Below are 144179 nucleotides of genomic sequence, written 5' to 3'. Positions count from 1 at the left end.
CTGCCAGCTATTTTTGTTTGGAGTTCACGTGTTGGTAACTATTTGACCTTTTAAAATCTAATCTGACAATACCCAAGCCTCTCCTTGTTTACCTTTGTTTTGTTTACTGATTCTTGTTAAGTAAAATTTGATATGCATTTGTAAAGTCAGAAATAGTCTTAGCCCATTTTCTGGTTGCCAACAGTTTTGATGGTACTGATTGTCGAGTGATCTGTGTTTTAATCAACATTGCTGAATACCATTATTAAAATAGCCACATTTCAAAAGCAAAGCCTGTCTTCATACTGGAAGTTAAATAAATTGCATACTAACCACCTAAAATCACACCATGTATTTTGGCTTGCTAAGGAAGCATTTGTTGAAAACTATTTTCTGCATATCTCAGGCTATCACTTATTTTTAATGATAATCATTATGTAAAATATCTTTAAGTTTGGATAAAAGTTATGCATCTGTTCAGAAATACACTTGTAAAACCAGACAAGAAACCTATTTGCAGAGCCCAACGTATTGGAGTTAGCATCCAGGGCTAAGATTCCTGAACAATGTAGTAGCACCAGAAATGTGTCCCATTTTCAAACTAAGAAAGCTACTTTGTGTAATTTTTAATATGTTTTTTTTTTTAAGAGTAGTTGTCTTTACATGGGGGAGAGAGAGACTATCCTGGAATTGCATCTTGAAAGTTTGAGATCACTCGCATTTTATACCTTACATTGTGCTGTGTATCTACTCAATGGAGTGTTTCTTTTAAAACATTTGATTCAACCTTCTCACGTCACTTCTGAAATGACTTTTGAAAGTTGGCATCTCATGTCTTAAGATCACATGCTCAACATACTTTCAGTTTTTCAACGTAGTGGTCAGTCTGCACCAATATGATTACTCCAACAGTGGTCAGATTAAGTGGTACTAAAATCCAGAGGGAGACCCTGTGAAAGGCCATATTGGAATAGTTTATCATAGATAAAACTTCTCAATCCTGATGAAGTATGCATTGCCTGAAACTGCAGAACTTCTGTGTTTGCCAGAACTCTGGGGTAGATGAGTTATTTTTTTGTTGTTTACACCAAGACGTTATACCATATTGTTGTATTTCTGGATGTTCCTGTTTTACTGAGCTCTTAGTTTTCCTGTAACATAAGAATGAATGCCATGGACCGGTTTCAAGATTCGCTTTACAGCCATTCCTCATTAAATCCCTATCGCTAAATTTACTGTTCAATATAACTGTCTGAACTGGGTAATATTTATTATAATTAGCTGTATTTCTAAATGTTTACTACTCAGCATTGAAGAATGATTCCTTTTTGGCTCAAAAAATGTGAATTTGTTAGCTTGCTGGTGTGAGGCAGTTTATGGGAATGCTACCATGAAAATTCAGAAATAGAGTTTTCATCAGACGTGAACTTTTGCACCTGCCTGTACCTCCAGGTTTCTCAGTGTGCTATTTGCTGACCTTGTGTATATTCTTCCGCTTTTATTTGCAGAGTATTACTCTTCCAACTATTTGCTGAATAAAGCTGGGAGGAGAAGCAACTTTCTGTTCATCTTTCTGTCCCTAGTCTTCATTCTCATGGCTATGGGGAAGGGTTGAATGAGGTCTCAACAGCAGAATTATTAGCCAACTCTCTTGCCTGTCTTCCTATAGATTTCCCCTGTGGCAGCTGAAATTAGCACAGTCCGTGACATTTTATTTCAGTACTGCTGAGCACTTCTGAGTATCAAAAATGAAATGGACTCACTGTACTGTTTTCTGTTTGCTACTTTTTGTTATCAGAGCTGTGGGCAGCAGCAAAATAAAGGCATGGCTTAATCTGGAGAACTGAGTGTGGCTTTGTAAGCAGCTTAACTGATCTAAGCTTGTCCTGCTGCCTGAAAACAAGAATTCTTGCTTTTCCCCTCCATCCTTGCTAGGTTTTGCATTTTGACTGCGTCCCTTGTGCTGGCACTAGCACTCTTAATGCTGTGCAGTCAACTGAACCGGGGAGCTGACTTGCTTTAAAATGAAACCAGCCAAGCTAAAACAAGCATACTGACACACATGCACCCAAAAGTCTTTCCACTGGGCTACCTCTGGCTAGCTTTGGGGGCTACCAGCCAAACCTTGTATTGGCTCAAGGGAGGGAGTGCGACTACATGGCTGGGTGGGGTGGAGGGGCTACCTACTCATCAGCTTTAGCTGGGATTAATTTAAGTGCTGGTTTCAAAACGATCAGTGAAGCAGCAGTGGTACAGTATCTTTCTCTGGGGACGTCTTTGAAGAACAGCAGCAAACTGCTCAAGGGGGAAGATACAAGGAAGTTCCTCAAGAGGGCCAAGAACCTGGTGAACAGATCTTGGGGTCAAACTCAGAAAGTGAGAAGAAAGGTGAACAAACTCATCTTTTATGGAAAGGCCTCTTGCGACAACCTGTAAAGCAGTGCCCAGCCACAAGCTCATCAGATCTGCAGTTGTCTCAGAAAAACAGAAGTATCAAAGCACTTTTGCTATGGCTGTTCTTTAGGAACTCTTTGCAAAGGTTTGATCAAAGCTTTCATCTCAATATAAGAAATAAATGTTTTACAGTGAGAATAATCATTCACTGTAACAACCTCCCCAGGGACATGGTGAAGTCCCCATCACTGGAGGTTTCCAAGATGTAATTGGACAGGGTGCTAGATAACCTCATTTGGGCGTTCATTCCCACGAAAGGTTGGACCAGGTGATCTTTTGAGGTTCCTTCCAACCTGGGCTGCTCTATGGTTCTGTAAATTTTTTGTGGGGATGAAGTGACCTACATGAGAAATACAAAAGGTAGAGATGCACCTGCTAATGGGCAGCATGTCTCAAAAGGTTCTCCAATGACTTCTGCAATGTATTACATGCGTTAATGAATACAAAAAAATTACCAGATTTAAAAAATATCAGTGATGTGTCTGCACTATAAGACTCCTTTCCTCCTTCCCATTCTCTATGTGCTGGAGTAGGTATACAGCTTCTTGGGCGTAGAGGGGAACACCCTTTAAATCTTCCAAGAACAAATGTTAGGCATGCTAGATCCTGTAGAGGATCTTTCAGTTGTGAATAAAGTTTTCAAGAATTAACTTTATTTTAATTCTGTATGTGCTTTTGACAGAACTAAGATAAATTATATCTTCAGATACAGTTAATTGCACACAAATTTGACACGTTAATTTGGCATGTCAGTGTTAGGAACTTAAATATGTGGAAAATTTTTCTTGCCTTAAATGTTTTAAAACTGATTTCTAAAGCTAAAATCCTTCTGAATTGTTTTTGTTATATACTTTCTTGTGCTTCCTACTCACAGGCAGAACGTCAGTAGAATTACTGTTTTAGTTTTGGGGGCTGCTTTAGTGTTTTCACAGTGCTGGAAAGTGGAGAAAACTCTTCATAAATATGCCCTGATACTGGTAGTTTTGTGACTGCTTTATTTTCTATGGGTTTATGCTGTAGGGTTATAAGCTGTGACTTAAAAGCTTTTACTTGGTATTTATTTCTTCATAAATGACAAATTTGAATTAGATGTTAATTTTTCTTCCAGTCTTTTCTTGACTTATAATGTTCAGAGTGCCTCCATCCTCTATACTAGCGTGCTTTCTTTAAGAAAATTTCCATGAATTTAAGGTTTTTTTACTGTTTTGTAGTAGTTGATTGGAAAGGACCAAAATTGTGGGACTAGAGGACATGAGGAAATGCCGGGTAGACACAGAGATCTTTTACTGACGGAAAACAACCTCAAAATAGGAAAACTGTGTTAACAACCTTTGAAAAGAAATACTGCTGAAGTTTTCAGTTTTTGCATTTCTAGTAATTCTTACAGAATTGTACCCATTTAAAAGAAAAATTGATACTTTGGCGTTATTAAACCAGATGTAATCTATGTTATTGACACTACAAGGTAACTAAGGAGAGGTGCAAAACTGGTTGCCCAATAGGTGGGCTTCTGTGGCAGATATAGTCTAGGAAGTTCATACTTCCTTTCTGTGGCCATCTTCAAGAGCAAAGGGGTAGAAGATGAGAGGGAGGAAGGTGGGAGAGGTGTGAAGCTGTAGTGCAGAGCACAGAACTGCATCAGCCTACGTTGGGGGCTCTGATGCCCCGAAAAGGGTGGGTAGCAGTGATGGGAAGGAAGGAGAAATTCCTTGACCCCTCTTCAATGCTGAAGCCAAAACATCATGTTTTATTATACTCCAAAGGTGTAAATCAGCTGGAGTACTTTTGTGTATAGGTTTGTTCAAATCCTACTTTAAAAAATTAAGCATAATGCAGTAAAAAAGGCAGTCATAATGTGTGCAGCTTAGCATATTTGGAAATTCAAGTAAAGCTGATGTGAGGGGAAATGGGCGTGCGTGTTGAGAGAGGGAAACAGCAGTATTTTAAAAAATTATTATTTTATTTTTTCCTGGTTTGTTGGGCTGTTTACCCTTCTGTTTTACTGAGGAGTGGGAGTGCAGCTGTTTGGTGGATTCTGGTGGTGTACACCTTTTTGTGCACTCTCTTTATGCAGTTTCCCAGTGTGACAGAAAACTTCATAAAAATCTGTAAAGGAGTTTTGCCTCATTATCTTTTCCCTCGTCACCATATTATTCAATAAAATGAAATATGCATTTATGACTCTTCCGTCACTTTGTGCAATTTGATTTTTGGTTGACTGGAAAATCCCATTAAAACGTGCTCTGAAATGCTGTCATATGTGCCTTGCTTCAGGGGAAGACAGGCAAGGTGGAAACTTGTATTAAAACATGCTGACAGCGCGTAAATATTTGGAAGAGAAGGCTTTGTTTGCATGTTTCTCTAGCTTAGTTTAGCACTTCACAAAGAAATTACTTTTTATTGTTTTCTGGCTAATTTTTCTAAATTAAATGAGGTGTAAGACATTGGCCTACCAAACAAGTTCTAAATGCAATTTCTGTACAGAACAGAACATTTGCCTCACCTTTGCCTCGTTACAGAAAAGCAAAATAAACTTTATGAAGTAGGCTTATGTTTGTTATAAAATTATTGCATGCAAAACAAAGATGCCAATGTGAAATTATCACGGTTTCTTTTAGCTACAAAAATGCGCATTCTGAGATTTGGAATCTTTATGGGTTTTTTTAATAGCTGCTTGAAAAATACTGGTAGCTTAGAGGAAAACTGATTTTAAAAAATAGCAATTGCTCCTTACCCTTCACAGTATTGTAACAATTTCAAGAAAACCTTCAGTGTGTTGAAGATAATACTTTTCAAATGTGTGGAATTGTTAGGTCTCTTTTTCTGTGAAAAGAGACTTGGATATTGGATACAGACTGATACAGTTGGAGGCTGAATTTTGTACAGCCAGTTTGTGTTATTGGAAAATCCATAAAGGTATTATTTGCGACATTGGGGTCATAGTTTTGTTTTTTAGGTTGTGTTGGGGAAGAAAGAGTCTGTAGGAGTTTCAAAGTAGGAAAAACGGTACATTTCTAGCTTTGATCTTGTGACCTTTGCGGAGTGGACAAAAACACTGTACCTGCAATGAAATTCTATTCTTGTGAATGGACAGTGCCCAGGTGCTGTTGCTTGACCCTTCTCTCTCATGTCTGGAGAGGTATAATCTGAAGTAAAGGTAGTACTTTATAAAATGTTTTTTCTTTTTCTTTTTTTTTCTCCTCTACCTGACCCATAAATGCTTTTAAAAGGCAGACAGCACTGTAATAATCTACTGTCTGCTTATCCTGAATGTTTTGATGTGTTGATTTGGGGGCAGATAGGAGACCCAGAGCTGAACAAAAATGGGAGACTGTAGCTAGTGAGTAGGGTTAATTAGAGAGACGACTTGTCATCTATAACTCGATTTCTATTATGTGCTGGTATTTACTCCCCTGGTCCTAATCCAGTTTTAATCCACTTTGGAGAGGAGCTGGGTATAGTTACTTATTCCATACTGGTCACCGGACTGCTTCCCTCCTTTCATAGCCGGGTAGTTACCAATAAAAGATATATGTGGTGTCTCTTGTGTGTGTATAGTAATACATACTTTCTTTGGAAAACTGTGTAATACTAAAATCTGAAGGTCTGCTGTGTCCTGAACTTTAGCAAATGGTTGAAATGTTTAGGAAATTATGTCTATCCACAAAGTGTAGAAGATGCTAAAGTAGGTTTTAATAATATGAAGGTTGTTGGAAGCTTAAGTGTTTAGCAATTTTGCCATTGTTGGAACATAAATGTTTAGCCATTTTAGCATACTGGAGAATGTAAGTAAGAACTGCTATACCGAATCAGCCAAAAAGTCAGCTTGGCATTGTGTGTTGTGCCAGCTGCTGGCAGGAGATGCTATGGAAAGAGTCTTAGAGCAGAGCATGGGCAGAGTGAGCCTTCCCTGGTAAAGTCCTGGTTATCAGTGAATTGGAAAGTTCATTGGATAGAGGATACATCTGCGGAATTGTGTTATAGTAATCACCAAACCTCTCCCTCCATTGATTTCTGTTCTGTTTTCTAAACCTATTTCTATTTTTGTCTTGAAGAGCATCTTATGGCAGCAAGTTCAATAACTTAGGCACTCAGAAAATTCAGGTCCTTTGATTTATTTACATATACGTCAGCTTAGGTCAGTGGATACCCTTCTGTTTCTCATGTTGTGAGAAATAATGGTTAGCTGTAATGTGTTTATCTTCTCTGGTCACAGGTACATAGCCAAGGGACCAACTTATCCAGACAGACTCTGTGTGTTATGATTAGATCAGCTGAATGTCTGCCTCCTCTGAACCAAGTGGTTTGTTTTACAGTGCTTATTTAAACACAAAGCATTTTTCTTCTTTTCCTTTTTTTTTAAATAAAAGCAGCGTGTAATTTTTAATCCACATACAATCCAGTTTGCAACTAGAGTTTAGAGCTTCTGAGTAATATTCCTCAGTTTGTTGTCTGTAAAGCATCAGGAGATGGTCTGAACTGCAAAATGAAAGTTGGCTTGTTTGTAATTTACAAAACATATGCAAACGTTTCATTTGTATGAAAACAGGGGGACAAAACGGGAGGAAAATAAAAAGAGTACACATTCAAAGCTGCTTCTAGTTTAGGGACGCTGTGAGAGAAAATAGGCAATAAAGAAGACAGCCTGCAGCAATTCTGATGCAGTTCATGGGGGTTTTTTTCTTGAAAAGAGCTAGCAGGTCCATTGATTGTTTTATCTTACTATAAATTTTAAAAAAACACATGATAGCTATTCAGTAAGCATCTGTCACTTTACCAATATTACATAAGAATTTATCAATACCTTAGTTAAAACTTCAGCCACCTGTAAATGTGAGGCAGAAGGATCATGGGGTAGATTCCCTGGCTTATTGTGTATTGACTTCGTGCGTTACTTTATTATTTTAGAAGCTGGTAACATTTTGGAGAGGAAGCTTTTTGAAAATATTGATAATGGTGATCATAAACTGTTAATTTTGTGTCTGTAATTGCAAGTTTCCACTCTTTGCGTGTGGAGGGGCAGAATGTGCTTTCATTGTTTGTGGAGTTTTTTGGGGAAGGTGAGAGGTGGCTAGGTTGTCTCCTAGTTCCCAGGTTAGCTGTATATGTCTCTTTTTTTTTTTCTGGTGTTTCTGAACAGACCCTCTGGTATTTCAGGTTTTTAGCTCTTAGATTGGGCCCTGTGGTATCCTGTGTATTAGCAGTATTTAATTTCCACAGTAAGAACACAACATTTGAAGACAAGAGACAAGCACATAGGCTGTTTCAGAAATCTCTTTCACTGTGGTGAGGTTTTTTTATTTCTGGGGTTTGTCTTTTTTTGATTTGGTTTTTTGCTTGAGGGAAAGCCTCACGTTACCTCTGTTTCTGTCAACTTGTTTGTCAGAGTAATTTTGTAGCTCTGTAGGAAATTTTGCCAGACATCCACTGTCACTCCATAACAACCTTTGGTTATTTGCTGAGGAATCGTTTATCTAGAGCTTCCTTCCTCACAGCTTCTTACTGTTTTGAGTGTAGTCATACAGTACGCATTGAGTGTATCTGCAGTAGCATTTAGGTTCAGATTGGGAGTATGCTTTGGAAGCAAAACTCCCAATTGTCACCAGTTACTGTGCTTTGGTTTGTATTGCAGAATCATTTCAAAGCACTCAGACTGAATTACTTTTGGATGAAAGTAAACCAGAAGATACGCTCCAAAAGCATACCTGTTGCAGTCCCACTGCCGCACAGTGTTCAGCTTGTGGAATCAAATTAGAGCAACCCCAAAGTAAAATTCTGAACGTGTGTGCTGTGTTAATGTTGGGTCCTTAGCACCGACTGTTTTGTTCTTCAGATTCACTCCTATTGTTCTGCATTCCTGGCTAATGTGAATATAGTCATGGATAGAGATAAACATAATGCGCTTAGAGGTTATTATTCATGACCACTGTACTTGCTTCAGATAGAGTCCAGCTATTCACGCCTAAGTTAGAATAGATAATATCAAAGTAGCTGACAACTTGAGTTTGATTTGGAAGCTGACACTTAAACAGCAATTAGGTCAATGAGCGCCAGAGCTATAATGAAGCTCTTTTCCTGCTTCTTTTACCATTTGCCCTTTCCTACTTTATTAATCTGAGTTCTCCTTCATTCTCTAACACATTTATTCCTGTCACCGTAAGTCAAATCACCACAGTATTCTGATACCTCTTATGTACTGGCTGCACTCTTTCTCTAATCTCATCTCTTCAACTTTTTTTTACTTACCAGCTTGCAAAGGTCTGTACAGGCTGTGGCTGGTCCTGAGCATGACTACCTATTTTCTGCTGGCAAAAATAGATAATTGATGTACTTTGGAATGATTTACAGCCGCCAAAGGTGCCTTGCTTCCTGAGATACTGCCACAATTGGAAAACCCCATCTTTACTTCAGTGAGAACATTAATGGGTTTTCTCTGTTCTTCTGGGTCATTGATTTTTGTGGAAAACTTATGGTAGCACCGAAGAAGAAATCTCAGTGTCAGATTTAGTTAAAAGGTATTGGGGGGGAGCAAAAAGTGGAATGGATAAGTAACACAGTATCATTAGTTTTGTGTCCAAGCAAAAACAGCATAAAAATATGTCCTACTGTGAAAGCTTTATTTAATTGTTCACCATTCCCACTTGAAAAAGGAGAGGAATTGGTTATTGTTGTGTCAACACTTAAATGAATTATCAAGTTAAATACTCCAAATTTGAATTCCCAAAGCATAGTGATATTGTCTAACCTAAAGAAACATCTTGTCTTTTAACAGTACCTTACAGAAGACTGAGGTGTCTGAAATGTGTCTATGTGGGCTGCTCAGAAAAGCATGGTCTCTTCAGTATTTGTGCAGTTCTGGTTTTCCTACAGATAGTTATCTAAGCATTCAATTATGCCTTCCAGGAACTGCCCCAGATGGTCTCCACGCACTTTAAAACAGTGAAACCCACCAAAATTCTCCCTTGCCGAAGGGAAGGTGTTACTTCTCTTAGATGTCCTGCTCACCAAATGGGTACATCAGGAGAGTGTTCTTGTCTGGTTTTGAAGGGGAGGGGAAGGAAGAGATATCTTAGTTTATAGCAACTCCCCCTTTGTACTGGAGGTCTCGGGGAGTAACCAGAGAATAACCAGCCAGAATATTATCACAACTTTAAAACAACAAAAAACACTAAGTAAAGAAGGGGTAATGGAGTTGAGGCAGAAGCTTAGACTTCACTCTCAGCCAGCTGAAGTCCTGTCCAGCTGCAGTCATAAGGAACGAACTTCTCTTTGCTAACAGGGCGGTGTTCGAGAGTTGTACTCAGCATGCTAGTTCTGTGAGTAATGATGTATTTTATTGGGTTTAAGGCGTAATGGCAGAACGCTAAGTACAGGTTTCTCTTAATGATCTGATCTGTGGTTTCGAGTCCATGGGTAATCAAAATTAATGGTAATGTTTTATAATGCTGTGATTGAATAGCATCTACAAAGCAGAGATATCTTTTCAGTTCTCTATTTCACTCTTATCCTTGTGCTGTGTAGTGTCAGGTGGGACAAATCTTTTGTATCCTTGTCTGATAGAGTAGTTTCCAAAGTGTTCTATCCCTCTTTATTCCCACTTGAATTCCCTGGAAAACCTTGCTGTTGCAATCAAACCAAACTTAATAAATGTAGGCTTCTCCCATATCCTTAAACTATGTATTTTCCTGTTCAGAGAAAAATTAATAAGTTTCTCCAGCACTTGAATCCATGTAAATTCTTTTGTGCACTTTTTCCTGGGAAAAGTTCTTTCGAAACAGATTATAATAAGTAAAATTGTGGTCTTTTGTAACATTTTTTTCCTAGGATGTAAAAGACCCATGCGGTGGGACTGGGATTTTTAGGTAGGCACATAGCACATTTTGAATAAATGGCAGTCAGATAATTATCATCTGTCTTCCTGTGTAATTATTTAATGTTTTCATTTTTCTTCTGAACAAACCTCCCGGGGGGGTGTTTCAGTTGTTGCATTGCACCTGGTTTGGGGCTGGGGACTAAAAAAAGGGGTGTTTATTTTTAGACTGAACACTTACTGGTGTTTTAGTTAGCAGTGTCCCTTGAATGTACTTGCTTTCATAAAAAACTCCAGAGGAACCTAAATATTTTTAACTTTAAAAAATTGTATAGCTCCATGTGGCACCTGGTTGTAAATTGCATCCCAGTGGTCTCATTAATTGTACAGATTACAAAACTAAAATTAATCATGGTATCCCCTGTCAGAGTTGTATTGCAGAATGAAAAAAGTCACTTCCCTCTTTCCTACCTGGGTACTATAATGCGCATTGTTGTGAGAGGAGCATGATGGCCTTGCGGTGTTTTAAGTCCCTATTATTGTGGCAAGTGAGAAACTGAGCGAGGGGAAAATGCTGCTGTTGCTTTACGTTATTCTTATTTTCCTGTCTCTTTGTGATCCCTTCCCTTAAGGACCTGCTTTGTTCTTTTCCCTAGAATACATGACAGTCAGTGAGTGAGAATAGTGAGGGCAGTTTGGACATGTGTGCCCTCCATCAGATCCTCTGTCCTTTAATTGTACACGCTGCACACAAGTTTCATTGAACTTGTAGTCAGGAAATGTAGCCAGAAGAGGTGTACCTGCCAACCAAATATGGTTATCTGAACAAATGCAGCAAATTCTTGTAGAAATATTTTCTTGAGCCAACAACTTTTAATGCTGAAATGAGTTAGCTTCCCAGTTTAAGGGATATACTGCACTGCTAGAATATGATTACCGGCTTTGGAAACGTGTATAAAAATATACTGTGCTTTGTGCTTGTATATAGTCTATACAAGGGTTGGACACTTTCAGGATTAAGGAAAAAATATTTAGGTTACTTGTGGAAAGAAATGTGCAGCTTGGTTTGTTACTTCAATCTTACTTTCTTAAACTTTCATGCCAAATGTTTCTCCTCAGTAAGATGCTACAGCACTTTGGTGGTGACCACCGTACTGCTGGTGAATAGCATAGGCCTTGTTGGTATGTCTCCTTTTCTGTCTTGTGCTGCAGAACTCATTGTGTTTCACATTGAGTCATATTTTCTACTAGAAGTAGACGATTGTTTTAGTTTTGTTTGGTTTTTTACCATTATACTGACAGCCAGGTAGGCAGTCAGAAAAGATCACTTGTTGGTCAGGTATGTCACCTTGCCATTGAACTCAGAATTTGATGCTCAGCTTGGCTAGAGTGTTATCCATGATGTCCACCATGTTGTCACTTTTTCGCAGGCAAATCTAAGATGACATATAACCTCTTAGATGGTGTGAAGGGGATAATATATAGAAGATAGCTGGAAGAGGGATCCCTGAAATGGTAAACATTGGTGTTACTAGTAAGATACTATCCGCGAGTTGGGGTTTTTTTGTTCTTGCATTTGTGTATATATATATTTATATGAAAAATGTTGCTCTGACACCATAGGACCATCCTAGCCTTCAGTAAGATTCATGAAGGCTTAAAAGATGGAAACTAAGCAAACAGTTGAGTAGAGGAATAAATGAGTCAGTAGCAAGTCAAGATGTTCCTGTAGTGTTGCCAGCCCTGTTCATTTTTATTAGGTGGTTTAGGAAGGTAAAAAAGATTTATGTACTTGTCTGTGTTTGATCCCTTCTTCCAAACAACTTTTGAACTATTTGGTAAATTTGAGCCAGGACTGTCAGAGAGTAGAGGACCAAAATATAATTGAGCTCCTTCCCTTCAGGGGAAGGGGCAGTGTTGTGGTTTGGGACAGACTGGCCACTGAAATGAGCAACAGCTGCTCTCCCCCATCTCTCCTGAGGTAGTCTGTGCCAAGGATGCACGGAGCATCTGGGCCAGTCACAATGGGGTGCTTCTCCCATTTCCGTATCAAGTTTCCAGGATGACGATCACGTCATCAGCAGGCACTGGGAAAGTCCCAGACTGGACGCAGTGATGGACAGGAACTGGATTCGGCATCTGGATTCGGGAATGCAGATAGGGATCAGAGGCAGACAAACAGACAGAGTCCTCCTTTCCTCAGACGCCGGCCATTGAAGAAAGAGAGCTGAGCTTTTGATCCCTCAGCTTTTATATTGAGCACGAAGCAGATGGGATGGAATACCCTGTTGATCAGTTTTGTGTGCAATCCCTCTATGCTTTTCTGCTTCTGACCCTCCAACGGGGCAAATAACAAAGTTAGCTGAACTTGGCTGTTAACAGCAAAAAGTATAAGCAGGAGCCTCTCTGTATTCCTTCCTTGGCATAAATTAGAAAAAATCAGGTCTTATCATGCTGGAAGCAGACACAGTCTTTAAAAATACGCCATTAATTTCAGAGAGTTCAGTTAGTTAGAAGAGGCTTAGCTACAAAGTAAAATTACTGAACAGAAAATTGGCTCTGTTTTACCTCAGACCAGGACAGACGGTTAAGTAGAAGGCAAAGACCCAAGCGTTTCCTTTGCAGTGGGACAGTCTGTTCTGTGAGTGTGATGTCCATTTAGTGGCAGGGCAACCATTGCCTGTGTCCGCAATCAGCCTCTTGCCTGGTAGGTATTTGAGTATCACGGCAGGAAGCTGGCTATGTTTTGCGGGAGCTTGGAAATGAAGAAGTTCGGAGAGATATGGAGGGGGAAGGCAGGAGAGCATAAAAGACACACATTTGTAGGAAAATGGACATAATTAGTTTCAGGGAGCTCTAAATACTTATGATTCCTGTAAGCATCTAATGTAGGTTGTTGAAGGGAAGTTTCTGCACCACAGCTGCTAGAAAGCTGTATGTGGTATTTCCTAGAGAAGGACACACTGGTTCCTTTTGTAATGAAGGAAGGGTGAAGAGAAATGTAATTTGTGTTTTGCTGCCAATTCAGCAAATCTTTAATTTGTCACTAGCTCATAATATACTTGCCTCGGTTTCCACTGAAGAAAATAAAAGTGTTTTTCCCAATTCCCCAATCTGTGTATTCTGATGTTCATTCCCAAAGATTGTGACGTACCAGGTACCTACTGCCAGATGCCAAGGCAGCAATGCATGCCTAAGCAGTGTCACACTCTGCTCCTTGTGGAGAACATCCCGTGGCAGGGGAGAGGGACGTTGGTGCACTTGTTTCTGCCACAGTAGGCACAGCCATCTGGTTGTGACTCAGTAAGCATGGATGTGAATGCATTTGTCTTGCTCTTTTTTTTTTTTTAATGTTGTTGAAATCCACACCCAAGTCCACTCAGCAGAGCAAGTGAGCACTCGTGGGTTTTGCTCTTCTATTGCTGTGAGTCTTATTTGAGGGGCTGTTGGAAAAGGAGCCACCTGAAACTGGAGGGTAATAAATGGCGAGATAAACTCATGATGTATCAGGTGAAGAGAACAGTTACACTAATAGCCAATTTTTTTTGGTGACCTGTTTATTATTAAAAGCTTGGAAATTTCTTCAGCACAGATATTTGAGTTGTAACAATGTGACTACTCGGAAAATTATGCTAATTTCCATTTTATTCAAGAAGCAAGTGGCAAAGGTGGTTTTGTCTTTGCGTAGAGTAGTCTGCTGAGAAAATAAATCAGGCTATTTAAAGCGGTTATATATATTCTGAAGAATTTTTTTAAAGTCCTCTGCTTCTGTTACCCTATAATACGTGGTAATGAAAAGCTAAACACTATGTTGTGAGATTTAAGAGTGCTTTAATGTCTGGTGTTTATTCACATTTATTTGCCTTTACAGAGATTTGATGAACTTGCTTTAAAATCATTTTACTCCTCCATCCCACATGTCTTGTAGTCCAAATCCTACAATTTTGTTAGCAGACTGGGATGTCCTTATAGAGCTCCATTCGCTTCGGCAGCAGTCCTTACAAGTACTGCAGTCTGCTCTTGTATGACAAATTACAGTGTTGGATGGGCCATGCTGGAAGTCTTAACTTTCCATCTTTGTTTATTACAGCAGCTATGGCCAACTTTTGTGCATGGTTATCACTTTTTTTTTTACAGAGACGTTTCCTTCCGAGGTTTTGGTTTTAAGGAGAGTGAGGACCTTAGTATGGTGTTGTATGTTGATGTGTAACCTGGCCTCTGAAGTAGAACTAATGCTAACTTAGGAGTAGATAATTTATTAGTAAAGAAAACCTTTAACTCCGTGGTGTTCTACCAACTAGGTTAGAGAGCTGCACCTTTCTCATTCTTTGCTGAAAGCTTTTATTTTCTTAACTTCTCCCATACTAAAAAGACTCCAAGAAACTGAAAACAGTCCCTCAAACCACTGTTGCTGCCTTCAGATGCATTTCTTGTTGGCTGTCTGCCTGGTGGGTGCAGTGAGCTTCAGGCGAATTCTCAACTGAGAGCATCTCTTGTCTGTTCTCCTTCCAAGGTGAGGTATAAAATACGTGTAAGTTCTTGTAGGGCAGGTTGTGATCCTCTCGTGTCTTGCAAGTTCCTTTGCCAAATTGCAAGTCTTGTTCTGCCCTTGAACTTTATGTAGGTATCCTCTTTTAATCAGTAGCAGACTCTGAATGAATTTGCATGCGTTCATTCTGATTTCAAAAAATCTGACCCATAGACTAAAAATAATGAGTTGACTTGATGATCTCTGCAGAGTGAATTTAAGTCTTAAATAAGGTATAAGTAATTACAGTGGAGAATGTAATACCTTTCAGGTTCAATTGAAACAACAGAGGTTGCAGGTTTGTTTAAAATGATACACACTTTCTATTTCATATTTGTATTTTTGCATAGTATAAATATGGAAAGCTTTGAAAAAGGTTAAAGCATTCACCATTTCACAAGAGTTATCTTTTTTTTGGATAGCATTCCTACACTACTGAAATTAGTCTGCATGTAGTAGTGGTACAACTCGGAATGATTAATCTTGACCATGGAGTTCCCAGCATATATTTGTAACAATATTTGGGAATCAAGAGAAAGTTTTCCAAGTTCATCATACTTCACAAACTCAACAGGGTGTTTCCTCTTTTATTTACAGACTTGATACTTGGAAGTTCCCTGCCTTGACAGTAATCATCATGGATAGTGGTAAGTTTGTTAACTTAGTGATGTGTGTGCATTCTTTATTATTCCCTATGAAATGGGCATTAACACACCCCAAAACTGTCATCTGCTCAAAATTCCAGTCAGTTCATACAGAAAATGCCCTCTGCTGTTGAACTGATTTTGGTGTTACTATGCTGCAGATCTTTGTGCACGCTACGAACTGGAATTGTACCTGTTCTGACAGAGATATTATATGCAGACCATAATAATCATCACAAACTCATTTGTGGATCTCTGAAAGCTGGCTGCAGAAAGAAGACCACAAAACTGAATTTCCAGCCTTGTGTACTTTAGTTCAACCGTTCCTAAGCTTGTCACAGTAACCAGAATCTCAGAGCAGAAGTCACTTTTTAAGCTCTATTTGTAAATGCTCAAAACATTTTTCTCCCTTCTTCCCTGTGCAAATAAAGTAGTTTTATGAAGGACACCTACGGAAATATTCAAATTTATCAGTAGCTGCAGCATCAAATTTAAAATGAAATGTTTATTTCTAGTATTTGGTGGTGGTTTCAATCTGCTTGGGTGTTGGTAAGGAGTCAGAAAAAGGAAGTCTCAATAATGGTCTTAATAGTGCTGGTTTTCGTGTCCCCAGTGCCCTGGGCTTTGCTTCAGCAACACTTCTGTGTCCCAGAATACTTTTCCCACGCTGCTGCTCCCTGTTCCTTGTATCACTAAAGACCTGAAGCCTGTTTTCTTTGCTTGTGACAGCTTCACCTGTCAGGCTGAGATGTATTTATCCTTTGCTGTCCTTGCCTGTCTCTTTCTGATTCTGATTTAATTTCATGTTGCTAGAGTATCTATTCACTGTTATGATAGCATACAGGTTTTTCTAAGAATGTATAATAGATTGATCTGACTGTATTACTCTCTTGAATAATAGTAGGTCAAACTAAGACTTTGGAATGTTTTTTTGGTAGCTTTCTGATGCATAAAAACTTACTAAAAGCCAAATATTACAGTTACACACAGAGCACAAGCCTGTTTGAAGAAATAAACATGTATTTCAATGCATTAGATTTGGGAGTTGTATGTCTTCATCTATGTTCCACAAAAATTGAGAGAGAGGAAGAGACTTCAGATTTTTTGTTTCTGTGTCTATCTTCCATAATGCCACAATCATAATTTTGATTTTTTCCTTTATCTTGTATTTGCTAATTAATCTCCTTAACAAAGTGAAAAATTAAGTTTTATCTTGCTTTATTACTTTATTCTTGCCACATGCAATTCTGCCCTGATGATCTACAGCTGCAGTAAATTCAGCCATGTTGTAGCTTGGCTAGGTGGGCACCCAACCCACAGTGTTTTGGTTTTTTTTGTTTTGTTTTTTTTTTTTTTTAACACACTCCTATGCAATTATAACTGAATGTCTACATTATGATGGTCCTGGAATACTAAGAAGTCAAAGAGGTCTCTGCAATATGGTTCCATTATCTCTTTTTATAGGATTCATCAGGCAATGACTGGTTCTCATTAAATCACTGAGTTTCAATCTGTATCTCCATCAAGATTGCTTTGATCAGCGTATGTTTTTATGTTTCCTCGCTACATTTGTATTGACTTCTCAACAGGATTTAAAGTTGCTAGGAGTGGGCAGAGCTTTAAAAATGTCAAATCAAAACAAACAAATTAATGTACTTAATTTTTTCCAGCCTTTTAGTGTCAAAAGCCATTCCTGGTCTGGACTAATCGTAGATCATTATTTATCAGATACATTCAGAAATAATATGGGGTGTGGTTTACTTTCCTCAGTGGGCTTTTTTGTCTCTGTGATGTATGCATTTTCTGTATTCTATATTTCTGTTTTCTCTGTATTGTGAGACAAGAGAGACACTTTCTGAATATGAATTGCTAAATAAAAAAGTTGGGTTTTATATGTAGTCATATATTGGCCATTCTTGAATATTGAATTATTTTAATGTTTTGCTCTTCTTCATCAATGCATTTTTGAAGCAGAAATGTATCCCTAGCTTTTTGGAAAATGAAACTATTACCTAGAAACTCATCCCAATGTGTATCTAATGCAGTATTTCATAACATACCAGCTTTTAAACTTTTGTTCTTGATTTGCTTCTTTGGTAAATTGGGAGGTGCATGCAGAAACAAAGATTTGTAGGTTGTTTCTGAGAGACAGAAGCTTTAAATCGGGGTATTTTCAGCTACCTGCATTTTCCTCCTCATTTCTTTTCCCTCAGCATCCAGTACAAAGCTATCATAGTTTGTCTCATTACTGTTTTCAGGGACGGATTCCAGCTGTGAAATTAAATTCCCTAGGTTTTATCTGCTGAAGGAAGGGAAACTTGATTTATAGTGCATTCAGTGACTCCACATATGGACATTCTTAAGAGAGTCTGGGCTGCAGCTTGTTCTGCTTCAGGAATGCCCACAGGAGGAGTTGGTGAGAAGTAGGTAGAGCACTGGCAGTCTGTCCCCATGCATGGCTGCATGCTGGCTTCCTGATGTGGACGAGTCCTTCATGTGATCACTGAGGCATGTTTAAAGAAATTAAGTTCTTCAGGCCTAGAGGGGAGTCAGGAGAATTGTGCAGGAAATGGAAAGAAGCCATCCTTTTTTTTTTCTGTCCTTTTTGAAGATGTTTTTGAATATTAATTTCTATGTTATTTAGGCAGTGAACTTACACAATAGGAGATGCCCATGTGCTCACCAGTGGTGCTGTAGAAAACTAAAATTGCCATAGGTGCAGTTGTAGAGTTGTATGTACTGAACCTCTGGCAACATCATGAATAGTGTAATTTGTGTGGTGCGTGTACCTACCACGTGTATTTGACTGTGAAAGTATAGGAATAGCTGGTGTTTTGGAGCTTAATCGTCAAATCTTCATTTAATCATTTGCAGAAGAAAGATGACTAACAATTTACAGGAAAGTATACACAGAGGCTAAACAAAATGAAATTATAGTAGATCAGCCTAATTATGGTAGTAGCCTCATTGCTGAAAAATGCCACCCCATCTGTCTTACAAGAAAGCCCAAGTATAGTGACCTTCTTTGTAGACTTGCTGCCATCCTTTTTTAAAATCCAGAATCAGATAATGAAGAAAAAAAAAAAGGTACAGCAAACTGATTCATATAAAACTATAGATAAATCATTGCTTAAACCAGTCATTGTCCTTCAGTAGACAGTGAGAGTTTGTTTTTGTAGCATATCAGTGGTCCCAGACTAAATGAACCAATGCAGTAATGATTGCCTAGGTCAGGGAAGTGGTACGGGTGTATTAGTGTGGCAGCGCATTGAATAATTAGTTTCTCTTGCTGGCAGTGAGAGCCCAAGATCAGCGTTGCACTGACATGGTGTCCTTGCTTCCTGACCTGAAGTACCTGGAGAATTTCTGCATCATTCGCTGCAGATGTACCTCCCGGGCAATTCAGTCTGATGGATTTTGGAGTGTTCCAGTTGCTGCACCCTACTGTAAAAATGGTTTGGTCAGGGAGTTTGAGGGAAAGCTGGAACATCAGAAGAAAAGAGGTTGCTTCCAGCCCTCTTCCTTGAGCAGAAAACCAAGGAAAGCAAATAAAGAATACCTGTGTCAGAACGTTGGTTGCCTTTTGGGGTCGTTTTATTTGGTTCATCAAATAAGGTGAAGTTTTTGCATATGATTCAAGAAAATAGAGGCTGCTTCTCCCCCCCCACGTTCATAAGGGTCACTGTTTTTGGGGTTGACGTTTCTGGAGTGAAGGCAGCAAGTCTGCTTCAGAGTTGCTTAAGAAAATTTACAGATTTAAACTTTGATAAATGCAGCTGTTCTGGTGTGTATGATTATGGGTAATAGTCATAAATATTTATATCGAAAACTTCAGAGCATTCTGGCCGTGATGCCCTCCAGCAGTTGCAAATATCTTTTCGGCTGTTCACGGGCAGGATTTGTTTGTTCTGTTTCATCTTAGTTTAAGAAGTTGCTTGAGCTGAGCATGTGCCTGTCTCTTCTGAGCACTCGTCTTAAGCACCAGCTTCGGTCTTGTTTAAGCACACGTGACTGTGATGATGAATCGAGATCCATCACATTTATGACATTATAGCAATAACTACTGAAATTGTAGGCCCATCTACTTACAATAATGAGTAAAACTAGGAAAGGCCTTTTATCATATTAAATAAAGGGGAGGACTTTGAAAAAGCTCTTTATTTCTCAAAAGCACATTTTCTTTGAGCAGTTTTAGCATGAGGTTTTGGGTATCTATTTTAAAAGTGACCTTTGTTGTCTCTCCTCTTTCTCAGTGTTCTTAACAGAGGACAAAGCCAATTCTGTGTTAAAAAGATACCCGAGAGCCAACACATTTTTGGAAGAACTAAAGCAAGGTGACATAGAACATGAATGCAGAGAAGAAATCTGTAGCTATGAAGAAGCAAGAGAAGCATTTGAAAATGAGGAAAAAACGGTATGTTTTGATGTGTATTTAAAGATGGGTGGAGTATATTGGTATTAAATTTTTGGGTGTACTGAATGCTTCTGTGTTTCCCAACATAACATTAGTTTTTCTTTTTGGCCTCTTTCTTTAAGCAAATAAGTTGTACAGTGGAGATGGATAGACTGCACAGCAATAACTTTTGAACCCTTCATCCCAATTAAACTGAATTTGAAAGGGGCAGAAGTCTCAAAGATAATTATGCTCTTAAATCTCGTGAAAACTAGCAGCTGGGCAGAAAACGAGTATGAATTAATAGGCCCACTTGAGAAAAGGTGGACAAGACAGTCTGTTTTGCAGCACTATTTACCCAAATCGCCTGTGTCCTGGTTCTCCTGTCACCACACACTTAAGCCTGACCGGGGTATCATTTGTCTTGCTTGGGAGAAATGATGGGATTGGGACTGTTACAGGGAATATACAGAAGCAGAGGGCACAAGTCTGCACTTATCTCACTGCTTGTGGAATAACTTGTTTATTGAATATGTTTATATGAAATGAGTGAGCAACTCAAAAAGCTTGCCATTTAAAATACACCTTTGAATCCCAGATGCTGGTGTAGCTGGTCAAAGCGTTCAGTGTCCAGACTAATAATCTAAAAGTAGGGAAAGACTAGTGGCCTTCAAGCTAAAATCTGCAAGCCCCCAGAGAGTATTGTTAAGTGGCAGTGATCTAAAACATGGAAGGAACAATAATTTCAGTGCTACCGTGTGTTATGCAAGGGCAGTGATACATTAACTTGACGGGAATGAAGCAGATACTGCCCACACAGAGTTGTTGCATAAGTCGGTTGGCTTCTCTAATTAAAAGAAGCTTGTGGGCTAATGGCTCTGCAAACAATAGCTGCACATCATACCTAACATATCTTATATTGCTTCCCAACAAATAAAAACAGCACACAGGTTTTTGATGGTGGCATCTGAACTATTTAATGACATACAGTCAACGTTTATTTATTTATTTATTTTTTAATTCAAGACAGACATGGCTGAATTTGAGGGTAAATCTAAAGTGAAAAACAGATGCTAGAAAATGTGACTCAGAAAACTTACATTCAAAAAAAGCTTCTATCCCTTGTGTGGTTTTGCACAGGGAGATGGTGCTTGCAATGCCAACGGGTTAATGGGCGATGCGGCACAGGGAGCATTGCATATTTCCAGAAGTTACACATTCTGTGTGATGCATTCCACTCTTCACTGGCCGAGCTTTACATCAGAAATTGTAAAGGCATACTGAACTTTATAGTTCTTGGCATCTCTTTTTTGGAGGCCATACCTGTGGAGATGGGTCAGGCTGGAATAAGAACTTCCTGATTTATTAAAATGAAGTAGTAGGCCACACGGTGTCTCTTCGAAGCTGCTTCTTTCTGAATCTTTAAACATGCACACACGTGTTTTTTACCACCCAAATTCAGCTTGCTGTGGCCATTCCTAATGATAGCTCATTATGCAATTAAGAATAGTGTGTGCTACTTGTACAAAAATGTAACACAATATCACTCTTGCTTAAGTAGCACAAGAAGTTCAAGTCACTAGAGAAATCATAGCCTAAACACGTTGCCTCTCACTTTGGCTTCTTTTCCCCCATTTAGGAACATTTGTATTGGTAGATAGCATTTCCCTTGCAGGGAAATAGTAAAGTAGAAAACAGTTACATTTCCGCAGCCTTTGTGTCACAGGGGAGAAGGAGCTTCCAATAAGGTCCTGACCTTTTAATGCATTTCTACTACTGAATCCTTTTTCCCTTAGCTGTTTCATTCTGTGGTTGGTAGCTTGCTGATGGGCCCGGCTCTGCTAATGTGCAGTTGTGCCGGACCAGCCTCATTTGCTTAGGCTTTATTTAGTCCATTGTCCCCTAGCGGTATCCATCCTTACAGCCACTTAGTAAGACTTAATTTCTGTGTCCCAGGGGAAGGAAACGGATGCAGTAGACTGGGATCATGATACAGTATGTTCAGAGTAACAAAGATGCAATGATTTCATAGTATAAATAGAGTGGAATTCAAATAGGGTCTGTAGCTTATTTATCTCATGGTAACTTTGTTTTGTGTAATCTCTGTCTTTATATCTTTTATCTTGTCCATTTGGTTCTTTGTTTTTCTGCAGTCTTCTGGGCAGGTGGGCAACATCTGTATTTGTAATATTAAAATAATATCAAGCAGTTCCCTCAAGTTATTTTTGATGCATGAGTTTTTCTTGGAAGTTAGCATTGTGGTGTTAAGTATACATGCGTAGCTGTCATGGAAATATTGAATGCCTTTAATATTGTGTGGCCTTGGGGAATTTGATAGGTTCAGAATTATTATTTAAAATGATAAAGTTAATTGTAAAGATAATACTGCTATGTTAGTAAGGCTAGAGCCAAGAGGGAAGAATTTGCAGGACCTCGTGGATAAAGCAGGGTATGAAATTCAGTGTTGACAAATGTAACACACGTGGGGGAAAATAGAACATTCATTTATGTATATTCTTGGCTCTGAATTGAACTGGGGAACAAGATCTGAATTTGAATCTATGAAGGCTTGAATTTAATGCCTAGCAGTCAAACAAAACCAAAACAAAATAAAAACCTGATTGCTGAGAATCTGTAGAAAGAAGTAGGGATCAAAATAACATAATTATTATTATTAATATAATTATGCCATTGCATATGAGCATCTTGAGTGTGACCTGTATAGCTCTGATCTCCCTATCTCCTCAAAAGCAAATTAGTAGCTGAGGAAGGACTGGAGAACTGTGACAGTTGACCAAAGATATGAAAAGACTTCTGTAACAACAGTAGATCAGAAAAGAGTTAAGTCAGGGAATATGTGATGATGTCTGTGAAGAGTATGAAGATTGAACTAAGGTCAGTCGCTTGGCATCCATCTGACAGGAGAGCTAAGAGGGCCTCAAAGGAAACTAGAAGGTGCAGGTTCAAAGCAAATAGAAGTATCTCTTCTCGCCACAGATAATAGAGCTGTGGACTGCCTTGCCACAGGATGTCTTGGATGCTAAAAGCTTATATAGGTTCAGAGAACAACAATATAAATGAACGAAAGATAAATCAGTGTGGGACCATTGAATAAAAGGGGTCAGCTTTGGCTAATGGAAGTTCTTGAAGTACAAATATGTGGAAGCTGGGAGAGTATCGCTGCCTGCTTATCTTTGAACTCTTCTTTCGACAATCTCTAATGATTGTTGTCAGAAGAGAAGGTAACAGATTAGGTGAGCCCTAGGTCTGATCTAGTAAAGCTGTTTATTTGTAGTACCTGTAGCCACTGGTCAGTTGTCAAAGGTGATTGGGAGACTGAAAGATTTGTTCAAAGGTTACTGGGCAAAGTCTCTGGGTGTGATTGAAGCACTGATTTTATTTCCATTAACACTTTTTATTTTTAAATTATACTCCATGAAGATTTTAAAAGCTAGAAGTCACAGATCTTTATTTGTGTTACAAATTTCTCACAAATATTAAGTATTACAGAAACTGTAAGGTTCTCTGTATAGCTCTATTCTAGCAAAACAAACAAAACACTAAAAGTTTAGCAAGCAACTCTAAACTTGTCAGCACCAGATCTAAAATGATGTGATCAAATAAGATTTCTAGCATCAGTCTGTGTCTAATTATGGATGATGCATAAATACCCAGAAGAGAAGAGGTGAATCTTTTCCTGCCACCTGAAATTAAGGGCAGACCAGATCACTTCCCATTACTGCTTTGTCCATATCCTCTACCTACTGAATACCAATGGCATATTATTAGTCCACCTCTAAAACAAGTCAGACAGTTGACCAAGAGTCCTTTGAGGCTGATGATGCTGCCAAATATAGTAAAGGCCTCAGCTGATATTCTCAACAGGGTGCGCCTCTCTGAACTTTCACGTGGATCCCTTATTTGATTCAGCATTCAGATCCAGTTGACTGATGCTGACTCTGTTCTGAGAAGTATTAGAGATAAAAGGGAAACAAAATTCTGGCAAATTGACCGTAACTGTCTTTGTGTAGGATGCCCTTGAGAATTCCTTTTGATTATTTCAAACTGGATTTGCCAAAGCAGTAAGGGACATTCAGAAAAGTAGTTCTTGGCAGGAATATATGTTAGATGTATTTCTAAGTCTTTTCCGTTGCAGTTATCTGATTCTGTCGTTTCCTTAACTTAGTTTTTCAGCCTTTTAAGGCATGTACACCTGGTATTCCCAGCTGTACAGTGCTCAAGGGTAAATGATTACTGGAGTGTGTTTTCATAAATCACAAGTTAATAATTTTTTCAAGTAGAAAGTCCTTTTTGTTGTTGGTTTAAGAGACCAGCAACTATGGAAGGGATGTTTGTGCTGTGAGTTCTCCAATTTTTAAATTACTCTTTAACTTTCTGTATCAGTTTCTACAGCTACTTCCTAGGTTTGCAGTATTTCCCCCTCTTGGTTTTTTTCATAGCAGTTTGTACGAATCCTCACACCATGCAAATTCATACAAGTTCTCCATGGGTTTGTTGGGCATCATTTGACTTTGACGAGGTGGCTTGTCCTCCTGTGCCTTTACTTTACAGTGCAGCATAGCTGCAGGATGGCAGGGCAGAGGGTGAGCTGCTTGGCAGCTGCAAAACTCGAACCTGAAGTATTATTTTCCTCCAGTTCCTGTCAGTTCCCTCAGTCTGGAGCTAACAGTCTTTGAGATTTGGCTTGCAAAAATGCAAGCTGGAAACCTTGGGTTTAGTACACTAGCGATTTTTTGGTTGGTGTTTTTTTGTGGCTTTGGTTTTTTGTTTACTTTTTTTTTTCACCCAAAGAGGAAAATTTAAAGAAAGCTTTTTTTTTTTTACGTGACTAAACAAGTGTTTCTTTATATTTTTCACCTGTGTGCAGAACTTTATTCCTCTGTGCCTGTAAGATAGCCTTAGATGTGAAGCACTGTAATTTTTGACAGTGGAGCATGTGTCTAAACTGTCTTGGAATTTCCTTTTCTTTGCATGCAAATGAAAGTGGACGCTAAACTACTTTCGTCCCTGAGGCAGTTTAAACCTTAAGCTCTTTATACGCACTTGTCCGGTCACACCATCAACTCGAACATCCCTCACAGCCACACACCCTATTCTGAACTAATTGCCTGCCACTCTGGGAAAACAGCTTTTCTGCTGCTTTGCCACGTTGTAGAGTGACAAGGAGAGATGCTGGTATTTCAGCTTTCTGAAGAAGGTACAGAGACGTTTTCTCCAGCAGATAGAGCTGAATTAGAAGTAACATAGAAACATTACTAAAATCAGTCACAACCTACTACCCTTATATTGGAGAGGGTATATTTCCTCTGCAGTCTGCAACACAAAATATATTGCTAAAGGAAAAGGGCGATTTCTTCTTTTTCATCAAAACTATGTTTCTCTTCCACGGTCTTTAAAATGACACATCCTTGCACAGTGTATTCGATGACTTTCAGTAAATCTTTGCAACTTTGGCCTTGAAAGTATAAATTGTACCATTTTATTCCTTTGCTGCTGTTGAGGCAGCAGAACAGTGAAGTGGGAAGCTTGGTTCTAGTACAAATAAGAGCAATTAATGGTAATGAATCTTTTTCTGCTTTTTCATTGAGAATATTTATTCCACTACTGAATTTAGTTAGTTGTATTCAAACCAGATGGAAAGGTAATAGATAACAGACCTTCCTAATTGCCTGATGATCCGATGGGGAGAGGTGGGGTGTTTAGTTTTGTCGATTTTTATCATGCAGAGATCCCAAAAGTCCTCAGTTGTACAGCTAATTTCATTTTTTTAATGTTAGTTTTTCCACTTAAATGTTTTTTCTAAAGTCAGCACAGTTGATCTGGGATTCTCTGTCGAGCAATGTATCAAGGAAGGCCCTCGTAGAAAAACATTTAGAGAGGTTAGTCCATCTTCCAAGACTTGCTTACTTTGTTTGAAGTCAGTGCTACCTGACTTAGCTTAGAGGATTTGGACCTGGGCTCACAGCAAAAAGGGGCACTGTGGTGACCAGCTTCAATGTCAAGCCTTGGAATTTAGAAAAAACACCTGATCCTGGTTTGCTGTAAGAATTGAGTAAGGCTTTTTTTTTTTTTTAACTTGCACTGAGTACAGGGATAGAACAATTTATCTTTTAAAAAACAAAACTACTACATGATAGCCAGTTGTTTCATGCGCATGGCATTGCACTTAACCTTAGTAAATTCTGATCCAGAAGCATTGTGAGCATGTGTTTTGTCCATGGTGTCTTGGTCCTGACTTTGCGCAGGGCAAGCTTAGCCTCCGCATTAGAGGGGCCGTGCTGCTTCTGGACTCAAGCTGCCTCTGAGACCAGTTTGGTGGCATTATCTGTTTAATGCTGAGCATGGGGCAGCACTTCTGAACTGAAAAAATTGATATATCTGATTTGTGCATGCACAAAGTCAGTCAGTCTGAAACCTAAATACATAATTTACTAATAACCAAGCAATGACCATATCAAGTTTACCTCGTGAGTAGTTTTATAAATACTTGCATGTGAGATATGTATTATCATTTAAAATAAATGATGATATGAATATGAGTGGCTCGGGTATCTGCATTTTTAAAGGAAACTAAAGAATTTAGAGTTTCTGGCATGGATTTCAAGGCTTTTTTTCGTTATTCTTTTCTTAAATTACACATGGCTATAAAACACAGTGGAAGAGTTTCTTAGTAGGAGAGACCTTAAAGGTGAGGATGACAACCTTTTTGAGGCAGGGGATGCTTTTCTTTGTACTAGCTTTTCCTAGCGTTCGCTGCAGAGAAAATTGGATGGTGACATGATCTTTGTACTCCTGCTTGTGCATATTAATATGGCAAAGATTACTTTCAAGCACTGGTGTCCCCCTTCATCTTTGTTTTCCCTTGCTCATATTTTCACTTTCTGTTCCATTTATCTGTAGCTGTTTTGTCAAAATTTCATGAATATAATAAGCTGCGGAATATTCTCATACTGATGAAGTTATTTTTAGCTATAAATAAAGCGCCTGAATCAACTCAAAATAAGCTGACAACAATTGCTTTATGAGCCAGAGGGTGGGCAAAGTCTAAATTATGAGATGACAGTACAACACAGTTGTGCTTTGCCAAAGTGGTCTGTCATTCCAAAACAGTGTTTCCCTGTCAATTTGTATGAGTATATTATTACAATTTTAAAACGAACAAACAAAACCCTAACTTTTACCTTCAGTGGTGCTGAAAAACTTTGATCCACCAGGTGGCTGATGTGCATGCTGATTAAACTTTTATTTTTTATTCGATAATCAGAGGGCTGGAGCACCTCTGCTATGAGGACAGGCTGAGAGAGTTGGGGTTGTTCAGCCTGGAGAAAAGAAGGCTCTGAGACAACCTTATAGCAGCCTTCCAGTACCTGAAGGGGGCCTACAGGAAGGATCAGGAAGGATGGGGAGAGGGACTCTTTTATCAGGGAGTGTAATGATAGGACGAGGGATAACGGCCCCAAACTGAAAGAGGGGAGATTTGGATTGGATATGAGGAAGAAATTCTTTCCTGTGAGGGTGGTGAGGCACTGGAACAGGTTGCCCAGGCAAGCTGTGGATGCCCCATCCCTGGAAGTGTTCAAGGCCAGGCTGGATGGGGCTTTGAGCAGCCTGGTCTAGTGGGAGGTGTCCCTGCCCAGGGCAGGGGGGTTGGAACTAGATGATCTTCAAGGTCCCTTCTAACCCGAACCATTCTATTGTTATTTACCTAGTCCTGTCTGTGCTGCAGGTTTGTAAACATTGAGTGCAGTCACAGGAATCTTAAAAGCAGTGAGGAGTTGGTTTTAAAAAACAAAAACCTTTTTGTATTACTAACCACATCAGAAAAAAATTGAAAAGTTTATTGTGTGTGCTTATCCATACCAGTTCTTAATTTAATCATCAGTATTTGAAATGCCTTTTTTTTCTCATTCATTTAAAACAACTTGATTACAGTGTTTATATATATATTTATTTTTTAACTGTCTTATAGTTTCTGACTTATGCTGTCTTGCTCTTCTAGAAGGAGTTCTGGAAAGTCTACAAAAATGGACTTCAGGGAGAAAGTAACACAGGACATAGCTGGTATTCATTTTACCTTGCATTTCCATTAATCATTGGCCTTTTTGTTATCCTCATTGTCATTTTTGTCATATGGAGATGCCTCTTTAAAAAGAAAATGCGTAGACAGTCGGTGTACGCGCATAGGGGAGCCCATGAAGCGATGGGTGATGGCACTGTGGCTGACGGCAGAGGTCCACTTCCGCCACCTCTCAGCATTGTTCATTCCCCACAGGAGGAAATGTATGAAGTCAGTGGGCTTTCTCCAGGAGGTCTGAGCTATACAGATGGACAGTCAGACTCAATATCCACAAGGCTCTCAAACTGTGATCCTCCACCTTCATATGAGGAAGCCACTGGTGAAAGCAGTATGAGAAGAAGTGAAACTGAACAACATTTAGATCCACCCCCGCAATATGAAGACATTGTGAATTCCAGTTCAGCCAGTGCAATTGAACTAACTCCTGTTGTCACCAGTGCTAAGTAAAGCCAGAAGAATGCTATGGACATTTTAAAAATTACTAATAATTTTGTAGCACTTTATCTTGGCTTATTATGCATTTCTGTAATTTAAATGGACTTGTACAATGAACTTCACTTTTGTTTTAGATTCACTTGTTCTTTGGGTTTGGTATTTTTTTCACTACAGCAGGTCATAAGGAATCTGTATTGAGAGTGTAGTGCAGGTACAAATGTGGTGCTCTGTCATACTTTTCAAAAGTACCTCTGCTTTGAGGGATGTCACTTGTTTTATTCTGAACATTGTCCACATTCCCCACAAGACTGGTGGAATCCCCCTCCCCTTTCTTACTGCAGACCGTCAGAATTGTCCGAAATAGGGAATCCTTAAGCAACATTTTAGATAGTTATTTACACTAAAGGGGACTGATTTTTGCAGTATTGCCTCTTGTCTGGTTGGTTCCTTTCTCTCACTTGGATTTTTGTTACAGGCTGCACCCTGTCCTGGGCCCTTGGAAGGCTGAGAGCAGTATGCCTTTGTGTTCAAACCAGTACCTCGTTAGAGTATTCTGGCTTAATAGCAATAATTTCAGAGTCCTAGCAGAAGAGGTGTATTCTAAAACTTTTGCTATTACAACTCAAAATTCTGTAAGTGTTTAGAACCTAACAACTCAAGATACTAACTTGTGAATTTAATAGTGTATTTTTTTTTGGTCTATGTTCTGCCTTTTCTCTCTATTTTCCTCTCTGTTTTTACTTGTGTATTCTAGAGGTGAGAAGTGTGCATGTGTTAACTTTAGAACTCAAAAGTTCATGCAATGGTAAATAACGAAATACTGAAATACTCAAGAGTGGATAAAATCCTGATCATAGTCTTCCAACCATAGTCTTCACTAGGACCAGGATATTACCCATAAACGCATAAACCCAAAGGTATTACTTTCCTTTTAAAAGGGGGAAAAAAAGGGAAAGCATTCAGCGTGTGTGACTTTTTTTTTTCCCCCAACTATGAAATAAAAACCTCTTCCTCAAAACCTGATATTCTTTTGCCTCTTAAGTACTTAAATGTACTGTGTGTGCACCTTGTATTGGTGACGATGGAAATCCTTTGCAGAGAATATAGATACCTTTTTTCAACAACAATTATTTTTATCACTTACCTGTTCCAACAAGGTGCTTCTGTTGCAAAAGTTAACAATATGTTATAATCAAATAAAGCTATTTACATTTTTCATTGTTTCGAAGAACACTCTTAGTGCTTTTATCTGTGACATGAATTTTTAAAGCACAGTCCGTTCTCAGTGTACACAAGCCTTTTTTTTCACAGCTCTTAGGTTATAGGTGCTCATCAGAGTAAGAGATGCTGGGAAGCGTGGTAGCCCAGGCTGGCTCCAGAAGTTGTGTGGCTAACCTGGCTTTCCTGGCTCCAGCAGTGAGCTGTAGAGTCCAGCTGAGGTAGGGCAGAACTGTGAAGACCCACCGAGTTGGATTTCTAAGAAAACAAAGCAGATGCACCCCCAAGCATTACTCTGGAGTGACTTTTTGAGGCTGGATTTCTGTCGGACTTGGTACAAGGTAGAATAGAGGCTTGTGCAGAATTTCAACCAACTGGTTTAGACACTGATGATAGTTAAGCTAGTGCAAACTGTAGTGTGGTGATTCTTTTTTCCCAGCTTGATTTAAAAGTTCATCGCTCAGTTTAGCTTGTGAATATTCATCTCAGTTTTCTTTCCCCCTACACCAAGGCAGTGTGCCATTAGCTTCAGTATTGTTCTGTGTTCTACTAATCAATTAGCACCAGTTAAATGTATTTAACCCTGAAGGACTACTGTATTATGTTGGCTTTCTTACTACAGAAACCCAAACTGCATCTTGTTCCAAAGACCCCGAATGAAATGCCAATGCCACCCATTTGAAATTGCTGTTGACGTCTGAGGTGTGTGCTGGTGTCTACAATCTCGTGGGGGCTTGGCCCATCTTTTCCCTAACGAATTTTACACCAAGCTGCTGAAAAGAAATCTATGGTCATACATGGGTGTGTATATGCACACTTCTGTAAGAATTTGATATAATGTACTGACAAATGAAGTAAGGATTTTATAATTAATTTTATGTTCTTATTTTTGGCAAAGAGTAGGTTGCCTAAGTTGTCTACCGGGGATCTTCGGTTGCTAAAGCAAGTTGTATTGAGAGTTAATGGATGAATTCCAGGCCAAACTGTTGTCAAAAATGTAACTCTTACATTTATTATTTATAATAGATATTGGGCAGATAAATACAATGTGTTTTGGACACTTGCAGTAAGAATTGCCTGGGTCTTGTTTTTGGACCGCCTGACCTTTTCTTTTGAAGTGGTTTTAGCTCTTGTGTGTCCTGAGTTGCCACTTGTAGAAGATAAAGCTCCTTTTATACTGAGTAAGAGTTTTGTACTGCTTTAGGCAGACATTACCAAAACAAAGTGCCTCATCTCAACATGCAGGAACCACCTCAAAAAGAGCTGGTATTTCAATGTCCGTGCCATATTGGCATCTCCCGTGCCTGCCTGCACAGCTGGCAGTTTTAGCAGAAAATTCTTTTGTTTGGATATAAGACTTTCCTGTAGGAAATGCATGGAGATCACCCATTTCACATCAGGTCATTCAGCAGCTGTCATCATCCACTGAACATGGGCAGTCTAGTTTAGAGATGAGCTGGCTTTTCTTTTTTTTTTTCTTCTTTTTTTTTTTTTCTTATTCTATATTCCACTGCCACTTTTAATAGCTTTATGTTTCTGGCTCCTAAGTTGAATTTCTTGCTGTGTCCTGTAGATACTTTTATGTGCAATGCAAAAATGATGCTTGTCCTTCCAAAAAAGCCACAACCAAATATCTAAAATGATCTATGAGTTGGATTTATTGGGCTATGCCTTTTCCATGTACGTGAGCATGAATGCCATTGTGGGCCATAAACTTATGCCTTGGTGAATAAATTTCATAATTAAACAAAACCTGCGTGCGACAGTTATCCAAATGTATTTCCTCTAAGACATTAATAGCTTTCTCCATGTTGTAGTAATGTTGAATTACAAAATACTTTATTCTGTTTTGTGAAATGTGGGAATAGCTTAGTATTGTGTCTGGCTTTTCTAATCTGAAAAATAAAATTTTGTTTGTACTGGGTTTTTATACAGCTTTTTTTTGCAAATCACTTAGTAGTTTTACCTATTGTGTAATTGCATTGTCGTGCAATAAATACTACAAATTTACAGTTGTACCTCTAAAGGTTTTGCGAATCTGAATGCAGTACTATCTTGACTGATGACGTGAATAGTCGGGATACTGCCTTTCCCGCTTCTGAATGTAACATTGAATTTCATCTTGTATTAGGATTGAGATGATTTATCTACTAAAACTAACTTAAATATGTGTAGCTGTTTTAAGAAATTATGGAAATTAATTATTTGCTTAGATGATATTTAGCATTAGTGGAGGTTGTTCTGTCTTCACTTGGATGTAAATAACCTCTGATTACAGTATTGCATATTTTAAAGGGGTTTGGTTTACATTAAATTATCCTATTTAAACATTTTTGCCTATGTTTATAGAAAATTTTTTGTAACATTTGTTTTTGGATATGCTAAATAAATTTTTTTAAGATGCCTCATGTTTCAAAATATCAATTCTACACAACTGCAGTGAGAATTAAATTTGTGTAGTTCAGTGATGCTCTTTTAATTTCCAGTGTTTTATGTACTTGATCATTTGCAGTGAATCAGTTGTTTTCTTTTGACAACTTAAAATATAAATATAATTTTATTTTCAAGTAGACTTGATATTCTTTCAAGATTTGGGCTCATTTTTAATCAGATTTGTGAATTTGTTTATTTTCCATTTTTTAAAAAAAAGCACTTGTAGCTACAGCTAAGTAACAGGCAGAGGGAGAGCAGAAATTATTACAACAAAATGAAACAGTACACTGTAAGAAAAAATGTTTAAGTCAGGGGCCTTAATTTCGAAGTCGACTTCAGCCATTTGAAAAAAAAGTGATGTCAAGATTTTGCATCAGCTCTGTGAATGACGCATTAATAGCGAACAAGGGGGGAAAAAACCCCAAACCCTTGCCTAATGATCCCTACTGGAACCTAAGATTTCCGTTCCAGTCAAGATAAACTTCGTGTCATCCTTTCTCACTCAGCTGCCCGTAAATGGCACAATATGTGCCTGGTATTTTTCGCTGGGTTACTGCACGGCTGGACTCTGGAGCGGTTAGTGAAGCCCCGTAGGAGGTACGTATCTTAGAGTTTCATGAACGCGAGTGCGGTTTTGTACTGGTCAGAAGCGCCCAAAGAGCTGAAGCAACAAAGTGACTTCCTAAGGTGTCAAGTGTGTGGTGTGGCACCTTCCTCCCCTGGGTAAGCTTTTATTTGTGTAGCTCAGACCAACGCCATCCAAACAGAACGCTCCGTGTTTGGTAAGTGGTGTTTGCTGTGCGCGTACACGCTCCGTGTCCTGACCATCCATCCATCAGCGCTGGCAAATGTGTTTGCACATGGTTCAATGCATGATTGCCTCTGCATGCCTGGCTTCTAGCTATTGGAACGTGGCAGATACAACGTTAAACTGGTATCGTGAATCTCGGTGTCTATAAAAAAAATCGTCCCGCCAGGTCACTAGTGGTGAATGTTCATTATTTATTGTTTTGCATGCCCTGAACGCTGTTCTCTGCCACTCTAAATCACACTGATAGATTCCCTTTTATCTTCTGCATAATGTGAACTTTGTAAATATTTCCTAGTGCTACTTGCTGATTTTTAAAAAGAAAAAACATGTTCAGCTGAAAGCAGTGAGGTGACATCTGTACTATTTCATTGCTTGCTGCACACACATTTGATTGATTTGCTACAGGGTAATTGAACTTTGAGCTTTGCCAGAAAGTTGAACTACGCTTTTCTTCTGCAGTGGGATCTCAGTAATTGTGTTTTTGATTTGGCAGTGAGTTATTGAATGCTAAATAACAAGTCAGTGCAAGAAAGGCCTGGCCTGTTTTCTCTTGATTGTGTATGTTACGCAGCATTTGCTTATGGTTTAGCTCTCTGCAACAGTGTTTGCTGGAATATTGGGAACAGCGTTTTCTTTCCTTGTCCTGTCTCAGTGTATCATGCAATAAAAACACACTGACTGCTGTGCTGTTTTACCCTGTCTCAGAAACAACAAAATCTAAGACTCAAAACAGAGCCTTTTAGTATGCCCTGCCCTTTCCTTCTCCAGTTGGAAACTGTACGTACCTGCGTGGTTCCCAGCGTGAGTTGAGGGGCTTAAAGCAAGAAGGAAACAAGTACTCTGAAAATTTATTTTGATACTTCCAGCAATTAAAATCTCTGCTTAAGGAGTAATCTGTACCAGACTGTCTCCCTGGCCGTGGTGTAGGATGTATTTTCCCACAGAACAGACCCTGGACCAGATTCCGTAGGTCAGAGGCTCCCAATTTAATTTTTCTTTATTTTCTTACTCAACTGTCGCCAGTGGCAGTGGCACAGCACCCACTCTGCCAGAGGCAGGCATCAGTCTGCTGGGACATGCGGTGAGGCACAGGCTGTTGTCAGCTGTGGCCTTTTAACTCCCAGTCTTAACACAGCCACCACACGTGGATCCTTTCCAAGATTAAAACCACTGAAGACAATGTTTCCTGCCAGGATTTTTGGTGAAAAGTGATACTGTCAGGGAAAAGCAAGGACAAAGGAACCAGCTCAAAAGTTTGTCCCAGCTGGTACGCCTAAACTGTCTTATCACAAGTCATTTATTTCCGTTTGCTCTTAGAATTGCTGTTGGTTTTTATTTCTTCTTTTCATTTTTGTATTGCTTGCTTTTCTGTTTGTGGTTCTATTGTAATCATAGTTTTTACCTTAGAGGTAGACGAAGATGAAATATATCTGCCCTCTGGAAGAAAACCTCATGCACGAGAGTTGGTCAGAGTATATTTTTCACGTGTACCCACCTCGCCAGAGTTTTAAATGAAACCCAAAAGTTCCATGCTGATGTCTGCTGTGTCTCCCAATAGTCATACCTCAGTATCCCCTTTTCTCCTGCAGTCTTAAGGGCCTGTGTTTCTGAACATTAGCTTGGTGTCGATAAATGGACTTCTTCCATCCAACAGCCACGTGAAACAGTGTTTTGGATCGTTTCCAACTCACCTGCGACTTCAAGAGTGCTTGTAAAAGTGTAATAAAGGCCGGGCACACTTGCACATTCATTTGCTAGTAGCGTAGGCAGCAGTAAGCGAATTCCTCTGGGAAAGCACCTGATGAGCGGGGAAGGTTGAAGGTAAATAACCAACTTTAAAATGAAAACAGCTGCCTTCCACGCAGAGGAGATGCTGCCCCCAAACCTGAGACCGACTCTACTGCATCCGAGAGGGTCTGGCAGAGGGTCTGTGGCGCGGCTGCGTGTGGTCTGCGGGCAGGAGCTGAGACTCGTGGGCTGCCAGAAGGACCGGCGTCCTGACGATTAGCACAACCCAGTTGATTGTATGCTCGTCCTTCTGTGGGTTCTGCCCACAATAAGCGTATTGTTATGTTGTCAGGGTCTGTTCTCCGCCTGTGGGTGGGTGCTCACCAAAATTTGAGGGGGGGTTGCAGCAGAGAACAAAACGTTGCTTTAACATCTACGTGCCCCTAATGGTCTCCAGGGAATGGCTCTGTTCCAGGTCAGCTCGGCTCTGCCAGCTGTGCCTGGAATAACTTCCCTGTGCCCTCGGAACAGCCTGTGAAGCGCTCCTCTACGGAGCCTGCGCTGGCAAGGCAACCCAAGCCCTACTTGGAGTTGTTACTGGCCGTAGGAATTGGTATTAACATTTATGTAGCTATTTCACTCTCCGTCCGAGCTCCAGATTTTTTTTTAACAGTTTAATAACTGTTGCAAAATGAAAGGATGCCTAGCACATTTAGTCAGATATGTCTAGTAGTGGTAAAAAGTGAGATGCTTTTTTTTTTTCCTGTTTCTGGCGTTTTTTTTCTCTTAACCAACTTGCTGATTTTTGCATTTTGTTTAATAACACTGCAGAATAATAATACTTCCTTGTTCGTTCCTTCCTAAAATCTTTCAGATGCTTTTATATCAAAGTGTGCAAAAGTTGGTATTTTTATTGTGCAGATTCTTTAGAAGAAATGCAGCATTGGAAATAATTTCTAATGTTATATTCTCTTCTGTAATATTTTTCAGCCTTATAAAGTGTTATTTGGAGCTCAGTTTCCCTTTTCTTACCTATTTGTGCTGGCAGCTTCATTACCTTTCAGCCTTTCCACACAGGCAGCTTGGCTCTGTGGAAACGCTGCCGTCTCCTCCGTTGTCAGGAGAAGTGTTTAAGAAAAGGGTTTTCTGTCCCGCGCAATGCTTTCAGATTTCCGCATTTACTGTCCTGCATCAGCACAACATTGGCAGCCTGAAGACTGTTCACAAAATCATGATACCAGTGCCGAAATACTCCCTGTCTCGGGGCTGTGGGCAAGCATCCCCAGCCCACGAGGAAGGCTGGTTCTTGCCCCAACCTTGCCATTCAGCCACGGCCCTGTAGCGAGGATTTGAACTTGGGCTTCCTCTATCGCAGGGCATTAGGCTTTTTTGCACATTAGACTGGGCTAGCAGTCCTCACCTTTTTCAAACTTCGAAATGCCTTGACATTTCCTTCAGTATATGCAGATTTCTGCGTAGAGTGAATTTAAACTACTTACTATAGTCTTAATTCACTTATTTAACTTCTCATGGGTTGTTGGAAAGCAGACCAGTAGTTTTCTGTTAAAGGATTTGTGGGTTTGAGCTGCTGCTCTTAGTTTTTTGTGTGCTGGTGACACCAACCTTCCCATTACACTTTTTGGATCACAAATTCCATCCAGAACCTGAAAAGTCCTTGCCAGTGCTGGTTTTCTTGCTTGTTTTTGTCAAAACTGGCATGGTCCCATGAGCAATTTTAGCTTCACTGTATTAAGTCTTCAGTATAGCAGAGTTTATTAAAAAAAATTCCTGAGCAGCAGTAGTTGATGGTTATATGATTGACTACGGTGATGTCTTCTAGCAACTTGGCTGAAAAAAGATCATCCCACATTGCTCATTTGTCCAGAGATTTCCACATTGCTGTGTAAAAACACGTTTATCATGTTTATCGTGATGAGGCTGGCAAAACCACCTCCCTTCACCAGTACTCCCTACACCAAATTTTGTGCTGTACTGTTGAAAAGGCTTCTTCAAGAGCGACATTAAAGGTATAAGCCCCATTCTCAGACTGCTGTTTCAGGGGCAGGGCATATGCCAGATTCCTTCCCAGGCAGCCGAGTAGCGCTATCCCCTATCACCAAAACATTCGGTTCCCTCTGGTATGTCCTTTTACAGCAGCTCTTCTGTGCCAGGACTTGCAAAGGACAGAGAGAGAGACCTGTGGAGTTAATTTTGCTGTCAGACACAGGTTTTCAGAGTCAGATACAGCTTGTAGACCTTTCATCTGGCATCTCCTCTGTGCTGGTGACAATGACAAATGATTGGCTTGCTGATAGTCAGCAACAATTCAGTAATCCTTTCTTTTAAAGAGATTGCTGTTGTTGAAGAGAGATTGTTGTGAACAAATGCTCCTCTTCCACAAGATTTCACAGATGATATGCTGCAAGACAATACCCTGCTATCCCTCTTCTCTTCATGGCATTCCCCTCTGCTTTCTCAAATCATAGAATCATAGAATCATAGAATGGTTGGAGTTGGAAGAGAGCTTAACGATCATCTAGTTCCAACCCCCCTGCCCTGGTCAGGGACACCTCCCACTAGACCAGGCTGCTCAAAGCCCCATCCAGCCTGGCCTTGAACACCTCCAAGGATGGGGCATCCACAGCTTCTCTGGGCAACCTGTTCCAGTGTCCCACCTCCTCAGGCTGCGATGACAGTGAATGTCACCGTCACAACCACTATCTATGTTGATCTGAGGCTGGCTAACATTCGGCATAGATGTGATGGAGGTGTCGCTAAGTGAGAGAGGTGGCAGAGATGCTGTCCTTTCCCCCTCCTGAAGAAGAGCATCCAGCACTGATGGAGAGCTCATCAACAGGACGTGGTCCTGGAGCGCAGGCTGCTGTGGTGCATGCCCTGTGGTAGCAGCCGCTCTGCCTGGCCTGCTAGCTGCATTTGACCATAGTAACGCATAAAGTAAGAAGCAGATGCTGTCACCGGTTAGAGGCCTTTTTTGCTTCAACTCCAGCCTCTTGCAACATGCTGCGCATGACCAAAGCTAATGTGGAAACAATTGCTCAAGCTACGAGAGAGAGAGATATCTGCAGGGCCATGAGACCTATGCTGGTTGCCCTTTGGCCTGAGGGAGCCGTTCTGCTTTACAAACCCCTGAGCTGTGATGGACCTCTCTACTTGAGAGATCACTTCTCTCCTTGTGCCAAACACGTGCAACTACAGGGAGCAACATCGTGGCTGGATTTGTGCTGCAAAGGAAGCTGGATGACCATCAAAAGCCTTCCAGGTCCATGGAGTTGCCTCTCTCTCTCTCAAAATCGTGTGGCTTTAATTTTAATTTCTTGAGGACATGTTGTAAAAGCTGCATTTTTTAACAAGGCTTTGAAGGCAGTATAAAGAAATTATGTGAGTGTGCTTTTGAAATGTTCCTGCCCTCACTGTCCAGTGCCTGATACAAATTGTTTTCTTCACTTTGTTATTTAAACTGCTGGCAGGTGAGTTAATTAATTTTAATAGAATGCTACTGGGTGGGGTTTGCCAGTCTAATTATTGGAAGGGCACTCAGAAATGTTAAAAGGTCTCTTTTAATGTCAAATCTAAGGAAAGCGATGTGATTAAATAATGGTCTTGTATTTTTCTTAAAAATAAATAAAAAAGGAAGAGAGAAAAGGAAGAAGCCAGGTCAATTGAAGCAATTACACTAGTAAGAGTACAGGCGTGCTAGAAGTCCTCCAAATCCCTTGGTTATGTTCATGTACACGTATCTCTGATACCTTTCTAACTTTATTGTCTATATTTGGATCTAGTTGACACAGTCTTCTCTGCTTTGACTTGGCTTGCGTTCATGCCGTGGCTGATATCAAGATACCCGGCGAATCCACAACGAGGAAATCATCAAAATGGGAATAGTGGAGCAGTCACGCAGTACAAACCACCAAACCACCCTCAACCAGAGATACTGGTGTGCTAAACTGGATCGGCCAGTGCAGGCATTCGTGGTATCTGTGTGACAGAGTCAACCTGGAGAGAGGGCTAATGGGAGGCTGGTTGGCGTGCAGCGAGGCAGCGGGAAGGGAGGCGTGCAGGAATGCTGAGGTTATTCCAGCAAACGTGTAGGGATTGTCTAACCGGATAGGTGCTTTCATTCCTTAGGATTTTTAAAATCACCTCTTTGCTCCTTTGGTGGTGTGTATAAGGCTATCTCTATAGGGCAAGTAGATAAAGTGTCCCCTAAAGCCAAGAGATTTGCAATGTTTTTTCTTGTAGAAGAAAATAATTTCTGTCATCAACACGTCTCCTTGTCATTTCCTTTTTAAGGCTCTGTCTGTAACAACAATAGAGTTTGGCCTTAAGAAATCGACAGAGTGGTTGAAGTTGGATTTCTAAATATGTTTACGTATTCACGTATCAACTCCACTCTACCCTGGGCGTGAGAATACCTCTGAGGTTAGAGTAGCAATTTCCTGTACCTGCTTCTGGCCTTAAATGATTAAATGTGTTGAACGGCTGACTTGCTGCAGTTGAAAAGCACTGATAAAGAACTGAGCAGAATTAAATCTTGCTGTATTTCAGGTACTTCCCCTTTAGTCAGGTTTCTCTTGAACTGAACTCTCTTCAGAATACCTCTTCACAGATTAGTCTTTCTTTTTCATTCTAGCCTATGCCAAGGAAAATTTATAATAGAAGTTTTCTCTCACTTGTGTATAACCTTGAGAAATATTCTTTCTGCTGGTAGTTTCACTAAATTTACAAAGAACAGAGTTGAGCAATTTTGTCTAATCTCATCATGTTGGAAAAGATGTATTAAGCTTGGATTAAGAAATGAACAGATTAAAAATGTTGTACCCAAGTCCATTCTCATTACATCTTTCCAAGCTTTTATCTGTTGTTGAGCTTTGTTTCTGTCGCTAATAAAACAATATGAAACAAATAATGAAATATTGATTTAGCAACTTGAAACTTTTTTAACACCTATTTTATTCAATGCATCCATAGGCACTGCAGCAGAATGAAAGTTTTATTGTAGGCTGAGTTGAACCTGTTGGTTTGAGCATGACCCGATGAAATTATAACATAGCAATAACATTGCAAGGCACATTTATGCCACCTGTTCCATGGTGGAAAAACAAAGAACGTTTTGGTGATGGCCCCAAACAATAAATCTGGATTTAGAAAAGAAAAACAATTGGAGCTTGCAGTGTTAGGAACAGCCTAAGATGTTGCACATCCTCCTTCTCCCACTGTTGCTCAGGTGCAAAGTTCTCCCAAGTGTTTCTTGGTTTAGGCATCCTTAGCTGCTATGGTCTACTGGGTTAAGGGCTCAAAAAAACCACCTTTAAGTCCTACAACACTGATTCAACAGATGTTCGCCTCTTCCTATCTTGTCTATCGCTTTCATCACCTTTTCATTTTTGGAGTGGGCAGGAAGGAAGGCAGTCAGGTTGCATTGCTCCATGATCAGTCAGTGGTAGGAAACGAAGTTAAAGGGTCATGGTCTGTTAGCAGGAGGCAAGCATGAAACAGTTTTATTCAATCTTCCGTCAAAACAATGAAAAATCTATGACCTGAGCCCTGTGTTATCAGAAAATGAGGGAACTAGATTACTGCAAATCATGTAGTATGTGCAGAAAAAGTGTTTTCCTTGGGAAATCAGTGATGTAAGATAAGAGGGTTCTCTTATTCTGACCACTCTTCAAACATTCGATATTGTGGCCTTTGTATTTTTAAATATCCCGTGACCTTAAAGAAGAGTCCATAAAATACTGTCCGTGTAGCTATTGAATTCTGTAGATATGGTATGTGATTAAGATGTGTAATAAATGTATTTTTCTTGCAAGGTTATAAATGTTATGGCATATCTACCTAATAAATAAAAACCATCTTTCTTCTTTGGTGAGTGGGACCTCTTGCAAGGAGTTTCTCCACAGTTTCTTATGTTTTCTCTGTGTTCCCTTTCCCACAACAGTCCTCTGTAATGTACCTGGATGACCTTCTGTAATGGCATCGGTTCAAAGTCCGTATATTGACATTTAGAGGAGGAAAGGAGAAGACAAAAGATGTCAGGGTTCTTGAAGCCACTAGTTTCTGGTCCAGCTACAGCACTATGATTGCCTTGGGGCACCTGAGCACGCTCCCAGTGGCAAAACCCTTCTCTGGCATGTCCTCCTCTGTTCAACTACCCGTCCCCAGTTCCTAGTCCTGGTTCCTCAGGACTAAGTGCCAAAACGTGGCGAGTACACACTTTCCTACAGCCTGCCCTACAGCCTGCTGCTCTGCAGAGCGGGACCTTCATAGATAATTGCTGTGAGTTTACCATCAACTTCTGCGAAGGAGGTTTTCATTGTTACCCAGCGGTCTCCATTAGGCCACGTAGTTATCTGCCTGGCACAAACCGGTGCCTGACGGATTTTAAACGAGAAGAAGGGAAGCAGCTGGGTTTGTTTGTGTTTAAGCCGCAGAAGGCAGAGTTTTCATTTTTTATAGTGTTCGCCAGTTTTAAGTTGAGAGCTTGAAAAATGCCATTAAAATGAAGAATGGTCGCAAGATAATAAAGAAACCATCTTCTCGCTTTAAGGACTTGAGCTAAAAGCTAAATGACTGTAGTGGTTCAGATTGTAAAAGCAGTGGGAAATTTAATGAACAGTGACCCCACAGGAAAGTCAATCTGTCTGTTAATGTTTAGTTTTGTCATTTCTTCTGAAAAGTAATAAACTTCTATTATCTAATCTATTGGTTATGGAACCTGGGGTCAGGCTCCCGTTGAGCTTAACTCTGCCAATCTGTCTCAGCTGAAATTACTGACCTTCCCCATGTAATAGGTAAACATCCCAAGCAAAAAATAAGTACACAGGTACTCAGGGAAACAGTTATGGCTGTGGGGAAAGGAAATTGTCATGAACTTGACTGCAAAAGCTCTAAATGGCCTGCAAATTTCCCTAATCTTAAACTGATTCAGCCAGTTAAATTATTTGAGCAGGGCAAAATATAAAGAATGAAACTGTGGTTAATTAGTAATGGCTGATACCCCAGTTCTGTAACAAGCCATTCATCTGGATGCTGTAGAATATTTATTGGAACTCTCGTAGCAAAGGTGGTAATCAAATGAGAGATAAAAATATGAACCTCTCTGCTTATGTTTAGCTACTAAGAACACGCATATATTTAACCGGGTAGTGAGAAGAGGCATCTTGAAAGCTAGCTGATTTAAAGAAGTGTATCTTAGCTACAGACTAAAATAATTCAGCTAAAGTAGCATATCTGTGCCCTCTGTGGTGCAACAAACAGGAAAAAAAGCAGGAAAAAAAAAAAAAAGGCAGAAAAGCCGCAAACTTTGGATACCACCATTCACGCAGGCTGCTTCCGTGTGTTGTCTGCTCCTGCTCCCTGCCACAAGGCAGAACCAGCCCTGGCCTGTAAAGTTCTTCATTTGGGCTAAAGTTTCAAGCTGGCTTCATTTATATCTTATCTGCTTCTTAAATCAGAAGCTGATCCTCTTTGTTCATGCTTTGTGACCAGCATGTTTGAGTGGCTTTGCACAGCAGCTTGTCCTTGTGAGAAAGGGACTGTACGTGGGTGAGATGTGACTTTGGAAGTGGCTGAGCTGACAAAACTCTTCAGGCTTCACCACTCTTCTGTTGTTTTTTCTTTTCCCCGGTTAAGTAGTGGGGATCATCCAGAATCCAACCTCTACACGTACACATCCCTCACAGTGTACAAATTTAACTGGAGATTTATGAATTGGTTACGTACTGCATGTCACGCTAAATCGGTATTTTCTTCTTTAATAAAAATGCTTTAATAAAAATGGTGTAGCTCTATTTACATATGTGTCTCAGGTATAATTTTTTTAAAGTCTACTCAAGTTTATTTCTGCTTAAAAGCCTATTGCAATTTATGGTCAAATATATAACTCGAGTAAAGCTCCACATTTAAAAAGTTATAGAGCTTTTTACAGTTTCCATCTTTTTTTTCCTCCTTTTCTCTTTTTTTGTTGCTGGCTGGCATTTTGTTCTATGGGCCAGAAAAACAACTTTCCTGGATAGTAACGTCCTTTTCCAGTAAGAAAATCTTGTTGATGTAAAGGAAATTTTCCAGCCAGCGGTTTGCTATTGCAGTGAAAACTTGGTGAAAAATAGTCTGGAGAAGGCCATTGTTTTCATGAAAAAGAATGAACTTATAAAGGGGTCATACCGGTCTTCAGGCTGTCCCAGCAACAGGGTAGATGTCAGGTAGAGCCGGGAAGGAGGTGGGGACCGGGGACCACTGCAGACCCGAGGACCACCAGACACAGCCGGGGATACGGGGGCCCAGCAGGTGAAGCTGGGGCAGCAGGGCCTGCTCCCAGCCCAGGGCAGAGGACCCCGATGCTCTTCCTCACTGGCTTTTCCCCACCAGAGGGGCTGCAGGGCCCCAGGCGCCCCAGCCCAGGCCTGGGCAATGGTTTTATGCCTGTAACCAGCAGGATCCTCCTTTTGGTGCCACCTGTTGCCTTCTGCCTCCTCCACACAGGTGTGACAGGGCAGACAGAAGGACGGCAGCCTCCCAGCCTGGCCCCTGTGTGCCCTTTGCTGCTTTGGCATGCCTGGGTGCAGTCCTGATGCACCGCTATTTTTACTCATGTTTTAATTTGCTGAGTATTCTGATCAGAAATATTTCCTCTTTCTTTGCCCTGGCAGCATCGTGTGTCCTCAGCGTGTGGGACCAGCAGCAGCTGCTGGGTGCCCCCTGCCCTTGGGTGTCTCCAGCTTCATGCTGCGCTGCTCCCACCCCACCTTTTTCCAAGCAGAACTTCCTGGTGTCTGTCCTGAAGTAAATTGGGAAACTACAGGCTTGTTAAAGAACCCTTCCAATACACCTTGTGGGGAAAGATACCACATCAGGCTTCTCTGAGAGTGTACGGTGCCTCTCTGGCCAGCAGAAAAGCCGTGGGCAAGAGAAGTGCAGAGGTAGCGGTGCTCCCCGCCCATCCGTGAAAGAAAAGACAAAACAAAAATGAGAGTAGATTAATTTTTATTTTTTCATTATGACAGCATAGCCACTTCTCACAGCGGGGCACAGGATCAGTAGAGATTGACCTGTCCTCGTTGATACAGAAGTACTTGCGTCCTCCAGGCAATTCCCCGAGAGCAGGGTTTCTCTCCAACCTGCTGAGACCAGCCCCCTCAGCGCTGCCACAGTCTCTGTGGCATAAGTGACTCTCTGCTCTCCACCACCTTCACTCCTGCCCTGGGAGGGCAGCAGCGGCACACCCTGACAAATAATGACGGCTTAGTGCAAGCGTCTAACACAGCATGTGCAGGGGACCACCTATGTGAGCAACCATGTCACCAACTCACCAAACTAGTTACTTCCTCCATTCCACAGAGCTGCCCGGTGGTTTACAGCAATTAAATAGCATGATACGTGGGAGAAGCATGCATAGTAATGCCTATGCCATGCTAAAAATGTTGACCCTTTTGTGGCCGTGGGCCTGACACAACCCGCACCCTGGTCCCTGTTGCCACCTGCCCACGGCGGCGTGCTGGGCTGCCGGCTGACCGGCCGGTTTGCTCTGGAGGAGTTGGTCCTGCTAGGTCTCCCTGCCTTCCTGTCCTCATCATCAGCCACTCATCCTGCTGCAAATGATGCAGTCATAGCCTGTACGGTCTTTTATCTCACCTTACTTATTTATTCATTTTAAGTGGTTGCTTGTAAGAATGTGTGCCCTTCTTCCAACCACATTAGTCATCGAATTTCTGATGTGGTTCCTCTCTCATTTACCTCTCAACATCTGGTTAACAACTCTGTGTTCTCCTTCCTAATAGCTGGTGACACTCCAAATCACTGCCAGAGCCTGGAGCTGGCATGTAACTTCTGTGTAACGCGAAGTGAAGACAAATCACGCACCTAGAACTGAATCACTCAGAAGGAAAATATTTCAGCTGCATCTGATAAGACAGCTGCAAAATACACATGGCCTTTTGGAATATAAGACAGAATATGAAATATGTGGAAAAAACCCCAACATTTCTGGATGGCATTATCAAAAAATGTTTAGCATATGATTAGCAGTTTCCAGTCAAGTGGGAGATAAACCTTTTATAGACTGCAGTAGGAGCAGTGATTTGCTGCCAGTGGCACTTTTGAAAAGCTTATTCGCATCAACCAGGTTAGGAGGTGATACAGAAATCTGTCAGCTAAACAAGGGAGGTTACAGACCTGAGGGCAAGGCACAAAATAAGGTATTTAATTGCATAAGGGTCAATGAAAGTAAGGACATGAACCTACAGAATTTTATTCATACTGTTAGTCCAATTAAAACGACTGATAAAGGGCCTACCCCCTGTGGATGACTTGTAGCACTGAGCCTCCAGTTTAGTTGTCTTATAGAGGTCTGAGATATGAAAACAGAGTTTTCTTCTGATATTTTGTTGTCCTAGATTGGATAGCAGCAGAGGGTCATATTAGCTTCTGTGAGATGAAAGAAATTTAATGCATACTGATTATCTGTCACTGCTATAAGCAAAATAGAAACACTTTGCAAGAGTAAATGCTCTTTCTGTAAAGACCATACATATATTGTAGAATGAAATCCTTCGTTCACGAGCCTGAGCCTTTTTTGAATTTTTTTTTCATTACGGCAGGGAAGTGCAATGGATGTTGCTCTATTGCCCTCTCGCGGGGCGAGTCTGGAAGCGGCAGCCGAAGGGGCCGGAGCTGCCAACTCCTCTCCCTCAGCCTCACGGGTTTTCATCCGCCCGAGAGAAAGCAGTCGGAGACTTCCATGTGGCAAATATTTAGTCAGATAAGCCAATTTCCCCCTAAATCTTCTGTTTCTGCATTTCTGTCAAAAACAGCTCCGAGGTTAGGTCCCTACTGGAATCGCGAAGACGAACGTGCAAACAATAAGCAGTCTGACTCCGGTTCAACTCCTCTTCCCAATTCTCTTTCCGCAGGACTTGATGTAGCAAACAGTAATTAAAAAGCAGGAGGACGAACAACGTTACTTCGTGGCACAGGGCGCAGATGAAGCGCACGTCAGAAACGAAGACAGCATAGCAGAGATGGAAGTCTACACACACGTCCCTTTTGCTTTACTGTGAACGATGCCATCTATCACAAAGATTGCTGCAGTTGCCTCCCACATTGTTATATCTCATCTCTATTCTGTGCTCTTCTTCTGGGAATTTTAAAGCAGCGTTTTCCTGTCTAGCCAAGGTACTTTTGTCACCGGCACTGAGAGAGTTGTCTGAGTGCTTCATGGTCTCTGAAATATTTATCCTCTCACTTTTCTTGTCAGGTAAGGAAATTCTCTGTTTTGCAGATGACAAAGTGACGCACGCGGATTAATTCGCAGCTCCAAAAAGAGATTTATGTATGCAAAGTGGTGCTTAGGCAGAATTTAAGAGTCTATAAGCAAAAAAATGCACATTGCAAAAAGCCCTGTTCAGAGGTGTCTGCTGGCACGCAGGAAGCTGACAGGGAGTTCCTTTCTCTGCCTGAGGGAGAGGAAAAATGTCAGCGGTTCAACTTCTTCTTACGAGCCATTTATTTCTGTGTGTGAAATAGAAGTTCCTAAATAAAACTGCATTCAGCGAGGACTTCACATGCAGCCTGCGCTACCAGCAATCACGTTGAGGGTGGAGGAGGAGGCACAGCCTGAAAGCTCCCAGAGGGGAAGGAATCAAGATAAGAGCTTGTCCTACCCTGCTGTGACTAGCTGAGGGAAACGCTGCCTCCCTTGGTTTATGCACATGGGACACCTACATCCCCAGAGAACACCTTCCCTGAGAGCCTACAGGCACGCTATACATGGCCTTGGCTTGGCTGAGCTGAGCAGCTATATTTATGAGACTGTTTGGCACCTGACCTGCTGTTCAGAATTCATTTCACAAGCCTGAACTATCCCTGAGTTCAGTTAAGATGACTTTATCACAAAACATGATACCCTACTTCTGCCCAATAACCTAGAGCACTGCTGCAGGAAACAGAAAACCTGCGTCCTACGCACTTCTAATCCCATGAAAGTTTGAGCCTCCACCTCCCTGAGCTGAGAAAAATTGCCTTAAATGTCAGGCACTGCAAATTTGGGGTGAGAATGGTCCCTATTACACTTGGGCTATTGTATATCTGAGAAGGGAAGGATCACGGCACCAGCAGAGAGCAGCCATCACCTGGAGCTCAGTGGGCTGTGTGTTTCCTGAGGGCAGGACTCTGGCTCCTACTCTAGAGCATTTTCTCTAAATTTTTATGAGCACTATGTCGCAATTTTCTTAGTAGCCTGAGGAACTACAGAGCACCCCTCCCCAAGCTACGGGCATATACCCAAGGGCACTGACCCAGTCCCCCATGGGCACCCTTGCTGTCTGCTCTCACAAATCCAGCACTTTTGACTGCAGAGCGGTCTGAGCTCAGTAAGAGAGGTGAGGATCACCCGTGTACAAAATGGCCCATAAGCTGGCAGATAACATGTTTTCCTGTAATGCAGAGCCATTGGTTCAAACATCTGCAAGGGTGATGCTGGTCTGGGATTTAGCTCTCGCCTCCTGGGCACGTTTCCTCATCCCTGGCTACGGAAGGTAGCAGACAAGACGCTGCAGAGAGTGGTTTCAGGGCTCTGAATCCCTGTTTCTCTGGGGAAACATCAGCGACAAGGTTTCAGACTCACAGCTATCTCGGTGTTTCTGATTGACTAGTTTAAAACTCCCCTGTGCTCAGCGATTTGGCTTTTGGGCCTTCCCACATGCATGCCTGATTTCTCTGTCTTCGATGGAGCGTGGCTGTCACCCCACTGTGTCACCCTTGCGGATGGCAGTGGCAGGAGGGGTACGACAGAGATGCCACCTCCTACAGCCCATTGCTGACCACCCACTGAAGTGCTCTTGGCTGTTGGAAGCAAACAGCCACACTGGACAGACTGCTTTGTTTTCTTTCTTGCATTTATGACCAAGAGTGATTTTAGAGCCCATCTCCCCTAAAATATTCTGTGTGAAAAGGGTTATTTATGTTGCTTACCAACGGCACTTATATTTAGGCAAGAAACTTAGGCATCTAAATTCTAGGAGGCTAGCCTGCCTCATTTCCCTTGTACGGTGTATGGAGAAAGAAAGTTCACTGCAATCTTTTAGAAGCTGAAAGTAAAGGTCAGGGACTGCCATCAGCAGTGAGTTATGTTAAAATGCAGTGCAACCTCTGGATTTTGTGATTTGTCCTCTAAAAGACTCTCTCCCCTGTAACTGTAGGACGAAGCACGTAAGACCAGATACCTCCTTCCATTATGTGGCATATCTCCGGAATGTGACTGTGTGAGGAGGAATAGCATTATCACATTTCTACTTAAGAATGCAGCTCGGCAATAAAGGAAAATGTTACACTAGAAAACAGATCCTCGTTGTCTGTAGATTGCAGATACCTTCTCTTGAATCCTCATTCAGCAAATCACTTGGGAGTTGATTCAAAGCCCACCAAAAGAAGATCACGTCTTACTATGTACATGTGTTTAAGCAGATGTTTAAGGACACCGCTATTCAGCAAAGCACACAAATGTGTGTTTAAATCCCACTGAAGGCCAATTTCCCCCCTGTATGCATTATTGAACTGAGATTTTGAAATGCATCATCACCTCTGTTTGAAATCTTTCCTCACTTTGGAGCTCTACTGTTTCAGAAAGAAAAGCCATATGGAACTAATCATGCACATTTTGTCTAGCAGATAGGCATTATAGCAGATTGTGTTTTCCCTTCAAGGGATTGTCCATATGAGCATGCAAACTGCGGTGTGCATATATCCAAACATGCAAGACAAGATTTTTAGCTGTAACAACATCCATAATGATGTACCTCCTGCTTAGTCGCATAATAATTATGAGATGAGCACACTCATCACTGCCTATCTACCAGCCAAATGAGGTTTCTTTTCTTTTTCTTTTTTTGTTTTTTTTGCATACTGCTGTCACACAGACCTTACTCTTTCTTGAGCTTGTTTTCATCCTTATTTTCTTTCATTTAACAATTGGACTTTTTTCTTTGTCTGTGGACTCCTCAGAAACATACAGTAGAGGTCAGATGACAGGAGAGAGATTTCCCTTTCTGGCAGATATGCTATATACGACTATATTGCCTCTGAGAAAAGTATGTTCCTGAGAAGTGTATGATTTCCTGGAACTTCAGCACTGGCTTACAGAGAAACACGAGGGACCCAACACTGCAGCATTTCTACCAACCATAACTCCAGGGGTAGAAAGAAGGCATCAATCACTTGCAAAGCAGATCAGGAAAGTGGCTTCTCTACCACTATTGGCACCTTCAAGATGTGAGATCTCTCCTTATCTTTGGAGCATATGAAGAGGTTTGAGTGAGCTCCTTTTTCTTATCAGTGCCTCCAAACTGGCATGGCTGGTCTATATCATGTGATGACAATGAAAGAGGAGAGAAAATACACGGCTTCTCTTTCACACACCAAAGCATCTCCTTCTCTGGATTTCAGGGCACTTCTCAGGCACTTCCTCAGCCCTGAGTCTTATCAGCAAGCACCGAATGAGGATTTTATATCTCTCAAGAGAATCTAGATTATTCTTTTTTAAAGTTTTTTTTTCAAAGCCACCAGTTTTATTCTCAACTACTTATGCCTGACAGAACAAGATCTGGCTGCCAGACAGCTGAACAAAAGGACTCTCTTATAGTCCCACATGTGGCTCTGAGGCACAGTCAGGTAGGCAAACTTGGGCCCTTGCCTTAGACCAGGCTTTTTTCCAGAGACTCTCCACTCCCTGAGACACCGTACAAATTGCTCCTCACATCCAGGCTATCTCCCTCCAGTTCTCTCCAAATCTTGCACCAATGACCAAAAAACACCCTAACTAAATGCACTGGCATAAGCCTCAGATTCCTTTGAGATGGCTTAGGGAATGGTGGCTGTATGATATATACCTTCCTCTTCTTCACACTCATCCTTCTAGCAGTAGCTCCTTTTGCAGCCTGTTTGGTAGATAGTGTAGGCAGACTGTTCAGGTCACATTTTCTCAGCACCTGGAGCCTGAAAGTGCACACTCTCACGTAGGGCCATCTTCCTGCAACAGACCTTCTTATTACTGCCCTGCCTTGGTGGGAATGGGTTTCCTTGAAGATTCATCCAAGGTACGCAGTTATAGGGGTTCCTTGGCTCTTATGTGATGAAATAGTAGGTCCCATCAAATTGCCCTATGCTAGGACTTAAGCTTGATGCAACATTCATTTTATATCCATGTTCACTATTTCAAGTAGATCAATCAGTCAATCCAAACATGGTGGAGATAGTCTTCTTGATCCGGAGGACCTTGTGCAGCACCTAAGTCAAAATGTGAGCTAGTGATTGCTGCACCCTGCATGTGAAATTTGTTTTCTTTTAAATTCACCTTACCCTGGACTTGTAGTGACAGCAGGAGACTTGCAAAAGACTCAGCTGTCCAATAATGCTTATATGAGAAGTCTGGACAGAGATGATACAGTAAGTAAAAGGTTGTACATAGCAAATATTTTTATTTATAATCATCAAGTACAGAGTTCTTTTCACCCTTTATACACATCTCTTCTTTCTCTAAATGACAGCAGTTGTTGGTGATCTGTCTCAAGGTAAAGCTGTTAATCTTTTCCTTATTCAAGCTGTTGCCTTCATGAGTGCTTTACGAGTGAAACTTGGTGCCGTGGTCACTGCCAGTCAGTGCTTTCTCTCTTCAGTCTTGGTAAAATGTATGCATAGGGACTGCCAAGGGAAAAGCAGCAGGCAGCAGAGGATCTGGATCTTCTTGAGAGCCTGGAGATCTTCGGTCCCCCAAGAGGTGGGACTCTGAGTGGTTCAAGAAGTCAAAGGCTAACATTTGATCTCTAAGAATATCTAGAAACACTAAGCATAAGCAACAATGCACACTGTTTTTTTTATTATGGTCAGTCCAGAATCCAGTCATCCTCCATGACGGCCTATCAGTCCAATCTTGAGATACCAACATTCAGCTGGACATCACTGCTGCTGGAGGCCACTTGTTTATACCTACCGTCCTCTCGTACCTTCATATTCTACAGAATAGCTTTGGAGGCATACTGAAGGGTGCAGCCTTACTCTCTTCCCACACTATCAGTCTTCATTATCAATCCCTTTCAACAACTAATCAGCCAGGTGTCCTTCTACATTGAAAGCAACCATTTCAGAGGCTGAAATGTTGGACCGTGCAATTCGTGGAGACAGACAGCAGTCTGGTGTCTTTGGTGCTACTTACTCACCTTCCTCATCATTTTCCTGGACACTCTTCTCACCAGTTTCAACTTCTGCAGCAACTGGCTTCTCTTCTAGCATAGGGGCTAGACAACCAGCCCTCCTCATCTCAGAAAGAAGGAAATTGACTCTTTTGCCTCAGAAAAATCATTCCCTTTGTATTACCTACCCGTAGACTCTCAGTGTCATCCACTTTGATAGTCCCCTGTCTGACTGTATTCCCTCTTGTAGCAGCGTGAACTTTTAAATGGCTGGAGGAAGTACGCTTTCAAAACAAAACTTTGACTGAGGCGATGCGTAATAGATGCCTCAAGGCTTGAATACAGTGCATGGATTTGTTCACTCTTATAAAATTGGGTTTCCTGTCCACGGAAGTTCTTGTTTATGCATCAGTGCTTTAGAGACGTGGACTGTCTGGAAAGTGTGCCGGCCTTTCCTTTCATAACTAGGCAATGACGGCCAATGCTAATTCTACAAGCAACAAGGGAAGTTCCAGAAATTTTCCCTTTGTTGAGAAGCAGCAAACCTGTGTATCTGGGGCGTGATGTCTCAGACCAGTTTTCTGCAGCCTACCCCTCTACCACTCAAATTAGGGGTCATGTTACCACTCTTACAGACAGTTCAAGTCTGTACAAACAGTTCAAGACAGTATCTTCACGAAATTTTCTATGATCAGGGATGTCCCATGCACAATTTTCTTACAACTTGGAAAGATAGAAAGTCCCAGACTTCCAGTAAAGGGATTTTGGGAAGAGTGGCTTCATCTAAACCCCAAGTCCCTGCATCTCACAGCACTGTGGCTGGAAGACTCTTGGGGTGAGAGCATGACTGATCTTGCCAAGGATGAAACACAAAGGAGTCTACTAGATCTGAATGAAGGCCAGCAGACTGGGGTCTTGACACTATATATAAATTGTGACATATATATGCCTGTGACACATAGGGGGATGCTTTAAGCATGATCCTGCAGTACTTACTGAAACTTAAGAACATAGAGCGCTTCATCAGTTCATTGAAAGTGCATCTGACAGCTGTAGCCACCTTGCCCTTTCCCATAGAAAAATGCTTTATTTTTCCAACCTCTTCAGAGTTTCTCTGCCAGGCAGGCATCTGCTCCCTGACTGGGACCTAAATTTGGTTCTCGCAATGACAGTGGGCCATACATTTGAAGTCAGCATGTCCAGTATCTGCCCTTAACTTTCTCTCTCGTCTCTTTAGAAAGAAAAGGTGGAAATATTCAGACTCTCATGACTACTATGTGACTGTTACTCCTTGTGTGAACTTTTCTATGGCATGACATTTCATTTCAGATATATCCAAAGTTCTTAATCAAACCAGTTCGTATTCCTAGTTAATGAAAAGAAAACCCCATCCTTCTCTGGTTGTGACTAAAATAGCCTTTATCAGCAACAGAGGCAACACAAGACAGACTAGTTGTTAAATGTTTTTTTTTTATTTGATTCAAATAGGATAGAGCCCTTCCTCAGTTCTTTATCTTCAATACAGAGAGATAACTACAGTAGAAAGCAGCTTGTATTTGAGATGATCCAAATGTAACACCAGTAGAATATATAACACAATTTTTAAAGCAGCAGGTAGGTATCCCTGTTATCACTCATGTGGTGAGTGCTGGGTTCATCCGGAGTGGGACTTTTTCTGATTTAAAGACAAACGGCAGGTTGTTGAACTGCGTAAATCAGATGCCAATGAAGACCAAATAGTAAAGTTTAGCACCTCACAAAGCACACTGCATTCTTTCTCTTTAAAAGTGATGGGTACAGCTCCAACTCAAATTGTGGTTTTGTGTCATTGTTGTTCATGTCACACCACTAGGGCTACAAGGCAAACTCATCCCAGCTCTTCTCTCTTAAGGCTTCTTAGCACGAGGCATTCTGAGTATTTTATTAGCAGTCATTTGGACTCTGTAAAGATGACACGTTCATCCCAAATTTTGCAAATAAACCTATGCATTATGTCATTACACTAATTTAAACACACCTAGTACAGGTAGATATGTGTGTATATTATTTTCTACTGAAAAGTTATATTTTAAATATTTTTCAGAATACGTTAACAGTGTTTTGGGAGGTGAATATCTTAATCTCTGTAAGGGTAAAGATTTGCATTAATCCTTATCTGTAAATCAAAAGGATAGAGAAAACCCAGGAGTAATACAGACAAAATTTCTCAAATACATCCTAAAATACTCTACTACACATTAAGCTTCTCTGTTTAAAGTTGTATGTCTCAGCTGTCTCCAGTTCTCTAAACTAGTGTACCAGATATATATTCTGGGAGACTCCAAAGCTCTTCGTTCCATTAGCATTTTCGCTCTGAATTGCATTGCATTGATCCTACCACAAACACTTGTCCAATATGGCAAATCGAACGCCAGGAGAAGGTAATGCTGAGGAACTTACATTTCCCACATGGGAGATGGATATGAAGGGAGAGGGCAGGACTTTATGGCAGGGTGAATATTCGCATCACTTTCATAACGGTGATCATTTGGATTAGACAGATGATTGTGGTGTCAAATCGGCCTCCAGCAGAGCTATACTTTATCTTATAGCTCTACTATTACCTTAATATGTATGTAAGCGTATGTTATCAACATTATAAACAAACATTCATATTTTACAGTCCCAGCTGGGACTGAATGAATGTTTTATGAACTGAAAAGGCATTTTGAGTTCACTTGGCACAATTCACATGGCAGATAATTTGGAGCTGGCCTTAATTTGAGCTGTACGGTTAGCGGCGAGTGAGAAAGGAACTGAAGGAGGTAGATGTGTGCGCTTCCCTGTATGCTGCAATACTTGGCCTTGAAAACTCTCTCTGAAGCTGACAATTTTATGTTAAATACTTAAAAATTAAGACACACAATGACTCAAATTGGTTCTGTCAGCAGGTCAGTGCTGCAGTGACCATGCTCTAGGTATGTTTAGTCCCTAATTCAAGCAAATAATAAACTTCACCAGGAACAGGCAGCAATGATGATGCTTGCCCTTGCTTCATAAGGTCGTACAATCAAAGGTGGGGAGTAAACAGTCCTTTGAGAGCAGCTATTGATCCAAATCTGACTCAGCTCTCTTAGTCAAGTTATGAAAAGTGTCTGAAAGCAAATCACATGTCATTTTTCAGTGGCGTAAAATACTATGGAGGTTGGGTTGATTTGCAATATTTTCATTATTCGGCCACTGCAGTGAAAAATCAATCATTTGAAAAACATGAGTGGTTAGAAAATCTCAACTAGGTTTCAATTAAAAGAGAATAGGAATGTAGCAGAAATTTTCTCTTCAATTTTTCAGGTGGGTTATGTTATATATCTTATACTGCTGTTTGATTTGATCGTTCTCGACAACTTTCTGCATATGATGCAGAATTCTCCATCTGGAAGAAATATTAACTCATCTCCCTTATACAGAATAAAAAGAATGACGATGGTTAGGCTTATGCCTGTGAGCAGAAAAACTGTGTTGCACTCTCTGAGGATGTGAAGAAACAATGTCTAAAGGAATTATTCTATAGTGGTTAAATAATTATAAAGATGCTTATATGATTTTATCTTGGTTCTTATGTTTACCTTTTTCTGATTTTCCAAACTGTTTGTTGCTTGTGGTTATTCAGAACACCAGAAATTAAAACAGGCCAGTGTGCATATGTGTGTGTGTGACAAACATGACAAATAAAATTTTATTTATAGTTCTAATTCTCAATCTTTGCATTCCTTGCAATAAACAAATAAAAAGAGAGTTTGCAAATAAGTGTGACAAATCACTCTTTCGTTGCTTCAGTCATCACTCAATGCGGTTACAAAGGTTAAATATGCAACTGAAAGAGGTAGATTTATTTATCTTATTTGAAAAAGCTCAGTACCAAAGTCCAGAGGCATTCAAATAAGTTCTAGTTTGAATTGTAAAAATAAAATTTCACTTTTATATGTCTCAATAATATTTCACTTTTAATTTAGAGATAACATTTTTCTTTATCATGGGAAATTAATATATAATTAAATCACAGTAAGATTTCAGATTATTTTTCACCTGAACAGCTCTTCTCTTTAGGGTGAAAAATACATTCTTCTCTCCCTACTCTATATCTGAGAAATTGCCACAGCCACCGAAGGCACACAGTAGAACATTAGCTAAGGCAAGAACAGAGATGAGTTTCTCTGATTTGTGAATCTGTATCCTAGCCACCTGATTAGGTAACTTTTATTCCAGTCGCAAATATTCAATCTTTATTATGTGCACTGCAGCACAATCTGGGAAGCTGCAAGCAGGGGCCTGAAACCTACTGTTTAGGCACTCGGAAAACAAATCAAAAATACAGGAGAGCAGGGAAAAATGGTAGATGAAAGAGCAACGCACAGCAGCATATTTTTTTCTAAGGGCATTTTTCCTTGTTTTTCTGCATATCCTGGCCAATAGTACAGCTTTGAGATGAATTTGACAGCCTTACAGTCTTCTTTCCATTCTTTGGACAACTGACGATGAAATATGATTTCTGAAGTAAATGGCATCAATGCAGAAGTTGCCATTCAGTACCCAATATGAAGCAGAGCCAAAAGTGCCCACTGCCCCCTTGTCTAAACAAAATCAGTAATGACTGGAAAGATAAACATCATTCAATTATAGTATGAAGCTAAGGTCTTTTTCTGATGTCACATACAAAGAGAATGGTCTCAAACATCACTTATGCGACTCAGGAAATATTAACTAGCAGCCTCTGAGGGCTCTGTTCAGCAGGGGCTATCAGATAAAATGAAAAAAGTGCACGCAGGCCTGATAATTTTTTGCAAGTTTTTGTTGTGTCTATGATAGATAACAGAGAACTAATGTCATGGCCAGCCTTATCTGCCAGGGGCAGCACCTTTCATTGTGGAAACTAAATTTAAGTTATTCTTGGTGTTTGACATGATAAGCACTGCAGGGACCTTTGGCAGTGCCTGTCCCTACACTTTATGAATGGTCACATCTCTGAAGAGCAGAAGCATCAGGTGAAGCAGCAGTTCAAGCTGTGTGGCTTCAAGGACAGGAAAGTGAAGGCTGGGTGGCATTTCAGGTGCCTGGGAGAACTGAAATCTTGTGGGCAGAAGGACAACTGAACTGAGCATGACCCCAGCCAGAGCCTGACAGCACTATAAATAGACACCATAAGGGTCATCTAAAATATTTTTTTCTGACTTGAGATTTATACATAGGAAGAAATGGACTTGCCAAATGAGCCTCAAGTGAGGATTCGCCTTGAGCCTAATCATTACATTAGACTGCTGCAACAGAATCATAGAATCATAGAATAATTTATGTTGGAAAAGACCTTTAAGATCCTCAAGTCTAACTATAAACCTAACACTGCCAAGTCCACCACTAAACCATGTCCCTCAGCACTACGTTTACGTATCTTTTAAAAACCTCCAGGGATTGTGACTCAACTACTTCCCTGGGCAGCCTGTTCCAATGCTTGATAACCCTTTCGGTGAAGAAATTTTTCCTAATATCCAATCTAAATCTCCCCTGGTGCAACTTGAGGCTCTTTCTTCTTGTCCTACCACTTGTCACTTGGGAGAACAGACTGACCCCCACCTCGCTACAACCTCCTTTCGGGTAGTTGTAGAGAGTGATAAGGTCTCCCCTCAGCCTCCTTTTCTCCAGGCTAAACAGTTTCCTCAGTCGCTCCTCATAAGACTTGTGCTGCAGACCCCTCACCAGTTTTTTGCCGTTCTGCGGACACACTTCAGAACCTCAGTGTCTTTCTTGTAGCGAGGGGCCCAAAATTGAACACAGTATTTGAGGTGGGGCCTCACCAGTGCTGAGTACAGGGGGACAATCACTTCCCTAGTCCTGCTGGCCACACTATTTCTGATCCAAGCCAGGATACTGGTGACATCGGATCTCACAACAGATATGTCCACAGCACCAGGATAAGTTGTTCCAATGGATTGCGATTCAGTTGCTCAACCTCTAACTGTGGGTGCAAAAAAAATATAGTGCCTGCTATTTCTTATGTGTGGTTACCAAAAATGTTTCCAGCAATTCAAAAGCAGAAGATGTCACAAAGGGAAAACAGTTATCTAAGTCTCTCACACAAATGTGAGAGTAAACTTAGGGTTAGCTTTAATTTTTCATTATAGAGGCATACCACCAAAGATGTGCATTCAAAAATATGTGTTAAAACAGGCGGAGTTTAACAATAGTAAAAATGTCACTTCAAAAGCAATGCTTCTAAGATTAAACTGCCATGGTAATCAAGTATTATTGGCTTTTCATATCTTTATTAAAGTTTTACACTTTTATAGTCTCATGTACCAAGAGACCTGAGTATGGTCTCATGGACATCTTCATGGATGTCAGCTCTGAAAACAGGCACACCAGTTCCCTGTGCTTTATCAAACAGGTAAAGCTGCTCTTCCACAGACAATCAATTCATCTCTCGGTTCATTCTGTAAATGAAAAGAAGGGCTGGGAGCGGGACCAAGACTCTTTGGAGTCACATTCAGTGATTTCACCAGCATGACCACTCTTTCCAAAAGCAGGGTGCACCAAAAGACAGCCCTGAGAGGCAGTCTATGTTCCTGGCTCTTCTCAGTCATGTATTAGCCTGGCCAGTCATGTGGATGTTTACCTCGTTCCATGAGCATTTACTTACAGTAAAAAAGCATAAGGGTATAATAAATGAAATGCATTTTCATTTCTGTCCCCATTAAACACAGCTGACAACTGGCATCTAAATGTAGAATCAAGAGCACTTGATGTGTCACTCTTTAAACAAAATACAATATGCATCTTTAATTCTGGGAAAACATCACTAGCCTATAACATCATTGGCATTTTAATTAAAATGCCTCAAAGGAAATAATAACAGGGAACTTGTAAAAATTATAAGAAATTGCTTGTCTGTGCACAAAAATTATTCTTTCCCTTTGTTTCCCCCTTCCCTTCCCTTCCCTTCCCTTCCCTTCCCTTCCCTTCCCTTCCCTTCCCTTCCCTTCCCTTCCCTTCCCTTCCCTTCCCTTCCCTTCCCTTCCCTTCCCTTCCCTTCCCTTCCCTTCCCTTCCCTTCCCTTCCCTTCCCTTCCCTTCCCTTCCCTAGTTCTGTAAGTCCTCGAGGCGGATGTTACAAATACTTCAACTGTCAATGTATAACAGAGAAGTTGGGGGTTTGCCCGGACGCAGGAATTTTCGATGTGTCTCATATCCAGGTAGGTTTGAGGGCCACTGAGGAATTCCGTGCCGAGTGAGCTAAGGCCAGCTCCACTTGCTGTGCGCCTGCCAGCGCAGAGGCATGGCATTACGGGGATGTCTCAGCAGATGTCTCCCTTGTATCAAATTCTTAGGTGCAAAGTGTTCCGTGAGGTCCAATTAGAAAATCTTCCTGAATTCCATTTAAAAGATGTTATATATGACTATGTAAATATTGCTGCATAGTCATTTGTTCACTCGAGAAGACAGTTTTAAAGTAGTTTCTCCATTTTTAATTGTAATGTTCCTTAAAAGAACGTCGTTTGCTGATTAGAGGTATCAGTTTGTTTAGCTGCAGTGCCTGAAGCTTCAAATTTGATTGCATTCATTTTAATCACATAACTGATCTTATTTTGAGTAACATGGTGTTGTTTGTTCCAAATGCATTTATGAATTCTTAACTCATCTCAGTTATGCCACATGCTGGAAGTGATATTACTAATTCCTAACATCATAAAAGCCCAGCCTACACAGAGGAGAAAGTGCTGGAAGAAGGAAGCGTCTTTTGAATTTATTTAAACTAAACAGACTTAATTTCAAGGCCTGAATCCTGCTGATGCTGCCCTAAGGGACAGGCTCCAAAAAACTCACATGACCTTTGTGCCTCAGAGATGAAAGACCTGTCAACCCCCGGATACCGAGAGTGACACTAATACGCTTGGCTCATCTCACATGTCCCCTGGCTATGGCTACGTCCCACTTGTTTGCAATGCTTTACCATGTTCTCCTTCTTGCTAGAAAAAACCCACCTTCCAGAAGCAGCCAGCTGCTCCAGCTGCCATCCCTTATTCCTCCAGCCTACAAGACAAGGCAAGAGAAAACAGACTTAAGGGAGGAAGCTTTATTCCACAGCGCACCTTCCTGGCTCCCGTACCACCTCCTCTGCCCTATGATCGGAGTGCCACACTGCCTGTGGGATCTTACTCTTTGGGAGAAGACCTGAGCTTTCTGGGCCTGCAAGTCAAGCACCAAAGAGGGTAAACTTTTAACAAAGTAAGACATAGGGAGTCTTTTGGTAATGAAAGAAATTGCACCTGGCAAGGCACCTTCTACAGAACTTGTCTTCTCTCATAAGCATGCTGGAGGCAGAGATGGCTTTTCAGAAATCTTCGTTTACAGCCAACCCAGGGTTAGAGTGGGACCTAGAATGAATTAAGTAGTAATTTTACAGACAACACAAGGAAACATCTGTTCCTAACCTCATACGTTTAGCAGTCACGCCTGTGGGCCATAAGGTGAAGAACAGGGATCCAAGGACATAACATGTTGGCAGCAAAACGTTGCCCAAGTGCCACAGAGCTCCTTTCACACTCCACTTGCTGCCTGCTAGTGAGTGGGGAGTGCCCACGCTCCCCGGGACGTCTGTGCCAGGGATATGTTAGTGGGAGAGTCAGAAGTTCATTACCTTGTTCCAGAAGTTAATGGTCTTTAGGTGCTATTTTAGGAAGAGGTCATCACTGGGCCATAAAATGCTTGGAACATGTCCTCTCTCACCCAGAAACTCCCTCTGTGGCAATGGTGGGGAGGATGCCAGTGGAAAATTCCTGTGCATAACAAGGTCAGATATACTGCTTTTCCATCTTTTTTAGCAGTGAAAAGCAACTGGAGTGACAGCCAAGACTGATCCAGATGCAGCTCCTGGAAACGTTATTCAAGGATAGGACCTCAGTGTACACAGGAGTCCAGGACCTTAATGCAGATGAGAGCTGAGCCTATTGAAAACATCAGTCAAATCTCCTGCTGAGATAGGGTTGTTCTAATCAGAAGAAATATTTGAAACTTAAATCCATCTCCTGAACACAGCAATACCTAAATCTAAAGGTGGATACAGGAAAACATGACTAAGTACCGCAGTGTGTGCGCCTCTGTGCCTTCCTGTGCTGGAAGGCGAAGTGACATTAAAGAGAGGGAACAGTTTGTACATTGGCTAACATGCAGAGGTTTAATTTCTCCACAGTAGGTAACAAGCAGTGACATCTGTGAAAGTCACTGTGCATTGAAGAGCAAGCACCCAAATGTGGGGCAGCCAGAAGGCCAGCCAGTCCCAGCCAGTCCAGCCCTGCCAGCATCAGCAGCTGCACTTCCAGGCACAAAGGCAAAGTTTTTATTGCGGTGACTTCTGATGACTGAGCCCAGTGTCCTTTTCAAAGAAGAGGCTTCTCATCAAACTGTGTATTAATGCCTGATTCCGGAAAGCTGATGGCTTTGCTACATGATTTGACTCTGACAGAGAGGAATGTGGAAGGAGAAGCAGCAAGAGAAGGCGGCAAATGCTGGCAAATTCTTTTAAATTAATTGTGATTCTAGAAAATAGAGTCAAGATTCTTCTTTGCACAAGTGTTGAAAGCAATGAGGTGACAAAAAAGGCTGGCTTTACCAGCAGCAGTGTGGAAACCAGCAAATAAACCAAGCAGTAAATGTGTAGGTATAACTGGATTCATTTGTTTCTAATGAGGTGTGATAATAAAGGTAACAATCAGAGAAAGGAATGGTTCCACTTTAAAATGATTTTCAGACCCACCAGAGCAAGTTTTATTTTCAAATTTGAAACATGAACTTATACATACATATATATAATGTAAGTTTGTGTATAAATATTACATTTATCATTTCCTTTATCCACATTGCCTTTTTCATTCGAGAACTTGAATCATCCGGCTTACAGAGAGAACTTAGAATAACTATGCTTGTGTGGAAAGGCAGTGGGGGTTTTTCTGTCATTCACTCGTGTCACTTTGTAAAGTCATAAGAGGTTTAAAATGCCCTTTAAACAGCCTTAATTCTGCCTGCTTCAGAGAAATCTCAACTTACAGAAAGCTGGAAAGGGCAAATGTGCTACATATCCTGTGCCAGAGCAGTGCAGGTCTGATCCACTCGAGCATGTGCTCTCTATCAAGTATGTAAGCAATACTTCTGATCCATATGGTTTACTGAATCAGAGCCTAATTTTGTAATATCCCATCCAAATTTATATCTCAGTACCTGAACATTTTGCCTATCAACAGGGAACTAAAATGTCTCCCTGCATAATTCATGAAGCTTTGAATTATTTTTATATAACCTCTAGCTTTTTTTGAAAAAGCATTCGCAAACTGAAGACTAGAAAACCAAGAATGGTTAATGGCATTCTGGAACAATCTTAGAGCATGATCTTGCAAACCATATTTACTGAGAGCAGTGAGGGACCATTCACATATGTAAAATAAATCCCAGGTGTAAACATTTCCTGGATCACAACTTACACATTTGAGGGTGCAAAAATCCAATAACAATACCTCGTATTCTTTTAATTCATAACTTCAAACCACTAATAAAGCTTGCTCCTACTGCAAAAAAGCCCACCCGGTATATTCTATTTCACATTTCTGTTATCTCCCCCCTGGATGTTGAACAAGCAAAAGAGCACAAGCTGCTACAGATGAATCTTCATCTAGCACAGCCTAGCAGAGCCTCTATGCATCCCATCAGACTAACATACAGCAATGAAATGAAGACAGACGGTGTACTAAGTGCAGGAGCTGTAAATGAATGTGAACAGAAATTGATTTTGAAATGTTCTTGGCACTTTCCCAAGAAAACATTATCACTGTATTTAAAAAAAAAAGTGCCCCATGCATTGTTTCGGCATTCCTAAGAATTAAAAACTCTGGCCTCCCTTGTTATTTCCTCCTCTGAGACCAATTTTCAGTTAAGTTGCCATATCTATATAAAAAACCAAACAAACTTTTATGGGCTCTTAAAATTTAGTAGATGAAGAATAGTACCGGAGTACTCTGTCTAGTTCTGGGCTCCCCAGTACAAGACAGATACGGAACTACTGGAGAGAGTCCAGCGAAGGGTCACGAAGATTATAAAGGGACTGGAGCACCTCTCATGTAAGGAAAGGCTGAGAGAGCTGGGACTGCTCAGCCTGGAGAAGAGAAGGCTGACGGAGGGATCTCATCAGTGTATAGAAACACCTGAAGGGAGAGTGCAAAGAGGACGGAGCCAGGACTTTCTCAGTGGTGCCCAGGGACAGGACCAGAGGCAGCGGGCACAAACTGAAACACAGGAGGTGCTGTCTGAAGATGAGGAAACACTTTTTTACTGTGAGGGTGACTGAGCACTGGCACAGGTTGCCCCAGTAGGTTGTGGAGTCTCCATGCTCAGATATTCAAAAGCCATGGTCCCGGGCAACTGGCTCGAGGTGACCCTGAGCAGGAAGGTTGGACCAGATGACCTCCAGAGGTCCCTTCCAACCTCAGCCTTTCTGTCATCTTGTGAATATATCAAGAACTGTGCTTTAAAGTGAGTCAAACAGAAAAATTCCTGAGGGGACCACAATTTTCTTGAGTATCAACCTCATTTATTTTCTATGTCTTAAATTAAGCCACCTGCTTCATTCTTTGAGTGGACAAAAACTATACATGCAGAGTCAGGTTATTTTATGTTTTTCTAGGTCTGCAGTTGTAAGGGATAATTCATCAGGATCCCACAGAGAGAAGTCAGTATTTTGCAGACTCATGAAATTATCTAGACCAGCCTGCTCTTACTTGCACAAAGCTGGACCCGTGCAATTTTGCATGACTTCGTGTTCCCTAACCTAGGCTACTTTACTCCTCAGGTTATACTGAAAATAGCTGGGATAAAAAGTTCTCAGAAAAAGTCTCATACTGAAGTTTTCATTTGTGTAAAGCCAGCCTTGTCTTACAGTTTTGTTAGTTTGACCAAAAAACCCCACCAACCACCCAACAAACTACCTGGAAGAGGTTTTTTTCCTCGCACAATATTGTATTCCTATGTGTATGACCACGCACGTGTATGTATTTTGTAACACACAGCATACTACCTGGCACTATGAATGTCTCAAATATGTCAAGCTAAGAAATTTAGACCTGGTCAATATGCATGATGGAAATTTTAAAAAAGGTCAAATGCTGCACTAGTTTTGATGATGCGGAACTTGGAAATCTTCCATCCACATTAGCAGGCACCCAACTTCCTAGCATATCATTAAAGGGTAACTTGTTTCGGGAGGTGCTATCTTTCCTCAAGGACATAAACCCATTATTATCTTTATCATCATTAGCTGTATTTAAGACCCCAGGACATTTCCTTATCAGACTTAGTCTTTTAGCCTGAAATTCCAACAACATGTATTATTACTCAGTGCCTGCAGCTGTGCCTGGTCGCAGGGCTGCAATGGGCCCAGTCAGTGTCCCCATCTCTCTTCATCGCCTGCAGGTGCCGCAGGATGAGGCCCGCTGGGTGAGGTCCCTGCCCTCGCAAGTAGAGGCATGACTCATTAATAAAAGTCTAACGTTTCCATCACAACAATTACTGAGATGAGCTAGCACAAAGGCGATAGCAAAATGGACAGAGAAGAAAATGCAAGTAAAACATTATGGATAAAAATGTTAGCTGCTTTCAGGTAAAAACACTACTTGATTTCAGATATTGATTTTTGTTCTTGTACTTTGAAATGCTTCCAAATTCCGGCTCTGACAAAAATGTTACAATTAAAATCTTGGATCTCACAATGACATCAATTGTAGAAAAGATGCACTTAAGGAAATTTAGAATTGAAAATGTATGTTGTACTGACAAACTAATTGGTAAGACAAAAATAACTATTTTGGTTTAACATTAATGGTGGAGTGCACAGTGGGATTTTTTTGCTTCCTTATCCTGTCAGCCAATGTCAGAACCATGCAGACAACTGCAGATTAACTACTGCTCTCTAAGCACGTAAGAGTATTTGTGGTTCACTAGAAATCACCTTGAACAGAAAAACTTGGACATAATCTGCTGAGCAAAGAAACTGGATTGTGACAGACCTGTCTGCAGAAAAGAGCTCCACCATCCTGCTAGTTTGAGTAGGTTCAAGCCAAGGAAAGGAACGCTAGGAATAACAATGCCTATGGAAAAATCTTGGGACAGGGTCAAGGTAATGCTATTTCGAAGTTAGATATTTGCCAGCTAAGACAAAGTTCAGAATGTCAAACCTCCTGCTTTGCAGAAAGCCCTGGCATTTGTCAACAGCTGAATGGTGATTCACTCATGGCAAGTAAGTCTACAGAGAGATAGCCAAAAATGTAATACTCCCTTCAGAGACTTCATAACAGCTGCTATGTCTTATCTAAGCTGAAACCCTTACCAAAATTAGTACACCTCTCCAAACGGAAAAGGTGATATTCTGCAAGCAGAATCATTTCTGTAAGCAATGAGTACCTCTACCCGCACTTTCAGTATCTTGTTACAAGAACCTTTAAGTTGTTCACTGTATATTCTCACCAAAAGAAAAAAAAAACAACCGAAATCTTTCTAGCCTTGTTTCTTGAGGAAGCAAGGTTTGCACGATCATGCTTGACTGTCCATTCAGCAGTTCCCACTATCCCCATAATTTTGCATCTGTTGGCCGGTTTCGACCAAATTCGGTAACAGAGTCTCAAAGAAATTAAACTCCTGTTTAATTCCTAAGTTTCATGAAACTGAGCAGTGGACAGAAATTCAGAACGTAATTCAGTGCAGCCCCTTACCATGGGCCAATTGTAACTCAACTCCACTCACCAGCTGCAGGGGGACCTGCTGCGTCCCCCAAGCCATCCGCAGCAGGTGCTTCCCACCAAGTGGGAAGAACATGGCTGGGCTGCGGAGACCAAGGTGCGAAATGCCAACACGGGACAGGCCTGGGAATAAGATGGTGATAATGGAAAGCAGAAAACAAATTAGTCAGACACCAGACCTTATCAGATCCACTGCTCATGGACCAGCTTGATTAACAACAAATACACGCAAGCCTCAGAGTGTAGGTCTGCTGCATGAAAGCACAAGAGCAGTCATTGTATACCTATTGGAATTCAAATGAGGTAGGATAGTTTAAATATCTGACACAATATTTAACGTAATCTCTGTGAAATAACATGCTTTATCTTCTGATGTGTAATTTGCCTTGTGATGAAATGGCAATACATGCACTAAAACTTATATCACTTCTGTCAAGCAGAAATTGAGTTTCTATTATCAACTATACATAAGTAACAGAATAAAAGGTTGATTTAGGAAAAGAGATTCCATTGTGCAATGCCAAGAAGTACTTAATTTTCAAAACAGGTCCTCATATCACTGTCAACTGATCATCATGGAACAAAACCTCAAAAGCTTTTGTGCAGCTTTGTAAGTGGAGTCCACACAGAACAGGATAGCCCAACCTGAGAAATTAAAAAAATACGCTAAGAAACCAGAATATACTGAGCAACCAGAGACTGCTGGGGCAATGTGGCTACCGAATTACAGTGCTATGAAATCCTTGGGGCTGCCTCTGCTGCATGACTCCTGGTCAGACTTCTCCACATTTTGGCTGCGAGCATGGTCTCCGCAGTGCCCACTGATAATTTCCTCTTAAAGAACCCATGGCAGGGAAGGTAGAAGAAGGGCATATGGGGAACACAGGTATTTCTTTTCTAATGTGAATATGAAACAGCTGTAATTCCTCCTCTTCTGCCAAATGCCCCAGGGCCAGCTGGCTACCAAACATGAACTGACTACAGGGCAGGGATAGAGGTGGCCCTGTAAACGGATAAGCCACTCGTTTAGGAGTGTGGATTCCCAGGACAAAGCTGGAACAGGCAGTGAGGAACTAGATGCAAAGCCGACCTGCAGTGGCAAGGCTCTCTAGGGAGGGAACAGCAGCAGAGGGCAGTCATGTACTGCCCGCAGTGATGTACCCAGGGGTACTGATGGCTGATTTTAATAGGTAGGGTGGGAAGTAACTTTGAATTTCGCAGCCAGTGTGCCCAAGACAACCTGAGGACCCTCTAGTCCAACCCTGCTAATGTGTTCACACCACTAAATATACTTCTGTTACTGAAGCTCAGCCTGTGTATGGGAGTCCAGTGTTTCACCATCAGCCCAGGAGATGTGGAATGCAGGGTAGGAAAAATATCGGCAACTGTGTGGGCATCCAAAAATCCTGAAGGCACACTGATTTCTTATGTCAGTAAAAAGCATGTAAGAAAAATGAAAGACTAACCCCTAAGACATTTGTTAGGGGATACTTCCAGTCCCAACACTACCACTGAGGACAGACTACCGCGCTCTGGTGGAAATATCAGATGGCACGGATTCCCTGAAGGACCATGTAAATAAAAAAGCAGAAGTGAACAAGCATACATGAACAAGTACACCAACAAGGAGTTAGCCCTACTTTGAGCAGGGGTTGGACTAGATGACCTCCTGAGGTCCCTCCCAGCCTGAATTATTCCACAATTCTACATTTTAGCAACGTGTAACAAACAAAGCATGCATTCTATAATGATGGATTTCCTAGAACAGAAGAAACAGCTTTGAGGCTTTAGCTCCCTCCTCCACTGTTACCTCCACCCACCACACCAGTATCATATCCTTTCCTCATATAATCCGTAATTTGTCTCCAGCACCTTAGCTCTCTGCATCAGATATAGAGACAAAGAGGAGGCACAGCACACCCAGGGAGCACAAACCAGGGAGCTGCAGCAGTGCAGAGCGGCGAAAAGGGGGAATTCACATTTTTCTCAAGGTGAAGCCATACACTGGAGGCCCACACTTACTCTGGGACCCAGGAGGAGGTCAAACCTCAAACAATGATCTGACGAGAGAGACGTGATCTGCATCTGAGAATCACCCATACTCTTCCATTCATATCCAGACTGCATCTGTGCTTGGTTTGAGTGAAAAAGATACAGAACACCTTCCGTCTAAAAGCATTAAACTTTTCTACATGAAAACATGAGCGGTTTAAGACTTACAGTTTTTAAAATTATACAGCTATAAGAAGCATATGTGTAATTTTTCATTAGCTCTCCTTTTGGCTTTGGTGGTTTAATGCTCTTATAAAAAAGAGGTAGAGCACAAAGTGCCAGCCTCATTTTTTGCTTGACGGCTCTATGACATCTGCTAACCCTACAGTGGCTAAGCACTCTTTACTTTGTCAAAAGACTCTCCAGAGCAGAGAATCCGTTCCTTTTTGGCATGTCATTACTGATTCTTTTTAAAAAAAACAATGTATCTATCTGTCTTATTCAATCCTCATAAAGAAAAACCCAACTGATTTTCCTGTGAAGTTGGTATTTTTCTTAAAGCCTTTGCTGAAGGTTACTCGCTTGGTTACTTTCAGTGCAGGCGGACAGGCATCTCCAGTGAGAGGATACCTTCACAGCAATGGGAGGACCGTGTCCGAGACACCTCCCACTCCAGAAGATTGCAGGAAAATACCATTCCTTTTAATTTGAAAAAAAAAAAGACTGAAAAGATGAAGCAAGAACCCCAAAATGTGGAATAAATGATGTCAGAATGAAAAAGAAAACTCCAAAATTTTAATTTAAAAGAGCACTTAAGGAATACGCTTCTCTACAACCAACAGGAATTACGCTGGCAAATCCCTAGCGACACCCTGAACCCTATGAATGGGCCAACAGAACACAGTTCATGACAGAAAATAATATATGAATGCGATATTCTATCCATTGGTAGGGCATTTTCACATTGTCAGTGCTCTAGATCACCAAGATCTGTGTGGTAGTAACCCCATATGGAACAGTTGTGAATAAGCCAAAAAAATGGGGCTTTGGGTACTACCTACCAGTACCTGGTGGTACCTGGAACGTACATAAACACGGCAAAAATGCACTGAAGGAAAGTATAGAACTCAAAATCAGAGGGTGTCAGCAATCATCTCTGAGCAGATCAGAAACCCCCAAAAAAGGAAGGAAAGAAAAAGGACAGGTGAGTTGAAATGCAAAGAGGGTGTGAAAGTGCTGGTGAGGAGCTGCATGGAGTTGAAGGTGCTTTGAGAGGGAGGCAGGAAGAGGAATGAAACCAGCAGCCAGCACGAAGCAGAGAAGCCAGCCACAACTCTAGAAAGGTCTTTCAACACCCAAAGGACAGTGGTTTGCCTCTTGCTACTGCTGTTCCAGCTGCTGGCTACTGGCTGGAGCCTCCAGCCAGCAGCTCCTTCCACCCTCCTTTGGGGAAGCCCTCGGTTATGGAGGCGGCATCCCCAGAGAAAGTACCAGAGACCACCAGGTGACCATAAGTCATGGATCTTTGATGATAAATTCACTTATGCTGCACCACTCCACATTGTCAGGGGAAGATGGGACAGGGGACGTTTAGACTGGATATTAGGAAAAATTTGTACACTGAAAGGGTTATCAAGCATTGGAACAGGCTGCCCAGGGAAGTGGTTGAGTCACCATCCCTGGAGGTATTTAAAAGACGGGTAGACATGGTGCTTAAAGATATGGCTTAGTGATGGTTTTTGTCAAGATTTAGGTTGATGGTTGCACTAGATGATCTGAAAAGTCCCTTCCAACCTAGGCAATTCTGTGATTCTATAACTGTGTATTTCTGTCATGAAAGAGTTGCTCTTAGTATCTGCTTCAAGATTTTTCTTCTTATTTTTTCTTTTCTTTTAGCTAGAAATCTATTCGGTGGCCTAAATTTTCTGTTCATCATAAGGTCTGCTTGGCTCACACACGAAGGAAAGGGGCCAAAGATGGCCTTGTGCCATCGCCTGTCTGCTGGGGACTTGCTTAGCTTTCCGCGTAAATTGTCCTCGGGCTGCCCTGGTTCGGGTTTGGCCGCATCCTTCTGCTCTGGCTGCGGCAGACCCCGAGGGGCTGTTCCACGGCCAGGAATTACTCCGCAGCTCCCCGGCCACCCTTCCCGCCCCTGGACCTCTCCTGCAGGCCCGGCACACGTCCATGAGCCAAATCTGCTGGCGGCAGCGGGGCGGGAGAGGATGAAAAACCCAACGAACCCCTTTTCCTGGGGGATCCGCAGGCGGGTCACCGGGGCGAAGGCGCAGCGGGGTCTTCCATGTGGGAAGGATGAAGGTGCCCGGCGGGTGAGGGGGACACCAGAACCGGTCCCGCAGCCTCGGCTCGGCGCTCTGGAAAGCCGGGTGGGTCCCGGCTGAGCGAAGGTAGCCGAGGGGCGCTGAAGGGGAAAGCGGCGGCCGCTCCGCCCCGGGGCGGGGGAGGCGGCGGCGGCCGCCCTCTGGCAGACCCTTCCCCGCCACGGCCGAGGCCACCGGGCCGGTCTCGCCCCCATCCCCGCTCCCGGCGGTTCGGCAGCGGCCGCCTCGCCCGGCCCCCCCTCACGGGCACCGCCACCCTTCCACGGGCACGGCCGCCCCTCACGGCCGCCGGGCATCCGCGGGGGCGCCCCTTTCCCGCCTCTGCCGCTGCCTCCCGCCTCCCCCGGCAGCTCCCTCCGCCCCGCTCCCCCGCCCCCTCCCCCGGCAGCTCCCCGCTCGCTCGCTCGCTGCCTCCCGCCGCGCAGAGCGCCGCGCCGGGCCGGCGGCGGGGTGGCGGGGGGGAAGGTGGCATGGAGAGCCAGCGCTGCTTCGCTAACCGCTTCGATGACTACCCGGGCAGCCCGGCGGCGGCGCCGGATAAGGAGGCGGCGGTGCCGTTGGTGACGGCCACCATCGAGCGCATCCTGCGGGAGCTGCCGCCCCTGGGCGGCCCCGGCGGCTGCCCGGGCGGGCTGTACGGCGGCGTGGCCGGCGTGGCCTACATGCTCTACCACGTCGCGCAGTGCCCGCTCTTCGCGCCCTCGCGGGAGGCCTACCTGCGGGCCGCCCGCCGCGTCGTGGACGCCTGCCTGCGCTACCAGGAGGGCGGCGGGGAGGCCGACGCCGACACCCGCGCCGCCTTCCTGCTGGGCGGCGCCGGCGTGTACGCGGTGGCGGCCCTGGTCTACCGCGCCTTGGGGCTGCCCGACTTCGCCCGGCCGCTGGGCAAGTTCCGGGAGCTGAGCGAGGTCTGCGCCCCGCTCTCCTTCCTCGAGTGCGGCTCCGACGAGCTCTTCGTCGGCCGCGCCGGGTACCTGTGCGCCGCCCTGGTGCTGAAGCAGCGGCTGGGCATGGAGGTAAAAGGGCGGGGGGGAGGAAGGGGACGGGGAAGGGGGCGGCGGGGCACCCCCCGAGGGGGACAGGCCACGCCGTCGGGGCCGTCGGCGGGTCCCCTGGCGGCTGTCGGCGGTGTCCCGGGCTGGCAGCCCGGCCTCCCGCCCCGCACTGCCCTCGCCTCTGCGCCGCTGTAGACGGGGATGCAGCGGGACCGGGGCTCTCACCACACACACAGAAAAAGCGCCTTTTCCAGCTTGCACTTTGGGGACACCCTGCAGGAAGAGCCCCGGGGGCCACACGGGGTTGGGGGGCTTTTTCTAGGAGCTGTTTGTCCGCAGCGCTCTTCCCCCTAGAATAGAAGACGCGTCTTTTGTGAGCGGGAGCGGGGGGCACAGGGCGACAGGGCGTGCGGGATGCGGTGCCGCCGCTGGGGCAGGGCTCCGGGAGCAGGGCCATGCACCCCGCTGTATCCCGCTGCATCCCGCTCTATCCCACTGCATCCCGCAGCATCCCACTCCCCGGGCACGCCGGGAGCATCAGCTGTCGGTTGCCAGGTGGTGAATTATTTGGCAGGAGGAACGCCAGGCTTTCCGTAAAATGAAGTGGGGTAGGAAAAAAGGAGTAGTGTTGGGTAAAACAGAGCGGGGAACCTTATTAATAATAAGTGGTGCTGTGCTATAATTTGCAAGCAAGGAAGTGGATTTTCAGAAGCGCTTGGTCTTAGTAACCCCGGCGTAGAGGAGCTGGTAGTCTTGTGGAAATCTGGACATGTATTTCAGTTCTTTTTATGAATGAGAGTTGTCTTTTTTTCTGGAAGACGTGAGATGTGATTATGGTTCAAGGTGCTGTTGGTTTCAGTAGTCAGGACTTTGCCCTAGGAAATTGTCATTGTCAGTGCTGAAATTCAGAGCTTCCACTGACTACAGCATAATAATTAATGCAACTGATTCTGTTTGCTGTGGTGTTTGTTACTAAGTGGTCAGTGTGGTATCTGAGCAGGCATTTGTTAGATTTTTTTTTTCCCTGTCCTCTTGTCAGGTCCAATCTGTGTTTCCTCTGTTAATCACTGATTTGCAAGTTCATATGCTTCTGGCTTTCTTTCCTCCTGGGAGAGGAAGCAACTATTACAAGTAAATAAATGATGTGAAAACAAGTGGCTCTGCCCCATTCAATACCAGTCACTGCAATCAGAGTCCAAGGAAATTCATTTAATGGGGGATTCAGGAGACTCCAGGGTATCCAGAGAAGGCAAGAAGAATGTTAAGTCAGTCGAATGTTTTGATTGTCTTGAACAAAAATTCTTACAGCACTAAGCATTTAAAGTAGCATACCATACGTGCTGTTTCCTTGTATAGGATTGTCTGATAATCGTAACCATAAAAATGGTTATGTTATTTGTAACCATAACACAACCAAACTTTTCATTCTGACAGCATTTTCTATGAGGAAAGTTTTGTAGATGCATCACAATCCTCCATGCAGTGTGCAGCAGTGCCAGCCTGAGGGGATGGTTCCTCACAGAGGAACGAGCCATCCCTGTTAGTTCAGTTTGCACTGGCGGAGAGTGTCTAGTCGCCATGCCAGTGCTTATGATGGTGTTGTGAGATACCAGTGGAACAAGGTAGCTCCCTGGACTCTACTGCTTCATTTAATTCCTTCATCCATTTGTCTTACGTCCTTGAGAGCAATCGCTGAACAGTTTGGAGAATAGGTGCAATCACCTCTGACAGGCAGTGCAAGAAAGGGGAAAGCTCTCCTCTCTGTTTGCTTGATTGATGAAAAATTATACTTTATGCCGCTGTAGAGAGTTAAACATCTCCACAGATGAGTACAGGTATGCACTTATTGTGGAATCCATTTAGCAAATGGGTTAAGTACAATCATAGAGGGGTTTATTTTGCCAATGAAACATATTCCGTGTCCCCTTGTTGATGTTTTAATCAGTAAGCTAACATCCTTTCCTAGTATTATTTATTCTGTCACCACATTGTAATTTTAAATGTATAGTGCAAGAAATAAATCAAAATAATCTAAACTGTTAAGTATTAATAAAACCAACTTTAATTTATAATTTTAACAAAAATTAAAGCTTTTAATTAAAATATTTTGTGCCTTAATGAGGAAAACGATAATGATCTATAGTCTATGTGTACTCATGCTTGACCAAAATTTAGGTCCATTGATAAATGTTCCCATTCTAATGCAGAATTATTTTAATTAATATATTGCTAGACCAGACCCTGCATCTTTTTGCAAATGAAGAAGGGGATGCCCAGAGAGAGTGCATGTCATTTATTACCCAAGGTCAAATGGTAAGTCAGGTACATCCCAGAATAGAAGCAACGTCTTGTGATTCAAACCACTGGAAAATGCTACCTCCTGTAATTTGATTGTGCACAGTCTCACATAGTTCACTGCAGCATGTTTTCTTGTTTCCCACATTCTGTTTTTTTTTGAGGACACTGTGCAAACATTTCCAGCAAAGTGAAATGCATTCCTTACATTGAAATACAGCTGCTTCTGCCTGTATGGTTGTTTTTTTTCTCTGAAGAAGTCAAATGGTGACCTATATACAAGAAATTGCTTGCCCTTGAAGAAATGCTTTTTGAGCAAATTTTACAATTTATGTTGTGCTATGTTGTGCATTTGGTTTTTGTTTTTTCTGGGCAGGGAAGGAAGGAGACTTTCTTATTTCAGAAAACGCCAGTTTAGCTCAGCTGCTGTGCTCTGATGCTTTAGTTTCTTGCTAAAGAGTGTCAATGTTTTAAAGCTTCACATATTCTTCAGAACTGTCCTGAAGGATCCAGTCTGTTGAATAACATTGACCTCTTGTGAAGAAGGCATTTACATTCATCCGTTTTCAGAGTTTTAGGCTAATACAGTATTTTCCCCTGATGAATTAATTGGTAGTTTTTGCATGAGTAAGGATTACTTCAACAGTCAAGGCTTAACAGGATCTGACTTTCATGATGCACTATGCATTAGGAAAGACGGTTGTTTTCATCCTTTCTTTAATTCCCATTACATTGTAGTTAGTGCTCCCCAGGGAGAGATGGGTAAAAATTGTTTTGTGAGAAACAACGTGTCATTTGTATCAGGTGTATATATAAATAAGGTCCATGTATTTTAGCTGTCCTGAACTGCTGTGTTTTCACTGTTCAGAGGAAATTTTATTTCTCTTCTGTCTTTGTTGGGTACCTCTTTTTCTGATGGTTGGTTCATTACGCGTGCTTGGGGAAATTTGCTAGTCCTGCTTTTAATTCTCTTCACTCAATCTCTATTTGCTTGTGCAAAGAGTAGTAAGACACCGTTAAAATGCTGGTCGCATCCCCCTGTTCAGATGGTATTTTATCCTCTTCTCATTTTTTCTCAGTGGTGTTTCTGTCCCATTTTGTGGCTGCTGGAGCATGGTGTGTCTTGGTAGCTGCACTTCCTTCTGGCAATGTAACTGTCAGGTGACGGAGAAAGAGGTACAGAAGTTCAAGTGGCTTCTTGCATCACCATCTGCTGAGATGTTACCACCTTCTAGAACTGTTCAGGTTTTCTTTTAATAACTGACTGATCCGATCAGCTTGACTGACTTCCACTAGCTCTGGGTTGCAGCAGAAAAGACGGCGACGGATTTCAGTGTACAACGTAGGAGGCAGGGCAGCATTCTGCATGACTGCTTGATGCTATGGTCTCATTAGAGACTGAACTTTTGAAAGACACAAGGGACATCGTAAGAGACCCTTTCCTGCAGTTGCAGTGGTGACAAGCTGAACCACCACACTCTGCCAGCAACACAGCCAAACCAGTTCCCTCAGGCACTGAGCCACTGGGGTGAGTCTTGAGGGCTCGCAGGGACTTTGGGCTCTTTCCTGCCATTATGTGGTTAAGCTTTCTGTCTCTATGGCAGAGGGGCATCTCAGTTTCCTTTCCCAACAAATGCAAGATCGTGATTTGGTGCATGTGTCTGAGATTGTTGTCCCGTCACAGGGAGGGCATCATTCTGATGTTACTCTGTTATGGGATGCCCAGAGAGGGCAATGGTCTTTCTAGCAGGACTCTGTTGAATGTAGAGCCTTGCTAAAAACCGTGCTTACCCTGACTGCTGTCTATCACCAGAGCCTCTTTTCTCTTGGACCTCACAAGTTTGCAAATCAAGTTGACCAACTTCACCTGGTATGTGGAAAAGAGAAATAGCACTGCTGTGCGGGACTGGCTTTAAAAGGCAGTGGAGCAGACTGATGTGCAGTGCATGGGACCTGAGAGATCCAGCCAGTGTATTTCGTAATATTCTGGGAGAGAAGATATAAATGAATGAAAACTATTTTCTTTCAACTCCTCAGACAACTCTAGATGATATTATTTGTTCCTCATATTCTTCCCTCCAGTTTGCGTTTAAAGACTATTGTAGGTTACTTTGCTCCACTTTTTTTTTTCCAATCTCTTAGAAAAAAATTCAGAACGTGTGAGAGGAAGGAGCTTCCTGAGTCCTGCCTAGAACATGTTCATTTGCGACTCTCTAAAGGGGGATATAAAGGTATTTGTGCTGAACATCGTATTTAGAAAGACACTTGATGGATTGATCTTAGAAAGGGAGATCTGCAAAATACCCACAGAAGAGATGCGCCTCTGAATGCTGTAGCACAGAGTCCCCATGTCAGGCTTTTAATCTCACCTGAGCCTGGAAGGGAAGAGTTGTTCTTTGAGATGAGATTTCATTCCTTCTCTGTGCCCATTAAAGTCCTTCTCTGTGTGGATGAATTTGGCAGTTTATCTGAAACGCGGTGTTTGAAATGTCAAATACCACGGTGCTAGCTGGAGCTCTACTGATTTCATTTTACACAGGCCACTACACAACCAGGATGTTGTTTGTTGCCACAGAGGATTAAAACGAGAAACTGCTAAAGATAAAAAGCTTTTGATCCTAGCCTACCTCTTTTAAATGTGCATTCTTCTAGCCATGGTTTCCCAAACCACACACAGGGGCTGGATTTTGCATTAATTTGCTTAAATTGACGAATTTAAACCAGGAGTTGAAAATGGAAATTTTCTAAAGTAAACGGTGAAACAAACAGAATTATTTATATCTGCCTTTTTTTAGAAGGCGTTCTGAAATAGTTTGGGTCTACATTTCAGAATTTCTCTGTTTTTCTTCAGCAGGGCAACATGAATCTTTTTTATTTTAAACAGCCTTCAAATTCTGAGATGCCTGGATTCAGTTCAATATGGTGGACATTGAATATCCAGTTATTGAGGTGAAAATGATGAATTTCAAGTGTATTGCTTAACTGCCAGTAAAAACCACTGCAGTACAGAGGTTTTGGTGTGGATCCTGCCAGGATTGGAGGTTTGATTGACACAAGTTTAGCTATGTACATTATATATTCTGTTGCAGAAATACAGATTTTAACTGCTTATAGCAGAAGAGTGGTATTAATCTGCCATCGTCTTCTGAAAAGACAGTTTTGTACAAAAGCACTGTCATATCTCTGTACTGCTTTGTGCTGTTGGGAGAATGTTTGCCTATGCAGCATCATCTTTTTGCTGAAAAAGCAGCCCAAGCAGTAATACCAAAAAAGAAATAAATTTTTCTAGAGGTGTCTCTTGTATCCAAAATAGATCTCTACTTTCCCATCCTTCTTCTAACTCCTTTAAATTCCATATGCTGGAAGTTAACTCTTAAACTTTGTCAGTTCAGTCGTCTTCCTCATCATCACCATGGAGAACTTCTAGGTCACCCTTTGGAGTTTGTCAGTACCGCTCCTTAGCCTGCTGGAAGCGGAGGTGTTGAACACAGTGTCTTTATCCTCTGCAGAGCAGAGCATGCTGCCTCTGGCTTCAAGATGAGATCTGCGGAACAAAACGCAGGAATCGGAACGAGGGCGTTTTTCTTAGAAGCTTCTAAGCAGTTCTTTGGACCTGGGGAGTGTATCTGGTGACTGAATCTCTGGAAGCATCTGGAGCCATCAGTGTTTGAAGCAGAGAAGCAGGGGATCTCTCCAGCAGAGAGGGGCAGGGCTTGGGTGGAAGCTGCTGTTCTCCACGGCATTAGTTACTTGTGGTCAGTTTGGTGGCGCAGTGCGGGAAGTTCTTAAATCTGTTGCCTTAGGTTTTCAGATTTTTGCATGTTGTATTTTATACATCTGTCAAATAACTTTATTACAATACTTTGTTACTGCAGATAGCTGTATTTGGCATTTATGTTTTCCTCCATGACAAAGACAAATCATGATTTTTTGGCATGGTTCTCCCAAAGGACCAAAAGCCAGAGTTAACTGTGTTAACTCACAGTCAGCACCGGATGATGTAGCAGAAAGAAAGAGTGCATGTGTAGAGCATGCATATATGGTGGCGTGTGCGAAGGCACAGAAACAGGCAGGCATGGGGAAAAAAAGACATTTGACAGAAGGCTGAACAGAGAGGAGAAACAAAGAGCCAATAAAGAATGACAAAAAAGCAAAATAATAAGTTACCGGCAAAAATACAAAAACAGAAAGCTGCAGAGGGTTAGCAGAATTCAAAGACTAAGGGGAAAAAGTAAGAAATAACATAGAGCCTGGAGCAGGGGAGATTTAAACCAAAATCAGGTTCTCTGGCAAACTGGTGTGGATCTGATAGCTAATGTACTCGATTTAGAAGGAGATAAAAGTTCAACAGAAGAGTAGAGACAGGGAGAAAACAGGTTAGGGAGTGGGCAGAGGAATAAACTACATTTTGTTGAGGAAAATTACTGTTTTTATCTGCTTGTTTCTTGTCACTTTTCTGTCACCGTATTCTCTTTGCATAGGCTGATACACTTACAAAAATAGCTGTCATCACATTCAGTACATGCAAATTGAGAGCACAACATTATGTCTTATATTCTATATTTTCTTTCTCTAAGAAATGACTGAGATAACTGCTTGGTGTCTGGGAGCAAATCTGTGCATTTTCATGAACGTTGCTGTGCTGCTTCTGACACTGACATTTTCCTATTACAAGGATATAATGCTATAAATTAGTATGTAACCTAAACCGTTACTTTGGTACCAGGCTAAAGAAGCAGAAATGTGAAAGACTGAGCTGCTCCTGAGAGGAAGAAAAGAGCACGAGGATAACACCAGTTACCAATGAAAGTGTAACATCCTCAGCACTTTACAGAACTAAAATGGAAGGATAAAATTAAGCCTTAAGTTTCTCTGTAGTCATTTAATATACATATTTAGAACATTAGACTCGTATATAAATAATAGCACACCTATGCACCACAGTAGAGGAGCTCTGTAGAGGATCTGGGAGGCAATTAAAATGGGTAAGTCCCATGGTCCTGCTCCACTGCTGCTGTGGAAGCATCCCAGCACAGCATGGTGTGAGGCATTTGCTATAAATGAGGGCTTGGTTTGTCAGCCAACTTCTCTATTCCACCCCCTTTTTAAAAAATCGGAATTCAATGTATGCAGTCAGGTCACCATTTTCGATAAGACAGTCTGTCAAAATGCCTTTTTGTCTGAGTCTGTCATGCAGTTCTTTGACCATTGACAAGCATGAGATTAAGCACCGAGTGATGTTGCATAACCTTCTGTCCACTTCATTACAACAAAGCTCAATGAAAATACCCTGTCAAAACCAATTATTTCTTATCTATGCTGGAGAATTCTTTTCAAGTGATCGTTAGTGAGCTGATTAATTTTTGTAGGGAGTAGCAAGGCAAAATAATTGAAATAGCAATTTCATTTTAGGCAAACGTGATCAAGAAGTATCTTAATAGCAGTCCAAGCTGTTGCTGAGTCATTTGGTGTTTCTCAGCTCGGTATATTTTGATGTCTGACAGCAGAACCATAAATCTATTTCTGCAGCAGATCAGCATTCCTGAATTGCTCATTTTAATGGCTTAATATCTCTTGTTGAAGAACAGCGGATTGTGAACGAGATGGAATGCATGTCAGATAGCACTGAACGACCCACAGAAGAAATTTTTGCAGATAAATACACCTTCTAACTGTCTAAGGCATTTAGTTATTTTGTGTGGCTAATCCTTTTCTTCACAGAATACTTCTATTCCCTCATTGGTACAATGTTAATATAATAGAGGATTTTAAGTTGGGGGTGTGCTGGTCACATTTAGATTGTAGTGCCAAGGAAATGCTCTTCATATCCCCCCAATGATGGAAGGTCTGCAGTCTGCCTTTGCTGTCTGAGACACCCTTTTGTTAGCTTCCCTGTTAGAAAGTCTAGCCTCATGACTAATCTAAATCTTGCTGTAATTTAAGCCTGACACTCCTTGTCCTGTCCATCAAGAAATAGGGAGAAATTCCGTTCGTCTTTGCAGAAGCTCTTCATACCTTTCAAGACTGTTACAATTTCCACCCTAAATCTTCTCTAAACAAACAGTCCTCATCCTTCCAGTCTTCCCATGTGTGTCATGTTTTCTACACCTCTTGTCGCTGCCATTGCACTCTGCCAGACTCCCCCCAGCTTTTCCTGAAGAGTGCCAGAAGTTGGATGCATGGTTCTGGCACAGGCCTTTCTAATTGAGCAGAGAGATAACTTTGTGTTTCTTCCAGGTCTTGTTTCTATTTATACAGCTCAGTAAGGTGTTTGTATCTCACACCAGCGTGACACTGACTCACATCCAGCTCATGACCTGCTATTATCCAGCAGTCTTTTAATGGGCCGCTGCCACATGGACAGGTATTCATTAGGAAAAGCCTGTGAACAAGTGAAGTAGGTAGGGGTCATGTAAAGCCAGGGAATCATTGAACCGCAGAAGCTGTGCTGTGATGTGCAAAATGAGAAGCTTCTTCAACTGAAGGAGCTTTGTGTCATTAATGCCAACTAGAGAATCTCCTTTACCCTGTTCCCTGATTAAAACTATTGTTTTATATGTTATTCTATGTTGTATGTTATTCTATGTTGTACACCAGATGTGCCATTATATATTCAGGGACATCTGTGAAGCGATGGGGTTCCTTTGTGGAGTATATTTGGAACAATATATTCAAGAGGACCATATTAAGTCAATTATTTTGTCCACATTAGAAATCAAGGAATTAATGACATCTGAAGAAATGTTTGGAGGTTAAACTTAGTCTGTTCTTGTGATTTACTTCTGTTACTAATGTAAAGATAAAGCTGAGCGTTGTCTCTCTCCCCAGTTCTGTCATCTTCAATGAAGGCCATTTTATGTATTCTTAGATTCGCCAGCAGCATGAGTCAATGGAAATCCATGCTTTTATTTTTATAAAAGTTTCTTATAGCTTCATCCAGCATCACCAAATGTGTATTTTTATCTTACCGGAACTGTCCTAACAAAAGCAGATAGATTGTCTTGTTGTAAAGTAATACCTCTAGGCAGGGGTTGAAAGCATCACCCAAGCCATAGAATGGCATGGGACCACCATTTCATAGGACTTCGAGCATGCCAGTTTCACTAAGGTTCTTCATCCCTTTGTAAAGCTAACTCCTGGTCTCTAGATATTTCTGCTTGCCATCTGTGAAATGGCTAATATTATACTTAATTGTTTTAGTTTTCTAAGGCTAAGCCAGTGATTAATTAGTCAAAACTACAGTTATAATAGCAATGGACCCCAAGATACACATTCCATGTGTAGCTGTTTAAATTTGATCAGATGTAAGTTGGTCAAATATGAACTTAGTAATTGCACAGCAAAACAAACTTCTTCAGGCTCTTTAAATAAATATTGATTTGTTTGTTCTTGGTCTTACAGAGCTGAATCAATCATGAGCTTGCTTATGCCAGACTGCCATTTTCATACATATACATTTTTTATTATGCCAGCAAAAATACCTGGGAATAATGCTTATATAACTGCCGCATATCCAGAAGACAAAATGTAGACTGAGTTATAGTGGGAATGCATTTGTCCTATTTTGATTTTGTCCTCTAAGCACTGTGGGACTGCTGGCTTATTTTGGTAAAACAAATATTGTGAGGTAAATTTTTAAAAAAACCACACAGGTAAGATGAGTCAAACTCAGAGTTGAGTCTAAAGATCTCTAGAGGAGTAAAATCTACACCATCTGGTTGAACAGTGTATCAGCATAGTCACTTGCATTTGGGTTTGTCTCAGTCGTAGAATCAAAGCATGGCCAAGGCTGGAAGGCACCTCTGGAGATCTTCTGGTCTAGACGCCTCCTCAGAGCAGGGTACACAAGAGCAGGTCACTCAGGGCCATATCCTCTTGGTTTTGAATCTCTCTACTCCATGACCCGCCTTGGCAACCTATTCCTGTGTTTGACCACCTTCACAGTAAAAAAGCATTCTCTTTATAAAGTAGATTTTTTTTGTCACTGGGTGCTGCTGAGAACAGCCTGGCTTCATCTTCTCTACTTCCTCCCATCAGGTGTTTATGCATGTTGATAAAATCTCCCCTGAGCCTTCTCTTCTCTACGCTGAACAATCCCTGAGTTCATACAAGGAAAGCACCCATGGAGGGACAGAAAAATAATTCCCATAAATTGTAATCATTCCTGCTCCTTTTGCCTCTTTCCCCGATACCAGGTTCACAATGCTAATCCACCTCCTCTGACTTGCCCTAGTACCTTGGATGGGCAAAGCATCATAGGCTTTTCAGTCATGTCCAGTCCCCTGCAGTTGCAAGCAGGGAAGAGCCTGAAGTCCAGAAGAGTCAAAAGGAGCCATTCAGTGCCACGCTCTGCCACAGAGCCTGGAGCACCAGTTGCATCTCTCCTTGTCAACCTTTGCTGTATCAAAGAAGGGCAAAATCTTCCCCCAGTGGAAAAGTATTAAGGTTGACAAAATTATTCCTGGCTCTTGCAGGTTATTGGGAAAGTTCTGGATCTGAAGAGCTTTAGTGTAAAGAATTTTTTTTTAAAAAAACAATCTTATAGTGTACTGCAGCCCAAGGGCTTCTTCAGTGCCTTGCACCCCCGCAACACTGAATGTCTGTTAGTGAAAATGTCTAGGTGATCTTAAGAGGTGGACCATGCCCCACAGTAAAAGGAAGTACAAGGAATACTCTAAATGTACCTGTCCCCCTGAGCTATGGAAAGATTATTTCCTAAGCCCCCATATGAATCAAACACCTGAGACTGCTGCTTGCCAGTGGAGGAGGGGAGTTCCCTGTCCCACGCTATGTGTGAGGAGCCAAGGATGCATCAGGGGAAGAAAGCAAAACCTTTCTCCGAAAGCTGAGGTAGAGGCCAGAGGTGATAAAACATTCTTCCTGGTGACTGTTGATAGCCCGGACACCCCTCAAGCATGAGGGCTGTGGGGGAGATTCTTTTCTGTTGTTTTTTTTTTATGGGATCTTTTTCAAATTTTGCAAGACAGACATCAGAGGACTTTGTGCCCTTCTGGGCCCTTGAAGTGAAGGGCATCAGAACGTTAAGCACACAGAATAGGTAGGAAAGACATCTGGCAAAGAATTCTAAATACGTGTAGTTTGACTTAACAAGCTTTACTTGGAAAACACATTTTGTCATCTGTAGGTCCAGAAATAGCTGTCCAGGCCCTCCTGTCTCGCTTTGCACAGTTCCTTCTGTAGGGCTGCGGAGAGTAGTCATGTAAAATGACAAATCCAGCAAGAGAAGCCATGGCATTGAGTGCTCCCAGGGCAGCGGCAACTCAGTGTAATCTGTAGCATGAGGTAATAGTAATTCCCGTTAGTTAATTATACAGCACTTTGAGATCTTCTAATGCAAGGTAATGGCTAAGTGCAGTGAATGTTTGTTTATTATTGGTGGTGGTGGTATGATTTGTCTCATGGCTCTTACTCCTCTTCCTCCTCTCTGTGTGAGGTTTCAACTCTTTTAGAGTGATCTGAACTGTGCCTTCTAGCACAGCAGTTTCTTTTTCCCAAAGCATGCTTGGTTTATACACAGTCACAACTGAAAAGAAGTTGTGCAAAGGGAAGATTGGTAACACTTTCCTAGTTTCATTATAGTACCAAATTCTTTTAACCAGCCATCTTTTAACCAGGAGAAAAGTACAGATGGTGATCCCATTACTTACCAAGTAAGCTACATTTTAAAGAGTGCGGTATCCCATGCTGCCTCAAATTAATCTCACGACACTTATTCTTGCCCTTGAAATATGGCAATATTGAATTATAAGTGACTGTATGTGAAGTATGACTTGAATTGTATTTGGAGTTGTGGGCGTATTTCCAGGCAAGGCTAATGGTGCTGTATGCCACGGGGAACTCTTTTGTTATTGTCTTCTGCTTCAGAATTGTCCTCATCGATGTGCCTGGGAGGATCTTGGAGCCACATACAGATCATCAGGATTTTTACTACATCAGGCTGCTACCATAGTCTAAGAGTAGGGTAGAATTCAGATGACTCAGAGGACTCGATCACCTTCATCTGGTTTTCCTGCATTATGTTGTCAGCATTCTTCTTGTAGCTTAAGTTGATATTTCATTCAGCGGCTTATTGGCATGGCACAAATTGCAGATCATCACGCAAAGTAAAAGTGGCATGATGCCAGCATGGAGCTGTCAAGAATTACCTTTGCTTGAAAGCAATGCTGGTGCTACTTTAAAGTGACTAATCTATGCTTCTGTTAGCCTGTGAATGATGCTGTTTTGTCGTTTACCTCATTAACTAATTTCACAGGTAACCACATAGTTTCTCAGCAGCAAATATTTAGACATACTTCCAGAAGTCACATGCCTCATAAATAACTCGTAATGGAATGATACATATAAATCAGCATGACTTAGAACAATAAAGAAGTCTTGCAAGACAAACAAGATCACTACTGGTAAATAACAGCATTATAAAATTAGTGGCTGATGAAAGAGCAGTAGCCAATACCCTGTTTACATTTGAATAAAGCTTTTGATGCAGTGTCAAATATAATCATCCTTGAAAACTTAATTCATGCTGGCTTGGATGGGAGCATTGTGGATTTGGAATTGGCTGAAAGACCACAAGCAAAGCTAATCATAAGTACTAATAAAGGACTGATATGGGAACTGGTCTTATTTATCTTCATTAATGATCCAGAAGAGGCAGCTCGTTGGATAAGAATTACTTTGGCTTTTTAACTGAGACAAGTACCAAATACCACACACAGGCAGAGGGAAAGTATGAAAACAGCTCAAGAGATTAAAAAATGAGCTAAAGTAAGGTTTATTTTTAGCAGTGCAAGCACGTGTATCTGGGGAGAGTTCTCTCTAATGCTAGGAAGAAATCTCTGTGCTAGGAAGAAACTGAGATTCAAGTAAGCTGAACATGGCAGGGCTTGGGTTACTCGGGTACTCAGTTCAGGTGAGTGTTAGCATGTTGTCTGTGTGTGTGCTGTGTCATTGCTTGTACATCTGGATGTAATGTGATAGCGCATCAGAGTTCTACACTTACTTGGATGTAAATTAATGTTACATTTCTTTGTGTTTATCCTGGGTGGGAATGAACAGCTAGTATAAATGAAAAGTCATAACCAGTCCTGACAGAGGTTAACACAACACGGCATGAAGAAGGTCAGTGAAATTTTGGACTGCCTACGCAGGTGTACCACTCAATAGAGACATTATGGATTCACTGTTGGTGATTTCCTGAGGCCTTTCCATTGCCTAAAACCCACTCTGGATGCCAAGACCCAAAAGTTCTGTAGTCAAAACTTCCCCCTGCTGTTTACTAAGGTTGGATGTGCCTAAATGTCCAAGACACCTAGTTTATACCGTTGAAGTCTTCTGGGCGTCTTTTGATAGGTATGCAAATCCTGAGAGTGCTGCGTTGTGGGCCGCATAAGCCACACCAGAATTCATAAGCCAACGACTGCATCACTTAACAATCCATGGAGCTCTGGTGCAGATTTATGGTGCCCGCTTTGCTCTGTGGCATTTACGCAACACCTTCCAGTTGCCCCCCGCCCCCGTAGTGGCGGTTTGCACTCGATCTCACCTGCTGTGACTCTTCCCTACCTCCTCCAAAGGAGATTGTAAACTGCAGCTGGGGAGCACATCCCACCTCTAGCTCCCCTCTCCCTGCTGCAGTCTCTCCCAGTTTGCTGGAGGTGTTTTTCTCACGGAACCCCAGACAGGGTCCAGCCCAGCGAGGTGTAAAAGTAAACTAAGCATCATGTCTTTTCCCACTAGCAAGGGCAGGATGCGTTCACCTCTCATCACCCTTTCAGGTTTTAAGACCAAATTGGGCTCTGAGGAAATTGCAGTCCAAGTAGGGGCCATAGTCCCTTCCTTTTTATATGCAATAACCTTGAGATTTCGTCACTAACCTGGTAATTCAAATTCACATCCCTTCTTTTTCTGACACAGTGCAAGGATTTAAGGTGATGTCTCTAATCGGAGTGTGCTGATGGCAAGTCTCTCTTATTGCAGCTCTGATTGAAATTACTTATATAAAATACTCAAATGTTCTTCAAAGCAGGGCCTGGAGGGAAGGGCCTCAAACTCCAGACTCCAAAGTCACTCAGTTTCTTTATCACCTGAAGTGTAAGCATGGAAAGAAACTCTTCCTGCTCGCCAGAGACACACTAACTGCAGAACAGCTTTGAGTAACAGTTTTCAAACTGTGCTACATACAGCACAACATGGACATTGTCCAAACAGTTGAATGCTTCCATTTGCTTGCAGCTAGGAGCACAGTAGTATACAAACAAACCTTTCTTCTGCAGGATTTGTTTCCAATGCTCCATCTGGTTTAATATCTTGTACCACTACTAGATGACTCAGAGTAGCTGCACGAATGTCTGTGGAAGGTAATTTTGAAATGTGTTGCCTGTAACATGCCTAGCCCGCATTTTTTAAGGACTGGCTTTATGCTCTGCAGCACAAGGATTTAAATTTCTTCCAGAACTGGTGGGCTGAGTTCTGGGAGTTGATTGTGTGATTTGGCCTTGCAACATATTCTTACATTGTAATGTTTGACGAGTTGAAAGGTGATAAAACACTTATTTAAACAGCACAGGCTCTGAAGACTTTTAATGTAATTCAGTTGGAGTGGTGGGGCGCTTCTGGCAGTTAATCCAAAAATCTTTGTAAAAAATTCTCACTTTAATTATAGAGAGGTTCAGTTGGTTTGTTAAAATTGCACAGTGCAAGTGGAGTCAGCTAAATTTTGCAGAAGTAAACTCCCTAGCTTACTTGAGTTTTGGGTGAGCAGAGAGATATTTTGTCTCTGCTCGTGAGATAAACGTGCTGCTTTTCATAAGCTATTATTTTGTTCTTACATTGAAAGATAAAATAACTTTTTGTGTTCCTTATCATATTAATTACCTCCTGTCCAGAAAATAAATGTTGCAGTCTTTTTAGCTTCACTTCTCAGGAGAATTCTTACTTATCTCTAAAATATCTGTTTCTGCTTGATTTTTTTCTTATTTGGTTTTATTTTGATAATGGGAAAACAGACCTGGAGAAATATCAGAAGAAAGAGCAACGCAATAACTGCTGAAGTAGCTTTTTACTAACCATTTCAGTATTGCTCTCATGCATCCTAACATTTTTTGTTTGCTTTCTGCAGTGCTGCAGTACACTAAGCAGAGATTTTCACTGAACCGTTCACAGCACTATGCAAATTGTCACATGTAGTTTAGGTCCTTCTCTTCCATGAGTGGAGGACTTTGAGAAGGTCAAGGACTCCTCTAAGGTAGTGAAGTGTTACAACTGTGCGTGTATTATACATCCACTCCGTGCATCCCTATGTAGCGTCTTAATATGTAAAAACAAGCTTTTATTGGTTTTAAATGGGGAAGAAAACTCACAACTGAAAACATTGCAATTGGGAGCCTCTAACACTGGCAGTAAGCGTGTTCTCTTTCTTGAACCTTAATTTGAAACAGATGAAGAAAAGAATAGTATTTTGCTTTTCTATGCTTCTGTAGTTCATCTCTGCAAGTTTAGCACAGTAACTAGCTAGAAAATCTTTTATGGATAGTTTTCCAAATGCTACTTTCTGTGGCAGCATTCATTAGCAATTGGTATGGTCGTTTCTGAGATATGAGTGAAATAGATGGTGTTTGGGTTTGGGTAGAAGAGTGCAAAATGGTTGCTCTGCCTCAGCCTCTCCTCTCAGCTACTCTTTTCCCCCCATCATTTTTTTTGCAGTTCTGATGCTTCTGCCATGAGTCTTTGAGGAGGCATATCTGTTTTCTTATTTAGTTCGCTAAGCCTGTGGGTGAAGTATGCTCATTGTATAGAGCGAGGAGGTGTGAACACTTGGAAAAAAAGCTTAAAGGTACTGGAGGTAGTAGACTGGGAATTGTTGCATGGGGAAGATGAGAGGACTGGATGATGATGAAGGATGAGAAATTCGGTATCTTTAACATGAAGAGGAAAAACCCATAAGGCTGCTTAATAATTTATAGAATGAAGTCTCTGTCTTCCTGGGTTTCAAATGTGCCCGGCATATTTTGTGAGTTGCAGCCATGTGAACAAAGCTAAACAAAACACTGAGGAAGCCAAAAAAAAGGAGGAGCAAATAAGTTATGATACCCAGCAACCCACTTCATATTTATAAGTAAATGGCTGTGCAATTGCTTACATTGTAATATTTGATTAGTTGAAAACTGATAACATGTTATTGACAGGTCTACTCTAGGCCCAAACCTGTAGTCTTGACAGAAAGAATTTCCCTCTGGAAAACAGTGGAAATTTGACCTTCGTCCTACATTCACAGATGCATCTGTGAACTGTGACCCAGCATAGCATTTGATTGAAAGGCAAATGAATTCCTGCTAAACTGAAAATCAAGCGAGATCAGGTAGTTCTGTCCAGTACATTTTAATGTTGGGTATATAAACTGCAATCTTTCATTTTATTGCTAGATTTTTAGTTCCTCAAAGAATGTATTTGCATTAGGAAAGAAGCTTTACAGCAAGAGTGTAAAGCTCTGCCTCAACACAAAATATAAACCATTATTTGGAATTCTAGCTTCAAGGGAGGGATGACTCATACCTTGACTAAAATTTTTAATCCTCTTTCATTTAAATATGGAAAATGGTATATTGCCCAGCTCGTCACAAGAAACAATCTCCTTAAGAATATTTTTTGACATGAAGCAAAATTCTTCCAACGAGTTACAGGGAGAGCTATTGCTTATAAATGCAGCTTTATTCAGTACAGGCATAGAGTGTACACAGCCTTGAATTGAAGAAAAAGTGATGAAAAAACCCAAATATTTTTATGGTGTATGAGGTATAAGTCATGCACTCCACATTGGTGTAGAGCAATGAATGAGAATGCATCTGCTAGTTGCTTCCCACCAAACTCACTGAAATGAGAGTAGGATCAATCCTTGAAGAGTTAGATATTTGCTCAGGTGTATCAGTTAAGTTTCTCTACTCAGCTTGCACAAGCAAGGTCAGCATTTTATTCTGTCAAGTAAGCGATATTCCTGTAGTCTCAGTCTTTAAAGGCTACTACCTCAGACAAAATGATTATCAGTCTCAAGAGACTGTGAGCCAGCCCCATGGTGTTACTGGCAAGACATGGAGCAACAAGAATTTACAAGAATAATTACATGGCATAGAAACGCTAGTTTATTGACCTAGTTACTAAGTGATTTATTGGACTCCATTCCTGGGGGTCACGAAATTGCTCCATTTTTACATCTATGTTAGATACTATGCCAACTGGTAAAACTTCCAGCATTTCTTATAGAATACTTGCCAGGAGTAACGCTCCCCAAGTCAAGACCCATTCAGGTCAATGAGGACTTTGATATTAAAAGCAGTATGAATGATCTGGTAGGTGAAATGACTTTGACAAATCGAAAAAAACCCTAAATACTGCATGAGACTGAAAAGGCACTTTTCCTTTTCCATCACTCTGAGTGATTAAGATGACGGTATTACTTAAGATGAATTGAACTATGAACATCCTTAGAGATACTATCAAGGAACTAGCAATCAATCTTTTTCTGTCCCCATACTATACTTTTTATTTATTGCATTACGTAGTTGCTTTCGGTGTGATCTTTTAGCTTTATTTGTCTTTTTTTGCTACTTCACATGAACAGTATAATTACTGTTGCTGAAACAAGTGAAGCTTTAATGTTATATACAATTGCAGCATGAAAATGGAGCAATTTTGAGGGTGACGGAGCACTGAACAGGCTGCCGAGAGAGGTTGTGGAGTCTCCTTTTCTGGAGATATTCAAAACCCACCTGGATGCGTTCCTGTCCAGCCTGCTCTAAGTGAACGTGCTTTGGCAGGGGGGTTGGACTAGATGATCTCTGAAGGTCCCTTCCAACCCCTTCCATTCTGTGATTCTGTGTGATTCTGTGAAATGGTACTTATGATAAGCTGCAAATTGATTAAAGGTTGTGCGACCGTATGGGCTCTGTGCAGTAATTTGGTCAGAGAGATGCTTCAGTGAAGGGTGCGGTAGAAAAACATTTAACCATCCAAATACACTACATGCAAACTGCTGACTGTTTTCTCCAGGCGAGTACCACACTGAATTTGGATGTAGACCATTGTCTTCAGACACAGCTAGTTAACATAGCCTACAGGGACCAGGAGCTCTTTCAGTCTTTTGCATCTCTCTCCCTCTCTCTTTACGCCCTTTCCCTCTCTCCCAGGGCCAGTGATGCCAGCCCATCTCTGGTTTGTGTCACTTTTTGCCATGTAGCACCCATCTGGCCTCCCAGCCCAGGCAAGGAATAGAAGAGCTGGCCAGCCACCAAGCACATGGCCTCTACCAGGAGAGATCACTAAAGCAGTAAGGTTTTGTGAAGTCGGGTGTGTACACAATGCTCTTGTCCCTTTGTCTTCTGAACCAAACATCAGTTTGAAGAAACTTTATCAGTTTCCCATAGAAAACCAGACTAAGTTTCTCAGAGCTTAAATTTTGGACATGAACCAGAGATGTCCTTGTTTCCTCGTACCTTTTGCAACAGTGCTTTCCAGTGCCTGATTTGACTTCTATATTTAGTGGCACCTTCAAAATTAACTATGTCTTTATGAACTTGGCAGGAGTACAGTTCATAATCTTAAGAGGTCCTAGCATGATCATTTCTCATAGCACATTTACATTCCTCAGAAGTAAACACATTACATTTTATTAGACTAGTGTCCTGTTAGATGCTGAATGCCCTCCTTTCCAGATGAAATAAAAGAATAAAGGAATGGAAGTGTCCATTTCTTTCTGGAGAACTTCAGGACATCTTAAAATAAGGCTTATCAACTTTCTTTGGTTTCTAGATACAGTTGCCATTTTCATTTGTAGAATTCTGAGTCTAGGTCAGCTTCCCTGTGAAAAATACTGTCCTTTACTGACTGACTCAAGATCAAGTTCTGCCCATCTCATGTTGACCTGCAGATATGTACAAACACTAACAAATTCATTTTTCCAAGGAGCAGTCTACCTAAGCTTCCGGCAGCAAATTGTGTGCCCAATTAAACCGGACTTGCATCATTTTTGAGTTCAGACTAAAGGCACTGCCATGGTTACTGCAATGTTTGGGGAGGCTCTCTCATCCGTGTTACAAGTTTTTATCTTTTGCAAAGGCTGTTTCCTGAATCCTGTTTCCTGCTGCTCTGGAGCTGGAAGAATGGGTACTACTTCTCATACCTCTGCATAGGTTGCATGCATCAACCAGTTCCAGCAGCGGGGCAGCTTTGCTACAACAAGAAATGCCTGTGGAACAGATGAAGGCATGGATTCACTTCCAGTGAACCAGCAGACCCACTGTTAAGGGGAAGTAAGCTGATCCAAAATACACAGGCAGAGCAGATGTTCCTTGCTTACTACTGTAAAAAATGGGATGGGATCCTGGGGCAGCACAGCTACAACGCACTGGGCTGCCTGTTACTCAAAGCACAGTGCAAGGTGCCCGGCTTGGAAGATGTTTATCACCATAACGCAGAATTGTCAGGGTCATGTATTTAGACTGCAGAAGGATAGATCTCCCATCAGGAAATCACAGCTCCGTGCTGCAGTTTTGGCATAAGCTAACTACAAGGCTCGTGTACTGATGTAATTTCTGGCTGAGACTAAACAGAGTCAAAGGATTTCCCACTGATGAAGGAGTTTTTACATGAATAATCTTCCTCCTACCTGGTATCCTCCTATCGGTATCTGTGCAGCACTAAACACTGACCCATTTGCAGCTGTCATAAACTGCTCCATTGCCTGCTGGAAGAGTGCTTGACACACAGGAGCTCCAAACAAGGATTTGGATCACAGAAAGGTGATCACCGATACTTCCATTTTGGCCAGTTCCCAGGGTCTGTGTCCCCAGAATGGCTCAGCTGTGTGTTATGAGAATGGTCAATAATAATAATAATAAAAAAGGAAAAAAGAAGAATTTTACTTGTTTGTTGAAAAAAGTTGGGGTAGAATTCTGCTATGTAGAAACAAGCCTCTCCAAGCAACGCTGGGTTTGTTTCCAAGTTAATTTGCAAATCGTATTTTTACTGTTTTTAAACATGCTTTTCAATTCATGCTCTTGAATTTGGGTGCAATTCTAGGGAGAGATGCTTGAAATTAAATTGTTGGCTCTCTCTGGTAAGTCTACGCTCTACTAGGCAGAAGAGAACATGCAGCTGGGGTGCAGACAGCTGTCATTTGAGAGCCGTAACACAGGAGTGCATCCAGGGGTACCTCACTTCTTCTGTGATGGGACTTGTCCTCCTGAGCAATTCTCTGCTGTTTTTGCTGTTCGCCAGCCACTTTCGGCTGAACCTCACATAAGCTCTCAAGAGGCAGACCAATACCTCCTCAATCATGTTGGTTATATGAACAGCTCTGTTCTTAGATCTGTTCCTTGACATTCTTCGTACTTCAGTTCTCCAGCAGCAGAGAGCGAGTGGTTGTGCTTCCCTACTTTCTTGAGATAAAGAGGGTGACAGGGACCTCTTGTTTCCTTCCTAAGACCTAGGAGAGCCACCATAATAGAACTAGATAGCTGTATCCAGCCAGACTCTGCTGCAGCTGAGTGAGAGATGCTGGGGCCTGACATTAACTGGGGGGGAAGATAGATAGGAAAGAGGAACAGAGTGTAACCAGAGAAACTCATGTTTTACCTCTCGCTTCATTGACTCAGGATAGGGGAAGCTTAAAGAGAGGATGATTGCTGTTTTTTCCTTGAAACTCTCCAGTGTTCAAGTTGAGACACAATAAGTGGAGGTGCTCATTGTATTTCACAGAATCACAGAATCTTCATGGTTGGAAAGGACCCTTAAGATCATCGAGTCCAACCAAACAACCTACAATCTCTGCCACTAGAGCATGCCCTGAAGTGCCACATCTAGACGTTTCTTAAATACCTCTAGGGATGGTGACTCAACCACCTCCCTGGGCAGGCTGTTCCAGTGCCTGACCACTCTTTCAGTAAAGTAATTCTTCCTAATATCTAATCTAAACCTCCCCTGCTGCAGCTTCAGACCATTTCCTCTGGTCCTGTCATTATTTACTTGGGAGAAGAGACCAACACTCACCTCTCTACAACCTCCTTTCAGGTAGTTGTAGAGGGCAATGAGGTCTCCCCTCAGTCTCCTCCAGACTAAACATGCCCAGTTCCCTCAGCCTCTCCTCATATGACCTGGTCTTGACCGACTGTGTAGCAGCAGCACCAGCTGCTCTCAGCCAGCCTCCTAGCTACGGTAACAGTTGTGCTCCATCCTTTTCTGGAACACTTCATTTGTGGCCGTGTCTGAAATTTTTCCCCATTCTGAAGGACAGGTTTAACAACAGAATTTGATGGGTTTTAGTGCTACGCAGCCCTGGCAAGTGAGACCTGTGGAAATTTTGTACTCAGTTAGCAGTAACAAAAGTGCTGGATTGTGTTCTTTACGAGTAATCTGATTCATCAGGAATAAATGCAGCCTTCATTTTCTGATTGGACTCGTGATTAGCGACCCACGAAACAGGACAGGACTGACATTGCCGTTTCCGTGCTGCTGAGGGAAAGAATCATAGAATGGTTAGAGTTGGAAGGAACCTTAAAGATCACGTAGTTCCAACCCCCCTGCCATGGGCAGGGACACCTCCCACTAGACCAAGTTGCTCAATGCCCCATCCAGCCTGGCCATGAACACTGCGAGGCCTCAAAAAAAAACAACAAAAAAACCAAACAAGCAATACCAATGGGATCTGTAGTGGGTCTGTTTTACTCAAGATTGCAGTCAAGTACTGTTTTCCAATGAACTGACATAATCATATTACTAGTTGGGCTGAGTCTACACACACTGTCATGTAGTTGTATGAATACGAGAAATTTGGGAAAGTATGCTCTCTAGAAAGGTGCCATTCATGGTGCTGTTACAGCATGAAACATGCTGCATTATCAACAGCATCAGTAGTATTTCAGGAACTAATCTGATTCCTTGAACAAAGTTTTCAGGACATTTAATGAATTTTTTGTATTTTTTATCAAAAGAAGGGTGTACTTGACACTGCTCGTAAGGAAAGCAGACAGCACCTGGAGCTGGGTTTCCCACTGCTCTGCAGGAGAGGTATGTCAGTCAAAATGGAATATCACTAGGGGGAGGCCGACCCCTCTGTCTTTGTACCTGCTACTCTTCTGTAGCTTCAGGTGTTAGCATCAGCTGAAAGAAAAAGAAACTGGCCATGAGACTGCATGGAGAGGTCCCTGAACAATCCCAGCCCCTGTCTTTGATAGAAAAAGATCAAGCTTAAGTAGTGAACTTAAATATCATGCAGTGCAGTAAGGTATCATTAAATTACCAAGTTGGCTCCAGCATCTTTCTGCTTGAGTCAGCTGTGCTGCTGAACACAGACATGTACACCTTTTTATACAGCATTTTTGAGTATTATAACCAATTCACAAGCTCCCTCTGCTGGGCTTCCAGCGTAGGCGACTAATGGCAAAGCTCCTGTTAGGTTATTTGTAGAGTGACCCAATTTTTCAGCTTATTTTGACACTTTCTACAGCATCAGAAAAAGCTTATGATCAAATTCACGTAAATGGCTTTTTAGAAGTGCGACAGAGAGAGATTTGATGTGGTTGGATGCATATTAATTTTTTTTTACTTGCATAGAAGGCGGCTTTTTCCATAATAACGTAAGTGTAGCTGTTACCTCCTAAAAGTACTGATGCATCTATAAAAAGATGACATTTGGCATTCGGTAATGCCTTCTGTTACTTACATACAGGAAAGAGCTCTAAGAAAATAAATACAGATCTTTTAAAAGAATGGAAAGCTTACAGTCTTCAAATATCCTCTATACAGTATGCAGTTTTATGTAGCAGTGGTTTTCAAAAGGCAAATCATGAGCCAGGGGGGCTCGTAGCAAACATTTAGAGGAACGATGAAGTGCTGAAAACGTTACTGTAATTAGAAGCAAAGAAAAACTAGTTTTGTTTCTTTCTGCCTCAAGGCCAAGATTTCTGTCTACGGTTTTTGAAACACATCTCTAGGGCCTAGCATTGTCATAACTAATACATTACAAAATCTGTTTTAGTAGATTAAAAGGAGTTGTGAAGTTATTTGCTTCCAACTAAACAATCAGGTTGAGAAAGACCACTAATAACAAAAAAAAGCCGGTGTTCTGCGATTGCTGTAGACATAGCACTGCCTTGCTGACTTTTAACAGGGATTTACTGAACAAAGTACCTGCCTTAAATAATTCACAAATTTGTGAAATGACTTAATGGGAGAAGGCACATTGTCTGCAGTGGCACAAGAGAAAAACGGAGAGACTTTAGAAACAGTCACAGTGGTCTTCTACTATAAGTAGGGCTCTGAGGCACAGGCAGTAGTACAAATACTAAGTATTATAGTGCTGCTTAAGTGTTGTGCTTAAAGTAAAAGGTATATGGGAATGCAGCTGGCACCAATGTGAGTGGAACAGTTATTTAACAGCACACAGCATCACTGGACAATGATTTAAAACAGAAAATAAAGAACTCCACCAACCAATTGATACTGAAATTGCAGGGGAAATGTGGAATGCATGTATTCCAAACTTCGGTCCAGTGAGGAGATTAAACTGAACACTTCCAATGTGATAGGATAGGTTGGGGTGTCTTTAAAGATACAAAAAGTTAGCTGAAATATAAAACTACCAGCAATATATCTTTTGCTGTCAGTAGTCTTTTGACTAAGTACTGACATGATAAAGAATATTTTTACCTACTGTGTAGCCAGCTCATATTAAATGACATTCCAGAAGTTTCTCAAAAAACATAGCTATCTCAAGCATGAAATTTTTTTCTAGGTAGTGTATTCTCATATTGACTTTATTCTTCATCAAAGCATCTGACAGCTTTCACCAGAGGACGTGATATCAATATGCAATTTATCCTTTCAAAGCCTTTGGGATGATCAGTCTACTTCTTTGCTGTCCCTAATTAAACATACTGCTTCAGTAATTCCCAGGGGCAAGGAGGCATTGCGACTACACTGAAATGAAAATGAACTTTGTAGAACCACAGCTACACCTTCTGTGGTTATGATTAATGTGTTCTATGATTGTTGTTTTTGTCATAAGTTTTTAGCTGTTTTATTAAGGATATTGTGAGGGAGCATAGAGAGACTAGCCACAGATCTTATTTCTTGGCAAGGTGAAAGAAATCTGAGGAGGTTTTGACACAGAGTTGGTTGAAATAAAACGTAGCAAGCCGATGGAGATCTTAAATGTGATCTCTGATCATTTTTACCTTTGGAAGGCCACTCATAATGATGGTAAGTGAGGGTCTCTGTTCCAGCCTATCATTTCCTAGAATGAGAAGCAAATACAAATCCTTTATATTTAAGTGTTTTGGAAAACGGGCAGCAGCCCTACGATGGCTGTGGATTGAGGCACTTGGTAAGAGATATTTGGAGTGATCACAAAAATTTTCTTATTTAGCTATTAGTTAGGACCCATCTCCTACCTGCCTTAAGCATACAGGTCAGTCCAAGTGGCCAGAGAGAAGATTACGTACAGGTTATTTTCTTTTCCATTTTCTTTGGTAAGGTGGAAGTGGGTCAGGATGGGTTGATTCCTATCATCCAGTCTAATCATGATTTTAAATAATCATTTTTCGCCTGGCTTTGCACGTGGGCTTTTTTTTTGCATTCTGAAAAGGAGGTGATATTTATTAGCATATTTCATTATGCCAGCCAAAAGGGTCTATACTATGTATATAATTAATCACTAATCATAGTGCTTAAGTGTTTGACTTTTTACACTCACTTTATATTAAAAAATGATGAACAATGCATTTCTTGCTAGCTGATACTCCTTTATGCAGCATTGTGCAAGGCTGGATTTGGGTAGAAGTTTAAATCCATTTAAAATACACGGTCGGCATTTTAAAATAGTCATTAATTCAATTTAAAAATTAAATGGGCTGAACATAAAAACAAGCCTAGCAAAACATGGTTTGTATTGGAAGCCAGTTCATTTATTAAGTAAAGGAACCATTACATACAGAAAATGAACTGATAAGATTTTTCTAATCGGTGTGCCTTTGCCTTCCAGAATTACAACTAGGAGATCTTGTCCTTCACGTTTATTTTTAAAGGGTTACCTTACTAATCCATTTACAAAGTATAGGATTTGCAGGACAAGGTCCCAAACTGCAAGACGGTAAAATGAGAGCTCTGGAGAAAATGCAGTGTGTCTCACCGTGTCTCTGATCTCCTCGTTTGCTTAGGATTTAAAGCACTTCTTTAAATTCAGTGAAGCTAAAACAATTCATTTAAAAATGACTGGAAATGAGTGAAGTCTCCAGATGTTAATGGCTTATTTACTTCTACTGCAGTAACATGAAAGAACATTAATCAAGATCAGAAGTAAGTTGTTCTTCAGGTTGCATAAATATCATAGGCATTTGGAGCAGCTGTAATAAAATGCCTTGTTGTCAGGGAGCAAGGTAAGATAGACAAAGAAGATTTTTCAGCCATTGGTTTTCAGTCAAGAGAATATACTTTATAACAGATGTTGCCTCCATACTTAATGCTAACAGTATTTTTTAAACTTGAAGAATTAGTTGTAAATCCTATGATAATACAAATTACAGCAAAACCAAATGTCTTCAGAAGCATTTTAAAGACATTATCTTGATATTCCAGTTAATTTTAGGATTATTATTTATCTTGTCAAGGCTATTTCTACAGCCTTTTTCTTTTTTCTGCCTCATTTTGACTTTTTTATTTTTCAGTTCTCTTTTCATAAGTTCATATTTTTGCAAAGTACAGCTGCCATACAGGTTTCCCCCGAAAGCCAAAATGCTACTTAAACTAAATTATTTTAATGACGCAGGTATTGGTCAGTAATGTGGCTGACACAGAGGAAATTGTGGGTGATTGCAGTGAACTGCATAGCGTTAGAGCTGTAGTTAAAACCTGTAAAACTGATTCCTCACTGAATGGTTTAGGTCAGTAACTTGGAAAAGTTCATGTCTGAAGAAATACATGATTTTTCAATCTTATTTACTTTTGGCACCATAAAGAGTAAGGCATTTACCATTTCTTAAGGCTGCGTTAAAGGCAGTGTTGACCTGTTCATGATGATAAAGTCCCATAAACATAGCCAGCCTCTCTTCACAGAAACCTGTCTTGCATCTGATTTTTCTTACATTTTCTTGAAGTAAGGCGGCCCGATTCTTTTACTAAGGTGTTTCTGAACCCACATATGTAGTATTGATTTTCAATAAAGTTGAGTACCCTCTTCCTTCCTTCCTCTTTTATGTTGTCTGAGAAAAATCTGTCTAGCTCAGTATATCCCAATAAAGCCTGTAACATTTACTTCTTCTCTAGGTCAGTTTTCCTTTGTCGTCTCCTAATGTCTCTTCCTCCAGTGTGGAGGCTGTTGTTCTGCAGCTTGCCTGATGCTTGTTGTCAGCTTCCATCAGACTGATGGATCTCTGGGAAGGAAAGGCAGGAACTCTTAGCGGGCCTCTTTTCGCCTTGTCTGTGCAGCTAAAGATTTGACATTCACTTCCCTGAGACAGGATGAAGCTCTGTTTTTGAGAAAGATTATGTAAATTTACTGGTTTATATAAGGAACTCTTAATAATGATGTACGTTACAGCATGCTCATAATATTAAAGGCAGTACTTTGTCTAGTGCACCAGCAAAAAAGCAGAGTCTTGGAAAATGTCTAAAAAACCAAAATCATTATAATAGACTTGATGTTTGTTTTGATGTTTCTGTTTAGGTGCTGACCCCAGCACAAATAAAATCAATTTGCCTGGCCATACTAGAATCAGGAAAGCAGTATGCAGTGAAGAAGAGGAAACCGTGCCCACTCATGTATTCCTACTATGGAACGGAGTATCTTGGTGAGTAGGGCACACCGAGTACTTTGAAAGTGGTGCTGTGTGTGGATGCTGAGCCAGCAGGCACTTCAGAAGGAAAATATAGAAAAAGTACAGTGTGGGGTTTCCCCTGACTGAGGTGGGACCATCCAACCTCCTAAAACTGCAGAGTGGGACTGAGGAGCTGGAACTGAGGGAAGGGCTGATGCTGGCTCTCCCTGCGGAGCGCAGGAGGTGCCTGTGCTGCACGAGGGGAGCAGCACGCAGCAGCTTCGTTCCCTCTTCTCCTTTCTGCCCTGCTAAATCTGCCCTTGACAGATGGAGGCAGCGAGAGGTGTGGTGCCCATGCCTGTGCGGAGAAGGTTCCCAGAGAGGACTGTCAGGGGATGTTATTTGTAAGCTGCTGTTGCCACGCAGGGACTTGCAGGGCGTTTTTGGCCATGGCGGTGCAACTCAAGCATATGGTGATAGTGGGGTTCTCAAGGCATGACATCACACCGCAGAAAGTGTGAGATTGGTTTGCAGATGTTGGTGAGTTCTCTGGCAGGGGAGCAGAGGGAGAAGTCACCGAGTGGTGCCGCTCCGCAGATGCTGGCAGGTACAGACAATTCTTGCACAGGTTTTAGTTGGCTGATACGGTCAATCAGTAACTGGGAATACCATTTATGGTCCAGTTTCAGTTTGAGTTCAAGAAAGACATCAGAATGATGGTCGAGATTCAGGAGTGCGTCAAGAAGTATAACGTCTTGCAACAGTATCAGTTGAGGTTCAGTTTAACTTCACACACTGAGTTTCAGTCATACCAGAGTAAATACAGAAAAAGTTCATACGTATTTTTGCATAGCTCGGGGAACTGGAAATGACAAAAGTAGTAGCAAATCATAGTGCCATGCGCCTAGAAAGCTTTTATTCCACACACCGTTGTAATGTGTGTAAAGAAGATGGAAGAGCCATGCACTTGACAAGGAAATCAGTCCCAAGGGAAAGTTGCCATGAGGTGGAGGTAGGACCTAAACCTACCCTCTAATTTGACTGTTTCTGTTCTTTACAGGTGCAGCACATGGGCTTTCATCAATTCTTCAGATGTTGCTTTCCTATTATGAGTACCTGCAGCCAGCAGATCAGGAGCTTTTGTGGCAGAGCGTTGATTTTCTTATGGACCAAGAACAGAACAGCAACTGGCCTCCTGAGCTGGGAGAGACAATTGAGCGGGAGAATGAGCTTGTCCACTGGTGTCATGGAGCTCCAGGTTCTTTTCCCATTGATGCTATGAATAGCCAGATTCACGTTGCTTTTCCATGTTAGGTGATTCCATATAGAATATAATCTCAGGTTAAATCTGACTGATTTTGACGTTTTATGAGATGCAGGCAAACTATTTAGGCTTTTTCTTCCAGTTAAGTGTGCTTTATTTATTGCTGAAGCAGCTGGAAGGATAGGCGTATTTTCTGCCTTAAAAGGATAGGTGATCACAGCTGAAAGAATTTTGGTGATCCCAAACTGTATGTTTGCCGCTCTTGCTCCCATTCGTGACAAGACCTCAAAGAATGGTACAGCTGAGTCAAAAGAGCGTATGGCTGCACACAGAAATAGTATGCAAAAGAACACAGATACAGACACATCTGTGAGTTTTGGGAAGGCCTTTCAGAATAGCTTTTTCCACCTCATCAGAATCGAAGTTTAGGCTGCACTTATTATGTGGATGATGCACGAATTTGATGAACGTATTTTCATGTGAAGGGGAGTTTGTACTAGCAAGAGGCCTTTTTTCTAAAAGTCACTGATATTAAACTGCTTTTCAGAGAAAAAGAGAATCAATCCTTAGTTTGTGTTCATGAGGTAGGGCTGATGTCTGTCAGTTCAGAATCTAATCCTATACCTTAGCAATTCTGGCAAGTAATGCTGTGTATTGAAATTGCTTTTTTACCCCCAGGCGGAATTTTATTGCTAATGAGTCATACTGGCTTGGTAACATGAACCTAGAAGGTTACAGAAAAGCTTACTTTCATTAAAGAATGTCCATGAGCATTGAGGCATTGCTTTTAAAGGTGTTCTATTTAAATTACAAAAAATGCATTATAATTAACAACCCTTAAATGTGCTTTCTGTTGACGCATTGTCTTTTTGTTGGTACCGTTAAGGAAGAAGCTTCTTGCTCTCGCACTCTAATGAAATGAAGTGAAAACAGCTTTTGCTCACCAACCTTTTTTATTTTTAAGAGGGAAAAATTACTTCTGCAGCATGGCTGGCCTAGTGATCAAACCAGCAGGGAAGATGCCCTTTTTGTTTCAGTATCTTGAGAGTGGCCTTTGACTTGGGTTTAACTCTTAGTGGAGACATATGCAGTGAGACTCAACCAAAGTGACAAAATCCCAAAGGGTGTAAAGAAGTTACTTTAGGAGACATGTAGAGACATGCAATTTCATTAATTGCTATTGTTCTTCCCCAGAAAATCCTGTATCCTGTCACTGTTCTTGGGTAATAACACACGCGTAGCTTACAAGAACACTTTTCAGCTACTTCAGTGTATATTATATTCAGACCACAAGTGAGCTATTCTAAACATTTCCTTAGGCTCTTGATTTGGTTACGTGTCATATGCATTCCTTTAGGGTTACCATGAACTGAGCTGTGTAGTGCTCTGTTAAAGATGATGATTAACTTATTTGAATCCCCTCTAAAAATAAGCCAAATAGCTTTTTTTTTTTTTTAACAGAAATTAGTATGCCTAACAGTTTATAATGAATAAAGCGGAATGGACCCTATTGCAAAAAAAAAAAGCAAGTTTCTTTTTCTCATTCAGTAAGAAATTGTATCTGTTGCCAGTGTAAGAAATTATCTTGCCCATCCTTGTGTTTCTCTCAGTGTAAATAGGTGAGGTGAATGGGGATTTGAAACCAATAGAAGACAGTGCTAAGAGCTTACTGTTTAAAAGGCAAAAAGTGTGACTACCGTTTTAAATTGCCGAAGGACTGGAAATTTTAGAGATGTTAGAGTAAACTCTGGAATTCAGTAATGTATTGAAAAGACTTGAAGTGGTGTTGTCACAGGGAGTGGATAAGTACATCTTACCGTATGCTTTTTAGCATACCAGCTACTCTCCCCTCCATATGTAGCGCATAGATAAGTAACACTGACACATGTAGAGCATGAGACTGCAGTTTTTTAGTGTATTAGTCTTTATTTTCTTATGTGTTCTATGGCCTACTTATGACAAAAGACAATCTCACTGCTATTTTCCTAGGCATTGCATATCTGTTCGCCAAAGCTTACCTGGTTTCCAAGAAGCCTCAGTATCTGGACACTTGTATCCGCTGCGGGGAGCTAACTTGGCAGAAAGGCCTGTTGAAGAAGGGACCTGGAATATGCCATGGAGTGGCTGGTAGTGCTTATGTGTTCCTGCTGCTGTATAGGCTCACTGGAAACTCAAAATACATATACAGGGCACAAAGGTTAGCATTCCTATCTTTCTGTATTCAGGGTAATACTGGAAAGTTTCAGGAGGATTTATAAAGCTGCTCAGAGTCTGTGACCACCACCCTCAGATGTAGCCTGAGTGTTCGAGCCTCAGGTGCAGTCCTACCTGTGAGTTGTGGGCCAGGCACGCTCTGCGGGGAGCCTTGCCATCCTGCTTTCCTGCTTCCAGGCTGCCTGCGTCGGGAGAAGCATCGGGTTCTCCCGGGCTCCCTCCCTCCCTGCCCACGAGCCTGTGCTCCTTTGCAGGGAGCTGGGGCGGATGGGGAGGAACGGGGCACATCGGGGTCTCGTCCTGACATGAGGTCAGAAACCAGACAAGTTGCATACCCGAGTCCAGGAGCAGAGTAAAATGTGATTTGTTCTGGTTTTCACAGCATTTAATGCTATCCCTTACCACTACAAGTGGAAAATGAGTATAGAACCTGCTTTGCTGTTATTTTACATTTTTTTAATTTATCATTCCCACCTTTAGCCAGTTTGACATTGTGCCGTTCATTTTCATTACTGGGGTTAATTCCATTTTGTCCTGATGCAAGCAGGTACAGTCCACTGGAAATTCTGTCACAGTGCTGCAATTATCTTTAACTATATTTCTGTAATTTACTGTACATGTTTAAAAATATAATATTCAATGTTTGTTACTGTTTTCCTTACAGCACAGAATAATGAGGGGAAGTGCTAGAGTAATTAGGGTGACTTATTTTCAGCCGTTTGCTTTGAAGTGAGAACATTTTATTTGTCTAGTTATTTCAGCATTACAGAATTTGTTGCATTGATGTGAAACATTGCTTACATCCTGCTGAAATAATAACCAAGGTACAAGTTCTTAAAAAGAATGGCATGACTAGATGGATAGATGAGGGGAGGGCGGTAGATGTGGTCTACCTTGACTTAAGCAAGGCGTTTGACACGGTCTCCCACAGCATCCCATAGGGAAGCTTAGGAAGTGTGGGTTAGATGAATGGACAGTGGGGTGGATAGAAAACTGGTTGAAAGGCAGAGCTCAGAGGGTTGTGATTAGGGGCACAGAGTCTAGTTGGAGACCAGTGACGAGTGGTGTTCCCCAGGGGTCAGTACTGGGGCCAGTCCTCTTCAACATATTCATCAATGACCTGGATGAGGGGATAGAGTGCACCCTCAACAAGTTTGCTGATGACACCAAGCTGGGTGGGGTAGCTGACACACCGGAAGGCTGTGCCGCCATACAGAGAGACCTGGACAGGTTGGAGATCTGGGCAGAGAGAAACCTTATGAAGTTCAACCAGGGCAAGTGTAGGGTGCTGCACCTGGGAAGGAACAACCCCATGCACCAGTACAGGTTGGGTGCTGACCTGCTGGAGAGCAGCTCTGTGGAAAGAGACCTGGGAGTCCTGGTGGACAACAGGATGACCATGAGTCAGCAATGTGCCCTTGTGGCCAAGAAGGCCAATGGCATCCTGGGATGCATCAAGAAGAGCGTGGCCAGCAGGTCGAGGGAGGTCATCCTCCCCCTCTACTCTGCCTTGGTGAGGCCGCACCTGGAGTACTGTGTCCAGTTCTGGGCTCCCCGGTTCAAGAGGGACAGGGAACTGCTGGAAAGGGTGCAGCAGAGGGCTACAAAGATGATTGGGGGACTGGAACACCTCTCTTATGAGGAAAGGCTGAGGGATTTGGGTCTCTTCAGTCTGGAAAAAAGACGGCTGAGGGGTGACCTTATCAACGCTTATAAATACTTAAAGGGTGGGTGTCAGGAGGATGGGGCCAGGCTCTTTTCAGTGGTGCCCGGGGACAGGACAAGGGGCAATGGGCACAAACTTGAACATAGGAAGTTCCACCTAAACACAAGGAGGAACTTCTTTACCCTGAGGGTGACAGAGCACTGGAACAGGCTGCCCAGAGAGGTGGTGGAGTCTCTGTCTCTGGAGACATTCAAAACCCGCCTGGACATGTTCCTGTGCAGCCTGCTCTAGGTGACCCTGCTCTGGCAGGGGGGTTGGACTAGATGATCTCCAGAGGTCCCTTCCAACCCTATGATTCTATGATTCTATGATTCTATATGTCATCCAGAAATCAGAAAAAGTTCATAGCTCTTAAAGAAGCATAACCCACGTACATATTGCAAAGGTTTGTCTCTTTTAGATCTAATGGACTTCAGTGTCATGTGGAAATTGGATAGCGTAAAATTTGCAGATAAGGTTAAATAATGAACATTCTGGTTTTTTTAATCGTTGAATGTTATTAAAATTATGCTTTCAAACAACAAGTAAGTGGACTGGAGCGACATCAAATAATAACAAACTCTTTTTTTTTTTTCCTCTTAGGTTTGCCGAGTTCTTATTTACAGAAGAATTTAAGGCTGGTTCCCGGGCATTAGAAAGTGTATATAGTCTGTATGAAGGTTTCTCGGGAACTGTGTGTTTCCTGACTGACTTGCTGCAACCCAACCAAGCCGAGTTTCCTCTCTTCAGTGTCTTTGTCTAGAGAGTAACATTCTCCAAGGCCACATCCTGGTGGCGATGGGAGAGGGCACCTGCGGTTTCACTTATTTGTCAAGAGAGGCTATTTACAAAACAAGCCAGTGGTACCACTAATGCTAGCCTTAATGTAGCTGGGAGTCAGGTGAAAAAGAGCGTACACTGGGGCTTGGGGAGGGAAGTGTCTGGTAACAAAAAAAATGGGTCAGTGAAAAAAAAAAGGGGGGAAGTGATTGAATCTGATGTGGTAGATATTTAGCTGTAATAAGAAGCAAAATCTAATTATTCAAGTGAGAGAGAAAGGGGCATTATCAAACTTTTAATTTGGTGGTTACACAGGAGGAAAAAAAAAAAAAGGCAAGCTAGAATTACAAGGACATACAAAGAAGAAACAGTGATGCACCCAGTAGGTTTTAAAAAGAGACCTGCAAAAACAGGTCTTCATGCAGCGATGCGCTTACAGGGGAGGGTGTCGTAGACATGTCACTGCACTGCACGAAGGCAAAATCTGGGATTTTTAACGTAAACCACATCTACTGGTTCTAGTAACATGTATTAGAAATACCCGTATCTTGGACCGCCTTCATATGCATATAATGATAGTTATGTAGATAGCTATGTATTCAGCCTGCAGTTTCTCAGGTTCATTTCAGCTAGCGGGGTCCCATGTGTGCAAATGAGAACTGAATTTCACCCTTCCTTTCAGAGCTCAGTCTGTGGCAAGGAGCTGGTCTCCTCACTGATTTACTGTAACCGTGTCACTTCTTCTCAATACTTTCCCTGTCACAGGGAAGGTGAGTGGAGCCATGGAGAAGACTTGGATCGAAAAGTTCTGTAGCAAAGATACAGCAGGCAGATGCTTTCTTCACGGTACAGCATTACTAGATAAGTATTGTTCAGTGATACAAAAGCTTCCTTTAAAAATTAATTACTTATAGCAGCATTTCTGAACAATAAGATACATATTTCTGAGAATGGAAAATCCATTTCCTTGATCAATAGTTCACGACAAACCCTGCAAACTGAATGCAAACCGAATGCAAACCTTGGATGGCATACTGATCTTAAGAAAAACCTGATAACAAAACTGAAAATTGCCTCTTTTCCTGGTTAACAAAATAACGTATATGCCCAAATGATTTGTAGCTATAGAAATCGATGGGTTGCTCAACACTAGTTGCACTAGCACTTAAGGTTGCTGTTTTATATGTATTATATATGTGACACGGTACTTGAAAACTAAAGAAAATGCCAATGTAGATTTGTACTTAAAAAACTATAAAATCAATATCTGTACTTTAAATATATTTAGTATTTATTTCTTTTTATTTATATGTGAATAATGTAATGCTATTACCTTTAAAGACAGATTGGGAAGTATGTCCCAGTATGTCAAAATTTGTTATGACCAGTATGTCAAAAATTGAAGTTCGGGTGAAAAAGCTGACGTACATGCACTGCCAAACAATGCAGTCTCTCTTCCTGCATTCTCAGCTGGAGGAGATTACAATTTCTTTATTTTTAATGCCTAATGGATTAAAGTTCCCATTTAATTTCAGTGGGCCTTGATCAGGCTATAAGTTGGAGCCAGGTCTTGCAATCCTTCTGCATTTTAATACAGTAATCCCATTCCTACTTTTGGCGCTGTTATTTTAATGAGATGCTTGCATTGTTATGAGCTGCAGATTAGGATTTCTGCTATTTTGCCTTGCACTGTGCAGCTCTAATTAATTACTTAATCACAGAAGTAACCATATTCCATTAGTGACTAAAGCAATGTATTTCTCTATCAGTTTGTCAAGAACGTAGGGATTTTTTGCTGAACGGAAATGTTAAAATCAATATGCAGTCATTACGTGCTTATTATTTGTGGGATAAAAGGTCTTTTAAGAAAGCCATTAATATCACTTACTTTGTTACTCTGAGCAGTGAGATGTGTACGCGTAGGATGATGTATTTCAAAAGGAGGTATGTATGTGAGGCTAAATCAAAAAGTTAATGGAGAAATGCACGTGCTCTGCCCAGCCATGCTGAAAGGCTCCTGTTAGAGCAGAGCGAAGTCAATTGTCAGTAGTGAAGATCCTAAGTCCATTAGGGTTTTAAATCTAGTTGCTTCCTGTAATGCAGGTGGCACATATATTTCATAACTGGAACCTTTTTAAGAAAATGTTTAAGGAAGGTAAAACGTGGCCTATCCACTTGTTCCCTGTGGTCAGTAGCTTTTCAGCCTCAATTTTTATTGTAGGGTAACGCCACTCAGCTAAAACACACTAGTAACAACATTTGTGCCATAGCATTTAGGTAGCTACTGAAACTGTATTCTACCTTATTGTAAGACAGAGAGATCGGTTCTGCCATGAACTAGGCTCAAGCTGTTGCAATCCTACATTTATTGGCAATCCTTTTATTTAGAGATGCAAACATAAAACAAAAACACCTAGTGTTTTGATAACTACACTGTCAAAAAAACCCAAACAACTCCAAGCTGAAGCCTTAACAGAATCTACGCATATTGGAATAGTAAGCATAACCTTTTAATTTTCTCCCCAGTGCCTACTTTTTAATTATCAGCGGGCCACAACATTTAATTGTTTCCAGTTAGTTATTTCTCAGGAGATGCTTGAAGAAGAAAATCTTTGCCAAAACCTCAATAAATCTAGAGCACAATAAATTAATGCAGTCAGTTAGATCCTGACCAAGTCATGAATGTGACATGTACCACATATATGTTACAATTTACCATAATTGCAATAGATAAAATCACTCCATTTTATTATGCTTAACTTCGAATGGTCATGTTTGCATTTATCTTTAATGTAATTCTTCACAGATGCCAGGAAATATACATTAAGAAAGCAGTGACAGTTTTCTAGTGGTTTTCACTCTGTGTCTCTTTGCAGAATTAATTCCTTCTGATTTATGTTCGGAGGAGACTCTGGTCTGCTCTGTGTTGTGTTCAACAGCAGCCGCAAAACAGATCTTCTGTCTCCGCAACCCTCCTCCACACATGAAGCCATGTGTTTGGCTTCATTTGACGCTAATCCTGTGAGGAAGAAAATCATTATTTGACTAAGAGTTAGTCCATTCAACAGTGAGAAAACCCATGCAGCCACCCAGTTTTCAAAAACTAGGTCCCGAACATCTCCCTGCAAGTTAGGCGAGTTCAGCACTGACTTCAGCAATTCTGTTTACTGACACTTAAGATCAGTAAGAGGAACTTAAACATCCAGTCTCATGGGATACATCTTGTAAAATCTTGGAACGTAATTATTCATCTGTTTCATCAGACACGGCAGTTTGAGCTCATTCTTAGAGCTTTGTGGCTTTTCTTACCTGACCCAGCTGGGTTAAGGTGCTGTAGTCACAGCTTCTGAACACAGTGTACATATACCCCAGGGCTCTTCTGAAAATGCCAGTGATGAAACGAGCAGGATCTTTTCATCTTTTTCCTCCTCTTAATTGTCTGTCTGCTTTTTTTCCTTTGTACTATATATGCTGTTACATACATGCTGTTGCAACCTTTATTTATTGCTTTTAAGACATTGACAGGAAGGTAACCTGAGCGGAGCTGTCAGAACTTTTCAGTGTAATAAAAAAATAAGGTCCTTTGTGTTCCCTCTTTACTGCTTCAAGAAATCAATCACGCGACCTTTGCTAGACATTCTCAGTGGGATGGTGTCTCTTCCTGCTCCCGAATTGGGCCCTAATAGACTGAAAAAGTGTATTCCTGAACAGATTCTGCCATGTGACGGAACAAAAGACTGTGTTACCAGAATCTTGAGAAGCCTCTTTCAAAGTGTAAACCACAAGTTACTACGTCACGTTTGCACATTAGTTTCTTGACTGTGTTTAGTTTTTAAAGTGTAGGCAATAGGAATTTAAGCGATACAAGTCTTTCTGATTATGCTGTTAAAGCAAAGAGGATGCGCTGTGTGGATATTGGTGCTAATTTGTGATGTACCTGTGTTTGTGTGGTGCAGTTTGTGAGTAAAGCTGTAGATTACATATCAGCGTAAGGAGCTATATATACTAGTCATGACTTTTGGTAGGTCATCCTTAGATTACTGTCATGCAGTTTGTGAGATACTGTGCAGTTTGTGAGTAAAGCTGTAGATTACATATCAGTATAAGGAGCTATATATACTAGTCATGACTTTTGGTAGGTCATCCTTAGATTACTGTCATGGAATAATTTTAAGGGAAACTAGATCTGTAACGTCCAGATTTAGTGATTTCAGGATTCATGGAGCCAGATGCAATAAGTCTAATCGACAGTACAGTTCTAACAAATATATCTTAATTTTTTCCTGCTACTCACAACTCCTCAGCATAACAACATACTCTTTTTGCGCCACTGCTTTCAATATCTGCTTTGTTTGCATCGTTGTTTCTTTCAGTTTCCCTGCCTTTCTTTCCCAACCTATGCATAACTTCAGAAGGCTGAAGAAGCAGCCCAGGTCTTTTGCTCTTGAAAATAAGATTGATTAATTTTGCTTAAGAGGGGTGTTCCACTTATTTGCATTACATTATTTTATGCTCCCAGATGGTCTCCTCTCACTCGCTCTGCCGTTTCCCACCTGCTAAGGAAAAATCATTATAACGTGCAACATCTGTCACTGATGTTTTACATCATTAAATAAAACAAGAGAGAGACTTTCCAGGGAGCATGTTAACTGCTTTCGTATCTCGATTCTATTAAGACAATCAAAACCAAGTGAAATGGCTAAACATCCCAAAATACATGTTTAAATAGTTCTGGGAAACAGCACAAACGAATGCAAGTAAAGTGGTCACCCTTTTTGCAACTCTGTGAAATTAAATAATGCCAATTTGATGTTCTAATAATAATTGTATGGACATGTAGAGACTACGATAAGAATACTGATCAGTTTTTAAATTACCGTGGAAAAAACAAAATGGAGGTATCTATCTGATGTGTTCAGAAACACACAGGTGCAATACGTGCAAATGGAAACTTTCGTAAGCAGTCAAATTTTTGTACTTGACATCATTATCTGCATATACAGTTATAGCATCTGCATATAGCATACTGCATGTTTTATGCAAACAGTGACCTATTTTAGTGTATGCATGCACTACATGCATAGCCTCGTTACTCGCACCTATAAGATCCATGGACAGAGTGCATCTCTGAGGTTTGCCAAGTAAATCTCAGGTGCAGTAATCTTCTCCTACATACCTTGAATATTCACTGGCATGAGTGCATATTCTGATCTGTAGGAAGATTAGTGTATCAGGAATAAGAATTGCCCTGTAGATTTTAAAGAGTAATCTTCCTTTGAAGAACTACACCGATGAGCAATTGCTGGCTAACAGCACAGACTGGATTGCTCTGAGAAGACATTTCAGTTTACAGAAATATGTCCTGGACTAAGTAGCAAGCAGCAGAAAGCTAAGAACTAAGAAAATGACCAAAAAATCACATTACTGAGGAAACAACGTACTTCAAAGCCATAAGCCAAAAATGCTCAGGGCCCACAAAACAATACAGCAATTTAGGGATGTGAATAGGCATTTTCCAAGAGAGCACAGTTTGCTTCATTGCACAGATAGTGGCACGGTGCGCACTGTACAGGTTTTAGCTGCCTTGAACAGCGCTTCATTGCCATTATAGCAAAGTCATCATATGCTGAAAAAAGCCTGCCTGTGAAAGTTGCCTGTAGCTGAACCTACTGCCTACTCCTGTAATTTAATGGAATAGAAGTAGCGTACACTATCAATACCTAGGCAGTTTAAAATAATAGATCCCAGAAGCCAACATGCACCAACTTTTCGACCTGCCATTGAGTTATTAAACCTCCTGACTAACTTGTACTGTCACTGGTGTCACTGTTGGTTCTGTACCCTGTATATTTAAAATTTTATGTCATGCTGTGAAAACAGTCACTTTATAAATAGCAATCTGCTTGAAAATACATAAGGCCATATTTATTTTTAATACTTACAAGGGAGTCCCTTAACTTTGTTCATTGCATGACTCAAAGAGAAGGTGGAGGCATTTAGGTCAAGTACAGCAATACCAACAAAAATGGCAGAAAATTAATGAAAAACTCATTTTGCCTAGTGGTATAATGATATTTGAATAAAAGATACTTCATAATGCAGTGATATTCAGCAACAGCACTGCATGACTATACATGCATACTCCCCAGAAAATTTTATGTAGAAGTCCTGAAATCAATTACATCCCATAGTGAAAGAAAACAAATCCTATTCAAACATTTATTTTTACTTCATATAGAAGAGAAAGGCTGGTTGACTAGAAATAGAACTCTGCTGCTGTCTTCATTACCAGGACCACACATGAGAGAAGAAAGATTTCCTCTAACAGTGGTCTGATTTTGCACCGATTTGGCCTCCTGCACTCATGTTAAGGGCCTGATGTGCCACCTGCTGATGTCAGTGGTGAATCTCCACTTGATTTCAAGCATGCAAGGTTAGGTCCTTCCACACATGTGAAACAGGGGCTAAAACCACATCATTCTGGACCCCAAGCCTACAAACTTTCCTTTACACAAGTCCCACAGAATTAGTAAGGCTTGTTTGTATAGTAAGAGGAAAGCACAGGTATTTGCATATGCAGGGCCCCATTTGATAGCAGTTTTATACCCATTTTCCCTCAATATTTCTGCAATATACATGAATGCCAATACCAAGGAAAAGTACAGGGAACTTAAATAGCATTATTTCATGTCTAGTTTGTGTGGTGACACTTGATTTATTCAATATATTCCAACATCTTGTGTTCATTTCTTGAGTACATGCTGCACCCTAGATTGGTTTCTCAGTGTAATAGCCATTCGCAGCCATAATATGGTACAGGCCCTTAGAATCAAGATTGATTTGATTCTTTAGAAATGCACCTTATTGTTTAAAAGCAGGACCCCTGCTCTTCTAATGTTTTAAACACTGTGATCTTTCAGAATGTGTTTATTGTATTAGTTTTGTATTGTAGATTACAATAGAAACTAGGTTTTATAGCTTTTTAAAAGCAGTGATAATACTAAGCTTCATAGTGGCAGAACAAACTCTATGTATATCCATATTATAAATATTAAAGTTGTGATTATATTTTGCCTTAAATAAAAGCCCAACCTTGAACAGTATGATTTTGCTTCAGACTGCTTATTTCTGTACTTATCTTTCGTAGTGCTGGCAACTTTTCCTTCTGGAGCTGTCATGACTCAAGGTTCCAAAAGCTTTTCAGTGGTACTGTGTTATCAAAGGTAAAATCATTCATCTTAGAATTAGATAAAACATCCAGGCTGCACATAGCGATTAGGTAAAACTACCTCATGGTAGTTTCCCACAAAGTAAGAGAAGACAGGTTGCTTTTGGCCTGTAGGTTAAAGTTTCACACTTAGTTGTTTATTTTCAGCCTGTTTAAATCCCCATACACGCTGCCTCTTCTCTTTCTAGAAAGACCCCCTCCATTCCCAGCAAAGGGCATTAGAGCATTAAATTCACCTACGTCCGCCTGTAACAGGGTTTCCATCTTTGCCATCATGAGCTGAGTTCAACTAGGGGTGGGTGAGCAATCCCATTTGCTCAGGTTTGCCAATGCAGCAGTTCAAGAAATGGCCCAAACAAAAGGAGACTGGCATTTTTTATATAAACATGGTGACAACCTAAGTTGCATTAATAGCAGACATGCAGAAGTAGCCATTAGTGTAATCCCATTACTAGGCTAATAGCATCTCAAACACTGCATCTTGCCTTCCTGTTGTGCTCCTGGTAGGTTTCTGGTCTGTAGCTAACCTCCTCATGCAGATCTGCAGTCACCTGGGAACAGGCAAGGAGGAACATGATCTATCAGGGCAGGCATCGGAGCCAGCTGAGCACCAACCAGAAGCACCTGCACCACGAGGAGGAGAGAAGTGGCAGTGGCTGGAGCCTCCCCCTGTGCAGGACACAGGCACCATCTGCCAACCTGCCATGGTACCTCAGCAGCTTTGCTTCTTGCCAGGTCCTCAGATTGAGGATGTTGCAGAGAGACTGCAAAGGCTTCTCTTGCCCTCAGGCTATTAGACCTTTCGCTGCTCGCCCATGGGGGCATCGGTGACACTGCCAGGGTGACCTTGTGCATGTCCAGACTGACTCCAGAGCTCTGGTGGCAAGGGAGAAAGGCACGGGGTGGTCTTCTGTCTCCTGTTGCTGAAGGGGAAGGCCCAGGGATGGCAGGAGAATGCTGCTGGCCAGCAGCGGGTGTCACAGCAGGGCTTTTTTGTCATTCCAGGGACCTCTGAAGGAAAAAAGCCTGACAAGCAAGGGTGAGATCCACCTGACAAAGTGGTAACAGGGCAACTCTGCCAGCAGGTTTATTAATCTGGTGAGGAGGTCTTTGAACCAGGTGTATCAGGGGAGGCTTACCAGGACTCGCAGCTCTTTTTCTGCCCTTATCAGATGTCCCTCAGCCTTTACCGTGATTTTCTCCCAGATGCGGGGCTTTGCCCTTGCCTCTTCCTTTCAGGCTGTTTCTCCAGCCTGCCGAGAAAGGCTTAAAAAAAAATAAAAAAATAGAACCTAAGAACACCCCCACGTTTCCACCGAAAGCCCCCTCCCGCCGTTCAATTATTTATCTTATTGCCACAGGCGACGTGACGAGGGGGGGCGGCGCCCCCTGCCCTACCGGGGACCGTTCCCCCACGAACGCCCCAGCCCCGCCGGGGTCGAGCCCCAGCGGCTCCATGCCTCACCCGAGCCGGAGGGGGGCCGCCGCCGGAGGGGTCCCGCCGACCGACACCCCCCCACATCCCCGGCGCCTTCCCCGCTCCCTCCCGGACGGCGGCGGCGGCGGCGGGGCGGGAGCGCGGCGGTGGCGGCGCCCCCTAGCGGCCGCCGGGCCGCACCGCGCCTCAGCGCGGCTGTTGGGCGGGCCGCGCCGGGCCGGGCCGGGGCGTGAGGAGGCTGCGGCGAAAACGCGTTCCCCCCTCCCCAGCCCGCGGGTGGGTGTCGGCGATGAAATTCCCGGGCTCCGTCCTCGTCTCCCTCGTCCTCTTTGTGGCCGAGACGGCGGCCGCCCTGTGCCTGAGCGGGGCGTACCGGGCGGCGGGGGACCGCATGTGGCAGTGGCTGACGCTGCTCTTCGCTCTCCTGCCCTGCGCCCTGGTGCAGCTCAGCCTGGTCTTCATCCACCGCGATGTCAGCCGCGACCGCCCGCTGGTGCTGCTGCTGCACCTCCTGCAGCTCGGGCCCATCGTCAGGTCGGTGAGTTACCCCCCCCCCCGCGTCCCCTCCCGCTCCCCCTTCCCGCCTCCGGGGGGTCGCACCGGGCGCCCGGAGGAGCCCCGGCCTCTCTGTGCGCCGCTCCCGGGCGGCGGCGGTGGCGGCGGCTCCGCACCGGTGTTGGCCGCGGTCAGATCCTCCCCGGTCGCGTTTCTGGAGGGGCGGGAGGGATGACTTCCTTCGTAGAGGTCCCCGCAGCCAGGGGAGCGGCGCCGCCCGGCCCTCAGCGGGCGCCGGGCGATGGAGGAGGTGGGTGAAGCCCCTCCTGAGGGGCAGGTGCGGCCCTGGCCGGGGGGGGTGCAGAGCCCGCTCCCCCTCCCCGGCACCGTGTGCTGCCCTTGCTTGCTACCCGAGCGGCTCTTTGGAGGTGGCTGTGGCTGTGCGCGGCTGGATTGTCCACAACGCGTTACTCTGAGGTTACTTCCAAGAGAGAAAGGAAGCCTTCGCTCAGTTTGAAACAGCCATAGTGCTCATCCCATCTGTGCATCTTGGAAATACTACCAGTGCTTTCGGCCGGGCTCTTCTTGCCGAAAGTGAGCTTCTTGCCCCAAATTGCTTTGGAGATTTTTGTCAGCTTCAATTCAACTTCTGACTGAAAATGTCCTTAGGAAAAACAAGCACACAGATGAAAAGTTACAGAGGTGCCTCAACCCCATGACAAAATATTTGCTGGGGGCTTTCGTTTCAAATTTACGTTCAAATCTCTTCCTTAAAAAGAAAGGGAATTAAATACAGCATCTCTGTAGTAAAGGCTAGGAGAAGTATCCCCAACTTCTTGAAATTCCTGGACAATGCGGAAAAGGAATATTTGTTCACACTAATAAGGGTAGAACAGTTTGGGTGTTACAAAACATCTTACACTTCAAAATCATTGAATTCCTCTATAACCATGGCTGGATTTTATTTTGTTGTTTAACTTACAGCTTAACAGTGAAGTTCTTCAAGAGCTCTCATTTTCTAAAAGCTGAGAACAAAATATGTCCACGTTCTTTGGAAAATAAGAGTGGAACCAAAGGCAAAGCAGCTAGCAAAATACAAATCATGTTCATGACTTTTGTCATTCTAAATCAATTTCTTGAGGTCAGACAAGGAAAGAATGTTGTGTAAAGCTGAAAGGTGTGAAGAAGCAAACAAAGGATGTGAGCAACAACAACAAATTAGAGGATTTTCTTTCTAATTATCTGGAAGAGACATAGACTTCTGCTTTGACCTTAACCACCAAGCATGATTTCACTTTCTCTTTCTTACTCAACATCAAGTTTATCTGTTTTTTACAACACAAGTCTCATTTTGTGCAGAACACACTTTCTGCTGTGTTGGCGAGCTCCCAGACGCAGTCGCTGCTGTAAAACGAGTGGGCACGCGGAAGCCTTCTCCTCTCCTCTCCTCTCCATGATACCGCAGCATAGGAGTCTGTCGCCAGCTTCTGCCTTTCTCAAAGATGTACGGACTTGGCATTTCCAGGAGGTCTGAAGATGTTCTGGAAGCGTTGCAGTATGCCTGTGCCACAGTCCCCATGGCATCATTTAGGCAGTACGAAGTGATGCATGTGAACTTCTCTCTAGACCCAGGATAACTGGAATTATAATTATAAAAGAGGGTATTACGTTCATGCCGTCTGAAAAACTTACTTCTTTCTAAAGGCTGGAAGGGCTCTACAAATTAAGAGGAAAAAATTCATAGAAAACAACCTCTCTTTAGATTCAGGGAAATGTGTCTATTTGTAGGATACAGTACGGAAGTGTGTGAAGGCAAAGTCTGAGATAGACATTAAAGGTCTTTTTTCTTTTTTTTTTTTCCTTTTCCTTGTCTCCCTATCCACTGCTACTAAACATTGTTGTATCTGTTGGAAGAGGAAACCATTTTCTTCCCATCAGGTGTAGATCTGCTCTGTAGAAGTTGAAGTGTTTTCAGCAGATAAAATACCTTACCCTTTCCCTACTTTGCACAGGAGGCTTTCTGTCCTGGGTGGACTGGAACATGCACGAGTCGGCATCCCATCCTTTTAGGCAAACCACTGCTCCTTTGCATCAGAGAGTCCTGCTGCTGTTAGTCTCTGCTTCCCCAGCAGGAAGCTTCCCTCCGTCCCCCGCATTCAGTCTCTCTTACATCTCACTGGCACAGATTAGGTCAAGGAGGACACAGGGACAGTAGAGCCGCCCTAGGGTCTGTCTGTCTGCTTGCGGCATTGGAATGAGATGTTGGAGAGCCTTTAGGCTGTGTGAGATGGCATGCTTCAACAGAGGGCAGCCTGCTTCGGCTGGCTTTAAAAAAAGCTAACACTAACTTTTTAGCCGTCTCTGTTGGGTTTGTGACGTGATACAGGATAGTTCAGACTCCAGTACTATCTGTGCGCTGCTTTACTGACAGCCCATGTATATTGCGTGAGTTCTCTTCATCATCTTAAAAGTCAGACATTTTTATCCCCTTTCTTTTTCCTTTAAGAAGTTAAGTTTAAATTTTGGGGAACGGTTTGAAAACATCTTGGCAGAGAAGGAGGGTATTTAGCTTTGCAAGCCGAATGATCCAGCCTATTTCTAATCCTCTGTGTGACAGGGGTGAAAAAAGTACATTCCCTTACAAAACCTCCTTGCATACCACCACCTTCCCAAAACACCCACGCTCCTCCTGTTCGGGAGGCACTCGTCCTGCTGCTGCCACTGGAAGCACTAAAATTAGGAAGCATCCCTTTTCCTGGAGAGGACTTTTGCTGTACTGGGAGAGTACTGTTAATGCACCCTTTTTTAAAATTCCTTCTCCCACTCCTGAAGAGTTTCTCTATATATTTGGAGCAATTTGTAGAGTAGAAATCCTACCCTCCTGGGTGACCTGGCTCTGATCCTCAGGATATAGGCATGCTGGAGACTCTTTAGAGAGTTGGCTGGAAGAAAGTGACTGCAGGTTTCTGGGCACCACGTGTGATTCCTGCAGCATTTCAGGTCAGTGTCACTCCTTGTGAGCACACTAATTTGTCTGGATGCTTAGAAAATATAGTTGGATACTTTCTCTCTTTTTTTTTTTTTTTTAAAGGAGATTCATTTATCACATAATGTAAATTATTACACAAAAAAAATAACTTAAAATGATAGCCATTGTCAATGAGAGATTTAATACGTTCTTCTTTCCTTTAGAAAAGACCATGATGAGCTTTTTGGCTCGTTATTGGCAGCTCCTGAGTCAAGGGCTGTCTCTTTGTTCCCTGCTCAGTTGGATGGCACCTGTAGTGCCGCCGTTGTCTTGAGGTTGTTGGTGCTGCTACAATTCCAATAAACAATAACTGGATGTATTTTTGCTAGTGTGCTGCTCTGCACTTAGGGACTTGTTCAAAATGCAAACAGCTCTTCATGGAGGGTGCCAGAGAAACCCCTGTTAACCTGCTTGCTCTCTTCTATTCTGCAAGCCTTGAATAGGCCAGGAGCTGAAGTGAAGAGTGCACATTTCCGACAAACTGATTTGAACAGTCAGGGCTTACAGTCACAAGCAGGGTATTGTACCGTATGTCTGCTGGATGCGGTGCTTCCTTACTATCTGATTTACTGAAGTGGCGTATCCAGGAGGGACTGGCGTGAACTTGGCGGTGCTTCCTTCTGATACCAGCTTCATGGAGAGGAAAGCTAAGTGACTGCTGGTGTCTTTGAAACTACCGTCCCTAGTGCTTTGTTAGCTGAATGCCAGCCTACGGGTTCTTCCTTACAAGGAATATGCAATTAGGAGATGACTCTGTCTGCAGGATGATGATCCTCTCTTGTGGGGAAAAAAATCGAAAGCCAATATAATAGGCCCCTATATATAACACTAATATCTGTTTTCCTCATATTTTAATGGGGCAAGGATAGAAACAATAGACTTTTTTTTTTTTTTCTTAATGGGATTGGGCTTTGTTTCTCAAGGCATAAGGAGAAACAATTACATGTGTAGACAGCAGCAAAGCAGATAAGCAGATGCAGTAGGAAGTTTGCATCAAACTGCCAGAGGAGCTGCTGTTACAGTCAAAGTTAGATTCCGTGAGCTGCAGGAAGTAAAAAAAAGAAACAAAAAGCCCAAAACCCCCGGAAAAACCAAACAACAACAACAAAAAATATTCCAAAGCAAAACAACTATAGGCTGAAATTATCAGAGTAATTAATGTTTTGGGCACCTAACTCTGCAGTTTGAAATCGAATAAGCTCTAATGGTGCAGATAATGCTTCAGTCCCATTGTGCAGAAGCATTGTCTCTCGTGGGTAGTCTCTCGTTCCCAGTGACCTGCTTTATAGTTCAGAATAGAGTAGGTCTAAAAACCACTCTTCCTTGTAGGACTTCATTTGGCAGACCTTACTGTAGGAGATTCTGCTAGCTCTAAGCTTTACAACTGTTGATGCATCTCCCTCTTTTCCAGATGGGAAGAATATGCCTAGACCCTCTTCAGGCTTTTTTTTTTTTTTACTTTATTCTTGAGCAGATGTGTTAGGTGTCCAAGATGCGATGAACAGAAAGTCAGTGCAGATGGAAGGTAGAACAGTGAGTGAGGAACAAATCTTTGTCTGACACAGGTAAGTAAATCTGCAGGACTGATAAGTCTTTTGCACACTTCTCTAAAGAAAAGGAATTAGTCAAAATTGAGTCATTAGAGAAACCTGCTTTTACGTTTGCAGTGAGCATGTGTGGATAGGTCTCTCGAATAGACGTTTGCTCTTGGAGTGCTTGGTGGCTGTGGGAAGTTCCCTGTTTTCATTGCCTGATCCCTCTTCACACCACCATTATTTTGCCTGTGTTTAAATCCCACACATCCATGATTAAGAGAGGGAATGAGATGCTTGCTCTCGCCAGGCGTATAAGGATAGGATTATTCCTCCTACTGACTGTGTAGAAGACTAATGTGTTGCTGCTGAATCACTCTTTGTAGGCACCATCAGGATTCTTGAAAAAGTATAGCTCTTCTCTCTGACAAGATTTGGCAGCAGGGGAGAAAGCAGCACCATCTTTTTCTTACCTTTTAACTTTCACTGTAGAGAGTAGATCTAACGCTTTTTTTCTTCAAAGTAATTTTAGTTCCTTCAGAGCCCATACTGCAACTGTCATTGCTTTACGTGCAGTGAAACCAGCCACCTGCCTGCCTTCTGCTGTTGATGCCGTATGAGGATCTGTGGAAGGGGCCCTAAACATCACTGCATTGCAGGAGGTGGATTGTGCGTAAGTTGGGATCTCCCAGTCCTGTTCTTCCAGAGCAGAGCAGGAATGAGCAGTGAGAAACGGGGTCTTCTGGGGAATTCCTTGTTCTGTAATGGAGTTTGTAACTGTGGAGGAAAGCTGGCTTGCAGTCATCTTCTTGCATTGTCTTTTAGTTGTGTTTCATACTAAAAAAGAGCAAGCCAGTTCATTTAAAGACAACCTTTCTGAATGCACTTCATAGACAAAGTTGTAACATAACACAGGTATGTGACGTGAATTGATTCTTCAAGTGTCTATGCCCCTCTTATAATTTATGACTTAAACATTTAGATTGGTGGTCTTTCTTTCTAGTGTTATCAGCTGCCGGTCTGCTCCTGTTAGAAGCTGTTGCTTGGGCAGTGGCATCCACTAGAGCACTGAGTACATTTGTTATTGGCCCCAGAAAGCACGATCTCCAGAGACACTCTTGCATGGGATGGGCAGGGCTCAGAAGAAGATGGGCATCATTACTGATGTCATCTGAGTGCTTGTACATACCATTTTTATTGCTCTGTTTTACTGGTCAGTCCCCTTTGGCCCTAAGGTTTGCTCATCAGACCATTCATTTCACATTGCGTTTGCTTTTCTATATGGACATAAAATTTCCCATTACAAACAATATACTGCTACTTAATACCTAGCTAATAAATACAAATCAAATGCTTGCTCCAAAATCCAACATCTTGTTGATTATAATATTTCCTATAGTTAGTAGTTTATGAATCTTATAATCTCCTTTATGAGATTACTACATATCTGTTCGATGGGCCCCTAGATTATACCTGCTTCTAATCACACACGGCAAGGGTTCAGAGGCTGATGCCGAGATCTCATTTTCCGTAATAGCTTCAGACTTGCCCTTAGCTCATGATGAATAGATGGCTATGAATACTAAGCGAGACAAAAATGTTCTGGGATCTTTCTTTTGGAATAAAATCAATTTGTTGCTTTCAAAATCTCTGTTAATTTCATAGGCTGTTGTGCTTTATTAATTTTTCACACTTTATTTTTGGCTGTGTGGATTCTTTCACATGGAACAAAGCTGGCAGGGACTGAAAAGATTAACAAGGGGAAAATAGAAAGTCACCACTGTGAATGGAGCCTCCAGCACACCAGGCACTTCAAATAGCTTTAGCGATAATAGTAGCTGAAGCCTCGTGAATCAAGAATAGTACTACAGGATCCTAAAACTTCTCTCCATCTAGAGAAAGTGAAATTTGCTAGTAGTCCCGTTAGGGGAAAAAATGAAATCGAGTTTATTAAAACAAAAGTCAGTATGCTTTTATTTGCATTTCTGTCAGTGCTGCTTTATGGTTTGGTGTGTGAGCTTTGTGCTAAAAGGCTCTGTTAGACTCTGACTTGGCAATTGTTGAAAAAAAATCAAGCTGAGAAGGAAATGGGAATTCAAAGTCTCAGACAAGCATAGTTGCGTGCTTTGTGATCGTGAGATAACTTTAAATAGAAGATAAGCCTTATTTGTACATTACAAAAACTTACTGGCCAAATCTGACCTGTCAGAGACTTGGAGATGCTGCATTCCCGCGAGTATTACCTACAGAGGCAACCAGGTGGAGGAGCTGAACCCCAGCAGGCACTACAGAAGGAAAGGAGACAGCTCAGTCCTCATCAGAGCATGATACCTAAACAAGAAGAAGATACCGTGCATGTCGGGCCACAGGAGGAGATGTGGCCAGAGCTGGTGCCACACATCGTCCTTGCAGTGGGGGTTTCTCTTCCCTGAGCTTCTCTCTGGGCTGGAAGCCAGCCCTCACCAGTCCTGTTGCTCATGCTACAATTGTTTTTCTTCTTGAAGCCTGTACCAGTGTTAGACATAAAAGAGAAAACAAGTTGTGTCTGCACTGGATTTGGGCTTTTGGGGATTTTATTTTTCAGTAGTCAATGCTATTTATCCTTTATGGTCCTGCTGTATGTGGACTCCTCCACAGCAGGCCCTGTATTTTTAGGTCCCTTATGCAATGTGACAGAAATAGTATTTTTTTCCTCTCTCTTCCTTCCCTTTCAGCTTGTGACTTCATCTGTACCTCAGTAGATCCTTGCTTGGTATTACTTCCCAGAAAAGGTTGACTGCTCCCCTTTGTGTTTTGGGTCCTGCTTGATGCCCAGTCACACCCTTGACACCTTGATACTCAAGCAAGTCTCTTAGAATAGTTTTTCTAAATTTTTTGGCAAACTGAAAATAGGCATTGGAAGGAATTTTTAGAAACTTTCCTTTCATAAATATGTCTGAGGCTATATTATCTTCTTTAACACTCAAGGAGAAAACTTGTCTTCGTTGCTACAGCATTTGCCGCTGTCAGCTCCTTTAATCCTTTTCCGTACCCTCCCAAATGTATGGATTATTCTCTGTGCATGGGTAGAGGCAGCGTGTATTACAACAATATGTAACTTATGAATAGAAATGTATGTTCTGACACCACTTTTTCCTTTGGAAGTTACTCTGTGGTAAGTTAGACCTACATAAGCAAGAGGGTTTGGTTTGACTCTGTTTAAAGTACAAAGAACTGTAGTAACTGGAAACTCTGCATCTTCTTATTTAGAATATTTTTGCAAGATTGTGTTGAATATTCCTTAAACAACGCAATAAACGTAAGCAAACATAAGGGGTAAAGCTCCTATTTCTCTGTCTTTTTAAAAAATGTTAATATCCAGAGTTGTGAGGCTCTAAACTGCTTGTTCTTGTTATTGCTGCTAGGGCTTCTTATTTGTGTTTTGGGACCGTTGCTTGGTAAAGCAAGGATTAGAGTCCAGCTGTTTGAGTCCGCTCGTACCCTGAGATGCTCTCCGATGCCTTGAGGTTGTTTGTTTAAGGCAAAGGTATGAGAGCAGGTTTTATTGCCCTGTCACAGATGTACAGATTTCAAGAGAAAGATGTGAGAATCAAAGAAACTCTTCCAACTTGGGTCCTGAGCTGAAAGCCTATGAACATTGTAGTGGATGAGTAATTTAAGGACTTTAATAGGACAGCAGCGAGCAAGGGCTGTTCATAGGAAACAACTAAACCGCCTCCTGTGTCTGAGTACTACAAGCAGCCCAAAGGGCACCGCCAGATTCTTGCCCTCTAGTCACATGTAGTTTGTGTTTTAAAGGGTGAAATATGTCACATTCCAAATTTACCAAGAGGAGAAAACATACAGGCTTTGATCTGTGAACAAATAATTTAGTATGTGATGACTTAAAATACTAAGGAGTGGGAAGACCTATACTTTTCTTTCTTTTTTTTTTCCCTGTTATTGTATTTACCGATTTGCTTGTAGGTGTGTGGAAGTCTTTTACATTTACTTCCGTGCTGGTAGAGTTGAAGAGCCCTATGTCAGCATCACGAAGAAGAGGCAGATGCCCAAGGATGGGTACTCGGAAGAAATTGAGAAGGAAGTGGGTCAGGCTGAAGGCAAGCTGTGTACGCACAGGTCTGCATTCAGCAGGGCATCTGTGATCCAGGCATTCCTCGGCTCAGCACCCCAGCTCACGCTCCAGCTCTATATCTGTGTCCTGCAGCAGGAGATCACGGCTGCCAGAAGTAGGTAGAGCTGTTGTTATCACCTCCATGTTTTGGTGGGAGGGAGAGGAGAAGGGTCAGCAGTCAGATTTAGCTGCCCTGGACGAGAACCAAACATATTACAATGGGTTTCATCTCTCTGACAGCTTTTGATGGTGATGTTGCTCTCAAGTTTATCTATACCATCATGTTTTAGACTATGACGCTTCCTGTAGCTGCTTGGGTTGCTATAAAAACATTAATTTGATAAGTGGCCATTATGGTATGAGAGGGAGGCAGCTGGACAGACTAAGGAAGAGGGAAAAAAAAATTTGCCTCTGTTCCATTTGGGTTTTTGAGCAAACTTTCTGGAAAATTCCTTGGGGTACAGTGCAGAGCATATTTTGCCATGCTGCACTAAAGAAGAACTGCATTCTTTTAGGAATGCAGTTTCAAATATGGACCGAAGACGTGAACTGTCTTTACTTGTGCCAGACTCTGAATTTGGAATCAAAAGGCAGGACTCAATAAGGTGGTATGCAAATGTGGCCATCTCATCTCTGGACACAAGCTGTTAAGCCTTCACCAAGCAGTGATACACCACATGGACTTACCAGGACACATCCCTCTTTACCGTGGGACTCTGCATTTTGCTCCATGATATGCTCTAGCTCCTTGAAAAAAAAGTCTTGATTTGCTGGCTGGCTGCTAAATGAAGAATGTACTCCAGCCGGCCATAGGACACCAGCTTTTTGGTTTAAGGACTTTGGCACCTGTGTGAACTAGAGGTGTGTTTCCACTGAAATACCCAATAGCTTTTGTTATATCTCCAAGGCTCTGAGAGGCCAGGGATTTTTACCAGCTTCACAGCCAGGCAGGCTGAGGCTGGGGTGACACTGTAGGAATCTGAATGCTTTCTTCATTTCTGGTGCCTTGGTTGGCAGTGTACCAAGGTAAGGAACTAAGATTATTTTTTTTTTTGGAGAAGCCTTTATAATAACGTCGGTGTTCTCCCCTCAACTCAGGGAATGGAAAACTTTAGCATGCCAAAGGGCAAGTCAGCACATAAGGATATTACAAAAGGTTAAGGTCTTTATACAAAAGTACTCGTTGAAGGTCATAGCAGTAGTTACTTGAAAGACATTGTTCCTGACAGTTCGTGAGTACTTCACAGCCAAGGTAGGCGCTTTGAATACCCATGGCATTTGTGACATGGGATGCGAACAAAGCAGCTGAATCCTTTGCTGAGCAGTGCAATTAGCAAAATTTCCAGTCACCTTGCTGCAGATGGCATTTGCTTGAGAAAGGTCACCTTTTTATTGTATTTCTTGTATTACTCGTGTTGACCTTACTGGTCATGATTGCCAAGGAGAAGCGCTGTATTCCAGATAATCAGTGAATTGCAAATTTAATAACGGTTTGTAACTCCCTATTACTTCTGACTTTTATCAGTCACTGCCGAGGTAAATTCTGACTCACAGACTGGTAAGTGACCTTCTGCGGGTGAAGTTAAACAACCAGAGATAAACTGGCTCACCAGGGAGTGCAGTGAACCCCCACCAGCAAATGCAGTAGTTGTCTCGTGTCTCCCAGAGGCCACCTGCATAGCAGGTGCAATTCTGAAAACATAGAAATCAAAAGGAAAAAAAAAGGTTTTGGCTTTTTTCTTTAATCAGTGATTTAGGAACAATGGCAATATCTATTAGAGTTCATTTATCAGAAAAACAAGAGTCCTAACCATATTCCTCTTGTGTGTACTTATATTCTGAAATACTGAAACTTTCTGCACTCTCTTTAGCCCGCTTATTTCTGCAGTAATACCTTTTGTCCACCAGTATTATTCAGCCTCCAGAATAAACAGGAATGATGCAGAATGCAGTTTCAGCTTGTTTGTTGTGTGTACGTGGGGAATCACATGTATGGGGACAGGACTTCAACCTCTTGATCTTGCAGCATCATCAAGGTAATTTAACAGCTAGTACGGCTATTCCACACTTCAGATCTCTTCAACCTACCTGTTCTTTGACACTGGTCCTCCAAACTGCACACTCTTTTCCATTTGTCTCTGTCATAATTATCACTCTTTTCTTGTATTTTTATTTCCATGTTCTTTTTGTTTTGTCTCCACATCAGTCTCTTATTTTTCTGGATTCCTACGCTACCCTGTCTTTTGTTCTTTGTAAATTCTGCTTGGTCCATGGTAATGAGGTCGGTGTCACCTGTGAACGTAAAGCTGTTTGCCATCATGCTACATAGCATGGTTTGTCCCTTTCAGATCTGTTTGAAACTCGTTATTGCTTCCAGTATTGAAGTGAACAGTTCTGAAAAGAGTGTGCATCCTTGCCTAGCCCTTTGTCAACCAGAGCCATGCTGCATCTGTTTTCTGTATTTCGTGGCATTCATTAATTTCTCTGGATGTTTTCTTCTGGATGATCGGATTCTTGCCAGTGTCTGGCATTCTCCAAAACTGTCATTTTACTGTCTGCCAAGAGTGTAAGGTCAAGAGAACTAAAGAGTTGCAAAAGCAGGAGACAAAGCCTCTAGGTTAGTGATGAAAGACATGAAGCTTCAGTGACTGTTTAGCATGAAATGCTAAATGAAATGTTGCTGGTTAAATGCAACATTGGAAACCCACATGTAATAGCCTAATCTGAGTCCTAGTACTAGCCATTCAGCTCTTTCTTCGGTTACAGTGTAACTGGGAAGAAGTTTATAACCTGTTACAGTATGAAATGCCCAGTCTGACTTTGTAATTGCCACTCCTAGAACAGACACTGAGGTCTCTCTTGTCCATTTGGGCTTCGCCCTGTACTAAATGCTTCAGCATCTGTCAGTATCATGCGTTGCCTTAGAACCAGCTCTAACCTTGGTTGGAAGAGGTGGCCAACATCAGGCTCTGGTCCACTTACACGCTGTTGGGCAGCTATCCAGACCTCTTCAGTTAGGTAGGACCACCTGGTACTTCTCCACCTGGTAGAGCACAAGGCCAGGGGGTGCCAAAAAGACCTGAGTTAGCATTAATTACAAAACCAGCTAGTTGGAGGTGGGCGATGTATGACTTGGCCTCTTGCCCTTGAAAAAGGGCCTGTTGTCAGTGTGCAATATTGAATGCAGAAGATCCTCTTCCATCAATGGAGGAGTACCTCTTTTGAAGGCTTGAGTTTTTAAGACAAGTTTGAGATTAATATAGAATTCTTAAAATGAAATTGGATAATAAGATGAATGTCTAAGCCTATCAAAGCAGAAAGCAAGCAGAGTTCCAGGATAGCAGCACCCTGTCCCCAGTGAGTAGGGTTTTTGTTTCCTTGACTCTGAGAATGTTCTTTTCCTTCATTAGCTGATGGAAGTTATTTGTTCTCTCACAGCTCTAGAGCCAGCTCAAAACTACAGGAAAGATTTTGTAAAGAGCCATAGGATATCAAGTGGTATTCTTGACTGCACTCACTTGCTCTTCTGCTTTCAGCCAATGTTTTCGGAGATACAATGTTTAAAAATTCTCAGATCAAGTACAGTGCTGTAAGAAAGAAGTTTAAAAACACACATTAAAAATATAAGTGTTAAACAAGCAAATACATAACCATTTCCAGAGAATATACGCACCACCAAACTGGCATGTAAAAATTACCATATAAAATGGCAAATGTTTTTCAGCTTACTGAGTGCTATTGGAAATTTAGATATAAAGGATTAATTAATTCATTTGTAAAGGAATTCAGAGGTGTTTGGGGATTGGGGTGTGAGAGAGGTTAGCTAAAATGATAGAGAAAATCCTGTTAGAAAGTTGTTAGAGATCATAACATACACTCGTTTCTTTCAAAATCATGCTCAGAAATTAGTAACTTCCATTAGGGGAAAAAGAACCAACCAAACAAAAAAACCCCTTACAGTCATGGCTAAATAGCTATAGGAAAGCAGGGAATCCAGTCCATTTGTAGGATATTGACACATAAACTAATTGAAGGCTCCAGAAAGCACTGGTTGCTAAGCATTGCAACAGTAATTGACATAATCAAGAACTCCCAGCTCTGAGTATTTTGTTTTATCTGATGCAATATAGTGCCCTGAAGCACGACCAGCTAGCTTGGTTAGTTTCGTTGAAAGAAAACAACTGAGTCATTTTTACTGTGCTTAACTAATTTGCATTTGAAGAGTTCCTTGCATGGATAAAGTGCTAAGATTGAAACGAAAAGTACTGATTGGAGGTGCCAAAAATTAGTCCCCTAAATCAGCTATTCAGCGTATTGGTAAAAATTGTGAAGAAAGTCTGCAAATGCTAACAAAACCGTGGGCAGTTAGCATTTCTCTATGGCATATTCCTATGCTGTGCCTAAGGTACTTCTCTATGAATGCTTATTCTATGCATCCAGGGTTCTTATACATCAGTACCTACTTAATGTACCAAGACAAGACGCCCTCCTCCAGGGCCAGAAAAGCTTTGCCCCTGCTGCGTCTGGAGGGGAGGCCAGGTAACCACTTGGCCTCTGCCTTTACTTTCTGCAGGATTTAAATGCCATGCAACTTTCACTTGAGTGATTCTGGGAAGGTGAGAGATACAGAAAGTTCATCTGAATTTAAAGGCATTTTTAAAAGCAGGTTTTTAAAATTATAGAGGTACGTGTATAAGCCAAATAGATGTATAGGAAAATACAATGTAGACAGGTGATCACATCTGTCTACACAGGCAGAAAAAGTGCAGATGGTTCTGGGTTTCAATTGCCTTGGCTTTCGATTTGGAGCTCCATCACGGAACTCTTCTGTGAGCTTAGGCAATTTGCTTCGACGTAGAACTTCACAATCACTGAGGTATCTGCATGCCTAAATAACTCCAAAATTTCAACTTCTCTTTTGCAGTTTTTCATCTGTACAGAGGGGGAGTAGCATCTTGGTGCCTTGTGGAGTACTCCGAGAGCCTGAGAGCAACTTGGATACACTTACGACTGAGCTGTATAATTAGCAAAGACAGTACACGTATGAACAGCCCTGGGTGGAGGGAGGAGGGAGAGACACCTGTGACTGTTAAGTGCCTTTTTTTCTTTCTAGCTACTTGGAAAAGTAATAAATCAAGACCAGAATAGGCGGCAGGGGTAGTGTAAAAACCCAGAAGTGTATAGGAGGAATGGCTTTTTTTTGGCATTACACCCTGCTGGGAATCCCCAGAAGTACCATGAAGACAACTACATCTGCACTACCCTTGCAATGTCTTTAACTTCTGCTAAGCTGAAAGTCCTGATCTGTGTTTTCTCTTTGCAGGTATTTTTATGGTCCTTTCTCTCCTGTCCATTGTATATGGGGCCTTACGCTGCAACATCCTAGCTATTAAGATTAAGTATGATGATTATGACATCAGCGTGAAACCAGCTGCCTACCTCTGCATATTCATGTGGAGAAGCTTTGAGATCGCTACGCGAGTTACAGTGTTGGTCCTTTTCAGTTCAGTCCTTCAAATCTGGATTCTCCCCGTTGTGCTCGTGAATTTCTTTGGTTTTTTCTTCTACCCATGGATTCTCTTCTGGCAAAGCAAGTCCCCATTTCCCGAGAACATAGAGAAGGCATTGAGCAGGGTCGGCACCACCATCGTCTTGTGCCTTCTCACCTTCTTGTATGCTGGCATTAACATGTTCTGCTGGTCGGCAGTGCAGGTGAAGCTCAATGATCCTGACTTAATTAACAAATCCCAAAACTGGTACCGACTGACAGTGTATTACATGTTGCGATTCATCGAGAACGCGTTCCTCCTGCTGATGTGGTACATCTATAAAACCGATGTCTACCTGTATGTCTGCGCCCCGTTGTTGGTCTTGCAGCTCCTGATAAGTTACTGCATGGCTGTCCTCTTCATGTTGGTGTTCTACCAGTTTTGCCACCCATGCAAAAAGCTTTTCTCATCCAGCATTTCCGAAGGTTTGCTGTCCTGTTTCAAGTTCCTCTGCTTTATTTGCAAGCCTCCCACATCCACCATGCTGACAGACAAGGCGGAGGTGAAATGTCCTGAAAATATTGATGAAGTACGGAGCAGTAGCAAGACAATAGATTCTCAAAAGGGGATTTCTCATCAAAGTGTTTCTTCCAATGCCTAATACAACTGGAAGCAAGTAGGTGCCTTTGGAAGGTGGCAGATCACCTGCTGGGAACGTTGTGTATATTGGACATAGTGTCTTGTGGATGCGATTTCTTTCTTGCAGGTGCAGCGCTGCACGACAACTGACAAGCGCATCTTTGTGGAAAACTTAGTGTCTGAGTATGTGTATCTGGTGTGCGTTTGTACATGGAGAGCAATCATTGTTTGGAGACTTCTGTTTCAGAGTTTTTTGCACATAGGTTTATTATCACATGCGTATTTTGAAATCATTATAGGAGACATCCTTCAAAAACTGGCCTGATGCTCATCTTACTCAGGAAATCTGAGGATGGAAGGAAATGCATTTTATTTCAGATAGGATGTCATTACAGCATGCCACCCTAGCATGGAAACAGGGCATAGACCTTGACTATACATAATGACTGTAGCTGTGGTCTGCTTTGATCAAATTGCAGTTTTTTACACTCTAATCAGTGTAATAAGATAATACTTCTCTCTGTGGTATTAGAATTGGATTTCTACAATGCACTGTAGTCTGGGTTGCCGAGAAACAGACAATTAGCCAGCACTAATACTGAAATGTGACTGTTACTGAGAGCGGACAGAGGGCTATTTGTTTTGCACTGTTTTACCCTTCATATTTGCTGCTTGTTAGTAAGGGTATTAAATTTAACACATTAATTGTGATGTTCTGAAATAGCTCGTTTTTCTGACTTCATCATTTATCTAATTCTTTGTGATGTTCTGCTATTAGGGTGGTGTTCACTTTCTATATCTAGTGGTTGGGCAGATAGTGTGAACTAATCATGTAGGTGCTCTCCAGAGCGCATCTCCAGGGAGTAATTGAACCCATCGTAAAATGTGCTCTAAGGGCAGGTGATACGAATCGTTCTCTGGAGACCTATTACTCAGTGTTAACCAGATGCCTTGACAATTAGTTTTGACTATCTGTCTCCCTTTTAGATGGCTGAAGTTAAGAGGTGATGAGCACTACCCTGATTGTCAGGGGGTTTGTAGTACACCAACCAGGCAGCTCAGTGACTTGTTACATGGGGACAGAAGACACTGAGTCCTTCTTTTTGAGGCGGTGATACGTTATCGTTAGTTTAATATCAGTAGTTCAAAACCCTCTGACTACCTCAGAAGTACCACAGTCTTGAAATCAGAAAGAGGTAAATGGAAGTCGTTGACTTTTTCTTCTATGCACTATATCACCACAAATAAAAGTATCTCAGTGTTTTACAAGTTGCTGAGAAAGCTTTAGCAGATGAATACCCAAGAATTTAGTGGAAATACACAAAAACAACTGTCTTCTCAAAAATTAAGTGAAAGCTTCTTGCACTTTATTTGCTTAGCACCTTGCATTTCTTTTGAGTATTAGACATTATGGCTGCTAGTGGAAACAAATAACTCATAACCCAAAGCACCTCCTAGTGTCCTAAGCTTAGTCTCCATCCTATCACCATGGAGGATGTGAAGTTCTTCAGTAGGGATGACATCAGCATCATTGTATTAGAAGTGTCTCAAGTTTGGGTCACTTATAATGAAATATGTCACATGCAATGCTGCAAAGAGCTAAGGTGCTTTTATTTTTTTCTTTACTGCACTGTAAATAAATGTCTTCATACTTCAGTTTTATAATGGAATTATGTTTTTTACTTTGCCTAATATGTATCTCTGTGTGGTATGTGTATGTAGATCTCATTAAATTATTGGGGTGGGTAGTAATGGGAATTTTTGTCCTGAGCTTGCCATGGGAATGTACCTCACCTATCTGGGGAAGACACGAAACATCTCGGTTCTAATTTCTCTCTCTGAGGAGCATAGAATAGTGAAGTGACTCCCTGAAGACACTATAGTATTTCTCTGCACTTCTGTATGTAGAAGTACAGTGTAGTATTTCTCTGTACTTTTTTGGATGTAGAAGAGTATTTCGGAGTTTTATCTTTTTTTTGGTAATGAGGCTGAACAAGTGAGAATGTAACCCCTGCTTCCAAACCTGCAAAGTTCAGCACATAGGGCCAAATTTTCAGGTGTTCTTAGCTAAAACAAAGTATCTGACTTTATAGTTGGATACTCATCAATAATCAGGGAATTATGGTGGTTGCCTATCTGTAGATGTACCTAGGTATGAAATGTTAGTCTTAAAAAATAAATAGATAAATAAAAAGGTGGCTTCATATGTAGAAGTATTTCGTATCTAGAGAGAGAATTCTCAGATCCTTAAAGCAGACTTTGGGCACTGTAAGTGATGGTGCAGTTGTCATTTTGCCATTTGAAACGATGGAAGCTTCACAACCTCAGCTAGTGGAATGCTTGTGTTACAGTGAAGTCAACAGTAGGAGAGTTACACAGCCAGGAGTCCACTATGTATACGTAGGTAGTGAGTACCATTTAACTTCACATACCAATGATGAAGACTACTATGTATGCATATTTTTAGAGTGTGCGCCATAGTACTTCCTATTTTTAGACCAGGCGTCTGAAGTGCATGCAGAGGGAACTGAATATTTAAATCACTGTTATAAGAGGAAAAAAAAAAAAAAAGAAGAAAGATTTGTATGGATTATATTACTGTCGTATGGATTTGCCTTAGTTGTGCAGACTAACCAAATACAGTTTTAACACTCCATCAATGTGAGGGCTGTTGCTTTTGCTGTGCCTCATGTCACCAGAGCATGGAGTGCAGAGTAGCTAAGAGTACTGCTGCTCTATGTATGTTTTGATCCAGCTGTGCTGCCTGCCATTGCTGGTAGAAAGGAGGAATCAGAGGGAGTCATAGAGACAAAGAAACTCTCTGAAGACCAGTGTTTTAAAGGACAAGCTTATTTTTCTAAAGTGTGCTACAGTGCTAGGAGAGGCAGTTTTTATCAGGGTGATGACAGTCTAAGAGAGTGTTGTTATCAGTACAGCCAGTGGCTGCACTGAGAGGATAGTATTCGCCACAAAGGATGTGTGGGTGCAAACGACTGGTCTCTTGCTGCAAGTTTATTGTAGTTTTACTCTCCTCGATGAATGTTAGAGGCGTATGTGTTCAATGGAAGGGTACAGGGCTGCTGTTAAAAACTGTACTCACTTGAGTAGTCCTGAGTCACGCAAAGGATTGCTCAGTAAGGATTATTCACCTGTATAAGAGATCTGATACATAGGTTTTCTTTTATACTCGTAAAACAACACAAATTAAAATGTTGAAACACTTCCTTAAGTTGTGTTGGTATTAGTTCTTAGTCCTCTGCTTTCAGAAGTCCAAGGTAAAGGTTATACAGCATACTGTCATCTGTTACCACACAGGAGAAGAAATGTTTTCAAGCAGACCCGACGGGAGAATAATCTGCGATTGATTTGGGAGTTCCTTACCTCCAACCAGTCGCGCTTCCAATGCCATTTAGCTGGCTGGGGTCTCAGCAGAAGCTTTTGTAGGAGGCAGTTTCTGAGACCAGTGTCTCAGAACAAGATCAGTACAGATTATGTGTTGTCAGGATGAGAATATTGAGTAGGTTTACATTGGAATCGGAAAGAAACCATTACCTTATACGGGGTCTTTCAACTTTTTTCTGCAGCCTTGTTTCACGCTCCTCTGGATTTACCATGTTCTTGTCTCCGACCTCAGGCATAGCCAGCAAAATCTATTGTGGAGGCACAGGAATGCATAAAAACTTTGTAGCACATTTAAGTGTTTATAAATATGTGCATTTTATAAATATGGGTGTAAGTAGACACATTGTAACAAATTGTAATGTGTGCACATGGCTTAAATGAGGAGCAGTGAGAAAGGAATGTAGAAGGCCTGGCAGTGATGGACGCCGCTATCTGCCAGCAAGAGCTGCACTCCCTAAAACATAGAAAGTAATGAATTCTTTCTTACAGACATTGTTTTTATTCTCAAAGGATGATTTTTAAATGAGTATCCAGCATATATATTTTTTTAATCAAATGTAGATTAAAACCCCAATGAAAAATTTCAGATTTAGGCACAATGTTGATAACTTCTGTTTTCAACGTAGTTTCTTAAGGAAAAGCATATGTGACCACAGTGTTTCTCTGTCAGCCCTGTTCTCCTCAAAACATATCAGACTCACTGGACACATTGAAACTAAATTTTTCTGAGGGCAGCTATCTGAGGAAATAAAGCCAGTTTATACAAACTTTGTGAATACTATCACCTTCAGGGGGAAAAGATGGGAACTGATAAAACGATCCTACTGATAAGAAATTTTCAGCATGAGCTATCTCCTTGGACCTTGCTGACCACTTAGCAAGCCAAGCAATCGGCACATTTTAGGTGTTGTAAACCCGTGTATCATCAGCGATCCACATATCTGCTACCTCTTGCCCTTAGCGTGAAAGAGGACTAAAAGTTGTGGGGGTGAAGAGATGCAGAGGGAAAGAGGAGGAGGAGGAGGACATCATAAAGTCATGGGAGGTAATAGGAGTCACTTCGGTTGCAAGGATGCAGTATGGACTCTACAGGAAATCATACTTCCTGTATTGTTCCACTGATTGCAGAACAACTCATTTAAAGTAAGTTTCTAATCAGTCTAATAAAAGACAGGGTTTAGTTAGGCTTGACAAATGCATGACAATTAAAATGAACCCTTTATTAAAAAGATTGATAATTTGCAAGCCAATCTGGTGACATTTGCAGCCTGACTCAGAATTGGTGAATACCTGGGGTTGGTAAACTGTAATTTAATTTTCTAAAAAAATAAAAATTTTGTTTTGTTTTTTTTTTTTAATTCCCCAGTAGTTCTTATATTTTTTCCTATAGCAAATGATAATATCTAAACCAATAAACCATTCTCTATTACTTCCTGCCTATTTGAAGGGCTTACGTACCAAAGAAAATGTGATTTTCAATTGAGATATTTGCAAGCCAAACATCATAGTGGATATATATAATCCTGTATTTTAAAATGCAGTTGAGGTGACTGCCTCCAGTCCCTCAGGAATTATCACAGAAACATGAATATATAGTAATTTGGCAGAGACGGTACGTTTGATTCACTGGAGACAGAAGACTTGAAAAGTAAGAGGTGTTAAAGAGTATGTAATTCTTACTGACCAAGGAAGATGATTATAACAAAACTGTTAGGTCTCTTGGCTTCACCCCAAAAGTAAAGTCGGAATGAAAGGTAAGTGTGTGCTTGAAAATGACAATGTGAAGTTTGCTGAAGCTCTCCCTTGAATAACCAACAACTTCATATCCTGGAAAAGAAGAGCAGTTTCATCCTCTTCTGGATTTCTCAGTCATAAGGAAAATCTCTTGCCACCGAAATTCAGTTTTACAGAAAGAGGTGTCTGTATTCAGGTATGAAAGTTTTGCCTCTCAGATGTGAAATTCAGATATGAATGCTGCTGCGTGTAAAGGCTTCTAATCACAGACTGGCATTAATGGGTAAACACATCTAAGCAGGGGATGGATGCTAATTAATTGGATGTTGCTTACTGAGATTCTTCTGGAATAACATCATAGTTGTAACATTTTGGCCCTGAAGGTGAAAACTGATTTAATGATTTAGAAACAGCCTCTTAAGCACATGTTCTGTGCCTTCATGTTCTTAATTGCTTAAGTTCCTATCTTGACAGAGCAAACAAAGTGGCAGGGAATAAACGTTACAGATATTAACTTCTGAAAATTCTTTCATCGGGTATTCTTTTCATCTGATTAACGTGCCCTGTCAGTACAGAGCTTTAATCAGCCACAGATACTTACAGGAAAATGATCAGGGACGGATTCAGATGGAGAGCACTGCCAGAAGTAGTCAAGGTGAAGATTAATTGATATCTGGCTTCTAGAGTGGGAGCTAAATACCAAACCAGCAGCACAGCACCTTACAGGCGAGGTGCCAGCGTTGCATTTTATTGTGTTTGTGTGGATTTGCAGTTCTTGTAAATCAGTGTTGTAGTAAGATGTGCATTAAACGCAGCAGATAGCAGACGAGGGAGGCGCTTGCCATTGCTTTAGTTTTGCAGTTGGTGGCCCTCATAACACCGGTTACGTTCTTTAGAGCACGTGTCCAAGCTAATCTTCCTTCATCTCTGCTGCGTCGTGGTGGTCGTTTTAAACAGAAATGGAGAAACAAGGGACAGTGAAACACTCAGATGCATTTTCCAGTGTTTTTGTGTTTGTGGATTATGGATGGGCCTCCTCCCCCACCCTCCCTTTTCTTCTTATTTTTTAAGGAATGAGGAGAAAAAAGACCAAACATGAGAAAAATAAATATTTTATGAGAATAAAAAAATGTCTTTGCAAACCTCCAGAAATGTATGGGGCAACTCAGAAACCTGTGCACCAAGATTTATCCACTGGTGTTCTCTCAGGTGCATGGCGCAAATCCCAGAGAGTAGTCCGGGTAGAGCCAGGCAGTGTACCCACCCCCAGAAACTGAGAGGGTCTCCCTGACCTAGACATAGCTTAATTTTTTTAAATTTTATCTTTCTTTGTAGTTTGACATTTAATACCAGCATAGTCTTAATTATGTACACCGCGTTGCAGTACGCACATTGGTTTTGATTCTGCATCTCAGCACAAACAGGTAATTTCCGTGCTAATGGTCAGGACAGAAATATTTCCACTGACGCAATAGATGCAGTTTGCTCAGCTGAGTCCACCTTCCTTATGCATGTAAAGAAAAACAACGACCTGTGCAATACCTCAGAGACTTTGTAACAGCATGTGGTAGCTGGCTGGTTCCTGCTTGGGTCATGTTTTCTTCATCAGCTGACAAGATGTGATGCCCTGAAAAATCAGTGTCTGTTCTTCACGGAGAGATAAAATATTATTGATTGGAGAAACCTAAGGGCTTGCACATACTAAGTCTTATTCATGGCGATTTGGCTTTGTACACTGGAAATTAACCAAAGGACTTTCCAGTAAGAGGAAAGCAAAAACATTGCAGGGGAGATGGGTTATCAGTTGGGAACAGGCAAGGAATGCAAGAAGTTAAAAATTACCTCTGTCTCGCCGTAAAATATGAACCTCAGTAATGATGTTGATGTTGTGCCATAAAGATTGATGGTAAGGCAAATTCAGGGAAGGCTAAAGAGTGTGGTGCCATTAACTTATCAAACGACTCAACTGCCAGTTACACCTGACTCTTCAGCGTAATGCGCCATTGGTACAAAATGAAATGGAAGCCACCAAGGGCCCCAAGCAGGAATCCATTAGCAAACACCTATAAATCACTCGTCCTGTAGCAATCACGGGCTAACGTGTTTGAGCTGCTATCTTAATAAACCATACATCACTGTTCTGTCCAGGGTATAACAGCAAATGAGCAGTCGTCTCATCAAGAAAGAAAAGAAAAAGAAAAAAAAAAACTGGCAAGGGAAAGGGAAGATTTACTCATGGAAGACCTAAAATTAAAAAACACAAACTGTCTATGGTTTTACGCGTATCACTCATTCACAAGAAATTCCAGTGTACTAGAAAAGTAAATGCAATTTTAGAGTGTGTAAGAGCATATTTGTATGGGAAAAAAAATACTGGCAAAGGACTGGAGTATGATTTGGCAGACCCTCCCTGTCAGGCAGCAAAGGTCTCAGTGGGGTGGGGTTGTGTCCCAGAATACAGAAGGAAGTGTCGTAGGTCACTATAATTAGCAGTGGAAAGCTCTGATTTTGATCGAGGTGGACACAGTTCCTTTAACTTTGGCAGAAAACTATGTGAGGGAAGGATCTCTAAACCCAGCTGAGAAAGAACTGAGGTACCTCCAGCCTATCCCTACTCCCATGAAAGCCTGAGCAATGGAAATAGCAGCATACCATTAAGCCATCAAACCTTATATTAAAAGTTCATAAAAGCAATAATGAGAATGAATAAATAATATTGTGGAAATTGTATTCCCCGATCTAATCCACTCAATTTCATTTCATTTTTAATGGCATTTTTTTCTGGAAGTGCTAAAAATGTATTACAGGAGGGAGGTATGTGTGTATGTATAAAGTACTGTAAACAGTCTTGCAACAGGAGGCTTCAGTAGCTATCAATCCAATGGTAATTCAGCCTGGAAGAAAGTCATCCCAGTTCAAAATCCAGGTTGTGTGTCATTTGTGTCTTCATTAAGTTTGCCAAAGAGATGGACGGATGCCTCCGAGCTTCTCCTGAGTGTAACTTAAGGCAGGTAGGGCTTCGCAAGCTACTTTCAGACAAGTGTCAAAGTTATCAGGGCAAATCCAGAAGCTTCATCATGACAAATGAGCGAAGGGGAACATATAAATCCAGTGACTGTGTGGCCGGAGCAGTGTAATTCTATAATAAGAGGCAATTTAAATATGATTTAGCAGCATAGAGGCTTCCTGCTGAGTCTTGGCACAGGGATGAGCCACATTTTAGTAATCTAGCTGAAGGATAACTTTTAAGCAAAGGCTTTAAGCAAAAGCCTATCCCTTAGTGCCACAGTTCATTGTGTCGTGTTATCTTACTTAGACATGTGCATTAAACATGACATTGTCCTCCAGTGTTCCCCCTACTGATATTACTGAAAGCTAACAACCCTCGGTACAAACAGGACTGAGCCACAGGCTGTATCTGTCAGGTGTCTGGCCGTGGACAGGCGTCTGCTAACTGAACTGGATCACTCTGTCACCCCCGTGCTGAGGACTGGCAGAGAGAAACATCAGCAAAAAGCTGTCACAGGACTCATTTGGGATTTTATAAGACAAACTGCAGCGATGTAAAGTAATATAGAGCTGTGGAGTTAGGGCGAAGGCACTCCGGTGCTCACACCTGGGTAGCTGTTCCTGTGCGTGAACGGGGATACTGGAATGCTTCTGTGGCGGCGTAGCCACAGGACATTGATGTCATTTTTTCCACTGCTGTAACACAGACACTAAAACACCCAGACGGCCAACAGATGAAGCTGTATCAGGGCACGGTGCAGGTTGAGCTTAGACCTGGGATTACAGATCCTTCCGTGAAGTGATGGTTTTTGTGTGCACGTGTGCGTGCTCCCAGGCTGCCTCCCTGGGTGGTATCATAACACGCAGGCAGCCAAGTCACGGATCCAACTCTAGCCACTGTGCAGATGCAGTAAAAAGACAGACTCATTTTCAAAAATTGTTTTCCCAAGTCAAAGATGAGAGACAGGTGACAGATGTGGAGCAAGAGGGAAACCCTAGCCCAAGGCAGCTTGCCTCTCTTCAGCACCAGAAGGCTTGTGATGAGTCACGGCTGATAGATTTTTCCGATCCATCAGGGAGCACACAGCAGCAAAAGTCAGCAGTGGGCCATGTGAGCGGGAGCTGGGATCCTGAGGGAAACAGTGAGGAAGTGGCATTTGTAGTGAAAATAGAAAAAAAAAGCTGTTGTCTAGAGACTGTAGGCTGTGATGGCCAGTGAATCGATGCTGTGCTGATATTTTACCTAAGTTTCACACCAGTGACTTTCATTCTTGTTTCTGACTTGCTATCCCCTAAAAAATTTCCCCGTGGAAGTGCTGATCCCTGAATGGTAAATTAACATTTAATACAAAAAGTAAACTTACTTTTACTGACAGCGGGCTTGTTTTCTTCCTCAGCTTTTACAGGTCTTTTAGAAAAATTTCACAGACTCCCCACTGTCTTTAGGAGTGCTGCGTGTAGCCTAACGAATGAAAACGCGCCCAAACAGACACCTAAGGAAAACCTGCCCTGTCCCTTCCCACTGCCCACCACCCTGCGTGCTACACCAGCATCCCGTGGGGAGCAGAACATCAAGGTCTCTCCTCAGACAAAAGCACGGGCAATTCACTGCCAGGCTCGGTCCAGGGACTGCTGCAAAAGGCAATACGTGCAGACACATGCAGACCTCACTCCCCGATGCCTGGCCCAGCCCACTAACACCATCCGAGCAGACCTCTCCTGTCATGTGTTCTTAAATGGACTCCTCTTCGCACAGCACTGTCTCAGTCATGAGCTACTAAAGCACAGCTATAGCGGGCCGTGAGGCACCTCACGCTTCTAATTGTGGAAGTGGTGATGTAAACATGAGTCGGGAGTGATACGGTTCCAGTGGCTCCTATTTGGAAGCACGGAGGTGGGCTAATTGATTTCATAGCACTACTTGACTGAAAGGACCCTACTTAATGCCAGAGCTGCACCAGGGTCAATTATCAGCCTGTATAATGTAGAAGCCCATTCAAAGTAAATAGCAAATGACAAACAGGTCATCATACACACCACCAAGAGGCTGGTTCTGAAGCAATGATTACTTTTCCAGAAATTTTCCGGTCCGGTCTTTACATTTGCAAAGGAGCTCTGGAGGTCCTTTCCCAGGCTGTGATCGTGAGCTGCTAATTAGAAATGGGATTTGACGCGCCAGCACTGAAAGAGAGATGTCGGGCGGGGGGGCGGGGGGGAAGTAGGAAAGAGATTTTGAACAGGGATGCGACAGAGAAGGGGAGGCGAGGGCAGGTGCCTGCGCTGGGAAGGTCTGGGGCAGAAAGGGCAGGTCTCCTCCGGCAGCCTCAGCCGAGCCGCACCCCCAGGAGCGACGCGGGGTCCCGGCGCCGCTGCTCGCCCCGGGCCGGTGGGTGCTGCCCGGCGGGTGGCAGTGGCGAGCCGCGCTGCCGCAGCACCAGCCACCCCACCCCGGGCGGCCGCCGGGTCCCCGCCACCTACCGCTCCTCCGGGGACGTTTCTGTTTGCTAGATCTGGCTTGAAAGGTTTCTAGGCGATGCGCGGTGAGGGCATAGGAGAAAACTGCCCTCCCTCTCGCACCTGTCCAGATGTTTTCTTGAGCGGAGAATTGCTGGTCAACAGCGAAGTCCCTCTCTCCAGGCAGAGAGGAGTTACACCGGCATATCACAGGCACGTGTAAAGGTGGTAGAGCTGAAGCTGTAAGACGAAAAGTCTAGCTACAGAGGGAGAAGGAAATAGTCGTCCATGTGCTAGTTGTGTTCCAGTCCCAGAGCCAGACTAGCAGATCATAAAGCCTGGTGGTACCCTGCCAAAAGCCTACAAGTTGGGCTCCTCTCCCTCAGCGCCACACAAAGCCAGGCTATTTTGGCCTCTTCCTTTATGCATGGGAGGTTGTGCTATCCTAACTTTACTCCAGCTCTACCTGGAAACTACCACCAGCTTAATATAATACAATTTCTACCTGTACTTAGACAGGGAACATCTCTGCTGGTGGCTCTTCCTTCCCATAAGACAGCCGTGCACAGCCATTCTGGCCTGTTTTGTGCTAGCGCTGTTTGACCTCAAGCCAAGACCAGTATGGCCAATAGCATGCAGATCATGCATAGATTATTTTGACTCCAGCACGTGGGTGTCTCATGATCATTGCAAAAGGCGGTGGGAGGAACTACCGGAGCAGGGAGCTACATTGAGGGCTACAGTGTAAAACAAAGACATAGAAAAATCTGTCAGTCTCACTGGCATTTTTTTCCCTGCCTCACTTCTATAGGCTTTTTTGCCCTCATTGCAGCATGGAATGATTTCTCTTTTAAACGGAACAGAAAGAGCAGAAGTGTCAGATTCTGTCATTCCTCTGAGTGAGGGCAAGTGCCCGCAGTGACAGCCCCAGGCTGTGTGCGAAGGCAGTCCCTTCAGGAAAGACGGCTTGACAAGTCTCTTGTTCGCTTCTTCCTCTTTGGAGTAGAATCAAGGGAAGGTTGATAAACAAGGATTGCACAACATTCAAAATAAAGATTTCAGCCTACAAAATGTAAGATGTTAATCGAGGTCTCTCCTTGGCTTTTCTCTGGCTGCATGGGAATGGGCTCAGCAATCTCAGCTCAGCAACATCCTCAGCAATGCAGCAGCTGGGGCTCTTTCCCTCTGTTCTTCTTATCACTCTCTCTTTTGGGGTTTATACACGCAGAATTTTACATTGTCCCTTTTAGGTGCCAGGTATGAAACCCCTGGGCCTATTGCAACCGTCCGGCATTACATTACAATAGGCTGCCCAGGGAGGTGGTGGATTCACCATCTCTGGAGGTATTTAAAAAAAGGGTAGATGGGGCACTGAGGGACATGGTTTAGAAGTGGCTCTTGTCAGGGTAGGCTAAAGGTTGGACTCGATGATCTTAAAGGTCCCTTCCAACCTCAACAATTCTATGATTCTATGATTCTATGATTTGTGCAGGAATACACAATACTATTGCACAGAGCAGGAGAGGAACTAAATTAATTCCTAAGCAAGGGGGTAAAATCACTGCGAGGAAGTGCAGAACCCCGACACCTGCATACTTTTGCAAAACTGCCATGCTGCAAAAGGATCACTGTTCACTGAACTTTTCAGCACAAAGAAGGATGAAAAAAGCTGCATGTAATCAGCTAGCTTGAAAGAAATATTAGAAACAGAATGAGATAGTGTTTAATTTTTTCCATACTCCAGTTTTACGCACTCCTAATTAATTAATACACAGCTGCCAACATTGCCTTTTCTTTTACAGGATGCTTTTTGTAAATTAGACCAATGTACAAAACCTGCAAGTAATATTATAGCGATGATATTTCACTGATTCAGAAGGTGCGAGCACCAGAATTAAATCAGGGGTGACGCGTGGGTGGTTTCGGTGACAGTTCTACTCACACCTGTGACCTGCAGGGACCAGGCCAAGTTTGCTGTACGTTGTCCCGTCACTTTTGAAACGAATGGTAAAACTCACAAACACCAGGGAGCACCAGAACACACCAGCTGCGGAAGGGCCCAGCACCTCTGCCCTTGAGTTCGGGCAGTGAGATCGGCTCTGTACCTTTGGTAATTGCCAGCCTGGGAGCAGCTGAAATATATTCTGTTTCACGGCCTGTATTCAGGCTGTTAAGACCACGTCAGACTTTGTGACTGCTGTGACCGATCTAAGATCAGCCCCTGCTGGGTTTGTGGCCTGCCAGAAACCTCCGGAGCCAGTAAATCCGTGTTTCAGTGGCTCTGGTACCTGAGGAGCCTCCAGGCGAGGCAGGGCTGCCAAAGCTCAGAGCATCCTGGGTGCCGACACTTGCTCGCCCCAGAGAAGCCGTAAGTAACTTAGCTTGAACTCAGGGGAAGAAAAAGGCAGCGAGAGCACTGACATTTCTGGGCAGGGAGAACAAGCTCGTCTTCACAGCAAGAACAGACATCCACATACCAGAACTGCTCCCCTCCTTTCCTTCCCCAACCACTCTAGCTGTTCAGCTCCCAAAGGCTACCTCCATAAACAGAAATATGGGGGACCAGACCCTCTGCTGACATCCATTTGGGAGGGCCATCAAAGCGACTGATACCACGTGAGGGCCTGGCCCACCACAGAGCTGGCCAGACGAGGCTGCTGCAACCCCCGTTGAACAGGTTCTGAAGCCTTCATTCTGGTTTTCAGTTGCTGAAGCTTGTGGGGTTTCTGTGGAGGAAGGTGATTAAACCACTGCCAGTCCTGCCCATGTGAGGAGGTGAAGGACTGCTGTTTGGCCCTGAGCTATGTTTGAGCTGTTACTTCTATACGTCTCAAGAAGGGATAACAATGCAGCAGTCACCTGTATCATTCATATAGCTGTGTTTGTCTATTTGCCTCAGAAAAAACGTAGAAATGTACGAATTTGTTTCTGCAATGGATCTTTGTTCAAGCCCCAGATGTGTCACCTTATGGAGGCCATATTACAGGAGACATTTAAAGAAGGCCATCGTATGTTGGCAGTAGAGGCAGTAAGAGAGCCGCCAGCCAGAACACAGGTATTGATCCAACTGCCCTCGTCCTCATTTTTACACTGTGATCAAATATCTCATCGCTGCCAGAATCAGGCCCTAAGAAAGCTTGTTTCTAAGTGAATCTGGAGTAAGGTAGGCAGCGCTGAGTCTCTTCTCTGTCGGCCGTGAGTCACACAGGTTTTATCTGGGGGGAGATCTGTGTTTCTGTGGTGCAGTGGGTGCAACACACAGGAGACCGAGCCATTGGGAGGTGTGTCTGGACACCTTGCACCTCCCTAGGGCCTGCACCTTGCCGAAGGATGGTCCCTCTTCATCCCAAAGCTTCCTCTAAACTGCCATTTTGCACTCTTTATTGCAGGCTTGGGAGCTGTGATACCACAGAGGCAAAACATTCAGAAATCATTAAATTCCCTTAATTTTTTAATTATTTTTTTTTATAACAAATACACTTGGGATAAATATCCTGTGGCTTGTAAGCTCTAAAATACATTTGAGCAATTGCCCATATTTTTCTCTCTAATCACAAAAGCAAAATGCTCACTTTAATTTTTTTCTTATATAGAGGGATGTCTCCCGGGGCTGGGGACTCTGCGAGAGTGCAAAATATGAAAAATAGCCTATCTAGTGACACACGTCCTCAGTTTTGGCCCAAGCAGAGAGGAAGTGGCAAGGCTTGCATGTACCAGACAGGAGGAGTGTTAGATTACATTTGGAAGCTTCTGTGGACATTGAATTACTGGAAGAGAAATAATTCTAGTGATTATTTATCAAAGAGGATCAGCAGGAACAGCAACCCAGACCTGAGGCGATAAAAAAAAGACAAGGCTGGGAAGAGACAACTCTTCTGTGCATTCTGTATTACATTTCAGCATTGAAATTTATATAAAGTGACACTACGTTTTTTTAGCAGAAAAGCTGACCAGCTACGTTATTTATTTCATCCTCTGCATGACAAGGAAAAAATAGTCTATTTCAACGGTTTATTTATATTTGAATTATGAAAAGTTATATGTAGAAACACGTTTGTAACAGAACTATGGACATGATTCAATGGTTAACTTATTTCCTAAATGAATGAGAAAGGAAACAGGTTGCTGCAAGCTTCTACTCTCACTTCCTTATGAGAGAAGACATATTCGCTGTCCCAGAAAGAACACGGCCGTTGTGCACACTCGTCTCAGGCAATCATGGGTAACTGGGTGGAGAATGAAGGACTGTCCATCTTCGTCGTTGTAAGTACAATTTTTATTGTGATTTGTGTCTAGTAAGAAGTTCTACAGAAAGTTGTACTAAGCAGATCTCACTGTGCCAGTGAAGGATGCATCTGGTTATTCAGAAAACTAGGGCAGCAAGTGCAGTGAAATGCTTCAAGAGAATAATTTTTAAGGAGCTCTGTCTGTTATCTCGATTGCTGTAGGCTTCATTGTCCACTGAGAAATGATCGTACGTTAACTTTCAGTTGCTTTGTTAGAAATATTTACGTATCTGGGTTTTTTGGAGGCAACATTGACTTAAAGAAAACACAACATTACATCTCACTTAACCATGCGCACTTCAACAGAGAAAGCAATTGCAACAAGTCTTTCTTGCACTTTTATAAACAAAAACGGGTGTAAGTGAAAGCACCGTGTCTTAATGGTATAAAATTTGTATTAAGAGTCAGATTCCAGAATTTAGAGCAGAGATTCAAGAACGCTTCGTTAAGACAACTAGTATTTGAACTGAGTTTGTAGACAACTTGCATAGAACAGCTGTGAAAGTAGGTTAAATTCATTCTGAGCAAGATTTAAAAGTACTGAAAAACCCAGTCACATTTAAAAGTGTTAAAGAGTAAGGCAGGGCAGTCCTCGGAGAAAAATTAGGCACAAGTAAGTATTTCAGTGTTTTCTCTTTTTTTTTTCACTTCACAGTGTGATACAAGAGCTATAGGTATACAATTTTATATAGCTATATAAATAAAAACATATAAAACACCAAAACGGAATACCAGTTAAGGGATTGTGGCCAGGTGTGGTTAGTATATGTTAGTACTGAAAGGAAGAAAAAGAAGAGAGAGAACTTCTATATTTGTGGTGACTGAAATGTGAACAACTTTATTCAGAAATGTATTTCTGCTGCTATGAACAATCAATAGTTACGTATTATCTTTACACTGTAGATGTGTAGCTCTAGTTTAGGAACATAACCCTGCCACTTTAGTGCTTTGAAAAGGAGTAACTGTGTTTGCTGTCACCTTCAGTGGATTGAGGAAGTTGAAACGGCCAAGAGGTGAATTCTGGCATGTTTTTTTTCCACCAGTGCTGAAATATTGAAAGAATTAAGTAAAAGGCCAGTAAGAGGCCCTTATTTTGTTCAAATAAGGAATTTACTTTTTGAGTCTCAAAACTATAACAAGGTCAGCTGATAGGGAAGGAAACTAAAGAAGTCACCAGTAAAGAAACTAGCTAAAAGGACAGTTCAGGTCACTGGAAGCCTTACCAAGGGGTTCTGCACTGTCCTCTGCAGCTTGACTGCGCACTGACTAGCTACAGGCTTATCCAGGGCTTGATAGAAACAGGACAGCCACAATTGCTATTGCTTTGCCCCAACAAAACAGAAACTTTGCAGCCTTAGCCTTAGCCAATGCTGCCTTCGCTGGCCCTTGCTAAAGAGCATGGACGGCTGCTAACTCTGCAAGTCAACCCAAGTTGCCAGAGGGTGTCACGGTGTTTATCAAAGGGTCCGTGTTCCATATGGGTCAACACCAAGAAGAACTGTGAGAGACAATCAAGAATCATGCCGAACTTCTTGGTCTTCTGGGCATGCTGTCAGGCTATCGTATATGGGAGTGGCACACTCTCGCTTTAAATACCTATCATAAGCACTTAATCCTGAGACGAGCTTAGTTTTTAAATGAGGTTTTGGGGATTTCCCATATGCTGCCTTACCCTAATGGAAATCCCTTCATTCCCCTGTACTTATGCCACAAGGGTAAGACAGTTTCAAGATCTGAACTAATGCCACGTTTTTTACAGTGTCAGCTGGGACAAAGAACTAGCAAAACGTATGGGTTAGGAGAGGTGAGGAAATGTAATGTCACAGTTTCTGGCATCTTTAACTTCTAACCAGAGACTGGGTTTTCTCCCAGTTCCTAGATTTTCTCTCCTCTCTTTTCATGCACCATGTAGTAAATGTACTTTGAGGGTGCAATGATACAGATTTGTTTCACTATGAGATGTGAAATCAGCCAACCAGCTCCAGAAGGGCAAATGGCCAAATGCACTATGATCTCTGTGGCCAGCCAGGCTTGTAGCTGCCTTAGGTAGCTTTGAGAAGGCCTAGTAACTTCTCTTTCCCTAAAGAAACCTGCACAGTAGGATATGCAAATGTGAGAAAATACTGCAGCACAGCTATGAGGGAGCCCAGTTTTGCATAGTCTAAACACTATCTAAGTGCCTGTATTGACTATTTCCTGTTGGCTGATTTCAGACCTTCAGAGTCTCCTACTCAATAGAAAACATTAGGCCTTAGGTGTAATTTAGGCCATCTATATATAGATCTCAAGCTTCTTTGTCCTTTGGCACGGCTCCTAAGCCTTCCTCTTACATAGGTTAATATGTCTGAAGAACCACCATTTGGAGAGGCCCTAACCTTTAATGAAGTTT

The 144179-nt window shown here is 42.0% G+C and overlaps 4 protein-coding genes across 6 annotated transcripts in view; all 4 read left to right on the top strand.

Annotated features, from left to right (window-relative positions):
• The window catches only part of PRRG1 (proline rich and Gla domain 1), a 35081-nt gene extending 3598 nt beyond the window's left edge, over positions 1–31483 (top strand). The window contains exons 1-4 of one of the 2 annotated variants that reach the window (XM_074604094.1): positions 14622–14756; positions 15369–15418; positions 19669–19829; positions 27829–31483. In XM_074604094.1, coding sequence (XP_074460195.1) covers positions 15409–15418; positions 19669–19829; positions 27829–28353 — 696 coding nt within the window. In that variant the 5' untranslated portion in view covers positions 14622–14756; positions 15369–15408 and the 3' untranslated portion in view covers positions 28354–31483. Of the gene's footprint in view, positions 1–14621; positions 14757–15368; positions 15419–19668; positions 19830–27828 lie in introns of those variants that run through there. The other variant, XM_074604085.1, reaches the window with a different exon arrangement.
• Positions 31484–69039: 37556 nt separating this feature from the next.
• On the top strand, positions 69040–104212 carry LANCL3 (LanC like family member 3). The gene is made up of 5 exons (XM_074604073.1): positions 69040–69884; positions 96889–97012; positions 98040–98237; positions 100233–100440; positions 102766–104212. The coding sequence occupies exons 1-5, from the start codon at positions 69339–69341 to the stop codon at positions 102923–102925; spliced, it is 1236 nt and encodes a 411-aa protein (XP_074460174.1). The 5' UTR covers positions 69040–69338; the 3' UTR covers positions 102926–104212.
• Positions 104213–111742: 7530 nt separating this feature from the next.
• Positions 111743–129461, top strand: XK (X-linked Kx blood group antigen, Kell and VPS13A binding protein). 2 transcript variants are annotated; one of them, XM_074604061.1, is made up of 3 exons: positions 111743–112146; positions 120630–120892; positions 126101–129069. In XM_074604061.1, exons 1-3 carry the CDS (start codon positions 112079–112081, stop codon positions 126925–126927), a joined length of 1158 nt encoding a protein of 385 aa, XP_074460162.1. In that variant the 5' UTR covers positions 111743–112078; the 3' UTR covers positions 126928–129069. The 2 variants fall into 2 exon arrangements, with proteins under 2 accessions (XP_074460162.1, XP_074460151.1); XM_074604050.1 differs by having other exon boundaries at positions 111771–112142; positions 126101–129461.
• Positions 129462–141670: 12209 nt separating this feature from the next.
• CYBB (cytochrome b-245 beta chain) overlaps positions 141671–144179 on the top strand; it is a 19442-nt gene continuing 16933 nt past the window's right edge. Inside the window, exon 1 of the mRNA XM_074572882.1 lies at positions 141671–141767. Within this exon, the coding sequence (XP_074428983.1) occupies positions 141723–141767 (45 nt within the window). The 5' untranslated portion in view covers positions 141671–141722. The remainder of the gene's footprint in view (positions 141768–144179) is intronic.

Source organism: Larus michahellis, chromosome 1, assembly GCF_964199755.1.
Source record: "Larus michahellis chromosome 1, bLarMic1.1, whole genome shotgun sequence".
NCBI lineage: Eukaryota > Metazoa > Chordata > Aves > Charadriiformes > Laridae > Larus > Larus michahellis.
Note: the sequence above shows the minus strand (reverse complement) of the source record. Positions and strands in the feature narration are given on the sequence as shown.

Bases quoted from the DNA above. Each gene is read 5' to 3' on its own strand.
- LANCL3 (XM_074604073.1), top strand. From the start codon at position 69,339: ATGGAGAGCCAGCGCTGCTTCGCTAACCGCTTCGATGACTACCCGGGC. The intron at 98,238-100,232 runs GTTCTTTTCCCA...CTATTTTCCTAG, and splicing joins CTGGTGTCATGGAGCTCCAG to GCATTGCATATCTGTTCGCC. The intron at 100,441-102,765 runs GTTAGCATTCCT...TTTTCCTCTTAG, and splicing joins TACATATACAGGGCACAAAG to GTTTGCCGAGTTCTTATTTA.
- XK (XM_074604050.1), top strand. From the start codon at position 111,898: ATGAAATTCCCGGGCTCCGTCCTCGTCTCCCTCGTCCTCTTTGTGGCC. The intron at 112,143-120,629 runs GTCGGTGAGTTA...ATTTGCTTGTAG, and splicing joins CAGCTCGGGCCCATCGTCAG to GTGTGTGGAAGTCTTTTACA. The intron at 120,893-126,100 runs GTAGGTAGAGCT...TTCTCTTTGCAG, and splicing joins GGAGATCACGGCTGCCAGAA to GTATTTTTATGGTCCTTTCT.